The 101222-nt window shown below is 36.5% G+C and overlaps 2 protein-coding genes across 3 annotated transcripts; both read left to right on the forward strand.

Annotated features, from left to right (window-relative positions):
* Positions 1–24437: 24437 nt before the first annotated feature.
* Positions 24438–26304, forward strand: GJE1 (gap junction protein epsilon 1). The gene is given in 4 exon segments (XM_058534315.1): positions 24438–24476; positions 25149–25301; positions 25303–25332; positions 25912–26304. Coding segments are annotated over 4 exon segments (615 nt in total).
* Positions 26305–35654: 9350 nt separating this feature from the next.
* VTA1 (vesicle trafficking 1) lies at positions 35655–98794 on the forward strand. 2 transcript variants are annotated; one of them, XM_058534176.1, is made up of 8 exons: positions 35655–35793; positions 58079–58173; positions 61021–61148; positions 61819–61900; positions 75555–75663; positions 83161–83334; positions 89844–89924; positions 97700–98794. In XM_058534176.1, exons 1-8 carry the CDS (start codon positions 35682–35684, stop codon positions 97843–97845), a joined length of 927 nt encoding a protein of 308 aa, XP_058390159.1. In that variant the 5' UTR covers positions 35655–35681; the 3' UTR covers positions 97846–98794. The 2 variants fall into 2 exon arrangements, with proteins under 2 accessions (XP_058390159.1, XP_058390161.1); XM_058534178.1 differs by having other exon boundaries at positions 61819–61894.
* The last annotated feature ends 2428 nt before the right edge of the window (positions 98795–101222 follow it).

Genomic DNA, 101222 nt, shown 5'->3' on the forward strand with positions numbered 1-101222 from the left:
TTCTCCTCAGAAGCAATGGAAGCATATTCTTCCAATGGGATAACATATTCCAAATGCAGAATGAAAAAATTCAACCAAGAATCTTATATCCAGTAAGACTATCTTTTAAAAATGAAGGCAAAAACCACATACCTAGATAAACAAAAACTGAATTTTTGTTTGCACATCCATCTTACAAGCAATACTAAAACAAGTTCTTTTTTTTCTTTTTTTAAATGCTTAAATCCTGGAAGCGTACCATCTTTTTTTCTTTTTCTTTTTTTTCTTTTTCCTTTTTTCTTTTTTTGAGGAAGATTGGCCCTGAGCTAACATCTGTTGCGAATCTTCCTCCTTTTTTCCTTTTTTCTCCCCGAAAGCCCCAGTAGATAGTTATATGTCATAGTTGTACACCCTTCTAGTTGCTCTATGTGGGACTCTGCCTCAGCATGGCTTGATGAGTGGTGTGTAGGTCCATGCCCAGGATCTGAACCAGTGAACGTCAGGCCAACAAAGCTGAGCACATGAACTTAACTGCTACGCCACCAGGCTGGCCCCTAAAGAAACTTCTTTAGACAGAAAGCAAGTAATCCCAACAGTAGTTTAAATCCACATGAAACAACAAAGAATATGTGTAAATGTAATTACAACAGACAGTATATGCATATTTTTTCTCCTTTCTTTTCTTATTTTTAAAAGCAATTGTATAAGACAATATGTATATAATTGTATTGTTGGGCCTATAATATATAGAAATGTAATAATATTTGACAGTAAATGCACAAAGTTGGTGGTTGGGAGCAGAGTTTTCTGGGAGTAAGACAAGACACCAGATGAGCTCATAAGAACAAATAAAGAGAACTCATAAGAACAAAGAAAAGAACCAAAAATGGTAAATAAGAAGGTTAATATAACAAACTATAAATACATACTTGCTCTCTTTTCTTCTCCCAGCTTCTTTAAAGGACATAAATTGTATAAGGTAAAAATTCTAACAATGTATTGTTGGGCTTGTAACATACGTAATGTAATATGTGTAGTAATAGCACAAAAGGTGGAAAGAGGGAATAAAGCTCTATATAGAAGTAATGTCTTATATCTCACTACTGTGTAACATAAATCTGAAGTAGAGTCTGATAAGCTAAGATGTATGAGGTAAGCCCTAGAGCAACCACTAAGAAAATAACACAAAACATGCAGTTAAAAAAATTAACAAAGGAATTAAAATTTTAAACTAGAAAATATTTACTTAATACAAAAGAAGGCCAAAAAGGAGGAACAGAAGAACAAAAAAGATGTGAAACATACAAAAACAAAAAGGAAAATATCACACACAAATCTAACTCTATCAATAACAACATCAAATGTGAAAGGATTAAACAATCTAATCAAAAAGCAGAGATTGTCAAAATGGATAAGAAAACAAGATCCAACTCTGCATGAGACATTCTTTAGATTCAAAGATACAAATATGTTTAAAGGAAGGGAATGGAAAAAGAAATATGCAAAACCGTAGCTATAAGAGAGCTAGAGAGCTACATTAATATCAGACAATATAGCCTTTAAAACAAAAAGATTCCTAGAGATAAAGGAAGACATTTTATATTGATAGAAGGGTCAATCCATCAAGAATATTTAACAATCATAAACATATATGCACCTAACAACTTCGTCCCAAAATACAGGAAGAAAATATTAACAGAACTTAAGAGGGAAATAGACAATTCAATAATAATAGGTGGAGTCTTTAATGCCTCGTTTTCAATATGACTAGAACAACTAGACAAAAAGGCAACAAGGAACTAGAAGTCTTAGCACTATAAATCAACTAGACCTAACAGACATCTATGGAAGAATCTACCTAACAAATGTAAAATACGTATTCTTCTCAAGTACACATGAAACATTCTCCAGGACAGACTATAGGCTAAGGCATAAAACAATCTTCAATAAATTTAAAATTACTGAAATCAAACAAAGTATGTTCTCCAACCACAATGGAATTAAATTCGAAATCAACAACAAAAAAATTTGAGAAATTCGTAAATATGTGGAAATTAAACAACATGCCCCTAAATAACCAATGTGTCAAAGAAGAAATCACAAGAGAAAATAGAAAATATTTTGAAATGAAAACAAAGATGCAACATACCAAACTTAAAGGAATGCAACTATCTCAGTGCTGAAGGGGAAATTTATAGCTCCAAACACCTATGTTAAAAAAGAAGAAAAATCTCGATTCCATATCCTAACATTTCACCTTAAAGCAATGAAAAGAGAAGAGCAACCTAAAACTAATCAAGCAGTTGGGAGGAAATAATAAAGATTAGAGCAGAAATTAATGAAATACAGAATAGAAAATTGTGGCCACAAATCAATAAAATCAAGTTTGTTCTTGGAAGAGATCAACAAAATTGACTAAACTTTTGCTAAACTGACCAAGAAAAAAAGAGAGAAGACTGAAATTACAAAAATCAAGAATGAAAGAGGGTGCTTCTCTGAACACCATAAAGAAAGTAGAAATCTAATCTACAGAATGGAATTTATAAATCATATATCTGATAAGGGACTTGTATCTAGAATATATTGGTGAGGATGTGGAGAAAAGGGAGCCCTTGTGCACTGTTGGTGGCAATGTAAATTGGTGCAGCCACTATGGAAAACAGTATGGAGGTTCTTTAAAAAGTTCACAATAGAACTCCCATATGACCCAGCAATTCCACTTCTGGAGATTTACCCAAAGAAAATGAAATAACTAACTTGAAAACATATATGCATTCCCATGTTCGTTGCAGCATTGTTTACAATAGCCAAGATATGGAAAACATGGAAACAACCTAAGCATCCATCAATGGATGAATGGATAAAGAAAATGTCACATATATATAGAATGGAATATTATTCAGCTTTAAAAAAAGAAGGAAATCTTGCCATTTGGGACAACATGGATGGACCTTGAGGGCATTATGCTAAGTGAAATAAATCAGACAGACAGAGAGAAATACCATATGATATCACTTATACGCAGAATCTAAAAAAAAAAAAAAAAAAGAACTCATAGACAGAGCATAGGTTGGTGGTTGCCAGAGGCTGCGGGTGGGAGTGGACAAAATGAGTGAAGGGGGTCAAAAGCTACAAACTTCCAGTTATAAAGTAAATAAGTTACGGGGATGTAATGCACAGCATGGTGACTATAGTTAATAATACTGTATTGCATATTTGAAAGTTGCTTAGAGAGTAACATTTAAAAGTTCTCATCACAAGAAAACAAAAGAGCTTTTATGACTCAATAATAACAACACAAATAACCCAATTTAGAAATGCGCACAGGGCTCGAATAGACTTTTCTCCAAAGAAGATATGTAAATGGCCAGGCAGCACATACAAACACGCTCAATATCATTAACCATCAGGGAAAGGCAAATCAAAACCACAATGAGACACCACTTCAAAACCCGCTAGGATGGCTACAATCAAAAAGACAGACAAAAACAAGTGTGGACAAGGACATGGAGAAATCCAAACCCTTATACGTTGCTGGTAGAAATAAAAAATGGTGCAGCCACTGTGGAAAATAGTCTGGCTGTTCCTTAAAAGATTACACAAAGAAGTACCATATTACCCAGCAATTCCACGCCTAAGTATATATCCATGAAAATTGAATACATATATTACACAAAATTTATATACAAATGATCACGGCTTTATTCATAATAGCCAGAAAGTAGGAACAAACCAAACGTCCATCAGCTTATGAATGGGTAAATAAAATATGATAAAACCATACAATGGAATATTGTTTGGCATTAAAAAGGAATCAGGTACTGACACATGCCACAACGTGGATGAACCTTGGAAATATGCTAGGTAAAGAAGTCAATCACAAAAGACCACATATTGTACGATGCCTTTGATATGAAAGGGAATGCATGAAATTTATATGAAATGTCCAATATGGGCAAATCTATAGAGACAGAAAATACTTAAGTGGTTGCTTAGGACTGAGGAGTTGGAAAGGAATGGGAAGAAATGGGGGAAAATGCTAATGGGCATGGGGTTTGTTTTAGGGTAATGAAATATTTTTAAATTGATTGTGGTGACGGTTACACAACTGTAACCATGTGGTTACATTTAATACGTAAACATTTTTAATAAAGCTGTATACTTTAAATGGGTGAATGGTATAGTATGTGAATTATATATCAATAAATGTGTTAAGAAAAAAGACAAAGATGAGAAAGAATAGGAGGTGGAGGAGGCTCATTAGCCTATCACGTTTACTGCTTAATCCATTTATAGAAAAATCTATGAACCCTTTAAATTACAGAAGTTTCTAGATAGAGGATATAATTCACTTCAGTCTCCTTGATGGTTTTGGCTCCATGGGTAGATCGAAACGAGTCATACTCTACTGTTGAACTTGTGGGGACAGGAAATAGATTAAATTTTTCTCTGATAATCCTGCTGAGAAGTTGATTGACTATCTTAGAAGACTCCTCCCATTGGGAAACCATTTTAACTCAGTCCTGTACAATGATTAAAGATCTGTGGCTAAGCCCACAAAATACGTGTACCCTGAACTCACTTTATGCACAGGCTTTGGTCTACACCACCGTACATAACAAAATCTGGTACCTGGGAAGAGGTCATTTCTGTTAGGAAGAGGCACGGCACACAACAGCCGTAATTTCTGAAGTTGATAAAAACCAAAAAAGTAAATACTTTTCTTAATGAGAAAAAGTTTTGGTTATATAATAATGTGGTTTCTATGTGTTTTCCAATTATTACTGTTACTTGTAAAAAAAAAATTAACTAAACCACCACTTACGTAGCAGTCTCTCAACCTTTGTCATATTAAAGAGAACTTCTTTGAAATAGTTTTATCCACCCACTGGTTTCAAATAGGATTATAAAAATGTGAAATAGATCATTTTATAAAAATCAGAACACAGAATTGGAATTGGGATGAGATTGGTTTATACTGGAAGAAAACTGAACATTGAAAAACTTAGGATAGCAGAAACATCGATGACACTTTAATCTGTGTAGAAATGTGACTGCAGAGAACATGAATTAGAATGTTCTTAGTAAGCTCCACTGAGTCCGTATTTAAAATGCAAGGCAGCCCTGTGGCATAACGGTTAAGTTCGAGCACTCCACTTCAGCGGCCCCAGGGTTCCCAGGTTCGGATCCCAGGGGTGGGCATACACACTGCTCATTAAGCCATGCTGTGGCAGAGTCCCATATACAAAAAAGAGGCAGATTGGCACAGATGTTAGCTCAGCAACAATCTTCTTCACCAAAAAAAAAAAAAAAAAAAATGCAGCTCTTTCTCTCCCGGTGGGATATCTCTCAAATAACTTGCTCAGAAGCCACCAAGGCACCTCCCAGCATATTAGCAAACATTATTTGTGTAGCTTAATTGTTAAATTCATAAAGTAAACAAATACTTCAATCCTTTCTGATTAAATAGTATTTTCTTATTTAAAGAGTCCATTTGATTGCCACAGTATATTCAGTTTTCATTCTGAATGTTTAGTAGAGCCACAAAGGAAAAGAAATTTTCCAACTTGGAACACTTGACCTTAATGTGAAACTGGTAAATAATCTGCTAGGTACCTCTCAAGATAAACAGGATTATAATTTCTTGGGAGTTATTGGTTCCCAAGAATCTCATTTGAATTCTGTATTTTGTGTCTAAAGGAATAACCACAATGTGATCCAGGTTTTCCCTCTCTTCCAGCATTTGATTGGAAGGCAGTTCATATAGGCAAATGGCTAGACTCAGTTTTTAGTGGAAGAAGTTGCTTAATTTTTTTCAAATATTATGAAGTAGACAAGAAAGAGTAAACATTCTTCAAATTCAGTATAGAGTAGGGATTGAATAAATCTCTAAAATCATTTGATGTGGCATCAGCACTCCTCAAACGAAAGACAGTACAATCCGTCTGTCTTTACCTCCAACATCCTTATTGCTAAAGTCTGTAATAAATCTTCTCTGGAGAAAGGAGTTAACAATCCAATATTTTATGTCTCATTAGCGCCACCTACTGAGTGCTGCTCACATTTTGTAAATCTCAGTTACAATTCAATTGCTGTAAACCCGAAAGGAACCAAACCAAAGTAACAGAAGGATGACAATACAATGATTATAACTCCAGCGTTTTCTTCTCATCCATGCTATTTGAGTATAGGTGCAGTTACCAGAGCAGTGAGATATCGGGTCATTAAAACAATTTACTTTAAATTTCACTGATGTAAGTATAACAGGTACTTGATTAAAAGAGGTTTTATTTTGACAAAAACAAATATTAAGCCGTACCTGCCTTACTGATTTCACAGATCTATAATAAAAATTATATAAAGTAATGCATGTGGAAAATCTTTGCAAAGGACAAAACACTGAAAATGTAAAACATTCTATACAATTTAACCCATAATGGAATGACATTTTCAGTTTTATTTAATTTTTTTCAAAAAATTTTAAAATGCCACGACTGAATTTATGATATCAGAGCTAGGCTGTTCCTTTAGGTTCAATTGGAAAAGCTGAAATATGTCATTTCAGTGGAAAGAGATTTCCTACATTTGATGGTTTGAAGTCCCTTTCTTAGTATCTTTTCATTTCTAAAAAAAAAAATTAAGGGTTTATTTTTATAGCCCAAAATCATATTTATTTTTCAGTTCTGAAAACGCAATGAATCATACCCACTGCACATGGCATATAAAGACTCGATTGATGAAAACGGAGTTGGTGATTCAAACTTCTGACTTTCCTGAAACGACTAACTCATGAAGCACTCAACGTGTTTCAGCATCGAATTCATTGATATTCAACAGTTGGTGAGTTTTATAAAACAGAATGATTCTATATAAGAAAAATTCCTCTCACAAACTTTACCTCTCTTACCACCTTCCTGTAGATCTTGTCCGAAGTAATAAAATAACAATAAACAATTAAAAATAATTAATAATAAAATAAAATAATTCCGTATTTCTGATTAAATACATTTATTACACTTATATTTTTATAATGCATGTAGAACACCAGGATTGAGGAATCAAATAATGCCCACGTGACACATTTTCTTATCCACAGTTTCCAATTGTATAATAAGAAGCTTACCAAATTTGGAAGCATCTAAATATCTGTAAATATTTAAATATTTGTCATTTTTGCCTGAATTGCCAATTTTGCCTGAATGATTCCTATTCACACAGAAGCTTGGATATTTTGTAAATATAAACCTAGCCAAAATACATACAAATGTATTAATATTTAACGGAAACCTTCTTTTGGCTTGATTCCCTCCTACATTCACATCTTCCCGGCTGTCCCTCCCAATGCCCCCAGAGGTTTCTCAGCAAGAAGAGCTCGATTATGAAACAGGAAAATCTCCACTCAGAGCTGACGCATGCAGTTACAAAGTGCTCTGGAGAGGCTAAAAGACTGATACGAATTTGGTCCACTGAATATAACCTGCAGTGATATTGCCAGAGAAGACAAGAATTTGAATGAACCTAGGTTGGGAAAATAAATTACCTTGTCGCCTTGAAGGCAATCTCCATGGGTCAAGACTAAGGCCTTTTTCTTCGGTATTGTGTGGAGAATCATCTCTATGGCTTTCTTTTTCCATATAACTAGGTGGTTTTGACATTTTTGTGGTCAGTAATCTGATATTTTTTCACAAATTTTCTTTCAATAAATGGAAAATAGTCTCATTAGTTGAATGAGAATGACTGATCATGCTAACAAACGTCTCAAAATCCTCCTAACTTTAAATCAAAGTCAGGGTATTAGTAAGGCTACTTCCTTCCTCATATTTATTTTCTCCCTCTGGGTTCATATGTCAGTGTGTCTAGCTAATGTCAACAGCAGAAGAAAATAACATCATGGTTCAAGAAATTTAGTCTTGTTAATATTTGCTTAAGAGGTACTGACCTGATAATGATCTTCAGCAAACATTTCAATCAAAAAGACAAAAATACTTTTGTGTCTACAAACGTATTTAATTTCCAGACCAGAAACTTTAATTCAAGGGGAAAAACAGAGTAGCCTTGAGACTAAGGATGGTATAATAAAATATAATAATTGCAATGGGCAGTACAATTTACTTATTAAGATTTATGTGCCAAATATCCATTTGGACAATTTACATTCGTGATCTCATGTCATATTCTTAGCAACACTATAAACTCCACATTATTATCCCTATTTTACTAGGAAAAAATTAAATCTAGAGTGGTAAAATAATATGTCCAAGGTCACCCAGTTAGACCGTGACAGAAAACAGAACTAAAGCCTAGCAAATCTCCGTTTGCTAAGCCGTTCATGCTGGCAGGAAGCTACGTGTGCAAGGATGAAGATGTACATTTTTCCAATTCACTTCGAATCAGAGTCTGCTCACCAAGTGTGTGCCTGTGGGACTGTCTGCCCAAATGGAGTGAATTTTTCTACTTTATACAAAGATGTCAAGTGGCCTGGAATTAGCCAAGTATGTTGCCAAATGTTCTAAAAATTCAGAGAGAAGACTGTTGTTAGCTCAGTTGATCAGGGATGGGATCATAGACACAAGAAATTTAAGTTTAGCCTGAAAAATGGATAGGATTTCAATGGGAAAGATAGAGAGTGTAGTAGGAGGGTAAAGTGGGACATGGAAAATGCAAAGGATCCATGTGTAGAAAAAAATAAGGCACATTTGAGGTATAGGAGATAGTCTGGAGTGCTGAAACATAGACTTTTCTGGAAGGATGGAAGATCAGACTGAAAAAGGCCGACTTGTGGAATACCCAAAATGCTAAAGTAAGGTGTGTGGTCTATGGTCATTAAGATTTGGGGAGCAATAGGCGATTTAGGAGGGAAATAATAAAGCCATACACAGGAAAATTATTTTAGCATTGGGTGTAAAAGTTTTTGAGCAGGTAATATGGCAATAAGAAGACAACTGAGAAAATATTAATACCATACTTGAACTAGTGTATTAATGCCAGACCTGAACTATGAACACATAATTCAACACTAGTATAGAAGTGTTGGAAGTGGAGAGGAGGGATAATCTATTACTAGAAATGCATTATTGCCCTTTCTTCCTATGAACGTTAGGTTTTTTTAAGTTCTTAGATACAATGTGTGTCCATGCGGGTATCAAGTTAAAACACTAACATCTTTTGGAATTTGACATAGGGATAATGATTACGAAAAATTATCCAAAGGCCTTGAATCGCCATTTAACAGAAATACTAAATCAAAGAAGGAACTTCAATACCCATTGCTCTCTGCATCCACTTAATGTCATAAAATGATTTACCTACCCAAACATATATATACCCACGCGAACCCGAAAATAGGTCTTCAGCCTACAATTGCTATAGGAAGCTGTTCATTGTATCTTTGACGCTAAGGGGGTGTGTAGAGTTATTAAAATCTTGTTCGGATACAGATAAAGGTCTTCAAGGAGTTCTATTTTTAGAGCCTTTTATGAAGGATTCGTTCTAGAACCATACTTTCACTAACAGTCTTGAATCCCTAGTAGGTTGTTGATGCTTTTGAGTTCTGACATATCAGGAATCAGTGTCAGGTCTCTATATCATATCTTTAATACCATTAGATTCCAAAGTGCTCTGTGTACCAACTCCAGGGAATTCAATCCAGAAGAGTCTTGCTTTTTCACAAGATCTCTTTGTGTCATTTGACAATTGATTAGCAAGTTTCAGCCAGGTTTTATTTAGATATTCTTTTATTTTCTTATCCATTCAAATTTCCATTCATAATTCAGTATTATATATTTTTAACAGATCTTTTGGCATAAAATTATCTTTCAACTTATTATTACTGTAAATTTTACCCACTGTTAGCCAAATAACCACATAATTATTACCTTTGTCATTAACATACTTGCTTTTAACAAATTATTAACTTCTAACATTATTATGATTAATATTATTAGAAACTTGCCACCTCACCCAAAATAAGTTAAGTCCTATATACATTTTACAAATTAAAAGTGGTATTAGAAACTTGCAGCACATAAACTCATCTTAAATTGTTTGCATCTCAATAACATAAATGCTGGGTTCATTTCCATTCGTCGTAGTCTACAAGAATGCTCATGATGACAAAGTCACTAAAGGCCACTAGACATTCACCAGCCTTTTCACTACACCTTGAAAAGTTTGTGCCCTTAACATACAAAGCTGGAAATATCATCCTTTCTGAAACCATCAGAGAATACGTGATGGTTTTATTTCATATGACTCATAAAACTCAAATAATTATAGTCAGTAGCATATTAATATAATCATCTCACTTACGGTTTCAGACCTTACCAGATCCAGTACATTTGCATCGTGAGATCCATATTAACATTTTAAAGATAAATTAGCACATCTTAATACTTAATAAGTAAGAATTCATAGAAAAATGGACGTTAAATTTTCCTTATAAAAGGGAGCATAGGTGGTTTATATATTAGGTATTCATAACAGGAAAATGCATTAATCATCTTTCAAAAGCTAAATTTGTCTCAAGCTCATTATTATTCAAAGCAATGAATTTTCCCTGGTAACATATCACAGAGGGAATTAGGAACAGAAGTTCTAATGACAGCCCAGCAATTCAGCACAGATTTTAATTCAGTATTCTGGAGTTTATACTCATAAGACTGATCATATGCACTAAAGTTTGATTCTATAAGCATTTCATAAATTAAAGGAATTCTATGTATTTCAATAATATAAAATGATTTAATATATATTGAAATTAAGAAGCAGAGTATACTGCTTTGCCAAACATAAAAAAATCATTAATTTTCCCCACACTAAATTATGCAACAAAAGGATTTACAATTTCTCATTATGTCCAACATTGAAAAATCACAACAAATTGATGACCTATAGAACTTATATTGATGAAAATAGGATTAAATTAGAAATAAGCACTGACAAATGAGTAGTGTTAAGCATGAGCTATCTGAGTTTGACTCTATAGCAAATAGTTTCACAAAAATCTTTGACTGTCAAATGTTTACCTCCCTACAGATAATTGGTTCAGAGAAAATAAATAAAACTAGGCATGCACACATTTAAAAAAATCAGTTTTCTTCAGAAAAATGAGTATAATCCTCCAAACAATAAATCTAAAGGATCTAGTTACAGTGCCATAATGCTCACTAACCTCTTTGGTACTGAATTAATTTGAAATAACATGAAAACTTGAACATGTTGGTAGGTATATGCTAATACACTCATATTTGTAGTCATCACTAAGTTATTACTAAGAACATTAGTCATGTGCACATAGCCAACCCTAATACCTAAGTTTCTCACTTGCTAATGGAAATTTGTGGTAATTTCAGATAAGAGCCCTCCAAAGTCAAGTTTATATGATGCAGATTGTCTCATAATGGAAGAATCTGTTCATTGAAGAATTATCCTAATACCACTTCAGGTTTATCTAGGAATCACTCTTAGGAGAAATGCCCATGTCTGAAGGTCTTTTGGAATATATGGACTATTCAAAAAGTGTCAGGAGCCCTAGAAGCTTTTGGGAAATTGATGCAGATCTGAGAGGTAAGACATATACTATCTTCTGGCTTCTGAAGGGTGAACACCTCAGCTGCCTACAGCTATCTTTTCTTTCTTTTCTACTTCAGAAGGGACTGTGCTGTTTGGTCTAACTTTGGCCTCCGTTTCTACACTTTCTCCATATCCTTCCTTCCTCTTTAAGCTCATGTGCAGCAGGCTTGAAATATATTCAGGAACATTAGTACTATAAAGATTTTCAATTTAAAAAGATAAAACATTTCCAGGTTCATTTGGGTGGTAGAAGGTTGTGGTTAAGAACCAACAAGGAAGGGAGGCATAGGAAACCATCTTAGCAGTTATACAAAAACTCTTAATCTCAATGCTCCCAATTCAGAGGCCTATGTCAGGTCAAAGAGACAGCCAGAGCATTGGATTGTCTGCATTCATAGTACAGCATTCTCTCTTATGTATGTCTCACATTTGTGCTCCCCAGGTGTCTTAGATAGGGTTCCATAGGAGCAGATGCTGAGATGACGACGTATGCAGGGGATTTGACCCTCAGGAGTTGACCCTGTAAGGAAATGAGAAAGGCAGGACTGAGTAGATGAAGAAATACCTGCAATGTGGTTGCGACTCAAGTCTTCATCAATTCAACCATCAAGGATTGCCCTGGAGTTGGGATGGCCCTTTAGAGTTGTTCTGAAATGGGGTGGAGGCAGGCCTTTTAGCTCCACGTCAGCCAGGTTCTGGCCTTGTATCACCGTTTGAGAAGGGACACAAGCTTGGGTGAGACATTGCCCTGCAGTGGAGGGCTATGCTCAGTGAAGGATGTAGTTGTGCATTGCCTGCAGCCAATATTCCCAGCAGCAAGAAGATGGTGCATAGGCAAAGTATCATAGCATTCACCACCCCAAGATGGGAGATCTAACTCAGTCAGGCTACCCCCGTATAAATAAGAACACCTCATTGGGCGTGGCCTTCTTTATCAAGTGTATTGATGGCTGGCTTTGCTGGTGCCCTAAGAGCTGGTTCAGTCAGTTGTGATCAAGTAAATCAGTCTGCTTTCACCCAAAACATAAAACACAAAGAATTGCCAAAGATTCTAGCACGGTGGGCACTTAGAGGTTTACAGATTCATCTTCAGTACAACAAATGGCCAACTTCTCAATAACAATCACATCAACAACAACAAAATAATAATATTTTGTGTTAATTTGATACTCACAGTGCTAGGGACTATGTTAAATACTTTTACATACTCTATCTCATTTAATCTTAATAGCAACCTTTTGACGTGAGTATTATTATTTTTATGTTACAGATGAGAAATTGAAATCCAGAAAAAAAATAGAAAATGTATTTAATATCACACACTGTTAAGTCATAGAACTTGAAACAAAGGGTTTCAGACTCACTCTTTGTAAGAACTTTACTAAACTGTCTACACAGCCTGACTTAGTACTGACCATATACTACTCGACACGAGGATAGAACTCTGTTGACTTCTTAATTTTAAATATTACAAAGTATTATTTTAAGTATTATTTTAAGTATTACAAAGATTGCAAGATTGACATTACAGCTGTTCAAAGATCACATGATCTTAACTCTTCAGAACATTATTGCGAACTGTGAAACCAGTTAAAAAGGCTTTTGTGTTCTGGGGCCGGCCCAGTGTTGTAGTGGTTAAGCTCATGCACTCTGCTTCGGCGGCCTGGGGTTCACCGGTTTGAATCCTGGGTGCAGACCTATGCACCACTCATCAAGCCATGCTGTGGCGGTGTCCCACATACAAAATGGAGGGAGGTTGGCGCAGATGTTAGCTCAGGGACAATATTCCTCAAGCAAAAAGAGGCGGATTGGCAACGGATGTTAGCTCAGGGCCAATCTTCCTCACCAAAAAAAAAAAGACTAATGAAATTTATCAGAAAAAAAGGCTTTTATGTTCTGATAGAAATGGGGTAATGAGGATTAGGTGTTCTTTTCTGCTTTCTGCTTATAACAAGTAGAAAACAGGATCAGTCAAGGTAACAATGATTGCAAAATGTGAGACAGCCTTTGGAAAACAAGCAGCACGGGACTGTGATCACTGGGAAGAGGAAAACAAACCAGGTGAGCCCTGACTGTGTGAGCTTATTGCCCAGCGGCAGCCTCTGGGCCGCTGTTCAGGAAGTGGAAACCCTAACAGAGCCCACTGGCCTCACTGAACTGAGGAAACAGAGATCAGCGTTTGAGGAGGCAAAGATGGCTAGAATTTGGAGGGCAGAGTACTACAGAGGTGGGAGCTAAACAGAGAGAATTCCAGAGACTTGCAGGGGAGTCTGCTTGAGGCTGTGAGTGAGCACTGATCTGTTCGTGCATGAGAAGAACATCCCAAGGCCAGAGAAAGAACTACTCATCAAGATTCAAAGTACAAACTGGGCTAAGAGTAGTTTGTCTCTCCACAGCCAGAGTAGAAAGACCTTATAATGCCATGTGCATCCTGTAGGATACTCAGAAGTATATCACAGTAGTCCCCCCTTATCCGTGGTTTTGTTTTCCTGGGTTACAGTTACACTTAGTCAACTGCAGTCTGAAAATAGTACAGTATTTTGAGAAACAGAGAGAGAGAGACCACATTCACACAACTTTTATTATGCTCTATTGCTATAACTGTTCTATTTTGTTGTTAGTTATTGTTGTTAATCTCTCACTATGCCTAATTTATAAGTTAAACTTTATCATAGGTAGGTAGGTATAGGAAAAAACATAGTATATATAGGATTAAGTACTATTTGAGGTTTCAGGCATCCATGGGGGGTCTTGTAACATATCCCAGCTGAGAAGGGACAACTACTGTACTTTAGTTGTGAGCCTAAATTTGCCCTATACTACAAGCTAATCTAAACCCGTTTTAACAATGCTTAAATCAAGCCTCAGAGATATCCAACTGATTCCAGTAACCTACCTGCAGAAAAAAATTCTAACACTATGGAAAGGAAGAGAATAAAACGCAACAACCAACAAAATGTCAGGCATCTGGTTAAAAATTACCAAATATATAAGAAACAGGAAAATAAGATCCATAATGAGGAGAAAATCGATCTTTTCTCCTGAAACAGACACAAAAATGGCAGATATGATAGAACTAGAAAACAAGGATATTAAACAGCTATTAAAATATATTCCATCCTCAACATCACTAATCCTCAGGGAAATGCAAATTAAAACCACAATGAGGTACCACCTCACACCTGTCAGAATGCTTATTACCAAAAAGACAAGAAATGACAAGAGTTGGCATGGATGTGGAGAAAAGGAAACACTTGTGCGCTGTTGGTAGGAATGTAAATTGGTGCAGCCTTTATGGAAACCAGTATATAAGTTCCTCAAAAAAATTAAAAATAGAACTACCATATGATCCAGAAGTTCCCCTTCTGGGTATTTATCTGAAGGAAATGAAAACATTAACTCAAAAAGATATATGCACCCTCGTGTTTATTGCGTAATTATTTAAAATAGCCAAGACATGGAAGCAACCTGTGTCCATCAATGGATGAATGAATAAAGAAAATGTGGTATATATACACAATGGAATATTAAAGAAGGAAATATTGCCATTTGTAACAACATGGATGGACCTTGAGGGCATTATGCTAAGTGAAATAAGTCAGACAACAGAGAAAGACAAATGCTGTATGATCTCATTTACATGTGAAATTAAAAAAAAAGAAAAAAACTGAACTCATAGATACAGAGAACAGATGGTGGTTGTCAGAGGTGGGGGTGAGTGAAATGGATGAAAGGGGTCAGAAGGTACAAACTTCCAGTTATAAAATAAATAAATCATAAATATGTAATGTACAGCATGATGACTATAAGTCAATAATACTGTATTTTATATTTGAAAGTTGCTAAGAGGGTAAATCTTAAAAGTTCTCATCTCAAGGGGAAAAAATTTATAACTGTGTGGTGATGGATGTTAACTAAACTTGTTGTGGTGATTATTTCACAATTTATACAAATACTGAATCATTTTGCTGTACACTTGAAACTAATATAATGTGATTTGTCAATTAAGAAAAAAAGCAAAATAAAAGAATATATATATATTCCACCTACCTTTAAAAAGGTAGAGAAAAATATTAATGATGATTAGAGAAGTGGAAGATCAAAAAAAGACTCAAAATCAATTTCTAGAGCAGAATTGCTAGAAATTGCTAGAAAGACTGGCAACTTTTTCTTAAAGGGCCCAATAGTAAATATTTTAGGCTTGTGGGCCATATGATCTCTGTTGTAACTGTTCAACCCTGACCTTGTAGCACAAAGGCAACCATAGACAATACATAAGTGAATGGGCATGACTATGGTACAATAAAACTTTATTTTACAACAAGGATCCATGAGCAGTAGTTCACTGACCCCAGTTCTAAAAATAACAATATCAGAAATGAAAAATGCCTGAATAGGATTAACTTCAAATGAGATTCTGTAGAAGAAAAGATCAGTGAAATTAACATAGTAACTATTCACAATGAAACACAATGAGAAAAAAAATTATAGAGAGGATCAGGTACATTTGGCACCATATTAAGCAGTCTAGCATATACGTAATTGGAGTCTCAAAATAAGAGGGGAAGCAGACAGAAAAAGTATTTGAAGAAATAATGGCTGATTTTTTTCCAAATTTGTTGGAAACAAATCCACAGATACAGAGAGCTCAACAAATTCCAAGCAGATTCGGAAACGGAGGCTTAGAGTAGTTAGACAATTTTCCCAAGGCATTTTCATTACAAGCTATGATTCAAATCCGTGTTTACTGATTTAAGAACTCAAGTTTTTACCTATTTGGTATATTTCCTCTCAAGCTTGATAGAATGAGTCTAGCTTCCATAATAAGAGCGAAAATCATATTTACTGAGAAACCAACTATATGTCAGGCACTGTGCTAAATATTATCTTGTATATTCTCTCATTCAATTACAATATATTAGGTAAGAATAATTTTCCCCATTTTACAGATGGAAAAACGAAAACTCACAGAGTTAACACAGAATGCTTAAATAACAACCAGTAACGGTAGTAAAAGACACAAACGTAGGTCTTCTGGATTTACAGGCTGTGTTCTATGGAGTATGGCTATATGAATGGAGTATCTGAAAAAGAAATGTCATATGTGTTATATAACTAGAAACCATGCAGTTTTTGAATATTTGAAATATAAACTCATGGATAAAAAAGGAAAATGAGGCCTTCAATTTAACCATTAGGTCCAACAATTACTGGCATCATATGAATTACTGATAATAAATCTCAGAGCTAGTACAATAGCTCCAAGTATCATTATAAGACTTAGAATCATAAAACCATAGAATTGTGAAATTATTTACAGATTGTAGAATCCAGTCTCTTCCTTTTGGAGAAATGTAAACATAACCCAGAAAGTTAAATCATTTGCCTAAAATAGCGTTATCGGTCATTGACCCTTTCTTCTAAGCCACTCCAACTCCATTCCAGGGAATATAAATTATTCATACAGAAACACAAACCCAATTTTGGCAGGTCAGAGATTGCAATGAGATGCGAATTGGTTAAGGGTTGTGATTTATGAATTGAGGCAGCTATCCAGATTGCCTTATCTCAGCTATCCTTCTGTGAAACATCCTATTGCGAGGACCTAAATTGACCTCTATTCGATTGCGTTCAGCACTCCTTGGATATCTCATGAGAAGACAGTAAATTACTGTAACAATGCAAAATTCTGAGAATCAAAGAAAGTCAGAGAGGAAACTTAGAGATCATTTCTCCTTATTTGCCAGATGTAAAATAAGCCAAGATAGTTTGTGACCCTAGTCTGAAGGATTAAATATAAATCATGCCTCATTTTAAGCAAATTCTCAGCATTATACATGTCAACCATATATGTATATACATGTGTACCCACATATAGACACACACAAGCACACACGCTCTTATGTAAGCCCCATGAAGGCAGGAGCTACATTGTTCTCACACATTCTCAACACCTCACACAGTAGCTGGTACTATAGGTGCCTACTATTTACTGAGTGAATGAAAAAAAATGAGTGAATAAGTCCAAATACATAGAAAAGCATATCTATACAGCAACAAATGTAACTAGATTTTAAAGTACTAATTTAGAGCAGATTGTAAATAGTAATAATAAATAACACTCACAGATTGATTTTCACGTCTTAGCCATCATGAGTAGGGCTTTTCTACACTTTTATTTCATTCAATCCTGTCTTGGGCTCTGCACAAAATTAGAGGTTTATCCTTTTTCTGGGTTAGATGACATAGGTCTTAAATGTTTTTAATCTCAGAAGTTTTGGGACACCAAGAACATCTGTCAACAGATTATACATGACTTCCAGGGTTTAGAGAAGTACTGAGAGATAGTAATCATCAATAGATGTCAGCAACTTGTGTGTGCGTGTATGGTGATGGTAATAGTAGTAGTGGTAGTTGTGTAGTAGTAGTGGTAGTGGTAGTAGTAGTAGTGGTGGTAGTAGTAGTGGTATAGTGTAGTGGCGTAGCGGTGGTGGTCATAGTAGTGGTAGTTGTAGTTGTAGTAGTAGTGGTAGTAGTAGTTGTAGTAGTAGTAGTAGTGGTAGTTGTACTTGTAGTAGTAGTGGTAGTAGTAGTTGTTGTAGTCGTAGTGGTAGTAGTTGTTGTAGTAGTAGTAATGGTAGTTGTACTTGTAGTAGTAGTGGTAGTAGTAGTTGTTGTAGTAGTAGTGGTAGTAGTTGTTGTAGTAGTGGTAGTTATACTTGTAGTAGTAGTAGTTGTAGTAGTAGTGGTAGCAGTAGTTGTAGTAGTAGTAGTTGTAATAGTGGTAGTGATAGTTGTAGTTGTAGTAGTAGTAGTAATGGTAGTTGTAGTAGTAGTGGTAGTAGTAGTAGTGGTAGTAATAGCAGTTGTAGTAGTAGTAGTGGTAGTTGTACTAGCAGTGGTAGTAGTTGTGGTAGTAGTAGTGTGGTAGTTGTAGTTGTAGTAGTAGTGGTAGTAGTAGTAACGGTAGTTGCAGTAGTAGTGGTAGTAGTAGTAGTGGTAGTAGTAGTTGTTGTAGTAGTAGTGTGGTAGTTGTAGTTGTACTAGCAGTGGTCGTAGTTGTTGTAGTAGTAGTGTGGTAGTTGTAGTTGTACTAGCAGTGGTAGTAGTTGTTGTAGTAGTAGTGTGGTAGTTGTAGTTGTACTAGCAGTGGTCGTAGTTGTTGTAGTAGTAGTGTGGTAGTTGTAGTTGTACTAGCAGTGGTCGTAGTTGTTGTAGTAGTAGTGTGGTAGTTGTAGTTGTACTAGTAGTGGTAGTAGTAGTTGTAGTAGTGTGGTAGTTGTAGTTGTACTAGCAGTGGTAGTAGTTGTTGTAGTGGTAGTAGTGGTAGTAATGTAGTACTAGCAGTAGTGGTGGATCTGAGCTTGCCTTCACCCCTCTTTCTGAAGTTAAAAGCTTTAAGAAAGTTTGAGCAGGGAAGCTGGTATGGTGGTCTCAAATTTTAGGCCATTTACTCAGGAAATCGATGGAGGTATCCTGGTCACTTTTTAAATCTTTGGGGCTGGGAGAGCAGAGACAAGTTTTAATGATTAAATTTACTCAAAGCCTCCTTGGGGTTCAATCTCATTAGTCCTTGCTGAGCAGAAGTCCATGTCTTGACAGCTGAATAAACTCTAAAGGAAGAGATGCTCCCTCCCAAAAAGATTAAATAGAGAGAGAGAGGAGAGACATTGAAAACAGACTTGAGATTTATGTATGTTATTCATCCTTCGCTAAAACATTCTTACTCTGGCCAACACGAACGTTCTTTACATTGAAGAAAGCAGTGACTCTTTCTTGCTTGGGAAGGATTATTAATTTGTTAACATTCTGTAGGCTGCAAAACAAGGAAAAACTAATAGAAAACAACAGATGGTTCGGGCTCTCATTAAAGTCAAATGTTTTAATAATCCACATACGACAACGCCGTGAGGTAAATACTATTGTCCCCAGTCGAAGAACCTGAGATTCAGAGATGGTCAATAATATTATTGAGATCTCAAATCTAGCCAAGTGGTAAAACCAGGGTTCAAACATAGGTCTTCTGATTCCAGAGCCCATGATCTTAGATACCATGTGGTCCTTCCTCCTCACGTTGATGCCAAATGAAAGAAACATCACCTGAATTCATTTCCGTGGAGTCCTTCAGGTATCTCAGGTACTCCCCTGGCACGTATTATGCTTGGTTACTTCTCTGCTCGGCCTTTCTCTTCACAATGAGACCTGGTCAGGAGCATGGAATATGGGCCAATCTCTACAGCACCATCCAGCTGCTGTGTACCCCAATAACCCCCTGAGCTCCTCACAGGAGAAAATAAGAAAGCCCGAGTTTATTTCCCCTTAATTTCCATGTTTCAGTGTCCTAGCAATCAGCCTAATAATATTCTCATGGGCCTATAGCCAACCCGTTAACAACAAGCAACTCATTCACTATTTGTCACTATCTGGCTTTGCCGCTTACTAACTGTAACTTTGTTTAAATTATTTAAACCCTCTAAGCCTCATCTGCAAAATGGACCTATAAGAGAACATACTTCATGGAGTTGTAAGAATTCAGATTGTTTGTTTAAAACACTTAGTAGCAAATAGAAACTATTCAATAAGCATAATACATTATTATTAGATTTTTATTGTAGGAGAGATTTTTTTTCCCCATCTGCTCTAGTCTTTCTCATGTTCCTTTCACATCAGGAAGGAGGGGCTTAGTGTAACAGCACACAGGCATGACCTCAAACTTTAGTTCTCATTTATTGACTCTAGGTTTCTCTAGGAAGAAAGCACACATCCATGATTCCCAAATTGCATTTTTAAACAGGCAAGGTTCTTGAATATTATCTATTATAATAGATTTCCTCAATTAATGCCCTCAGTCCTGGGGTGGATTGTAAAATCACTACAGATTCTTCACTTCTCCACTTCCACGCCACTGGAATGTGATTTCAGATGTTCCTATTAAGACCTAGAATCCAGGTTTGCCATGAGCTCTGCTTGGCCAGTGGGACATTAGTAACCATGAAGAGAGCGGAGACCTGAAAAACTCTTACACATTTGGGCTTTTCCACTCTTGCTGCTTTGGGAACTCTGCGATCCCTACCATAAGAAGCAGCCTGGGCTAGTCTCCAGGATGACAAGAGACATGTGCTTCAGTCGCCTTGATCACTCTGGCCAAAGCCTGCCAACCACCAGACATGAGAGTGAAGTCATCCTAGATAATCCTTCTGGCAGCTGCCCTGCTGACTGACCACACACGTATGTGAGAACCCAGCGGAGATCAACTGAGCCGGCCCAGACCAGGAGAAATAACCACCCAAACCATGAGCTGAATATATGCTTCCTGTTTGGCCATTATATTTGAGAGTGACTTGGAATTAAAAAATTCTTAACTGATACAGATATTGGTACCAAGGGTCAGGTGCTACTGTAGCAAAAATTTAAAAGTCTGGCATCATCTTTGGGAGTACCAGGAGGCAGAAGGTAAAAAAGTAACAAACTATTACCAGAGGCAGGAAAAGCAATGAGAAACTATAAGCAGGGGCTGGAAAAGCAGTGAGAAAGCTCCTATAGCAAGCTGGAAATATGGTTACCCTTATTATACAGTAGTAAAACAAAGTGACACAACAGTCACTTCAAATAACTTAGAAGATAAAAAGTGTACTAATGAAATTTTGGATTTGTCTAAGGCACAATCCAGAGAGAACAGCAAAAGTAACAGTTTGGTACTCCTAGCCACATTTGATAAGGTATAAGAAGAGACAGGTTACCTAGTGAAGGAGCCTAGAGATGAGTTTGCAAGCAAAATTTTGGGAAAATATAGAGGGATCAGGAGTTGCTACACAGGAATTTTTTTTTTTCCATTTCTAGTGCCCCTGGCCAGTAAAAATTTCTAACGTAAAACATGGTTTCAGGGTAAAAAGCAAATCGGAGACATGGCTATAACATTCTTTGATAAGACTTCTCAAATATTTAAGGCATGATTAATGACCATCTCAATTAGACAAAGTTTTCTAAAAATCTTAAAATGCGTGCTCTCAGAGAAGCCTAATCTAAAAACAGCAGAAAATTTATGTGTTTAGAAAAAGGCATGTCTTTAAAAATTTGTGGATATGACTTTTTTCCAAACTAATTGCTTTTAAATCTGATACATAGAAAACTCAGAAAATGATTAAGAGAGTTATACCAGCAAAAGAACTGCTAATTTGGATTAAAAGGTACAGATAATGGTCAAATGTAAAAAACAGTTCTGGTCCCCCAACTTTCTTCTAACAGGAAGCCGTCTGAGGAAGCTAAGCAGCTTCAAACACAGCACGTTTTTCTTAATGAAAAAGAGAAGATGTTTTCAGCCAATAACACAGAGGATGGAGCCACAGGCCATTGACAAAAATGAGTCAGGGAACTACTCCCATTAAGCAGTAGAGTACAGTAAACTGGGGAGCAGTTTTCAGGGGATAGTACTATGCCTTAATCATGGAACATCCCCTGCCTCCAGAGTAGGAAGAACTGGCAATATTTCTCCTGCAAGATTTCAGAACTGTTATGGATCAGTGACAGCGGTGTGCCCCCTGTTCTCCCACTTTTGGAGAGAAAGTGTCTGTTGGAATCATCCTACCCCTTATCACCATTGTACATTGATATTGTGTGAAAGATAACTTTTTCTTTTGTTTCATTAGATTCTGGATCATGAGGAGTCACTTCTGAGCCACATCCAGATTTGCACATGATGCAAATCACAAAACCCTGGACTTCAACCTTAATGTTGGAATTAGATAAGAGTTTTGACATCCTGGGATGAGGGTGAAAACGTGTGAGAAGGATATGAATATATGTGATCAGAGGCATACTGTGGAAAATAACATTAAGTTGGCCACAAATTTTTCCTATTCCTGCACCCACGCCTCTGCAATATGACTTTCAAATCCAACAAGAGGTAGAAGCTAGTTCCTGAGTCTGGGTTGGCGTTGAAATTTGCTTTCTCTAACGCAACATGAAGCAAGCAGAGGCCTAAGCAATGCTTGCACTTTGGGGATTGCCCTCATTTGCTGCTTTTGGGACCCTGCAACTGTTAGCATGTAAAGAAGCTTAGGTTGTGACCCTAATTAACAGCCCTACTAACTGCCATTCATATGAGGCCAGCCTATCTTATCTAGTGAGTTTTCCTTACCTTTGGAAGGTAAAACTGGGCGTACAACATTTATTTCTTGTCACTTTCCCCTTGGTAGCAAGTTGCTCACCGAGTTCAGCAGTTCCACTCCGCTCTTCTCGTGCATAAATCTTACAGAGGCTGTTGGGGGTGGCGGGAGGGTGTGGGGGGCACTCCATGCAGGAAAGGCAGCGTGATACAACATTGACCGGGCCTGCATCTGTATGTATCTGAGGAGCTCACTTTCCCAAAGAGATAAGCCACACCCCTCTTCCAACTTAATTTTTATGGTAATAAGAGTGTAATTTTGGCCTGCGTCTGCCTTATTCCTTTGTCTTATGACTCAATTGGATCATAACCTGTAAGTGGAAGACGGATATTATTTATTTGGCCCCTCATAGATCCCAACAATGAAAATGATGCTACATTTCCCTCTTCTACACATGCAATTAAGGTTCAAGCCAATTTTATTCATCTCTGAAAGAACATAGGAAGACGGATGATTTTTACATGTTTGACACTTGTATATATTTGTCTCAACAAAAAGTCCTTACTGTACAACGGTAAAAGTCAAAGTGAGGTTGCTCCCATGTAAGTGATTGTTATGGCTTTTAGATGCCCCTGTAAAGGAATCAACACATAGCAAACCTGGAATTCTGTTTCTGAAAAGATGAGACTATAGGCCAATTTCTCTTATCCAGCAGCTCTGAGGGGTCATTATGTTGTCCATTCTTATTTTTTCCTATCCAGGACAACACTCTGACTCAACAAGGCCACTGCCCCTTGCCCACTGGTTACAAGTACACGCGTTATGCAGTCACTTCTCCACTCACGGAGGAGAGCGATGAAGGTGTCTGGAGTCACAACTTTCTCAGATCACAAACAAAACAGAGACGAGAGAAACAGGTGAAGAAAAGAGATGTGACCCCCCACTGGCTGTATGGCATTGCAAGTGGATGGAAAATAGTAAGCAGATGTATCGGTTAGAAGACAGCTACTCGTCTGTCCTGGCCTCTGCTAATCCTCAGCGCCCACCCATAACAATGTCTCGTAGTCCGCTCGTCCACTCAGGGACACAAGGAGGGGAGGGCAGGATTGTTCACGTGACTTGTGCTAGATCCCGGTCTTATCTTGATTAGCAGGACCCTATCCTTTTCCTTAGAACAGAGATCTAAGTGCATATTTTTCCCTGTCTGTGGACAAAACAGCAACACATCAGTAATATTCAATGACGTAATAACCACCATGGCCTGGGTTACAGTTTCTAAAAATTCCCAGAAATTAATTCTATTCCATAGAAGTAAACCAGAAAGAATCAGGAATATTTTTCATGTACTGATCTTTTCAGACACACCTAAATGGAAAACTCTAAGCTCAAGAGTCCACCGATTTCCATACATTAAACTCGCAGGTAATGGAAAGGCGTTGGGTGCCCTGAACCCTTGCTGGCTTCTTGCTTTGCTGGCACTCCTGTCTGGTTCGCAGGCTATGCTGACAGCGTAAGCCACGGGATTGTTAGATAGACCACATGCCCTCAGCTTTTGTTTCTTTGTTTTAGGACAGAGATAGGAAAGTTGATGGGGGCCCCAGAGATCCATGAAAAAAAGAAAAGAAAAAGACAGAAAAGGAGGAGGGGAGAGACATTTGCAGTGATAAATGCTTTCTACTGTAAGAGTCATGACAGATTATAAGAGTTTGATTCTAGTGGAAGCAAACTGACAAGTGGGTTAAGAATTTACCCACAGGGATGCAGGATAACATCTCCTGAAACATGTCTCTCAGTTACATCAAAAACTTTGATGAAGGATGTGTAAGTATTAGAAAAAAACCCAAACAATTGTATGACTCTTCTCTGTGTATTTTAACCTGATTTGCATGAGTGTTGTTGAATAAGTTCCTCTACATACATGGAGAATAATATAAACATTAATCATATACTTCAAAATATTCTGAATTTAAAGTATAACTAGAATAATTCAGCAAGTACTTCTAGCTGTTGTTTTAAAGTAGCTTGCTCTCTCTAATTTGATCATTGAGGAGAAGAAAATAAACTGTAATGACAACTAAATAAATATCTGGTTGTTAAGATAGTGTGTATATTAATGAGTTTGATATTTTGTTTGTTATCTAATTTTCCAAAAGAGGTACTAGATATTCTAAGATTCTCTTGATTTTATTGCAAAAAGATTACAGGGGTAGGGGCTATTAATCAAATTCAAAGCTTTTTAAATATTTCCAGAATTATACATTTGATTAGCAGCATGTCCCTATTTGACTGTTGCACTTCAAACTTGCAGAGTGAAAAAGGGTAAGAAATCTCATAATGCAAGATTTGCATTGGGCTTGATGATCTCTAAAGTTCTATCTCGCTTCGAAACTTCATGTCTTAAATTTTTAAAAATATGATAATGAAAACATCCTAAAATATCCTCCTTTAATGTTTGTTTTCAAAACATTTTTTTTTCTCCTAAAATCATAACAGATGAAGCCTCCAAAGGTGATGGGTCAATTCCACACCCTGTTCTTTGGGTCGATCCGAATGTTCTTCCTTGGGGTGTTGGGTTTTGCAGTCTATGGGAATGAGGCTCTGCACTTCAGCTGTGATCCAGACAAGAGAGAAATTAACCTCTTCTGTTAACAGTCAGTTCAGACCAATCACTCCACAAGTAAGTTTTTCTGCATTCACATAAACCTTACTCTACACCAAATAAAATTGTTTTTTTTAAAATGTAAAATAATGTCATAATTAGATGAAGAATGCCCTAACAGGTATTATTTCTAGGATTATTACTTCTTCTCTAACTGGTTGTATATTTCAGGTAAGTTAATTTGAGTTGATCAAGAGTTTCTTCCAACTCCAACATTCTATTATCTATTGATAATAGATATAGATAGGGATAATAGATGATAGATATTGATCTATTCATATTCCAGGCCTGTAATTAGAAAATGGAAATTGGGCAGCTACTAAAATACAATATTTCATCATAATTAGTAATTGGTAGGTGATGACAGTAAAATGTGATGACGTTTTCACAATTACTATATGTTTAAAGTTTTAAACATCTTAGTAATCAAATAATATATGTTCAACATTACTAGCTTCATTTATTATTTTTATTCTTATAAGACTTATGAAACTTAGAATTTTTAAGTCAGCCTCTCTTGAGAGTCGGTGAACGTTTTTAGCGTATTTTTGGTTACATGTTGATTGATTTGACTAAGACATTTCTGACATGCTTTAGGTGTTTGGGGCTTTACAACTAGTGATTGTACTGGTTCCTGGAGCTGTTTTCCATCTTTATGCTGCATGTAAAAGCATCAATCAAGAATGCATTCTTCAAAAGCCCATCTACTCTGTAATTTATATCCTCTCCGTTTTATTAAGAATTAGTCTGGAAGTGATAGCATTTTGGCTTCAGACACGCCTCTTTGGTTTCCAAGTAAAACCCCTCTACCTGTGTGATGCTGGATCTCTTGTGGAAAAATTTACTATTATAAAATGCATGGTGCCAGAACATTTGGAGAAGACCATTTTTCTCATTGCAATGTATACATTTACTGTAATTACAATAGTCTTATGTGTTGCTGAGATTTTCGAGATCATATTTAGAAGATGCTTTCTAATTAGACAGTGACCAAAAGGTTGATTACCTACTGTCATGCCACAGTTATTTATAAATCATTTTTATTTTGTTTCATGTTATTCAGTGAGTAGCTCAATTTCAAACTTACCTTAGTGTGTCTGAAATTTATGTCTAATATAAAATATAAGACTAAGTTCTAAGGCAGGGATTCTTGAACAAACATTTCATTCTATTTTAATTTTGTCACATATTAGAAAACATACACAGAACTAATGTTAACTCCTTTTTAAATAGTACTTTTACAGAGTTCTCTCATACAGAATCTTAATCTATCACAGCATTTTGTGGCCAGCAAAACTTTTGTTATTGCTTTTACACAGAGTGAAAAATTGAGGACCAGAGAGGTTAATATATGTGCCCAAATAGACCACCAGACTAGCATCCAGTTCTCCTAATTATAAAGCCATTTCTCTTTCCACTGAGCCATGCTGCTTAAAGTTTGAGGATGTAATGATTTTTGCATTTATGTAAAATATAACTTATTTAAGCAGAAAAGTTATAAATTAATTATTAAAAGAGTTATTCTATAATTTGATCACTAACTTGAAGAACTGGAACGATTACATTTTTAATATTATACTCTCCTGTTTTCTTGAAATTTTTAATATTAAATGATATGGTAATATAGCCACCAAATAAATAAAAAATGCTACGGAAAATATTGTGCATGGTTTCCTTGTTTCTTGTTGAAAAAAAAAAATCCCTCTGTGCTCATAGAAATCCTATAACTGTAGCTTCTACATTCAAGATTATTGAAATGGAAAATTATATTCATATTAAGTTAGACTTCCTAAATAGCTATGAAATTATTTCAAAGACAATTTTATACCAATTCAGTGCATTTCTTTTTATCTGCCTTCCTTACCAATAATCATCTTCATGTGATATCATTTAAAATCTTTATGTATGGCTGCCCTGTACTAGTGCCTTATTAGGGGAATAAGTGTAGTCAGTCAAATACTGAAGTTTTCAGTTGTTTCCTTCGGCATTATTCAGCCTATATTTGATATCATGAATTTCTAGATTTAGTATTTTTAAATCATTGAGGCTCTCTCCCCTGAATGCACAGGAGAAAATCCCACTTACCTTCATTCAGCAAACAGCTGCTAAGTATCTAATATTTAACACGTACTGCATTAAGAGTTCATACACAAAGGTAACTAAGATTTAGTACCTTTATGAGACCATATTCTACTGAGTGGTCCAGTGCCATGCCAACAGGGTGGGAGCTGGTGGAAATAGCCCACCCTGAAGGGAAGGAGTATTTATTTACTGTCTTTGTTTAGAACTACTGGCTCTTAGTGCTAATAAAGAGCAACAATGTTTAGTCGGTTTTATTCTTCATTTCTCTATAGATAATGCATCCTCTATTGCCTGCACCCAGGGTGGACGGCTCCCACCAATCCTCCCCCACACACAAACGTCTTCATCATGAGTCATGTTTCCCTGCATCTTTGGAAGGGTGGTAATTGTTGATTGGATGTCAGACATTTTGTGTTTTACCTTGTTGGATGCTGGATGTTTTTGTCTTTCCCATAGACATTCTTAAACTTTATTCCAGGGCACAGTTAAATTACTTGAAAACAGTAGATCCTTTGTACTTCCTTTTAAAGCTTTGTTAGACAAGACCAGTGTAGTCCTCACTGAAGGGCTGACTTTGCCCCATTACTAAGGCAAAGCCTTTCTGAGTGTTCTATCAGATGCCCCTTTGGTGCTTTGAAAATATTATCCTTCCACCATTCTCAAAATCTTAAATTCCATCCTCAAGCTGGTTAACTCATGGTTTTAGTGTGTTTGAGTTGCTATAATAAAATACCTAGACTGGGTGGCTTATAAAGAAAAGAAATTCTTTTCTCACAGTTCTGGAGACTGCAAGTCTGAGATCAGGGTGCCAGCATAGTCAAGTTCTGGTGAGGGCCCTCTCCTGGGTTACAGACTTGCTGTATCCTCACATGCTGGAAAGAAGGTGAGAGAGCTCTCTGGGGTCTCTTTTATAAGGGCACTAATTACATTTGTGAGGGCTCCACCTTCATGACCTAATCACCTCCCAAAGGTCCCACCTCCTATACCATCACACTGGGGGTTAGGATTTCAAAATACTAATTTTGGGGGGACACAATCATTCAGTCCCTTGCACTCATGGTTGCAACATAAATTGCTGAAGCTACAGGACGCAAGTCTTTGCTGCACCCAAGGAAAGAAGGGAGAAGGGGCGAAAGGGCGTTCTCCTAGTTTGCCTTTCAGGATTTTTCTCAGAGATTATTTTTTCAAAAAGGCCACAACAGTCTTCCCCTTAAGGTCCTTCCCCATTCATGTATAAACATGTTGATTTATGCTTATTCTGATTCATCCTCTAGGACATTGTCAAAGTATGCCCCTTCTTAAAGAGATTTCTCTACCCTGACTGTTGAGAACAGCAACTATTCTCAGTCCTATGAATCTTGGATCCTGTTCCATTTAATTTTTTCAGATAGTTCTTTTCCTGGAAAGACGTTTAAAGATGTTACACTAAACAGAACTCAGCTGAAGACCATTTGCAGATCTCTGGAGCTCTCTTGCTTTGCAATTCTCCCCTCTAAGGTATTCAGCCCCAGGGAATCTAGTCTCCTTGACCCTCCCCTGGACTCTATCTCCTTAACTGACCAGGCGGAAAGACAGCATTTCTAAGCATCAAAGCAACCCTGCTTACCTCTGTTTCTTTTAAGTAAGCCGTACATATTGTTATGTTTAAAGCTACAGATTCAGTGAGACAGTTGGTCTGGACAATCTTTTTAATTCCTTACTGATCTACTGTTCTGATTTCCTTTCGATAGTAACTGTATCAGGATTGTTAGCACATAGCTATATACTCCTGGATAATAAATGCTGTATATAAATATTCATAAAGCATAAATATAAAATACTTATATTTTAAAATATAAAAACTGATTTTTCTAACCAAAATGTAAATGTAGTAAAAACTAATAAGAGTGTCAAAGCCAAACAAATATCTAACCATTTCAAAACAAATTTAAAATTATTTCATAAAAAGCTCTTGAGTCAAATAAGTTAATTTAAACTGCAGTTTTTCACTCTATAAATGAACAAGTCAGAATACTACAGATTAGAACCTATGAGGTATGACCAAATTTGTAGTGCATGAAAAATTGACAGCTGAAAATACATTTATTATTTAAAGAGAAACAAGAAATATATTTCAAAAAGCAAAAATAAGAACTCGAAACTCAAACTAAGAAAAACAAAAATAATTAAATAATGATAAAGGCAGAAAGTAACAAATTAGAAAACAAACACAATAGATAAGTCTAAAATGGTCTTTGAAAATAACAATAAAATAGATAAATCTGGCTAATCAGATCAAGTGTGGAGTAGAGTATTTTAAGATTCTTATTACATATATATCCAAAGTTGTATATTATCACTTGAAATACATTGCGATAATTTAAAGATGTATACCATAAAATATAAGACAACCAGTAAAACAAAACAACAAAATTTTGGCTAATAAGTCAACAAAGGAAATTAAATGGAATCATAAAATCTCCCTAAATCTAAGAGATGGTAGAAAAAATAAAAAGGGAACAGAAAAAAATGGGATAAATTGAAAACAATAATAGAGTAGTAGCCCTAAACCTAAAAATATCAATAGTTACAATAAGTATAAAAGATTTTAGCCCTCCAAACAAAAGCAGAGATTGTCTGAATGTGTGTTTTTAAAAAAGCCAGATCAATTTACTAACAAAACCTCACTTTAAATATTTGTAGATATATTAACATTTAATACTTAAAATATTTAATATTTTTACAAATAGATGAGAAAAAATGGAAAAAGATATATCATGCAAACAATAAGCATCAGAGAGCTGAACTGGCTATATTAATATAAGAAAACTCAAGTAGATTTCAGGGCAAGAAATAATGACAGGGATTAAAGAGACATTTCATAATGATTAAAGTATAATTTCATCAGGAAGTATAACAGTTATAAATGTGTTTACCACTAGATACAGAGCATCAAAACTCATGAAGTAAAGCCTAATAGAATTGAAAAGAGAAATAAATACAATTATAGTTAAAGATTTCAACACTTCTTCCTCAGTAATCAATTGACAAAGTAGACAGAACACCAGAAAGGGTATCCGCGGAGACTTAAGTATTACCAATAAGCAACTTGAACTATTAGAGAACGGTCCACCAGACAACAGCAGAATATACATTTTTTTCACGTGTATGTGGGACATTCACCAAGAGAGACCATTTTCTGGGCCATAGGAAAGTCTCCAGGACTGAAATCATAGAGTATATTTGCTGGTCAAAATGGAATTAAACTATAAATTAATAAAAATAAGATATCAGGAATATGCCCAAATGCTTGAGAAACTAACAAGACATTTTTATTAACCTATGGATTAAAAAAGAAATTACATGGTAAATTTAAAACTACTGTTAAGCACAATTTATCAAAATTTGTGGAAAGCAGTTACAACAGTGCTTCACAGAACATTAAACATTCTCAATATTATATTAGGAAAAAAAAAGTTATAAGATGATTTTAGCTTCCCACCTTAAGAAATTATAAAAAGAACAGTTTAAATACAAATTAAATAGGAGGAAAATAAAAATAAGAGCACAAAATACGGAAATAGAGAACTGAAAGACAACAGAGAAAATCAATGAGACAAAAAGCTGGGTTTTTGAAAAGATTAGTAAAACTGATAAATTCCTAGCTAGACAGATTAAGATAATAAAAGAGAAAATGAAAATTACCCATATCACAAATGAAAAGAAAAGAGACATCACAACAGAACATTTAAATGATTATAAGGAAACATCATGGACAATGTTATGCCAATAAGTTTTGATACTTAGATGAAATGAACAAATTCCTTGAGAGCACATGTTACTAAACACTGACTCAACAATAGCCAGATAATATGAATATCCCTATACCTATTAAAGAAATTAAATTTAGAATAAAAGCTTTACCACGAAGAAAACACCAGGCCCAGAGAGCTTCACTGGTAAATGCCGTCAGATGTTTAAGGAAGAAATAATACTCCACAGTCTCTTTTAGGAATTAGGAGGAATATTTGCCATTTCATTTAATGAAGTCAGCATAACCTTGATATAAAAAATTCTTAACAAAAATATATTAGCATATGTAATCCAACAACATATATAAAGATAACACTTCATGAATGAAAGGTTGTTTTATCATTCAAAGACAAATTAATGTAATCCAAGTGGATTAATGGAATAAAGGAGAAAATTCACAGTCATCTTAACAGATGCAGATAAAGGTATTTAATTAAATTTAACACCCAATTATGATGTAACGAACAAACAAACAAAAAAAAACAAATCTCGCTATAAAAGGAAACTATCTAAACTTGATAAAAAAAATCTAAAAAATCCTACAGGAAACATCCCACTTAATATGAAAGAATGAACAATTTCCCCTATAATCGGGGGGGGGGGGGGGGCGGGGAATAAGGATGTCTACTTTTACCACTTCTGTTTAACACTGAACTTGAGGTCAATAGGACAAAACAAAACAAAATAAATATATATTTAAAATATATATTTATTCAATAAATGAAGACAAAAAAACAAAAGGTATACAGATTGGAAAAGAAGAAACATGGTCTTTACTCACAGACATGATCATATACACAGAAAATTCTAAAGGATGTACAAAAAGCCACTAGAATAAATAATTAAACTTATCAAGGTTAATGTTTCTGTAGAGTAATAGAAAAGAAATTTAAAATTTAAAAAATGTCATTTACAATAATATTCAAAAACATGAAACACATAGGGATAAATTTTACAATAGATGTGTTAGACCTGTACAATGAAAACTAGAAAACAGTGCTTAGAGAAATTAAAGACGTTTTAAATAAGTGGAACAATAAACTGCATACATGGTTTGGAAGCCTTAATCTTCTATAACTTCAGTCACTCCAAACTGATCTGTAGATCCAATACAATCTCAGTCAAAATCCCAATAAGCTTTTGTTGAAATTAACAAGCTGATTTTAAAATTTACATGGAAATATACAAAAGACCTAGAATAGCCAACACAATTTTGAAAAAACAAAATAAAAGTAGAGGACTTACACTGTATACCTTCAAGACTTACTATAAAGGTACGAGAATCAAACCAGTGTGGGGCTGGTACGAGGATAGCCATATTGATTACAGGAACAATAGAAAGACTGGAAATAGTTCTGCACATATGTAATTGTTTTCTTTTTTTTAATTCACCAACATAATTCAATGGTGACAGAACAACTGGATATCCATGTTGAAAAATAAACTGCAATTTTTACCTTCACCCCTATCCCAGCTGTGTGTGTGTAAATGGACCTTGCCAAGTCATCAGGGTCTTCTCTTCCGCTGCAACTTTTAAGGAAAAACTATCCCTATTTTAAGGGGATGCTAAACTAAAAGAATGTGAGTCTCGTGATACTGAAAGCCGGATTTCTACCATATACAGTGTACCCCAAAGATACAGTTATGGATATATATTATCCTAATTACATTGCCATGTCATTTGCCACCAAAATAGTTGTGACCACAATCGGAACAGAAAGTTTTCCTGTGAGATGATCACACACACACTGGAGTCCAGAGGATGGTGCCAAACCTTTACCTTTTCCCATGGAAACACCTGTCGGTTCTGGTCTCTCTCCCTGTCCTTCTTCTGTGGTTGCCCCACCCCACCCCTATCATTGCCCTCCTCTCACTTGCCAAGATTCTAGCCCTAACCTGGGGGGTGATGTCAGATCCTTCAGCAACTGATCAGAGCCGGATGGAGGATAGTTTAGGTCTTTCTTCATATTAAAATATAGTAAATTCTTCATTGTGAAACATGAACAAGAAAAAACAACCTCGTCTTGCAGTATTTACTTTGTTTCATAACATGATTTCATTGTGCCGTTATGCTAACAGTGTCTCTGTTACTTTTCTCCCTTATATCAATTATCCTCTCAAGATGGGAGTACCATACTTAGAAAGAAGAGAGCATATGTTGGCAGATGGAGTACAATGCAATTCTAACCATTTCACTTACTTGCTTATTTTGCCCCTCCCTTCCTAGAATGCATGCAAATTAGGACGGGACCTTGAGGGAGAGATCAGAATAACAGGAAGGTGCAGGCTTCATTAGGAAGAGGAACACTTGATTTTCAGACATAGGATGATGCAATAGAGAAATGATAAAACACAAGGGTGTATTGGTCTAGAGAAACATTAAAGTCAAATAGCAGTGGTTAGGTTCACAGGCTCTGAAACCAAAGTCTCTGGATTTTAATGTCTAACATTCATACTTACTGGCTGTGACCTGGCGCAAGTTATATGAATTCTATGTGTCTCATTTTTCTCATCTATAAAATAATGAAAACGATAATACCTTCCTCATAGACTTGTGGTGAAGATTAAACAAGCCGATGTAAAGTCCCTAAAAACATGCATGATACATAGTAGATGCTCAGTAAACGCTAGCTAGTTATCATTACTTTGTTATGGCAGAGGCGAGGTTCAACAATTCCTTTCAGGGGGTCTTATTCTCAGTAGCAGGGAGCGCAGTCTCTGACTAGGGCAATCAGGGCAGAGGGTCTGGCTTGAAGAGAGCAAGGAAGGCTTGAAGCATCAGCCGTGTACTGGTGGTTCACTAGGGCACTGGTCCTCAACCCTAGATGTGCCATTAAAACTTCCTTTTTTAGGATATTTAGGTTCCAACCTAAATCTGAATGCCTGGGGATGTGACCTGGACATGAGTCTTTTTTAAAAACTTCTGAAGCGATCTTTAAGGACAACCACAGTCGAGAATCAAGAAGTAATATGAAGAGAACAAATGAGACGTCATAACGACAGAGAGAAGACATTCATGTTATTCCACGCTGCTTTGCCTCATTATTTTCTCTCCCAATCCAGCAACTTCTGACTGGAAAGTCAGGATAGTGGGAGCAAGAGCAAGAAACCACAATGTCTTTGTCTGTTCTGGCTGCTTTCACAAAATACCACAGACTGGGTAGCTTATAAACAACAGAAATTGATTTCTTATGTGACGGCTTTGCCCTCCTGACCTAAATCACCTCCCAAGTGCCCCACCCCCCACCTCCTAATACCATCACATTGGGCGTTAGGTTTCCACATACGAATCTGGGGGAGACAAAAATATTCAATCCATAACAAATACATTCTCAAGTGGTAGTGAATGTGTTGCTGAGAATACAGAATTCAGTTTCTTGCAGGGTGAAAAAGCCAGACAGAGTAAGGTCATGGACTCTGCAAGCAGGGACAGACAAGGAACGTGGAGCGCGGGTCATCTAAGGACACAGAGCAGCTTCTGCAAGAGTTGGGGGAGAGGAGAGTGTTGATTAGAGCAATACAGACAGAGGGAAATTTCAGAGCTTGAGATCTTTTTCTTGGAGATGGTGTGATTTCAAAGAAAACTAGTTTCAAGATGAACTCTCAAAACTGGGGACTGAGATAAGAAATAAAGATGAAGGTTATTGAAGGGAGTAAACAAAGCGTCAAGTCCTGAAAGGTGACAGTATGGGATGGAGAGGAGAAAAAGAGAACTGAAGTCTTTGATGGTGGAAGGAAAAGTTGATGGTATGAGTCAGCAGCACTCAGCAAGAAGTACACGGGAACGCCTTCCCTGCATTGACAAGATAATGTCAAAATACTTTGCAAATTGTTCATCACTCCCCAGAAATAAACGATCCACAGATTATTCATTCACTAACATATACACTATCCGGTTCAGAACAAAAGTTCAATTTTCTTTAAGCTGTCTGTGTTTAGTGTTTAAGTTGAAAAAACTGGTTTTTTTATCCAAGGTGTCAATATACAAAAATTTAATTTAAAAACTTACATCCTCCGTCATCTTACGCAAGAATTGAATTTAAAGTTTCTAAGATCAGAAAAGCTATGGACGCTGTAAACATCATCTGAGGAAATGCAAGCGATAATTCCTGAATGATGCCAGAAGCAATTCACGCTTTTACTCTTTCTCCCAATCAACAAACATTTACTTCTTGTTTTTCCCTTTCTATCCTTCTTCTTGCCACAAAAAGCGAGGGAAAATCAACCAAACAAAATGCAAAACAAAACAAAAACTCTTTTCCCTGCTACCAGCAGAGAGCGCTGGCGTCCTAACCGCTGAACCTCTCAGCCTTGAACTAGCACGAGCCAAGCCCACTGAGGTTGTTCCTGCTGGGAGTCCGTAGTTGACGTGCTGTCGCCTAGCAACGGGAGGGTGGGCGGGACTTCCTGTGCGCGCTCGCGCGCGTGACCTCCGGGCGGAAGCGGAAGTGTCGGCGGCGCGCGAGTAGGAAGTGGTGATTCCTGGAGTAGAGATGGCCGCGCTGGCTGTGCTGCCGCCGCTGCCGCCGCAGTTTAAGAGCATACAGCATCATCTGCGGACGGCTCAGGAGCATGACAAGCGGGACCCCGTGGTGGCCTATTACTGTGAGTCTTTCCGAGGCGCCGCGCCCCTCATGCCTCCGGGGCCCGCCCGCCGCCCCTCGGCTCTTGGGGCAGGCCCCGCCCCCTGGCTTTAGATTGAGCTTTGACCTCTGGCCTACCCTGGGAACTCCGTGGGCCCCGCCCTCCCGGCACCCCGACCCTCTCCGCCCCTTCGTAGGCCCCGGAAAGGCAGAACCCCAAAAGCACCACGGCTCCTCCCGTCTCGTGCTTCCATGTTCCTAAACTGACTCCACGGGCTCGTGAACTCGGGAACACACTGCCCTGAGGTTTTCTCTCTGTGTGGACACACAACACAGCCTCCCGTCTCCACCAGGGCATCCTGAAAATAACCTGGGTAGTTGAGTAATGGAGTTGGAGCTAAAACGAAGGCGAGTGTCCCAAAGACGGTAGTGATGTGGACACAAGGAAGACAGACTAATGGGCAACATAGTGAGAAGTGCGGGTTAGTTATGACAAATGCAGGCCAGTTCAGAAGCTCAGAAATGGTTAAATGCAGAGTGTCTGCTGCAAAACAAGCGCTTGAATTTGACCGTCCCCCCTTCTGCTTCCAAACTGCTCTCTCCCACCGATGAGCATTTTCAGTCTTGACTTAAATCATACCTGGGGTTGAGACGCTTGGTAGTCGTTCTGTCACTTGATTGCTTGTGATACATACACTCTACAGTTGATGGAAAACGTAGATTGTCAAAACTTTTTTTTTTGCAGAGAAGAGAGTAGTTCCAGTAGTTTTGTGTAAACTTTATTTTACATTCCCTACCTTAACTTTACTGAAGATAAAACAACCGAGCAAGGGTAAATCATCTGAAAAGGATTTTTAGAGTTAAGCTCACTATACCGTGTCCTCTGTTGTGAATGTTACACAGTTAGCTACAGTTGGGTCCGCTGTCATGCCTGCCATGCTCCAAGAGTACCCCATTTTCATTTCTCAAATGTTCCAGGCCCTTTCAAACCTCCGTGTTCTTCACTTTCTTGGAATGTCTATCTTTTTTTCCTCCACTTGGCAAACTGCTCATGATTCAAGATCTAACTCAAATGTCACCTCTTCTGTAGGCAATAAGCTGATTACTCTCCAGGCTATACCTCATTTTGTTCAAATCTGACAGCATTGTTTCCGTTATACTTGTTCTTCATGTTCCTCAAGCGGGGACCATTAATCATTCATTCAGCGTTATTTATTGAGCTTTTAGTTGTATCAAGCACTCTTTAGCACCATGGCTACAGTTCCTGCGTTCATGGAGCTTATACACAATGGGGTGGGGAGACTACACAATAAAATGAGTATATTATGTACAATACTAGAAGGTTGTGGAGAAAAATAAAGCAGAGAAAGAGAATAGGGAGTACCCGAAGTAGTGGTGGTGGGGAGTGCGGAGCAGATTTCTCTTTCAAAGTGGTCAGGGAACATTTCACTGAGTTCTCATCTGAGCGGAGACTTGAAGGGAGTGAGAGGCAGGATTTACATCATCTGGGAAAGAGTTTTCTCCGTAGAGGGAATAACAAGTACAGAAGTCCTGAGGCAGAGGCCTGCTGGAAGGAGGATCAAGGATGCCATTGTAGCTGGAGTGGACAGAGCAAGGAGAAAAATGATGTGATAACGATAAAGAGGTAATCTCTTATAACAGTGAAATAGGAACCCTTGGTCCTGTCTAAAACTAATCCCTATTCATGGGCTCTTTTGATGTACTTTTGTGACCACCCAGGGACCCTTTATTTCCTGTGTCATTATCCTCTCCCGTTTGCTGTTTCTTTCTAAACTTGCCCCAGTTTTCTTTATTTAAAAAATAAAAAAATAAAAGAAGCTCTTACTGGGACGTTCCCCCAAAGTGGCAGTCCTGTCTGCCCAGCCTCATAGATATACTCGAAACTGTTGTCTGTAGTTGTCTTTACAGCCTTACCTCCTAGAACCTTTTCAGCCCATTGCAGTCTGGTTTTCATGCCCATTAGTTCACTGAAATGCTCTCTGCAGGGTCATGAACAAACATTTTTATTTGCTAAGTCCAGGTGGCACTTAAGTATTTTTGTTATGAAACATATGCATATTAAAGCACGTATATAATGTGTATAGAGTTTAAAGAATAATAAAATGAACACTAATGTACCCACCATGTTCGATGTTATTAGACTTTTAAATTTTTGCTAATCTGGTAGGCGTGAAATTGTGTCTCATTGGAGTGAAATTTGCAATTCTCTCAGTCTTAATAAGGTTGAGCATCTTTTCATATGTTAATTAACTATTTTGTGCTTCCTTTTTGAAATACCTATTTATTGCTTTTGACCATTTTTCTATTTCACTGTTTGTCTTTTCTTAATCTAGATACTAATCCTTTGTTGTATGAATTGCAAATGTCTTCCCCAAGTTCGTGGTTTGATTTTTCACTCTATTGATGAAGTCTTTTGATGTTCAAACGTTCTTAATTTTAAAATATAGCCAATTGATCCATCTCTTCCTTATGATTTACATTCTGATTTTCAAGGCCTTGATTTCTTTTTGTGTAGCTTGTTTGGGACTTTGCCTTTCTTAATTTGTAGATGGGTGTCTTTCATCAACTCTGGAAAATTCTCTACTGTTATCTGTTCAAGTATTGCTTCTCCTCTGTTATCTATTTTCTCTTGAAAGTTTTATTAGACATGTATTACATTTTTCTCCTTTAGCCTCTTTGTGTCTTAATGCTTTCATAGTGTTCATCCCTTTGTCTCTCTGTGCTGCATTCTGTGTCATTTCTTTAGGTCTGTCTTCACCTCCATATATCCTATTGTATAACCCATTTATTGAGTTTCTACTTCCATTTTTTGTTTCTAGGTGTTCTCTTTTTTTGTTTGTTTGTTTTCACATTGGCCTAGCCATTTCTTATAGTCTTTTGTTACTATGTTTTTTAGACATTCATTTCTTTAAATGCTTTAAAAATATTTATTTACATTTATATTTGCTGTCTGATTATTCCTGTAGCTACTCTATTTGTGGGTCTGATTCTGCTGTTTAACAGAAGACTGCTCATGGTGATTTCTTTCCTTGTAATTTGTTCTCTAGACATACTAAACCAGTGCTCTTCAAACTTCAGTATGCAAGTAGTTCTACAGGACTCAGTTTCCCAATTCTCAACTTCCATATGTTTTCTTTCCTAACAAAGCTCTTTTGGTCTGGGTAACAAAATAGTATGCTGCTTCTCTTTTCCCAAATCCTGTTCACAGTTGCCCTTCTCCTACTTTAAGGAAGAAAGGCATACTCTTAGGCATCATGAGTATTTTTATGGTGCATTGCCCTGGGGAAGAAGGTGGAGAAACCTCCAGGGTGTCCTGAAAAAAGGGACAATTCAAATTACTGGTGTTAGTGAAGCTTCCATTAATTAAGGTATTAGGTAGAGCTTCCTGTCTTTCCCTGTCTTAAATGGAAGAAGATCAATCAGAGCAAAGAATAAGCCTTTATTCGAAAATGCTGGGCATGAGAAAGGATGTCAAAGGAACATTCTAATTTGGGGAAAGAGGGTGGAACGTTTTCATAAGGGGGATGCGAGAGTCACTTGGTTTTTGTCTCCTTTCAGAAATAATTGGTCAAGAATGAATCTCAGAACAGGGGAGAATTGTGCTTAGATATTAGCAGCATTGTTTGATTATTTGGATTTTATCCAGAAGGGTGCGGAGGGACAAGGTCCCTTTGGCTTTCGGGCCAAGCTCATGTGCACAAGGGTGTGGGGAGGATTAGCTGTGGGGACAAGGACTTGGAAGGACCATAATGGAAAATTCTTCGTCTTGCAGAGTCTCTTACACTTACACATATATTTGTTAGGGGTAATGCCTCATATTGAAAACTGGCCCGTGTTGCGGTGTTCTGAATTCCCAGAATGGGGTAAGAGTTATCCTGAAATGACCTTACGTTTTCATTATCTGTTCATTATTAAAGAATATCTGTCCTGAGATAAGAGCAAAAGAGAAGTGCTGAAGAGGGCACTGCCTTGTTTCCTCCAAGCGACAAGCTCATATAAGGGTCTGTGGCTTATCGAAATTTTAGACTTAGAACTCAGAAATGAGATGGGGCATGTGGGGATATGAGTTAACATATTTATTCGAATTGGAAAATTGTCATATTTTTCTGAAAAAGTAAGCCTCCATTGGCTGATTGGTTTGGCATTAACAACTGGTTTTGCCATTTATGTAATATGGTAGATATTCTCCTTAATTTAAATGAGGTAAATCTCCAGCTCTGAGGTGTTTTGTTTTTTCAGAAATACATTTAAAACAAGTGATAAGATACAAACATTTGATTTTTTTTTTTTTCCAGAGTGTGTTGAAATGAATAGTATTTCAGTTTTCCCAATCCCATCTCAATGTCTTAGCATAAATAAGAACCCTCTGAATGAAAGAAAATGATGAATCTTTGTAAGATCTTTTTTGTATACTTCACAGGAATTGAGAAAATGAATACTCTAAGATGGGGTGACAAATCCTTTTCTAGTTTTAAAACAAATTTTGAGGCAGACCTAATTGAAATGTCAGCTAAGAGAGATTATTAAAAATACTATTGGGTAATTGACGATTATGTGGTTTTTAGACTATACCCCAGAAGGAATTTAAAGGATTCAACGATTTTGCTGTGAAAAAACTTCCATTCTCATCTTTTGCTTTATGTGAATGAATTTTCTCCCTTGTTAAAGTCATAAAAATGAAAGTAGGAATGGAACCAATATTCTGCTCTGGTTTATTATGACAATAAATTATATTGATTCATAGATATGTGATTTAATTCATTATAAATGCATTTCCAATAAATTTTACTTTTTATATGAAAAGATTATTAAAATATATAATATTTATGTTTGGATCAAGTGTTCATTACAATAATTGTAAAAATTCTAAAACAAGAATTTTAATGCTTAGCACCTTATCTCACTGAATATTTTGTAAAAATTTAAATTTCAATTTTTATACACTTTTTGTTGCAGAGAGGTATGGTAGGATAATCAAGTTAGGAGTTTTGAGCATACAAATATATTTCTTTATAATAAATTCTATAGGATAAGTAAATGGAAATACGAATGAAAAGAAAAACAGCTGTGTCAAATTTCTGACACTTAAAAAAGAGCTTTTGGTGTTTTAAAATAGATTATGATAGATACTAAATTGCTATGATATTTACATTTGAAGAGTGATATAATTTTTAGATGTCAGTATTTGATGTAGTACAGAAATTACATTTTTTTTATCTATTTAAACTTCTGATGAAAACGAATAGATGTCAACTTAAAAATGTGTGAAGGGATACATTTCTGTAATCTTAGAGGATACAAAAATATTCTAGATTCCTAGAGCAAGGAAGAAGTTTTTTTTTTTGGTGAGGAAGATCGTCCCTGAGCTCACATCTGTGTCCATCTTTCTCTATTTTGTATGTGGGACACCACCACAGCGTGGCTTGATGAGCGGTGTGTAGGTCCACACCTGGGATCCTAACCCACGGACCCCAGGTCGCCAAAGCGGAGCGCACAAACTTAACCACAATGCCACTGGGCCGGCCCTAGGAAGAATTTTTTGTGAGAAAAAAATTCGAGATTATTTTGCTAAACTACTTGCCAGTTCGTAAAAACTCCATATTCTCTTTTACTTCTGAGGGTTTATTTATGTTGCTCTCTGCCTGGAATCCCCTCTGACTTTCTCTTAACTCGACTAACTTACTCTTACTGACTCAGTACAGATTTTACTTTTAGCAGGGTGCTTTTCATAAGGATGGTCTGGAAGTTGCTCCACTGTGCCCTTCGTCTTGATGACACCATGTCATAACACCTATTTACCTTTAAATCTTGTGGATGCTCCTGGAAGACATCAATTGATGCCTCGTTTTCTTTCACCACCTGGCACGTAGTTGGTATTCACAAGTATTAAATGAGTGCCATCTCTCTATTACTATTCCACCAGAATGGAAGCTCTGAGAGAGCAAGAGGTACGGTTTTACAGTGATGATCTTGGAATTTCTGACTCCTTATACAGTACCCAAGACATTGTGGATGTTTGTAAATTTTGTCTGTTGATTGAATAAATGAACTAGACACTAATTTATAGCTTTCTAACATGCTCTCACTGCATTAAGGAAATGTAATGAAAAGAATTCCAACACTCTGTGACTTAAAACTTGTTACTTTACTATGTTTATAACAGATTTTAGATTAAGTGGTAGATAGGATGTGCCCATTGGGGCTTCTCTGTTCCAGTATTTCATGATTTCCAAAAATGATTTATCTCTGGCCTTAATGGGAATTCTCTAGTGTTTTATCATTTTTTAAGTTGTTACCTTAATAGTCCTCTATTGCTAAGTTGTTTGGTCTTTTGTTTTCTTTTAAAATCAGGAATGAGTGTTGAAATACTGTGTATCACATTACTTTTTGCACTGTTTATGCCAGTGCTAATATGCTTATTGTTTACTTTGAACTTTCTCATGTAGTAAGTGATAACAAATTATTAAATTTACTCATATTTGAAACATCTCTCCAGTCCTGGGAAGAATCCCATTAGCTTTTTAGCTTTTTTTTTTTTAACTAAACTTTTTTTATTTTGAGATAATTGTAGATCCACATGCAGTTGTAAGAAATAATACAGAGAGATCCTGTGCGCCCTTTGCCCAGTGTGCCCCAGTGGTAATATCTTGCAAACTGTAGTTAGAGTATCACAACCAGAATATTGACATTGATACAATCCACCAATCTTATTCTAGACTTCCCCAGTTTTACATGTATTCATTTGTGTGTGTGCATATTTAGTTCTAAGTAGTTTTATTAGGTGTAGGTTCCTGTATCCATTAGATAGTGAAGGTAGAACGGTTTCCTAAAAATCGCTCATGTTACCCTGTTAAGCCACCCCTACCTCCCCTTCCACCCTACCTGCTGTCCCCTGGCAGCCGCTAACCTGTTCTCCGTTTCTAAAATTTTATCATGTTAAAAATGTTATATAAGTGGGGCTGGACCCGTAGTGTAGTGGTTGAGTTTGGTGTGCTCCACTTTGGCGGCCCAGGTTCGCTGGTTCGCATCCCGGGCGCCAACCTACACCACTTGTCAGCCATGCTGTGACAACAACCTACATATTAAAAAAAAAATAGAGGAAGATTGGCACAGATGTTAGCTCAGGGCTAATCTTCCTTAAGCAGAAAAAGAGAAAGATTGACAATAGACATTAGCTCAGGGCTAATCTTCCTCAGCAAAAAAAAAAAAAAAAAAAAAAAACTTATAAAAATGAAATCAGGGCCGGCCCCATGGGGTAGCAGTTAGGTGCGCGCGCTCCGCTGCTGGCGGCCCAGGTTCAGATCCCGGGCACACACTGACGCACTGCTCATCACACCATGCTGTGGCAGCGTCCCATATAAAGTGGAGGAAGGTGGGCACGGAGGTTAGCCCAAGTCCTGTCTTCCTCAGCAAAAAGAGGAGGATTGGCAGATGTTAGCTCAGGGCCGGTCTTCCTCACCAAAAAAATGAAGTCATACGTTATGTAACCTATTAGAACTGACTTTTTTCACTCAGCACAATTACCTGGAGACCATCTAAGTTGTTGCATGTATCAATAGTTTGTTTCTTTTTTAATGCTCATTCCTATTCCGTGGTATGTATATCACAGTTTAACACTTCAACCATGAAGGACATTAGGGTTGTGCTCTGGTCTGAATGTGTGTCTCTCCCTCAAATTCATGTTGAAATCCTAACCCCCAAAGGCGATGGTAGTAGGTGAGGCCTTTGAGAGGTGTTCAGGTCATGGGGGTGGAACCTTCATGAATGGGATTAGTGCTTTATGAAGGAGATCCCACAGAGCTCCCTAGCCCCTTCCACCATGTGAGGATACAGCAGAGAAGTCTGCAGCCCGGAAGAGAGCCCTCACTTGGCCGTGTTGGCACTGACTTCCAGCCTCTAGAACTGTGAGCAATAACTTTCTGTTCTTTATAAGCTACCCTGTTTGTGGCGTTTTGTTATAGCAGCCCGAATGGACTAAGACAGGTTTTTTCAGTTTGTGACTACTATGAATAAAGCTGACGTGAACATTCAGGTATGGTTTTTTTTGTGTGAACATAAGTTTGCATTTCTCTGGGAACGTAAGTTTGCATTTCTCTGGGATAAATGCCCAAGAGTGCAATTGCTGGGACATATGGTAATTGCATGTTTGGTTTTATAAGAAACCAGCAAACTGTTTTCCAGACTGGCTCTACCATTTTACATTCCCATCAGCAACATATGAGTGACGAATGATCAAGTTTCTCTGCATCCTCTCCAGCATTTGGTGTGTCGCTATTTTTTATTTTGTCATTCTGATAGGCATGGTGATATGTCATCATGGTTTTAATTTTTATTTCCCTGATGGCTGCTGAAGTTAACATCCATTCTTAGGCTTATTTACTATCTGTGTATCACCTTCAGTGAAATGTCTGTTCCTGTTTCTGCTCTCTCCTCTTTTTCTTTTTACTGAGCTTTGAGAATTCGTAATATATTCTAGTTAATAGTCCTTGGTCAGATATGTGTTTTGCAAATATTTTCTCCCAGTCTGTACCTTGTCTTTTTGTCTTCATAGCAGGGTTTCACAGAAAGTGTTAATTTGCTGGTGCCCAATTTGTCAGTTTTTCCTTTTTTTTTTTTTTCTGTGAGGAAGATGAGCCCTGAGCTAACACCCGATGCCAATCCTCCTCTTTTTGCTGAGGAAGATTGGCCCTGTGCTAACATCCGTGCCCATCTTCCTCTGCTTTATATGGGACGCCGCCACAGCATGGCTTGCTGAGTGGTGCGTCTGTGCGCTCCCGGGATCTGAACCTGCGAACCCCAGGACGCCAAAACGGAGTGCGCACACTTAACTGCTGTGCCACCGGGCCGGCCCCAGTTTTTCCTTTTTTGTATCATGCTTTTGGTGTCAAGTCTATATATTTTATTGTGTATTTCTCTTAATGTCCTAATCTATTTTATTTTCTCTTGTGTTTTTCCCCCAGGAACATTCCTAAGTGAAATTGGTTCAGCTTTTTCTTTTTTTTAAAGTGTTGTCATTGTCAGATTTTTGGTAACAATGTGATGCTGGTTTCCTACATATCGTTGAGAAGATTGCTTCTTTTTTCATGTGTCTGACTTGAGTTAAAAGGCAGCCTATTTATCTCTTTCTTTAGATTAAAAAAAGAAGTCATTGATAAAGCAGAATGTTTTGCTTTTTGGGCGAAGTTCCTTTATATATTTATCCATTTTTTTCCATTTAAAGAAATCCCACTTGAACCCATGGTGATGTAGTAAGGTTTTCTAGACCATCTTCCATATCCGTCAGGTTTTCCGATTTATTAGCTGGAAATTACAAACTTAATCTTTCCTTCCTTCCCTCATGTCTCTCACAATCGACTAGTCAGCACGTTTGAAAATGAGGACTTAACGTCCTCAGTTTCTCTGATATCGTACCCTCACCATGCACCTGAGCTGCTAACATTGCTTCCTAGTTTCTACTTCAGGCAAGTAACCCCCATTGCCACTAGAAAGATCTGCTTTAAATGCTTAGTGAAAAAAACACAGAGTAAAAGAATGATCGAATTGATGGTAGACATTTAGAAATTCTGTGTGACGCAAACAGTACAATTAATTTAAAAAAATAATGCGTTAGGAAAAAATATTTCCAATAGATGAGAGACGAAGGGCCAATATCCTTGATATATAAAACACTCATACAAACCATTTTAAAAAAACTGAGATCCATATAGATAAATGGACAAAGAACATGTGTACAACTACTGAAGGAAGGAATACTAGTTATTAACATTTCAGCTTAATTAGTAATAAATGTAAGTTAAAGTGGCATATCATTTTTTTACTGTAAAATTATAACTCAGTGTAAATGTGTATATGGTGAAGTCTTCATTGACGTGACTGAATTGGTACAAAATTTTGGAAAGCATTTTAGCAAAATGTATGGAATTGTAAAAATATCTGTAATTCAGTAATTCCAGTTTTGAAAAGCTTGTGCTTAGGAAATAATCACAAATATATTAAGAGCTTTATGCAGAATTCTCTGAAAGATTATGTATACATTTGTGGCAAACTCAAAACAACCTAAATATATAGTATTGTGGAAATGGTTAAGTAAAATGATGATATATCCACTGGATGGTAAGTAATGTAATAATTTAAAAATTACATGTCATCTTTTGTAACAGGGAAAAGTTTATATGAAAATACAAGATATAAAATTGTGTATATACTATGATCTGAACTTTTTTTATATGTATACTTGGAGAAAAAAATTGTGGCTTTAGTTACATGGATGGTGTTTTTTTTTTGGTAAGGAAGAGCAGCCCTGAGCTAACATCTGTTGCCAATCTTCCTCTTTTTGCTGAGGAAGATTGGCCCTGAGCTAACATCTGTGCTCATCTTCCTCTATTTATATGTGGGATGCCTCCACAGCATGGCTTGATGAGCAGTGTGTAGGTCCGCACCTGGGATCTGAACCTGCGAACCCCGGGCCGCCGAAGCAGAGCACACGAACTTAACCACTACACCACTGGGCCAGCCCCTGTTTCTTCTTTTGCTTTTCTTTTTTTTATGTTTTATGTTCTGTAAGTGGATGTGTTTCATACCGTAAAAAAATTAAAAAACAAAACCTTTATTAAAAGCAAAACAAATTTTTAAAGCCACCTGTGGTAGCTCATATGTCTATCAGAAAAAATGTAAATGCCTTTAGTAACATCTCATGATTTGAGCTCTGAATCATCGTTTGTAGTTTTGATCAAAGTGAATTAACATTCTGTTGCTGGAACCTTTACTCACTTTCTCTTGTCTCCAAGCCTTCCAACATTCTATTCTCTCTGCCTCAACACCTTTTCCCTTCCCCATACCTCCGCTCCATTTTTATCCTTAAGGTACTAGCTTGAATGTCACTTTTTCTGGGAGGCCTTCTCTTAAACCCCCCTGGTTTTAAGGTGCTGCTTCTCTGTGTCCTCATTGTGCCTTGTATGGTTTAACCTTAATTGCTTTTCATTGGCCTGTTCTGTCTTCTAAACTGTAAACTTAAGAAGGCTTGCACCCTACTGGGTGCTCTTTATTCATTGACTGTGCCAGGTAGTGCTAGGGCACTAGAGATATTTACACAGTGGAGAATAGGTGCTCAAAAAATGTTTGTTAAGTTGACCTGAATTTTAAGGCAAGAGTGGTCCCTAGAAGGAGCTGTGGCCGTATAGTAGTCACTGAATAAAGGGGCCAGACAACTTACGTTCATGTAGCTCCTGGCATTTGTAACAGTGCTTTCCTTGAGAATGTCTGATTTGAATCTCCCAATCATCCTGGTCCTTCCGTTAGTAAGTGACAGAGCCAGGACCTGAATGACAGATGCCAGATGAGAAATGGTTATACGGAAAATTGTTGATAATAGGTAGTAATTAGAAAACCAGTTACAGGGTGAGTGAGGGTAAAGGGACTAGTTAAGTTGGTGAAAAATGAAAGGGGGGCAGAAAGCCAATGCAGTGATCTGGGAGATTCCTAATAAGTGGAGGGTAGAGATAGAGGCCAGGCTTAATGTTATTAACGTGTCTCTGAGCTCCATATGTCTCTCTTTTCTTTTCTCTTTAATGAAGTCAGAAAATATTTGAGTCCCATCTAAATGTGGACATTATATGATAAATATGTTGATTCTGTCAGTTTTGGGGTTATAGGTAAAGCTAAACCTATAGCAATTCTTTCCTTTTAAATTTGCTTAACTAACTAAACATTTAAAGTGTCAAGTTTGGTTTTTAAAGTTTCCTCTAGGGGGTGACATTGTACAATTAATAGACTTTCATTTGAAGTGTATGAATGTTCTTTGAGAGTTATTTGTGTATATGGTCATAGGAAAATTAAATACAGTTCAGGAAGTTGTAAATATGTATGGTTATTTCAATTCTGAGATGTTATAGGACATATAGGTGTAAAATTTTAATTTCATTTACATAAAGGCTAAATAATAATGGATTTTTTTATTGATGGTGGTAAGCCACATGGATATTAGGATTAATATTCAGTTGCCTGTTATTTTTTGTTAATCACATAGAAATTGGATTTTTTAAAGCCAGTCAGACAAGCTTTAAGCCAATAAAGGTAAGCATTTTTTTTCCCTTTTTTGCTGATTTCTGAATCTGCATGATTAATTGGAGCCCATAGTCCTTCTAAGTACTTGTCTTTTTTTTTGGTGAGGAAGATCGGCCCTGAGCTAACATCTGCCAATCCTCCTCTTTTTGCCGAGGAAGACTGGCCCTGGGCTAGCATCTGTGCTCATCTTCCTCCACTTTATATGGGACGCCGCCACAGCGTGGCTTGACAAGCGATGCGTCAGTGCGCGCCCAGGATCCAAACTGGTGAACCCCAGGCCGCCGCAGCGGAGCGCGCACTTAACCGCTTGCGCCACTGGGCTGGCCCATCATTTTTTTATTATAGGCTGACACAGGATACTTTACTGAAGTAATGGCAGGTTAATAATAAAGACACACTAATAAATAAATGCCTATTTATCCATTAGCATTCCATTCATTTATCTTATGTTTATTTTTGCAAACGTATACAAACATGAATTTTATTTGTCAAAAATACTCATTTTAGTAGTTACTGCTTTTCTGAGCAAAGTAAATCATTTCATTTTTAGTCTCTTAACCTGTCCCTAAGGTTGAAGAGACAGGTCAGTGGAGTCAGGTAACTTGGCCTTAACTGTCCCCATGCAGGTTTAAAGTATCTTTGGAGAGGTTCATTTTTTATGACGATTATGTTTGATTGTTCAAAGTAAAAGCTTAATACTCGTAAGCAGCACAGGATAATATATAAGAGGTTTCAATGCATGATAAGTTCCTGCTTTTGTTCAATTCGTCATTTATTTTTCTGTGGCTTCTCAAGGTGTTTTGGTTTTTAGATGTTGTTTTTTAACTTCAATTATTGTTTCTCTTTGGAGGCACTTTGGCTTCCATTGTACCCCTACTGTGAGCTTATTAGATATTCCTCACTGTTTTTTTTTTAGTGGTTGCTCTAGCATTTTCAATAACTGATCACAGTCTGCTATCATATACACCACTTCACACCATGCTAAGAGCTTTGCTTTCTTTTCCCCTCTCTCGTCCTTTGGCTGTGATTGTCATACATTTTACTTATACATATGCCATAAACCCTGGAATACGGTTTTATTTTGTGTGTGTGTGTGTGTGAGAGAGAGAGAGAGAGAGAGAGAGAGAGAGAGAGAGAGAGAGGGAAGATTAGCCCTGAGCTAACATCTGTTGCCAGTTCTCCTCTTTTTGCTGAGAAAGATTGGCCCTGGGCTAACATCCTTGCCAGTCTTCCTCTACTTTTGGTATGTGGGATGCCTGCCACAGCGTGGTTTGATTAGTAGTGGGTAGGTCCGCGCCCAGGGTTCCGAACCTCCAAACCCTGGGCTGCTGAGGCAGAGCATGCAAACTTAACCCCTAGGCCACTGGGCCAGCCCCCATTTTAATTTTTTTAACTGTCATTTTGTTCTAAAAGAAATTTATAAAATGAGGAAATAAAATTTTTGAATATTTTCCCACGATTACCGTTTTCAGCACTCTTCATTCCTTTGTGTAGATCTGAGTTTTAAATTTGGTATCATTTTCTTTCCTCTTCAAGAGCTTAATCATTTCTTATGCAGGCTTGCCACCAATGAATTCTTTCAGCTTCTAATTGTGTGAAACAAACTTTTATTTTGTTTGTATTTTTGAAAGATATTTTTGCTGGGTAAAGAATTTTAATTTGTCAACTTATTTTTTTCTTTCAGGACTTTTTTGCCATGCCTCCCTCCCTTTTTTGGGGGAATCCAGTTACACATACGTTAGAACACTTGATGTTTTCCCACACCTCACTGAGACTCTGATTTGGGTTTTTCAATCCTTTTTCTCCCTGCTTTATTTTGACTAGTTTCTATTGCTGTGCTCTGAATTTCACTTTTTCTCTTATGGTATCTAATACTATTAGTCCTATCCAGTAAATTTTTCACTTCAGATATTTTTCGTCTCTAGAAGTTCCGTTTGTGTTGCTTTGCGTAGGTTCTCTTTCTTTCCTTATTTTATTCATGGTTTTCATTAAATACTTAGTAATGGTTTCCCAGTATTTTAATGTCATTGTCTGCTATTTCCGTTATTTTGTCTTTGTTTGATCTTATTGGGCTTTTCACATTTTTTGCCTATTGCCATCTTTAGTGATTTTTGATTGGTTGCAGGATATAGTGAATTTTAACTTCCTAGATGTCTGGAGTTTATGGTCTTACTTTGAAGGGATTTGATCTGGCCAACAGTTAAGTTATTTACAGTTTGGTTTGATCCTTTGTGCCTTATTTGGTGTGTTTTTGGCTTTGGGGGGCAGGTCTAAAGTAGCCTTTGCTCTAGGGACAGGTTAACCCTACTATTAAAGCACATCCCTTTTGGGATCTCTACTGAATGTCCTGGGTAAGCATCTAGGACTCTCCACTCTCTTTGGTTGGAACTTGAATGCATCCCAGCCTGTGTTTGCTTTGGGGCCAGTCCAGCTCACAGCTTCTGCTCATTCTTTTTATATGGCCTTGTCGAGTTTTCCCCTGCACATACACTTGGTAGTATTCGGCTGAGCCTCAAGGTCACCCCTATACAGATTTCTGGAGTTTTTCCTACATAGCCCCCTCCTCTTCAGAACTCTGCCCCTCAGCTGACAGCTGCCTCAGTTTCCCTGAACTCCAGTCTGTTTTCTCAGCTCAGCTAGAGGACTGCTCTGCTTTAGGACTCCCCTCCTCCTCAGTTTGGAATGTGCCTCCAGGCAGAATGCTGAGCTGCTCCTTGGTCTCTCCTCATTTGTTTTCTTTCTCTGGTTGTCATGGTCTTCCCCTGTCTGTTTCCATTGTCTGAAAACTTGTTTCATATGTTTTTTCTAGTTTTTTTGTTGTGTACGGTGGGATGGCAAATCTAGTTACTCCTTTGTGGTCAGAATTAGAATCTGCAGTCTCATTTTGATAATCAGGTCACCACTTAGGGTTAGCTATGTACTCACACAATCTTTTAGTAGGAATTCAGGAGTAGCTAACTTTTTCTTAAAGCTGCTGTATTATGACAGGAGCTTCAAAAATATTTGTTTAATGAAGGAATGAGTAAAGTAAATACCCTTATTTCCTTCATGCTCTCTTTTTAATCTTTGATTCATAAGTCCCTTCACAAAAGATAATACTAACCATATAGCAGGTATTTATAATATACTTACAAATAGAGGAATATATTCAGTTCCATTTATTGAAATAAAATTGGCTTTTAAACATCAATGTGTATCATAATGATTTCTATTTGCGTGCCACATTTATTATTATTAAAGCATCACTCTTCACAATTGCTTTTATATATCTTTTGTGTATTTATATCATACATTTCTTATTTTTATATTTCTCATGTATAAGCAAGGATGTGTTAGAATGTGTTAGAATTAATGTTTAGATTTTATGGAACTTGGAATTACATGTACCTTCAGGATTAGTAAATGTTTGTCTCCTAAATGCCTCACATTAAGTTAAGTTAGGTTGGAAAATATTTAATCCTTTTGCAAATGTGCTTCATTACTCATCTTCAAATAATATTTATTCATAAAAATAAACATTTCCTTGATGAAATAAATCAAATATATTTTCTTATAGATGACTTTAGCTACACAGTTATTCTGTTTTAGTGGGTAATTTTCCAAGTTAGACATTAATTTTTCATCATACTGCTGATGCTACAATGAATTACTTGTCTTGAACAGAGTTCTATATGAAAGTGATCCTTTTTTCTATCCCTTATCGCAAAACGATCTTTTAGTGTACTTATTAATTTTCATGAGTAGATTTAAGGTCTTTTCACTTTTATTAATTTTATTAAGAATTGTAAATCACATAAGATATTCAAAAATGTAAAAACCAGGCCAATTTTTATCTTAAATCTTTGCAATTCTGAGATGATTCTTTCCAGTTGTTCAGTTAAAAGTGTTACTGTGTAACAATGTCCTTGTAATTATGAAAACTAAATGTGCATGTAAAACAAGAAAAAAAATGCATGTAGGCAAAAACCAGTGGATTATATTGTTCTTATCCTATATTTCAAGTGTCAGCCATCTGTGTTAAGGTTAACTTTTAAAGGACCAGAAGCTGATGTTTGTTTATAGTTGTGTCATGAAGGAGGATGATAATGGTTGTGGTGATAGTGAATTGGGAATCATTTGATTTTTGTTTCAAAGGAGATAGAGGTAAGCTCCATTTTTTTTTTGTAAGCAACGGAAGTAGTTAAGAGTAACAAATTAGAAACTGAGAATTATACTTCTTATTTAGGAAGAAATCACTTTCACATGGTACGAAGAAAGTGCTGAGTTAATTTTCTGCATATTTGCTTAATGGTTAAGTCCTGAGATGGCTGCTGTTAAAGCCACTGTGAAGCTAGGAATCAACCTCATTTCTTCGTTACCTGGGTTATTGCCTATGCTGGATAGCCATTTATCCCCAAAGTTGATCCACCAAGTAGCCAGCCACACTCCATGGATGGTAGGATTCATATAGTATTCACTACTAGGATAAGAAAATGAGAAGAAACACCTCTTAGGGAAATGAAACTGTCGGTACTGTATTTCATCACATTATCATGTTATCGTACTGGCGAATAGTATATGTAGATAGCGAATAATTAATTAGTGTCTGTTAAATTATTAGTGTATGTGTTTGGGTGAAGTTATTGGTTTTTTTTGTTTGTTTTTTTGTGAGGAAGATCGGCCCTGTGCTAACATCTGCCAATCCTTCCTCTTTTTTTTGCTGAGGAAGACTGGCCCTGGGCTAACATCCATGCCCATCTTCCTCCACTTTATATGGGACACCGCCACAGCATGGCTTGCCAAGCGGTGTGTCGGTGCACGCCCAGGATCCGAACCGGCGAACCCTGGGCCGGGGCAGCAGAGCGCGCGCACTTAACAGCTTGCACCACCAGGCCAGCCCCTCTTTTTTTTTTTTCTTTAAAGGAGAGCAGAGGAGTGGGGCGGTGGCTGGGGAAGGAGACGGTGGGTGTAGGGAAGGTATCTTTTTTTCTTTTTTTTTTTTGGGAAGATTGGCCCTGTGCTAACATCTGTTGCCAGTCTTCCTCTTTTTTTCTTTTTTCTCCCCAAAGCCCCAGTACATAGTTGTGTATTATAGTTGTAGAGTTGTAGCTCTTCTGTGTGGGACGCTGCCTTAGCATGGCTTGATGAGTGGTGAGTAGGTCTGCGCCCAGGATTCGAACTGGCAAATCCTGGGCCGCTGAAGCGGAATGGGCAAACTTAATCACTATGCCACCGGGCCAGCCCCGTGAGGTTGCTGTTTTAAAGAGATTGAAGTATGTTTGAAATAGTCATTTGGGAGGTTGGAAAGGCAAGTATTTAAGCTCATGTGAGGTTGATAATTATGATATTTATAATGATACTAATCTGTCAATGGTCTCTGTTGCTTGTGTGTAGGCATGGAGAAAGAGGATGGTTGGGTTTATATATGAGTGTGCTTTTAACAGAGGGATGTAATAAAAAAATTCAAGGGTACAAGGAGATAGGGTAATAAAGTTCTAGAAAAATATATTGTAAAATGAAAGCTGGTTGCAGAGGGAAGTTAAAAGAGAAAAGACTAACTGTAATGAAGAAGTAGGGAGACACCAGTAAACTGAAAGCCTGTGATAATAGGCATAGTTTAAAGTTGGAAGAAAAGGAAATTGTGTTTAGAGTGGGTGCTTGATATACTGATTTTGGAGGTACAGCAGTTTGAGATGGTACTTTAATTTTGGTATGACTGACATGTAAGGGAGAGCACACGCTATTATTGGAGATCAGGGTCGATAAGAATGGAGGACATGATGCTGTGTATGCATTAGAATTAAATTTGCTTTCTTACTGCAGAAAATCTAAAATAACAATGGCCGAGTAAAGTAAGGATTTACTTTCTCATTTAAAAGAAAGTCTGATGTTGGCAGTACCCGGTGCTAGTGTGCCAATTCCATGAAGTCATCAGGGACCCAAGCTCTTTCCAATTTCACATCTACAAACCAGAACATGATTACCATTTCCAAGGTTGCCTTGTGGTCCACGATGTCTCCTAGAGTTTCAGTCATCCCATTTCTATTCTAGGCAGCAGGGAGGAGAGAAGGGAAAGAATCAGTAAGGTCTTTCCCCTGCTGTCATTCCTTCTTTTAAAGTGACTTCCAGAAGTCTCTCCCAACAATTTCTGGTTACACGATATTAGTCTTAGTTACATGACCATATTTTGCTTTGAGAAATACTGGGAAATGTAATGTTTTGGCTAGGTACATTACAACCCCCTAATAATGTAGGAGTCTTATAGTAAAAAAGATAGGAAGGGAGGATGTGGGTAGGCAGCTAGCAGTCTCTGCTTCAGGTATTGATTGTCCATGTAAACAGCAAAATTTTCAAGAGGATGGAAAAACAAGGAAGGACCCTGAGGTCCGTGGGCAATTAACAAGCATAACAATATCAGGTGGAAGAGAGCAGCATGAGCCCTAGAGCAGCGTGTTTAGAAGACATTGAGAGAATACGATAAGTGGCAATGAGATGCAAAGAGAAAACCAGTCATGCTTGCCAATCCTGAGATAGGAGGAATGTAAGAGAATTAAAAATCACTGCTTGAGAGGACTGCAAATAAAGTGATTTCTTCAAGTGACACCACTTGAAGACACCAGGTTTCTGGTAAGACGAAGAGGGAGAAGGAATCTGTGGCGATGTAGGGGAGTTTGCTGATTATGAAGCGGTAGTCCCAGGGCCTACCGTAGAAGGAACAGGGCAGTGTGGAAGAGGCGTGGGTAGGTTGGTGCAAGAAAATACAGTTTATAGTTGAGAGGAGTAAGGATGCAGTGAGCAGTGCTTCTTAACCTTTTGATCACCTATCCATATGATCTTAAAAAAAAAAGACAAATCTCTAATTATTATGTAAATTTATAAATTCCGTGTATGTATTGATGTCCTAGTACTATATGTAGTATTAAAAAAACTATATGTATTATAAAAGATAGATGAAACTTACAAAGAATTAGATAAAAATATCGGTAGAAATGCTACTGTTTTCTTCCCCACACTTCAGCCAGTTGTTTTGCCAATCCCTGGGAATGGATCTCAAAGGACGCAGCCTCAATATAGCTTAGGGTGGGGCTACTTTCAGGGGACATATGAGCAACCTAGCATGGAATTGATCCCTACTCTCTACTAAAAGCCTTCCTCTTAAAAAATAAGAGCAAGAACACTTAAAATTCTTCAGAAAATTTTGATGTTACAGTAAGACACACTAAGATTAAATTTGGAGGAAGAAAAAGCATGTTATCGGGTATGGATATTATCATGTGAGAAGATAACATTTGATTTGTGATCTCAGCAAAATCAAATAGCCAGGAAATATAAAAGTAAAAATATATTAAAGTAGGAACCACAAATCATTGGAGAAAGGAAAGATTATTTATTAAGTATATTTGAGGTAAGTGTCAATATTTGGGAAGGGTGGGGAAATGCAAGTTAGATTAAAGAGTTAAATTTGAAAAACCATAGGAAAAACTAGAAAAATCATATAAAAGTATCAAGTTCCCTGGAGATAAAAGAACTTTCCAAGCTTAGAATTGATAGGGGAAAAAAATCACGAATAATAGCTTTGAGTACATAAATATTTTAAGCCTCTGTGTTTTAAAACAACATTCAGAAATTGAAAAGTGGCGTAATATTTGCAGCCAATATGTTTATTTTCCTAAGGGCATTTCATGTGATGCCCTTTAAAAAAAGAAATGCAGCAAAAACACTGAAAGAAAAGACCTGAACTCACAAAGAGGAGACGTTGAGGAATTTAATCACAGTTTTAAGAAAAAAAGAGGTGACTAAAATAAGCACAGAGCGTGAACAGCTCAAAAGGTATGACTGGTTTAAAAAGGGGATGCTGTTCAACCATGCTTTAAAAGGTGTTGGTGGGGTGAGGGGGGAGATGGGTAAAACCTAATAGACAAATGGGTAAAGGATCTGGACATGTTGCTAAAGAAATATGACTGGTTAAGAAGAAAGAGAGAAAAAGATAGGAAATTTGGTCATATTTGTGATCAAAGCAATGGATATTTAAAATAAGTGCTTTTCTTGCTTCTCAAATTAGAATCTGTTTTTGGTTCAGAGTGATATCCAGTGCTGGCTAATGTGCAGGGAAATTGAAGGCACCAGGCTCTTTATACTGTGTGGCAGTGTAAATCTGTACAATACTTTTAGAATTCCATTTCGTTTTCTCTCGTTACTACTTAGGTGGATCAAACGCTTAAATTTGATATATGGAAATAAATACATTAATAAATTAAACTTCAAGCTCTCTAACATGAGATAGCCCTAAAAGCCTAAGCGTTAAAAAGTAGTTCCTTGGGCCGGCCCGGTGGCATAGTGGTTAAGTCCACGGGGTTCACAGGTTCGAATCCCAGACGTGGACCAGCACACCACTCATCAAGCCATGCAGTGGCGGCATCCCACATACGAAATGGAGGAGGATGGGCACAGATGTTAGCTCAGGGACAATCCTCAGCAAAAAAAAAGTAGTTCCTTCAGATTAAGCTATTAAAATTCAGAACACACACAGATCAAATAACTGTGTATTATGTGTATATTAATACATTTTTAAAGAAGATATGATTGAGTAGACATAATTGAATTGGAAATCCTGTGAGCAATTAACAGATACCAGCCATGTTACAAAGCTGTAGTAAATAAAGCAGTGATAGACCACTAAAGTGACGAAGCAAGATTGACAGTATACAGAATTGGGCCTTTTTATCCCAGGGAAATTTAATATATGATAATGAATGATAAAAGTGGCATTTAAATTTGTGGAGCAGAGTGAGCTATTCTTTCATTCACATATTTATCATTCAGAAAATGTTTATCGAAGGCCAAGCACTGGCCTAGATGCCAGAGATGCATAAACCAAATAGACTGAAATTGCCATCATCATGGAGTTTAAATTCGAGTTTGAGTAGAGACAGAGGATAAATAAATGAAGATGATTACGTGCTGAGGAGAAAAGCAAAACACAAACACAGAAGAGGGAGAGTGTTCACAAGATTCCATTTGGGAGGAGAAACGTTGTATCCCTCCTTCGTACTGCATAGAGAACTGCCACAAGGCAATTCATGAAAAAGCAAACAACCCAGGAGAAAATTGGGCAGGAGATTTTTTTGCTTTTCTTTTGGTAGCTATTCCTAATTCATAGAGGAAGATACAGAGCTATGCAGTAAATAGCTAAACCTTTTTAGTCGTGAAAATGCAAAATCAAACAGTGAGATACCACTTAGACTCCTGAGATTGTGATAGGAAGTTTGAGTCATACCAGATTTTGGTGAGTTTTGCATATGTTGCAGATATGACTGCATATTGGTAATCTGTTTTGGAGGACAGTTTAAGGGTAACTCCAAAGTGAAAAAGATACACACTGTGACACAGGACTTCCACTTGTCGCGATGTACCTCGGGGAACTCTTGTGTGGCAGTGCGACATGACTTGTAACAGTGACAGTTGTGTGGCAGTGCGACATGACTTGTAACAGTGACAATCTGAGCATTACCTAAATGTGCCTTAGTTGGAATGAAATGTCCATACTGTGGAGTACTGGAGCGCTAACACAGATCTCCAGAACATACTGTTGAATATAAGAGGTCAGTTACAAGCGGTATGTGTACACACCCGTGGTAACAAGTTACCACCAACCTGTTCACAGCTCTTATCACTGGGGAAACTGTTAGGATTGTGATGTCAGAGAGGTCTTTAGCTTTTGCCTTATCTCTAATGTTTTTATAAACTTTTTTTAAAGAGAGGGTATATTTGTTTTTATTTGTATACGTAAAAATGACTAACACAATTCTCCCTAATAGCCTCAGCTCAAGCTGCATTTCCCCCTGACTCAGCCCACATTGTGTGTTTTATCAGTATTACTTCTCTGGCAGTTGGCAAGTGCTCTTGTACATGTGGTGGCTTTTCTCAGGGCCCTGACTTACCAATTAAATTGCAGGTCCCTTTGACAGCTTAGGACCTAGTTCTTTTTTTTTTTTAAACAATGCCAAAAGAGAAGGCCTTACTTGGTAAAAATTTATCATCATCCTCATGGATCTCTGCATTCTTTGGGTAATATTTTTGTGTTCTTTGTATTTGTAAATAAGATTCATAGTAGATCACAGTTTTGTTTCTAAATACACTTAAATTTTAAATTATTTATTAGGTAAAACACATATTTTAAACATTCATTCGTGGAGAAAGATGAAAATGAAATTGTTCGAATCATCTTTTTCTTTTCTTTGTAGGTCGTTTATATGCGATGCAAACTGGAATGAAGATTGACAGTAAAACTCCTGAATGTCGTAAATTTTTATCAAAGCTGATGGATCAGTTAGAAGCTGTAAGTTAAACACTGATAATTTATTTTCTGATTAATGTTTAAAATACCATTCTGTTTCATTTGTGTATGTGTGTGTTGTCATTTTAGTTCTTCCCCTTGGCAGCAATCAGCAGTGTCATTATAGCTGAGGAAAAATTAGACAAAGCTTTTTTAGTTTTACATCATACTACTCAGGGAGTTGTAAGCATAAATTAAAGTAGGTTTCAGTGTCTTTGCATATACCATTATATCTTGTTCCATGTTATTGTAGATGGCCTTTGAGTCATCCTTTCATAAGTGACGAACCCTTTCTGACCTTCCTTCAGTCACATGGATGATTGATTTGGGAATTTTTTAAAAGCTCTTATAATATTGAAATGAGCTATTTATTTAGTGGAAGGGACAATGAAGGGAATGATATCAGTTGCGTATCGTCTCTTTGTCCCACTCTTGGTCCCAGAGCAAGATACTCTTCTGGTCCAAGCATTCTCCCCTGCTAGCAGAAGTGTGCTAGATGACTAGTGAGTCACCTTCTTGAACTGTGAGTTAAGTTTCCAGGTTATGTAGAGGCGCCAATCCAGGGAAAATGGAATGGGTTGGATTGGGTGTCAGTGCATCAGGAAGGCAGTGCTGGCCGAAGTAATTAGTAAGCAGGCCTCCACCCTGTGCCTCCCGGGCCCAGCCCTTCCGGTTTCTCTTTCAGCAGTGTCAAGGTCTGCTCCTCATTAACCCGTCTCCAAGGCTGTTATAGTAATAGCTGCAGCTTACTTTTTATTTGCTTATTTACTTATGTGACCTGCTCAAGAGAATTAGAAACCTAAGTATTTATTCGATCGTTTGCATTCTTTTGTTTAGAGAGACGAAATTTAGGCTTATTAACAATCAGAACATTTATACCAGTCAGCCCAGAGCTTTTATAAATGCGAGGAGTTATTCAGGTCGAAGCCGTGGCCAAGTGTTAAGCAGTCGTGGGCAGTAGTGTTCTCTCTAACTTGGTATGGGTGTCTGGCCTTCTGACCCCGAGCCCCTGTCGTCTGCTCCTAGAATCACCCCAGGGTTGCCCGCTGGCACCACTGATGGGAACTTAACTGCCCTTAACTGGGACTTCCACTTCTAACACTGCTTCTGTGGACACAGGGAGAATTTGAGTACCCTTCTTTGGAGGGTGGGTTGAGGGGGTGAGAGGAAGAACATGTCTCACACATAGCAGTAAATTTGTAAAATCCCATCTCTAATAGACATTTTATAGAGAGTTTACCTATGTTAATTTCACAGTATAACAGTAATAGCTAAAATAGTAATAACTTACGGATAAGACAAAACTCAAACTTCTTTGTAATATGCAAAGTGTAAAATCACATTTATTTTATAAAGGGACTCATCGGGAGTTTATCATCATCTAAATTAAATAACAAATAGACTAAGTTTATTGTATGGTGAGAGTATATCTGCCTGTGCTTTAATGTTTACATCATAGTTGGAAAGCTTTGAATATATTGTTTTTTTGCTGCCAGAGATTTTATATTGAAGACGAGATGAAGTGACATACTCCTACTAAATTTTTCTAGAATTAAATTTACCTCTAGAATGAAATCTAGAATTAAATTATTGACAGTTTGGATATAGTAAACTAGTGTTATATGTGGGACTTTTTTCTGCTTTTGTTCGGGATAAGCATAGCCAAAATGTCCTTAAATTCCAACATTAAATCTCTTCTGGACCTTGAATTATTTTGTTGTAATTATGAGAATATTTACTTTGCTGATTTTATGAAAAAATCCCAAGGCCTTTTTAATTTTTATTTATTTATTTATTTTTTGCTGAGGAAGAGTCAGCCTGAGCTAACATCTGTTGCCAGTCTTCCTCTTTTTGCTTGAGGAAGATTGGCCCTGAGCTAACATCTGTGCCGATCGTCCTCTGTTTTGTATGTGGGTTGCCGCCACAGCATCGCCGCTGACGAGTGGTATAGGTCCACACCCAGGAACTGAACCCAGGCTGCCAAAGTGGAGAGCACACCGAACTTAACCACTAAGCCACAGGGCCGGCCCCTGAGGCCTTTTTCAAATTTAATTTTTTACTTTATAACATCTTTGAAAAAAGCAATTTTTACACAGTAGTATGGTGCTCAGATCTAATATTCCAGAAGGTCATTTTATTCTAATATGACAACCTGAGTAAAATGTAGGAACTTTGTTGTTTATAAAATACTTTAAATTATTGTATGTGTAGTTAAGGGCTATACTGACTGGAAATTTACATGGTTGTAAATTGTGTTGTTTTGAGGTATATATTTGTCTAAATTTTTAAAACTTCCATAATCCTATTTAAGTTTGTTATCTTATACCTTACTTAAAATTAGATCTCTTTTTTTTTTATATAGTGTGCTCTGAGAGATACTATTTTACGATATAATGATCTTTCTAGTCTTATTATATTTGATAGAAGAAATTGAAGTGGGAATAAATTATAATTTTAAATTATATATGATGAGGAAAGAATTTCCTAATTTTATTTTTAGGATATCTGATAGTACACTGGATAATACATGACTTTGAAATGTTTATCTGATGCTTTACATAGATAGTTGAATGTATTATCTTTTTTATTCTTGGCTATTTTGATTTTTAGAGCTAAATTATACTTTCAGGTTATCATGAGTGTTTCTTCAAAATTTTGTAAACGTTGGACTTTGTGTTAAATACCTTGGGCTGAGGCAGAGCAATTTTCTTTTTGCAAGATTTCATTGATACATCTTTTACCGAGTGAAGGTAAAATAATTTACTTAAAATGATTATTAGGATTATTTGTACTTAAGCATACACTTCTCTGAGTCCAAAATCATAAGCTTTATATCTGATTTTATTTTAGCTTAAGAAACAGTTGGGTGATAATGAAGCTATTACTCAAGAAATAGTTGGTTCTGCCCATTTGGAGAATTATGCTTTGAAAATGTTTTTGTATGCAGATAATGAAGATCGTGCTGGGCGATTTCACAAGTAAGTAAAGAAAAGGGAAAATAAAAATTGTAAGTTTAGTTACTGTATAACAAGAACTATCCAGTGTTCTAGTGAACGCTTTCGGACTTCCCCATTAATGATTTATATTTTTCTTTTAATTACTTGTAAATCTCAGAATGATTTTGAATTACAAGAGTGATGCTTTCTTTTTAGAGATAACAGCTGAAAGAAGAATACTTCGGGCAGATCCACTTTCTCAGTAAATGTACCCTAATTAGCCATTTTTAACATTTAGTAAAATCTAAGAGTTGATTTTAGCCAAAAACAGCCTGGTTCAATGATGTTGGTTGTAAAAATTCCCACCTCCACCACATCAAATGATTTGTCATTATTAGAGTAATACATGAGTACAAAGAAATGCACGTGGCTTGATATGGATTCAGATAATACTGTAATTACATTTTCTAAAATCAAAACTAGACTATAAAACCTGGCTGTAGCATATTTACCTGTAACATGAGCATTGTTACTTTCTCCTAATAACAGATTACAAAAAGAGCTCCATTGTGTTCTTGAAATCTGATTTTATTTGAAACGTTAATTTCAGAGTGCTTTTATAAACACTGGAATTTTTTCTTACAGCTACATGACTAATTCTATGCCTTAATGTTTTTCATTTAAACTAGACCAGCTCTCTTTTCTCTTCCAGAAACATGATCAAGTCCTTCTATACGGCAAGTCTTTTAATAGATGTCATAACAGTGTTCGGAGAACTCACTGAGGAAGTGAGTGTTGCGTTCTTTATTGTCTTGTTAGCTGGAGATCCATGTGTTGCCGTTCACCAGTTTTGCTATTGCACTGTTTATTTAGAGCAGCATGTTCATCAGAAATGTAGTGTAAGCAAAAAATATAATTTTAAATTTTCTACTAGCCACATTTTAAAAAGTAAAAACAAAGGATGAAATTATTTTTACAAATATATTTTATTTTTTGTAGTAATTTCTTTAAATCCAGTGTGTATTTTACACTTCAGCAAATGGATAGCTACTGTACTGGGCAGCACAGGTTTAGAATTTGATTTTATTAAGTGTTTAAATATTACTAATCCTGTATGCTGTTAAATTTCTACACTGTTATTGGTAAACATACCAGAGACAGAGAGTTTTTAGGGCTGTTTTATTCCTGTTTCATTTCTAGTCAGAAATATTTATGATTTGTTTCTATTGTAAAATACATATAGAACTTGATATTTTATGAGGTACTTCATATCCATTTTATCAATTTGTCCCCTCCACTCTAAGATAAGTAGAGTGCATATTCATTTTATACATGAGCAAATGGAGGCTAAATGACCAACTTATTGCTGTGAGTTCAGTGTTGTTTTCACTGTAGCAGGCTTTACCATTGGCATGGAAAATTTGTTTTCTGATAGGAGAGATATTAATCTAGAAAGAGAAGGAGAGAAAGAGAGAGCTACAAATGAGACTGATAGAGGCATGTTGTATTAGTGATTTGAAATCTGTGAAGAACACTGCTTTCTGTAGTATGATTTTTTTCAAAATGATGAGCAGCTCATAGTAAAGTCCTGAACAAAATAAAGTACAATCTATCCAGAAGATATTTGCATTTTCATAAAACAATATATCAAAACTGTGCAAAGAATTCTTGATATGTAAAATGAAGTTAGGCTTGATGGTTAAAGCTGGGATTTTGTGTTGGCAGAGATGTGCAGGACATTTCAAACTTGTGCTGAACGAGGGACAGATTTTGATTGTGTGTTACTGTCATAGCATCAAGCCTCCCTGGCCCTTGCCCCCACAGCATTCCCCAGTCATTCAGACAACCAGAAACCACCCCCAGATATTTCCAGAACACCCTCTAGGGTGTGGGGCAATGCCCCTTTAGAGCCACTGCTGTCAAGTTTTCTTGAGTTACAGAAGTGTAAGAGAAAACTGAGGCCTGGAGTGTGAACACCTGACATGCTGCTCAGCGGATATCACCTTTTGTACTCTGAGGGCCGTGTGGATGCACTCTGCGGAGCTCCTTTTCTGCTCCCATCTCCTGTTATCACTGATCTGGATTTCTTTTCCTCTCTGTTTTACTAGTATGGGGCACTCAGCTAGATACTTGAGGATACAGAGGTGGTTTAAACGTAGCATTACGGAAAGCTTTAGATAGTTCAGGAGGGTTTTGGAGAGTACCAGGTGAGTGAAGAAGCATAGTGAGACCTCAGATTAGAGACATAAGTCATAAACCAGATCAGACAGATGCGAGAGGCCTGGAATCTTGACTTAGTGGGTTTTTGAATAAACACCTATGCTTTAGGTGCTTTGCGTGATGGGAATCTGTACAGTGAACTGGGGGTAAGGAAGAACTGCAAGTCATTTGGCAAAAGGACTAGTTAATGATTACTGTGAAATCTTGTACAAGGGGGGTTGTTTTGGATTTGAGGAAAAATAATATGTTCAGACTTCAATTTTAATATCTGAGATGCAGGTATGGCATTTAAAAATAAATCACCACAAGGCTCTTGCAAATACAAAGACAGAAGTCCACAAGATAAAGGTGACAGTTCAAGTTAGATTAGACAAACCCTCAGGTGAGAGGAGAGTTTGAAAAGGAGGGTGGTCAAGCAAATATCCTGGTAAACTCCTATATTTAAAATGCCAGAGGAAGAAGTGAATAAAGAAACATAGAGAGGTGGATAGGAATTCAAGATATCTGAGGAGAAGACCGTGATCGGGCAAAGTAGCAGAGCAGTTTGCCAGATACTTCCGGGAGGGCTCTCCGTGCCTCCCCTCCTTCTCTATACTTAAGGAAGCTGCTTTGCCCAGGTATCCCAGAAGCAGGCACACGGTCTTTGAAGTTATAACTGCCAACACTGGGGACCCCAGATAATAGGTACAGTAACAGATACAGGAGAAAGAACATGTCCAGAAGTCTTAGTCTTAATGAGTAATGGTGAGTAATGTAGGGGTTTTTTTGTAGTTTTTTTTCACTTAAGGGACGCAAATACCTCCACACACAATTCACATATGATTCATCTGAATTTCAGAAGAAAAATCTAGGTTTACATTTAGATATCCTTAACAAAGAACAGCTTCCTTAGTTATTTGAACATAGCAACCAGGGCAGGGACTCTAAATGGGGCAAATGAGAGGGCTTCCAAAGGAGTTAGGGGAGATTTGTTTAGAGACTGAGGATACTAAAGAATATATGAGTAAGAGTAAAAGGAATGTTTTCCCAAAACACTGGCACTCTTTTCTTTCCCTGTCTCAATACCCAGCCTGCTCCCTCAGCTCTTCTGCCTTGCACTGGCGCCAGACTGAAGTAGGAAACAGTATCTGTGTTGGTGGGTAAAGGACCCACATGGCTGGAGGGGTCTGAAATGGTACAGAGAGAAGAAATTAGGCATTCTGGGGCCAGTGTGGAAAGGAAGTCCCTGTAGTTATCTGATTGGGCTGAGTTTATTCTTTGGGCCTTCATGTAAATCATGCATATTAAAATTAGAAAATGTGTGTATACACAGTGTGTAATTATATGTAGGTGCCTTTCAGTAACTTACATCTGTTAGTTACAACATGCAAAGTTTGTATGTCCCGCAAAAGTTTACAAATTTCAAAATTTACAAATTACTTGATGCAATACTGATGTTTCTCATGTCCATTGCTATACAACGATCTTATCCTTGTATGACTGGTGAACTGATTTTCGACCATGAGGTAGGATTGACTAAATATATAAAGTCAGCCAACAGGGAAAGTAAAATACTGGCATGACTGTCCATATGCCATTAACATAATGTCCAGGCCAACCAGTTTGATCAGCTTAGCCTAGTTTCAAATTCTCTTTTCTCTTACTTTTTGTGTGTGTGTGTGTGTGAGGAAGCTTCACCCTGACCTAACATCTGTTGGCAGTCTTCCTCATTTTTTGCTTGAAGAAGACTAGCCCTCAGCTGACGTCTGTGCCAGTCTTCCTCCATTTTGTATATGGGATGCCTCCACAGCCTGGCTGATGAGTGGAACAGGTCCGCACCCAGGATCCAAACCCGCGAACCCGGGCCACCCGAAGCGAGCGTGAAAAACTTGAACCACTTGGCCACTTTTTTCAGTGTTTCTTTTGTTCCATCATTTTCCGTTTCTAGAAATGGTGTCTTCATTTTTATTACTGAGATCTAGGTTTTTCAAAATAATGGTTTGAAATATCAAATAATTTTAAATAATGCTCCACTGGGTGGAAGAGGGAGGAGTCCACTCTAGCTGTGACTTGACTAGCTCTTGGCACATCTACAAGCAAGGTAGTAATCGGCATCAGCCCTCTCTCAGGTCCTCCTTGTCTAAGCAAATCTCAGGCTTGTGCTTATTTACTTGTGATTTAAGCACTGTATGCCTAAAATAAAACAACTACTATAACATTTCTTATTTCATAATAACTATTAAAAAAATGAGATGTTTGAAAAACTGGGGGTATAAACTGGTTACTCAAAGCATTTAGCAGTTTTAACTCATTCCCTGTTTTCCACTTCTGCTTTAGTTTCACCCTGTACTTTGAAAACACTAGCAGAGACAAAGAGAGGAAACAGAAAGGTGGGAAAAAAATGTGTTTAAGAATTTCAAGTAAGCAGTTTTTTTAAAAAATATATACTCCTGTAGGTATATTTCAGTACTCACTATAACTTATTTGTTCATTTATAAAGGAAATGCAGCGGTGTTATTAACTGCATAATATTCTGTAGCTTTTTATCAAAGCTGAAACTTCAAAAATAATTGTTTTCCTGCACCCCAAAGAATGCTGTTTGAGAAACACTAAAATCTACAGTAACAGCAGAAAATGAGGAGGGGAAAGGCATTATAATTGTCTTGTAATTTTTATTTGTGTATTTTTAAATTATCTTTGAATTTTATCATCTTTATAATCAAGATGGTGGTTTTTAAATTATATTTTTTAAAGTTTAGAGGGTGTGCTGGTTTTTCCCTATCAGTTCTGAAAATTTATTCTAAAAGAAAAGAGATAGTGATTGTCAGAGCCGAACCCCACTAATCTCCAAACCAAGAAGTCATTTTACTGAGCTCGGTTTTTCTCCTGTAAGATGAGAAGGCTGGCTCAGCGGATCTCTGAGGCCCTCTGTGGCTCTGCCAGTCTGTGCTTGTATGTTCCAAGCGTGCGGAAGTGATAAGAAAAGGAGAATCAATAACAGTCTTGAAAAAGCAGACAAAAAAAGAAAAGGAGAAGAGAAGCAGAAATAGTTTTAGATTAGAAACTGCAAGAGGAGGGGTGAAAAACAAATTATATAAGTTATATAAATGATAGTGAGAAGTAAAACCACTGAAAATTATAGCAGAGAACAAATTTCTGGGAGGAATACAGAGAAGAAAAGTAGCATGGCGATATGGGGTGGTCGGTGTGGGAGTGAGCAAGCTGCACACCGCAGGCCTCCTGGGTGACATCTCTGCATAAAGATTTTGAGTCTTCTAATTATATTCTTTTTATTTAACATCCCAGCCTTCTTAAAAAGGCCACTGGTTCACAAGCTACGTTACTGCAATTTACCTAATTAATTTATTTTCCTTTCTGGGGCTGTTTTTCCCTGCAGCGTGTTCTCCTCTGTCATTGCTTTATTGAAGAACCGACAGGGACTTTTCACTTGTGCAAGTCCAGGCTCCGGCTTGTGCTGCTTCCTACCCATCCCATTTCAGGTTTGGCCGACCGGGCTACTTACCAGCCTCTCCGCTTCCACCGTGGGGAACTTCAGGTTTTTAGCCTGCTTTGCTTAAGTCTTAACTTCTCTTCGAGTCTTAGCTACATGATTCTAGCCCTTATATGAATTTCTCCATTCTCTCACTTCTTCTACCCTTCGAGTCTTAACTGTATGAATGTTACTCTATAGATGTATTGACTTAAGTTTAATATATTATATTTTGGAGTGAATTATACTGCAAGTCCTTGAAGAGGGAACTTTGTCTTATTCTCCTCATACATCTTCTTCAGCATTGTGTCAGTTTACACCCTCAGTAAAATCTCAAAGTAAAAACAGTGGCTGATTAGTTGATATTTCAAACATTGCTATAGGTTAGCTTTTCATTTTTCTAACTGAGATGGAGGTGATGTTCAGACTTGTTTACACAGAACTTCTTTCATAACTCTTCTAAAATGTAATAGATCTCATTTACTCGTAGCATTTTTCTTGGTCTATTCTCAGATATTTTTTCCTTTTTAATTTCACATCATTATTCATAGTTGTACAAAAATAAGTAAAACCTATATTTTCTTTTGTCTGAAGTGGTTTTTTTTAAATATTTTGTCTGCCACTACTCTGTTTATCAACTCTCCTATCTCTCTTTTAGTTATACATTAAATATGTTAAATACTCTTTGAACTGTGCCTTATATAATTCCATCTCAGTATTTAATTTGTTGTTATGTAAACTTGTAGCGTTCCTATAGCTGTCTTGAAATCAGTGTTCCAGTTTTAGATATAGAGTCACTGAGAATATATTAAAATTTTTTTTTTTTTTTTTTTTGAGGAAGATCAGCCCTGAGCTGACATCTGTGCTAATTCTCCTCGTTTTTGCTGAGGAAGACCGGCTCTGAGCTGACATCTATTGCCAATCCTCCTCTTTTTTCCCCCAAAGCCCCAGTAGATAGTTGTATGTCATAGCTGCACATTCTTCTAGTTGCTGCATGTGGGACGCGGCCTCAGCATGGCCAGAGAAGCAGTGCGTCGGTGCGTGCCCGGGATCCGAACCCCGGGCCGCCAGTAGCGGAGCGCGCACACTTAACCACTAACCCACGGGGCTGGCCCCAAATTTTTAATTTTGTATTTTAAAGCAAGAGATTTTCAAAACATAAATATTTTATTATCCTACTGTGGCATCTGTGTAATCTGTTTATGGCCAATATTATTGATAGGCTTCCTTTTATTGTATTTTAGATTTATTTCAGTTCTAGCAGTATATCATTTTGCCTTTTCTCCTTCATAGTCTTTGTTTTAGGTTTAATACTGCTAACCTAGGAAGAATATGAGAATTGCAGGTAAAAGATAATAACACTGTTCTTGTCTACGCAGTTCCTGCTTATTTAGGGGAATCAGTTGACTAAGGTATGTTTCCTGCCCTCACAGAGCTTGTGTCAAACTGGGAAGGAGAAGCAGAATAACTCACCGTGAGGATATATGGTGTAGTAATGATGAAATACAGGGAGGGGATGATCCACTCCTGCCATTTGCCCGACACTGTGCTTAGACACTAGATGTATCTCATTTCACCTGTCACAACTCTGAATTACAGGGCGAAAACTGAGAGTCAGAAAAATATAAGCACCTACAGATTCTGTGGCCTGGAACAGTATTCTCAAACTCTATGATAGAGGTCCAGCCTTTATTTTACTTGTTTATTTCCATTCCGTTGCAAACTGATTGTTTTTTAAAATACAAGTAATAATTGAATAACTAGAAAAATGAAACTTAAAAAAGGCATATAAAATACAAACATGATTTACTCTAAGTTTCCTAAATGCTCTCATTTTCTGTGCTGTCTTGTCACAAACTGGTAAACAGTTTGCAGACCAGCCCCGAGGGAATCCTGTTTGTATCCCAGTATGGCACTCTGTGCTTAAGAAACAGGGCTGTAACATTACTGGAATGATTATGTACATAAATAGCTGGCTGCGAAGGAGATAGTGTGTTTAAGGTATCAGCTTGCACTGGAAGGTTCTGAGCTAAGCAACATCTTAACTGCCAGCCTAGAAAACCATGGTAGGGCAGGAGAAACTCATCTAATTACAAAAGCATATGTTCTGTACATACACCTTCCCTTAGGTTTTCACATTCCTACTGTACACTGAAGGCTCATTCTTAGCAATTATAATAATAAACAGAAAAATATGAGAGTAGTATTGTCTCTCTTACTAGAGTAGAAATTCTGTGTATCTTGTATTCACTTTTGTATAATAATTGCCATGAACAGTGTCTTACACCTAATATTCAATTAACTATGAATGAATGGAGTATTTTTGCATGCAGTGTTAGTATAATGTGTTTAAGAATATTACAGGCATTGGTCTCAAAATTCCATATGACACTTGATAACTGTGTGACTTGGCGTAAATTATTTGACTTATGTAAGCCTGTTCCCACATCTGTAAGATAAAGAAAACTGTAATACCTGCTTCATCAAGTTGACCTGGATTTCAAATGAAAATGCATGTAAAGCCTTTAGCAAAGTACCTAGCATATAGTAAATGCTTAAAAAAGCATTAGTTCTTGTTTTTATTAGTTGATGTATAATGTTCTAGTGTACTATATTTAGAGAGGGTATCAGCAGTACATGAAAATTTTAGTGGAAGCTATCCTAAACTGCTTAGTGTCATATATTACGATGAATTAGTTCAGAAAGAGATAGGCATTGTGTATTATTACTGCTATATTTGGAGGTCCAACATGTGTAATTGGAGTCCCAAAAAAGAGAGTAGAAAGAAAATGTAGACAAAAAGATATTTAAAGAAATATGACCATTGATTTCCATTGGGTGAAAAAACAGTTATGGATCCAAGAAGCTCAGTGAACCCCAAGTGAAATAAATACAAAGAGAACCACACCTGAGAACATATAGTCAAACCAGTGAGGTTCAGTGGTGGAAGAGAAAAATCTTGAAAGAGCAATCTTGGGAAACAGCACATTACACACAAGTGCTTTGAAGGATGGGCGACTGCTCATTTTTTAAAAAAGTGGTGGCAAGAGAATAATGAAATTAACATATTTAAAGTACCGAAAGAAAAAAACCAACAAGCAAAAAAACCCTGTCCACTCAGAATTCTATATAGAACAGAGCTATCCTTCAAAAAATGAAGGTAAAATAAAAGACATTTTCAGGCAAATTAATTCATTGCTAGCAAATCTGCACTAAAGATTTAAAGAACTAAATATCAGGCTGAAGGAAAATGGTACTAGATGGCAACTTGGATTTATAGGAGAGCATAAAGTGTAAACATAGTATGTAGGTAAATATATAAAAATATTTTTTTTCTTTTCATTTCTTTAAAAGATATGTGACTATTTAAGTAAAAATTATTAAAGCTATACATTTATGATTTGGTAAACCCAAAAGAAGGCAGAGAAAAGGAAGAGAGAGAAACAAAAACAGGCCTAATATAAAACAAATTTTAGGCCTAAATATAGCTGTATCGATACATACTATAAATGTAAATGCATTAACACTACAATTTAAAAGAAATTTTCAAACTAGATAAAAAGGCAAGCCATAGCTTTATGTTGTTTACAAGAGATTCCTTTTAAATACAGAGATACAGATATTTTGAAAATGAAAAGATAGAAAAGAATATTTAATGCAAATACTAAATAAGCAAAGTCCCAAGTGGCTATATTAATATTAGACAAAGTAAACTTTAAGAAGATGTGTTACTAGAGGTAAAATGGGACATTTTCTAATGATAAAGGGTTCACTTCATCAAGAAAATATTACAGTTGTAAATGTCTGTGCACCTAATAACAGAATTTTAAACTATATAAAACAAAAATTGATAGAAATAAAAGAAAAATATAGAAAAATTCTTAATCATAGTTGGAGATTTTTAACACCCCCTTTTCAGTCATCAGTAGAATAAGTAGTTTAAAAACAGTAAAATTGACTACAGTGAATAAAGATTGGTCGCATCAGATATTGGCTAGAATGTGGAAAAACAAGAGCTTTCATACATTGCTTGTTGAAAATGTTAGATGTTATAACCACTTTGGCAAAGGAGTTGGCAGATTTTTATAAAGGTACACTTACACGTACCCTTTATGCAGCAGTTCCTCCTTGGTGTTTATCCAAGAGAAATGAAAACGTACGACCAGAAAAAGACTTGTTCAAGAGTGCTCATAGGAACTTTATTCATAATAACCCAAAGCTGGAAACAACCCAGATGTCCCCCAACAGAGGAATTGATAAATAAATTGTGCTGTTACTAGGATACAAACAGAGGCTACTGATATGCCCTACAAATGGATGAATTTTCTAGATGTTAAGCTGAGCAAAAGAAAATTCAAAAGGATACAGACTGTGATTCCCTTCATACAAAGAACTACAATAGGCAAATTTATTCTAGTGAAAAAAATTAGGATTTTTTTGTGTGTGTGGCAAGGGAAAATTGATCTGGAAAGGGATATAAAAGAACTTTCTAGGGAACTAGAAATGATATATTTTGATAGGAGTATGTTTTACACAGGTATGTCTATTTTTTAGAAGTCGTCAAATTGTACACTTAAGATTTATGCATCTTAAGGTGTATCAATTTTACTGCAAAAAAATAGTTGAATATTGAACTATTGTTTGTAGGTTTGGTTTCTCGTGATGGTATTGGGTTGGCAATTCTAAAACTGCTTACTCTGTATTATAGAATTGAGCAAACGAGTAAATACATTGAGGGAGCCAAGTTTCTCGCTTCTAGGGAAAGAAGTTACAACAGGAGATGGGAGACTAGATTGTATTGTGGTGTTGGATTGGAATTGGAGATGTGTGTATTAATTCATGCTTTTAAACATATAGAGAAATGGAGCAAAAGAGATATGTGTATATAGATAGTATATATGTGTACTGTAAATGTTTTATATACAATATATGCATATATTTGTGTATATACAGCATATATACATAGACGTGCATATACATGCACATAAAACATGTTTCCCATATCTCTGTATTGAAATGACCTAGAAGCTATGATGTGCCAATAGCAGTGAGCACCCCTAGTGCCTGATTTTGGGTTCTGAATACCATTCATCTATAAAAGGAACCAAGACTCTTGTAGAAAGGACTGAATCTAGAGCTGGATCAGGGAACGTTCTAGATGAAGCTGGACCTTCTTCTGCCAGAATGTAAAAAAGTTGTTCACGTAATCATGGGGACGTATCAAAAGGATCCAGAAGCCAACTTGAAAGGGTTCCCGCTGTCGAAGTCAGGGCCAATTTGAGCATCAAAATAAGAATGATATTAATAGACGATAACCCATTGAATAAAAAAGAATCCATGAGTCTGTAATGAAACATACAATGAAATAAATAAATGAAGGAATAAGGGAAGAACAGAGAGGGCTCTTGACAGTAGAATTCTAACTAATATAGAAATAACGAACGATGGGGTTAGAAATCATTAATGGGGTTTAAAACTAGTGGGTTGAAAGTTTGATGAAGAGCAGGATGTTTGCATTAGTCCTTAAATATCTCCCCTCAAATTGCTTATTAATTTTAAAGGGGAAAATAGAAGTCTATAATGGAGAAACGTCTGACACCACTTGAACCAAGTCATCAAACCTAACAAAGCCAGTATTGAGACCAACCAATATCATGTGCCTCCTAATAAAATGAAGCGAGAAAGACAAACATCTCTTCACTGCTAATCCTGCTAAAAATGCATAACCTGCACCTCATTGTGAGGAAACATCAAACAAATCCAAATTGTTAGACTTTCACAACTAGGCTGGTAGTTTTTTAAATGTCAAGGTCAAGAGACAAAAGGCTGTTCTGGATTAAAGACTAAAAAGATATGACAGCTAAATAACACATGCTTCTTAATTAGATAGACAGAAGAGGAGTAACTCCCGAGGACATTACTGGGACAGTTGACAGACTTGATTGGGACTGTGGATCAGACAGTATTCTTGTCTGTGTTAAATTCCCTGATTTTAATAATCATTGGGTATGAGATTGTCCTTGATCTTGGGAAATGCATAACGAAAGGGTAAAGGGGCACAGTAACTTCCAGCTTACTCTTAAATGGTACAGGAAAAAAATGCATATATATAAACAAACAGATTGCTTATTAATAATTCATAGTAAGTAATATATGCATATAAATAGACTGAAAAAACAAAGAAAAATGTAAACAGTAGGGGAATCTGAGTGAAAAGTTTAGGGGAGTATCTTGTACTATGCTTAAAACTTTTCTCGAAGCTTGATGAAATTATATAAAATAAAAAATTATTTTGCAAAACTATATGTATTTTTTTTCCAGAAGGTAGCATTGGTTCCTTTTCTAACAACAGTGGATTAACTATTAAACAGTTAGTGTCCATAGCTTTGGAAATCTTTTGGCTAATTGGAATGTACATTCCAAATATTATTATAAAAATGGAGTAGTTAAATTTAAGTATGATACTTATGATTTTTTGGTACAGTTTTATTCTCATTTTTAAAACTTGTTTTATAAAATTCTAGCTTTGAAAAATATAAAAGTATAAAAATGTTGAATAAATCTCCATCAGGAAATACATATAATTTGTGCTTACAAATACTTCAGTATTTGAGTCATTGTGATAATAAATTTGTTGAATATGTGTTTTTCAAGCATTTCTCGTTGCATTATGTCCAGTGTTCCTGGGAGTTATGTAGACCCCATGTGGTTTGTATAATATACTTGGGAGAATTGAGGAACTAAGAGAATGTATGTGTTATCCATATGTTACCACCAAGTTAAGAGATGATTAATCTTTTATATCACTAACTACTTTGAAATGTTGTGAAAGCTGTGGATTCTCTCCCATTCATATGTGTATTGCATTCTTTGTATGTAATCGGGAGTTCACTGACACCCTCAACCTTATCCGCTGACCTTTCCCTGCAAGCCTAGGTCAAACTGTGTACTCAAGTTTAGTATTCACGTTTGTTCATCAGCAAAAAATGTTTTACTCCAGTTCACTGTTTTTTGTAGTGTGCTTCCAGGACAACCAGCGTCAGAATCATTTGGGGGACTTGATAAAAAGAAGTGGATTCCAGATCTACTATCCAGTTATTCGTTCACCAAATATTTGTTAAGCTCTACTGTATACCAAGCCTGGTTCTAGACGCTAGTAATACAGCAATGGATAAAATCCCTGCCCTCGTGGGAATCACATTTCTTTGGTGGAGACAGGCAGTGAACAAATTAATAAATAAAAGGTATAGTGTGTCAGATGATAAGTGTCAGGGGGAAACTCAAGGTAAGGATAGGAAGTCAATTTAAATAAGGTGGTTGGGGGAGGCCTCACTGAGAAGGCAGCATTTTAGTAAAGCCTTGAAGAAGATAAGAGAATGAATCATACAGATGTTCCAGGGAGAGGCAAGAGAAAGTACAAAGGTTTTGAGACAGTAAATGTTACCTGTGCAAGTTCAAGAAATAGCGAGGAAGACAGTGTCACTGGATCTGGAGTGAGGAGAAGGATATGAATTGAGGGTGGGAAGGGGAGTTCAAACAGAGTTGATAGGATTTGATTGCTATTCTAAAAGTATTACTCCTTTCATTGTAATAGATAAGGGTGGAAATAGGGAGACCCAATAGTATATTATCAAACAATCAAAAGGAGAGGTAATGCTGGCTCAGACCAAAATTTGCAGTAGAAGACGTGGCGAGAAGTACTTACACTCTGGATATGTTTTGAGTGTAGAGCTAACAGAATTTAACAGATTCATTGGTAGAGTGTTAGAGAAATAGAGGACTCAAAAATGACTCCAAGGGTTTGGGCTTGAACAGTTGCAAGAATGGAGTTGCCATTTACTGACGTGGGGGAAAAAATTTAGTGGGGGAAGACCACAAGTTGGTGCATACAGACCACCTGGGATCTTGTTTTAGTGCAGGTTTTGATTCACTAAGTCGGGGATGGGCTTGAAGATTCTGTGTGTCTAGCAAGCTCCCAGCTGATGCCAATACCACTGGTCCATGAGTATCATAAAGGTCAATTGAACATATAAACTAAACCTCACTAGCCCATCCCAAATTCTAACAGGTTTATTCCTGTATTTTTAAAGCAAATTTTTGGCTTATTTTATAACATGTAGCATAAATTTTAAGGCAGGGAAGAAGAAGCAGCAAATAGGTTCCTCACTGATGTTTTCATTTCTCCTGACAATATCTCCATGAGTTATTATTTTCCCCTTTTTGGAATTGAGGTAACTGGGATCCAGAGCTGGTAAATAGCATACTACAGGTTAAAAGGTCAAATTTGCTAGCTATCTGTCTAGTGTTTGTTTGTTTGCTTTAACCACTAATCATCTTAGTTTTCCTTTTGTTTTCATAGATTTATACAGATAGGTCTTTTTCTCTTTGGTGAAAATAGTTGTTATCTTTTCTATTTAATTTTAGATTCCATTCAGCCTAATCCTCTCCTGTGCATAAGGGTTGCAAGTTTTGCTGGAAGGACACTCCCATATTTCCAATGCAGACCTTTTCTGAGATACAAAACCATGAAAGAGAGCTAGGCGTGTGTTTAGAGGAAGATAGGTTTTCATGAAGTCTGTCAAGCCCTAGACAATTGGTAGAATCCAGTGGTAAGATGGGGAGGTTGTCAGACTCTTTCAGAGCTGTACCATGCAAATATGGGTTTTATCTCAGAAGTATGATATAGGTCATCATAAATTTATATTTTTATTTGACTTCTTTACTGCAGTCTAATAGTGACATAAAAATATTTCTTTTAGAATGTGAAACACAGGAAGTATGCAAGGTGGAAGGCAACATATATCCATAATTGTTTGAAAAATGGAGAGACTCCTCAAGCAGGGCCTGTTGGAATTGAAGAAGATAATGGTACGTATTTATTTATCTAAGTGAAATGATTTAGTAAAATCATAATTGTTTAGTATATTATCATTCAAACTTTCCGGAAGCAACCATACAATTTTCTTTCCCTCATCAGGTCCAGAATTCATGTAAGTTAGATATAAAGTCATAAACTTAGTGACAGTGGGAGATTAAGGCCAAACTGCTCTAATATCTGTCTTTGTCAACAGAATGGCTTGGTATCTCCTGCCTCTTATCAGATTTCATTCCTACATGGAACAGGCAATCCATTTATAATTTATAAAATATTTCCAAACCACAAAGAACATATCTATTCTTCATTCTTTTTTTTATTTATGTGAGTATTTGGGGGAAAAGGCAATGCTCTAAGGGACAGAAATCACGTCAGTGAGTGCCTACAGTGAGGGGAGGGGATTTACTATAAAGAAACATGGCAAAAGGTTTTGGGATGACAGAAGATTTCGTATTGTGGCTTTAGTCATGGTTACACAGGGTATAAGTTTGTCAAAACTGCATACCGAAGAAGTATAAATTTTACCACGTATAAATTACCTCAATAAACCTGCCTTTAAAAGACCAAAAACAAAAAAGAAAAGAGTAAGTGGGGACAACAGGAAAACCTTTGTGATTTATTTATTTATTTATTCAGAGGACTAATTAGATTTTATAATGCCATTCAGTGAGAAAGGCATACTGCAGTGTTACATATGAATGCTATGTGTAGATTGTTACGGTTCATCTTCTAGAGAGGCAAGCTTTCATGCAGCATTTCCAGTTAACTTTTTGCTATCTATTCCTGAAGGACATTTCATGATATGTCCTTGTCTAATCTTTAAACAGGCTTTTTCACGTAGAATGCTTCTTATAGTTATTTTATATAATAAATGTCTTGTGTTCGTGTAGTGCCTTAAAGCTTGCAAATCATTTTCACATATCTCATACCCTCAAAAGTCTCTAAGAGATAGTTTGTGTTATTCCTGTTTCACAAAGGAGGAAATTGAGGTTCCACATGGGTTTTAGCCACAGAACCACAAGGGAGGAGAACTAGAATTTGAGTCTTGGCCTTCTTACTCCAAGTCATGTGTTTTTTACACTAACACTACAGCATGAATAATGTAATATTAAGTTGTTATTGTTTAAAATTGACTATTCTAAACATGGTTAAGTTTTGGGTTATTCCATCATGACAGTGGAATGGGATTTTTTTGTGTGTGTGTGTGAGGAATATTGGCCCTGAGCTAATATCTGTTGCCAGTCCTCTTTTTGCTTGAGGAAGATTGTCATTGAGCTAACATCTGTGCCAGTCTTCCTCTACTTTTTAAATATGGGACACCACAGCGGCATGGCTTGATGAGCGGTGCGTCGGTCCACACCTGGGATCCAAATCCGTGAACCCCGGGCTGCCGATGTGGAGCGTGCCAACTTTACTACTACTGTGCCAGCAGGCCAGCTCCAGAAATGGGATTTTTTTTTAAGTATATTGCCATAACACTATTTCTTACTTTTTCATTTAATATTTTAGAATGTTTTACCTACTTCCTTCCCTGCTGTAATACTGATCATAATTAGGAATGTTTTACGTCTCTCCTGCTGTTTACAAGTGTCCACAAAAAAAGATCCAAGATCCTTAGCCTACCAAGCAAGACTCACCACAGTCTGGCACTGACCTACTTTACCAATTTTATTTCCTATTCCTGTCTCTGTTGTCTTAGTCTGCTCAGGCTGCCATAGCAAAATACCATAGACTGAGTCGCTTGCACAATAGATGTTCATTTTCTCACAGTTCTAGAAACTGGAAAGTCCAGGATCAAGGTTCGGCAGGGTTGGGTAGCTGTTGAGAGCCCGCTTCCTGGCTTTCAGACAGCCACCTTCTTTCTCTGTATTCTCACATGGCAGAGAGAGAGAGGTCTTTTCCTCTTCTTATCAGGTCACAGTCCTATCAGATTGGGCCTCCACCCTTATGACCTCATTTAACCTTAGTTACCATCTAAAGACCCGATCTCCAAATGCAGTCACATTGGGGATTAGGGTTCATCGTATGAATTTTGAGGGAACACAGTTCAGTCCATAGCACCTTTATAGAGAAGCTGTAGAAGCAGCAGCAGCATAGAAGTTAAGAGCCAGAGAGTACCTTTGTCTCTTTCTTTAGTTAAAACCATTCCTCCCTCCTAAAATGCTTATCTGTACCTGTCTGAATCCTGCCTCTCTCTCTTTCATCTGAATTTCTGCAGAGCTATATTATGTGTCTGTGTATGTATGTATATAAAGCCTTCTATTTTATAAAGTGTCTTCATAATTTGTAGTAATATTTATAATTTATAGAGCACTTGCTAGGTATTAGGCACTGTGCTAAACATTTTACATACATTATCTAATTTAGTCCTCATAACTTTTTTTGTGTGTGTGTGAGGAAGATCAGCCCTGAGCTAACATCCATGCTAATCCTCCTCTTTTTGCTGAGGAAGACCGGCTCTGAGCTAACATCTATTGCCAGTCCTCCTCCTTTTTACCCCCCAAAGCCCAAGTGCATAGTTGTATGTCATAGTTGCACATCCTTGTAGTTGCTGTATGTGGGACGCGGCCTCAGCATGGCCGGAGAAGCAGTGCGTCAGTGCGCGCCTGGGATCCGAACCCGGGCCGCCAGTAGCGGAGCACGCGTACTTAACCGCTAAGCCATGGGGCCGGCCCAGTCCTCATAACTTCTGAAGGTAGCTGGGCATCCCTATCCAAGCTCAGATAACTAGTTAATAGAACCCAGGATTTGAACCCAAATCTAATTTTAAAGTCTATGCTCTTGTTCTACATTTAAGGAGATGCATTTTTTCCTCTGCCGGTTTGACATGAGATAACAAGACTTAATACGTATTTGTCTTCCCCATTTAACCTTAGAAGAAAATGTCTCAGTCAGCCAGTCCACATGATAACTGTTAGTTTAACCTTCTCTTGAGAACATAGTACCAGCATTATGAGGAACACTTACGTGCTTTAGATGTGATGTAGAGCCCTGAATTTGTCATGACTTCCCACCTCCCAGGACATGCCCTTGTGTTTGCATTTTTAAAATGTTATATTTTTTTCAATCATTTTTAAGAAACATTTTTTTTTCTCTTTAATGTCATTTTGTTGGCATTAGCCAGGTACCGGGGATGAGTAAGACCTGGTACCTTACTTGAAAGAGCTTCCATCCTCATGGGGAGCAGTAGGGTAATAAGCAGTTGTAATACATGGTGGTAGAGACTGTGCCTGAGCTGAGTCTTAAAAGATAAGTTGAGGGAAGTCAGGTAAAGAAAAAGGAGAAGGATGCTACAACTGAAAAAAAAGAGCATCTTCAAAAGCAGATTGAGAACTGACCAAACTGTAAGATCTGGGGGAAAGAAAGAAACTTTTTTGAGATTGAATTAGAGAAAGATAATTCTGCAGGTTGCAAGATGAATTCAGGGGCTCTCAGTAACCCAAATTATAAATAACAAACACCTGGGTAAGATACTGGTCAAGGGGAAAAAGAGTAGGAAGTAGTGTTAAGGAAGTGGAATCAGTAGAACTTACAGATAGTTTAATTTGGGAGAAACATAAGGAAATGTAAGATGATCCCTATGTTTCCAGCCCTTCAAAGAAATAGCTAATACAAGATGAGCAGATTTGGTGGGAAAAATTACGAGAAGACATTGAGATGCTAATGTGATTCCTACTTGAGGAAGTCCAGCTGGCAATTAGATGTTCTACCAGACATTTCAGAAGACAGATCTGGGCTAAAAGTAGAACTTTGGAGTTGTCAGCCTGGAAGCAAGAGGTGAAGCCAAAAATGTTGGCTCACCCGGGGAGAACAGATAGCTTAAGAACTAAGGCCAAAGCTGAAACCTTCTTCACATTTAGTAATTACATTAAATTGGAAATGAAACAGACCCACTTCTGTTATCTCATTACATTTAAGGTGCCTTTTACAAAAACGTATTTGTAGTAATGCATGTTATAGTTATCATTACCTTCAAACATTTGATTCAGAAGATACTTTACCTCTTGTATATGGTATGCGTATGTTCTTAAATACACCATGAAAATACCTTTGTTGTTTTAAACATATCATTTTACTTTTCAGTAGTATTTCAGATGTATCATTTTAGATACATTGAAATGCCTAATAAATGATCAGTTTAGGCATTCTTTCAGTATCAGTGACTTCTCTAATCTTAAAATTTTTAACCTTTTGCCTTGAAATTAGGAAGTATTACGTTTTGATTATTATCATGATCTCTTGTTCTGAAATGATTGTTTTAGGCCCTTTATATTACTAACTTAATAGATTATTAAATCTACATGATTTTTGTTTTGTTTTCCAAAAGTTGGCTTAAATGGAACTTGTAATTTCTTTTCATTATTTTTATTCAGTTTTTATAGAGCTTCTGGATAGTAGAAAATTGTGACCTATAGAATACTAATAAATCCTTTAAAATATAAAGGAGAATCTTTTCACTGTATGCTTTTTCAACTTGTTAACTTAAAACATAACCTGGTGTCATAATCAAGAGTTAATGTCATAACATCTAGCAGTATCTGCTCAGAAATGGCTTATGGCTCTAAAAGAGAGTATCATGAAATATGACAAAAGTCTTCTTTAAAACCTTGATTTTTCTTTTTCTCAGTATGGCGTTATATTCTCTTGTGCTCTTAAGTTAACTTTTACAAGATATTCTAGCTATAAAAGGTATTATGTTCTAACAAAAGTCTAATTCTCTATTATTCTGGAGTGAAATTTTGAGTAAAACCAGTAAAAAGTAATAGATACTATATCTTTGTTAATTTAGAGTAAGAAAAAAGGAATGTACTTACTTTTGAAAACAGTGCCTTGTGGAATTCAGTCACTGTACTGTCAAAAAGTACATAGGAAAGCCGTATGATTAGTACAAAAGACTGTTGTAGGAAAATTGTAGGCTCAACTGAAGGGAATTCTGTTAACATTCAAACTCAAGGTTTGCGTGTCCACTTGAGTTCAGTATCTGAAAAATGGTACTATTTTTAAATGCTCATTATTAACCTACACTCCAGCAGTAAAAACTAAAGAAGGTAATTATTTATCTCAAATTTCTAGTGATTTCAAGTTTCTCTCTTTCGAGAAAGCCTAAGGTACAGTTAACTTCAACGTTTTTTAGGCTCAGTAAATATTTACTATTAAAACCTTCAGTTAGATAATATGAAAGATATAAAATAAGTCAATACATTATTAACCTAAAACCTAATCTTAATCTAGTGTTAATATCGTAACTTTTAACACTATCTCCTCAGAAATGGCTTATGGCTCTACAAGAGTATATAGTTTTACGTATATAAATTTTTTTTGAAGTATATGGAAATAAATGGGAAGTATGCTCTTTTGCTCCTGCGTACTTCATTCAGATTTGATCAGTTGATTCAGTAATGTCCTTTGTAGCTTTTTTTCCCCTTGTCCAAGTTCCGGTTCTAGATCACACATTGCGTCTGGTTGTCCTGTCTCTTTAGTTCCTTTAATCTGGAATCGTTCCTCAGCCTTTCTAGGTGTTTCTTGGCCCAACATTTTGAAGAGTACAGGCCAGTTGAGTTGAAGACTGTCCCTCAATTTGGGTTTGTCTGATGTTGTCTCATAATTAGATTCAAGTTATGCATTTTTGGCAGAAATACCTCAAAATGAGCTTGTATCCCCGCTACTTCTCATTGGAAGTGTATGATGTTGGTGAAATGTTGGTGATATTAACTGATCAGTCAGATAATGTGATGTCCTCTGGGTTATTCCACTTTAAAATTATTTTTCCCTTTGTTAATAATAAGTAGTTTGTAGAAGATACTCTGAGACTATGTAAATATCCTGCTTTTAGTGAAACGTTACCCACTATCTTAAGCGTCTCGTGATGATTTTCTAACTCCATTGTTCCTTGTATGTCAATTAGTTGGCATTATATACTATAAGGAAGAGCTTTCCTGTCTCTTCCATTTATGTATTTACTCATTTAACTATTTATGTCAGTATGGGCTCATGAATTTATGTTCAGTGATTATAATCCATTGCTATCTTTTTATGATGATGGTCAAACTGTCCCCGATTCAGACAGTGGGAGTTTTTCACACTGGCTCCTGTGCCCTTTTTATATGTTCCTGTCATTCCTGGAGATTTGCACTTCCATGCTTTCTAACACATCAAAATGCTCCTAGTGCATCTAGTTCTTTCTTTGACCCAGCGCTGGAATCAGCCTTTTCTTTTAAGATGACTCAGTCCTTTTTAGTGGAGAATGGTATTTAGAAGCCAAGACCTGGGCGCTAGGTGTACTCATTGCTGCTGGTGTATCATTGCTTCTAGGCCCTCTCGGAAGACAGAGCAAGAAAAATAAATGTATATATTATATATATAATAATAATAATAAATATCTATATATTTTATCCATTCTTTACTGCTAAGAATCCTGGTTTCCATTAGCTTCAATGTATTCACTCATTTGCTCATGTCTGGAAAACAGATGATAGAGTCAGAATCATTAATCCATACCACTGTAAAAAGAGACATACACAACTAAAGTTTACTGTTTGCTTATTTTTTTTAATGTAAAACTTGATACATCTTAAATGTGTAATTCAGTGACTCAAGGACTCTTGACACACAGCCCTCTTAATATAGAACATTTCCATTACCTCTCAAGATTCCCTCATATTCCTTCCCAGTCCATTCCTACCTTAAGAAGCAACTGATTTTGTTGTTTGTTTAACCAAAAGTTAGTTTACATGTATTATGTTTATTATCAGACAAAAAAGTTATTTAAAAATTTGATAGGAAACAAATCTGTTCTGTTTCAAAAATCTGTAGCTCTAGCTTGCATTTCTTTTATTTTAAATTACTAAGATTCTCAAAAGTGGCTAATTGTCATTTTAAATAGACTATCAAAATTTAATTTCCTCAGAATAGTTTTCACATTCAGCTAATGATATATTTTAAAAGTCTGCATTTCAAAACTTAGCAACACAAAATCTCTTATTACTCCTTTCAATATGGAGAGCTCAATGTGAAATTTCATTCCTTTGTTTTTGTTAACTTGATACTTTGAGCAACAAACACACAGATAATCATTTAACAGCTAGTAAAAAATAACTATTGAGTAAAAGGCAGCTGTCAGAAAATAGAATTCTTACTGGATAGCATAAATGTGACATGTTTTGCCAAAAATGTCCTCAGTTTTTCATAAGTTTAAAGAGTGGGTTTAAAGAAAGTTTATTTTTAAGAAAAATATACTCATACACAGAGATTTTTAAGGAATTGAAAAGTATTAACTTAAAAGAAGTGATAATATTGTCAGGCACAATTAAGTGTTTTAAGAAAAGAAAAAAATTAAAACTATTATTTTAAAAGGTAGATCCTGCTTGTCAACTGCATTAAATAGAATTGCCTATGAAGGTCTGTTTGTCATGTCTGTTAGCAAAATAAGAATACTTGGCATTTTTATTTCAGAAGACCTAGTTTAACACTGCATATATGTTATATAACAGATGTTGAAGAAAACGAAGATGCTGGAGCCACCTCTCTGCCCACTCCGCCACCTCAGCCATCATCTTCAGCTTATGACCCAAGCAACATGCCATCGAGCAGCTATACTGGAATCCAGATTCCTCCCGGTGCACATGCTCCAGCTAATACACCAGCAGAAGTGCCTCACAGCACAGGTAGGAAATTAAAGCTTATCAAGTTTGAACTCTCCTTTCATAAATAAAACTGCACTTACTGTATTTGTGCCTCATCATGGTGGCCATAAAGTGTGATAAGATCTTTAAATTCCATTTGAACCCACAAAAAAAAAATTAAATCCTTTTCATTGAAGTTTTGATATTAGTTGTATTTTAGTTTTTTGAGAAATGACAAAAATCTATGTATATTAATCACTATTAACTTTTATTAATAAGAATAGTGTCTGTGCTTTTCATGTGTGTTTGTTTTCTTTTTCTCCCCCTTCCTTTCTTTCCCCTTCGCTGTTGTTCAAGAACAGCACTGAAACGAGTGAGGTTTATTATAGGGTCCCACTGTGATAGCAAGATTCGATTTTTCTTGTCTCATTCCCGTAGGACCCTGCCTCTGCCGTCAACGTGGGTGTTATTGATGAAGGGAGCAGGCTCTGAGGCACAGAATCTCAGTAGCAACGGAATTGTAGACAAGTGCAAGGAGGGCTTTGGCTTATTTTTTTTTAAGATTACAAACAAAGGAACTAAAAAACAGGAAAGTGATATCTACTATCTTTGAATGAATCAGTACTGTATGTCTATGTTTTCATAGAAAAAAGATCTGACAAAACTAGTCTCCAGTAGTAAGTCAATGTTAGTAGATAAAGATATTTTTAAAAGTTGCAGACAGATCCTCTTCTGTTTATTTGTATTGTTGACAAAGTATCACCCTTGCTTCCAAATAGAAGGGCATTTAAAACCATAATTTAAATCTTTATGTTCATTTTTATCCAAAAATTGTTCTTAAAATTTTCCTTTTATCTTAGCATAAGGGTAATATTTAAGAATATTTAGTAATATTTAAGTGATGGAATGAGAGTCATCCATTGGGCCCTGATTTCTACTATTCTATTTCTATTTCTACTGTTTCTGTTATGTATCACACCATTACCTCATTGACTTCCAGATTTTCAGCATCAGTTTATGCAAACCATTTAGGTTACTTGGCGTGAGTTGAATAATATTTTAAAAGTTTTCTGTTTTGACCATTGTAGCCACAATTATGATTAGTCTCTTTTCTCCTATTTTAAAACTTTCAACTTTACATTGTCTACAAATATTGCTAATCTTTTTGTCTTTAAAAATATTGAAGAACATGATAACTTTAACATTGCATCATTCTATATATTTTACCCTAACTTTTCATTGCTTTATGGTCTTTGTGATGACATTAATAGACAAACAAATTGAATTAGTTTTGTAAGTAAAATTTCATAGAATACTGTTTTAAATATTTTATTATCTCTTAAAAATAATCAGTATTTCCAGTGTAGGATAAAATAAGCAAAACCAGCTACTTAGATAAATACCACTCAAATCATATTAGTAAGTTCAGCAGTAACCAAGAGCCTCCAACACAAGCATTCTTACATAATGGCGGAGTGAGAATAAAATGCATTTTGAAGTCACATAATATTGGTTATTAGTTTCTACCCCTTGCTAAACCACAAACTCAACTGGTATTCAACTTCTCTTGACCTAGATTTTTCCTCTTTCTAAAATGAAATTAATCATGCTTACTTCTCATGGTTGTTTTAATTAGGAAAGGGGGGAAAGTATGAAAATTGACTACATACTCCTATGCCTAACACAAAATCAGTGCTCAGCAAATTAGCTTCCTTTTGCTTTTCTTTATCTTCCTTCCTATATCCTTGCCAAAGAAAGACAGGGTATTTAATAGCAAGTTAATGAACACTTAAAGTCATTTTGCAAATCAGAGAAAGTGTCACGTTTGGGGTAGGATCTTGACCTTACAAAAAGATTGCCTAAGGAGTATTGCTTTGGACAGTATATCTTAGGGCAAAGTCACGCTATAGGCATAGATACATAGATCTTATATAGAGACATACTGTATATATGTATGAGAGGGAAAGTTTACTTCTGGTAGGTTGAACCATATGAAACTGCTATTTTTGTACAACAAAAGTGATAAAACATTAGTAGTTTCATGTGTTCAAACTAACAGACAATATCTCCTGCTTAGAATGTACGTGACGTAAAGATCAATATTTGGAGGTAGTCTTCTATTAGGAAGTTTTCTGGCATGAACAGTTTATTTTGATTCACTTAATTCTGGCATGGGCCTTATTTTTTTTCCTTCTCTCTTTTGTTCCTCAGAGTGGAAGCATAAAACTAATAAACCTTGGAACCTTTTTAGATTGAGGTCCTATCTTGTTACTTTATACACTCTTATAGACTTAGCATTCAAATAATTATCATAGCTATTTTGTAAATCTGTTCTTACAGAAACTATATTAGGTATTGCTGTCCCTAATTTATAAACTATAAGGAAATTAAGAAATTATCCCAAGAAAATAAATATACAGACATACCTAGTAAGTAACAGAACTAGAATTTGAACCCAAGTCTTTCCGATTTCATGTTTTTGGCACCTCCCTTCTATGTCCTTTCCTCCAAGGAGCTAAAATCCTGTCAAATCGAAACCTACTTTCCTGATATATATTTCCGCCTAAGATTGGTTTGAGATATTGGAATCTCCTCTTAACTGGCAGATTTTTTTCTATTATACTTAAAACATAAAAAAAAAAAAAAAATCAGTTCATAGTTACCTAGTAGAAAATGAAATAAGAGTTTTAGTTTATAAATATAGCAGATGTTTCCCCTCTTACTCACTTTAAGAATGATTTACTTTCTCTCATGTAAAGGTCCAGGATGCACTTTTATCAAAGGGAAATCCTTAAGATAGCCGAAAAGAATAGTATGTACTAATATACAGATTTTAGTTCTTCCACCGAAAAGCAAAGAGAGCAGGGTTACGATTGATTGAAGAGGCCAAGCGTTGGCCTCTGGTGCTCTAACCGCTGCCTAATAGCAGACGTAGGCGAGTAGTGACTGTTTCTTCCTTCTCTTGAAATTTACGCATTTTGCAGTCTGTAAATATAGAAGAAGAAGATCTCAGTAAGAAATTGAAATAGATTAAATAATTCAATTATCTTATAATTAATGCTGGTCCTTTAATTATAAATTCAGCTCACCTCATATATAGATCAAAAACTTAGCGATTTTATTGTTGTTCTTTAAGGGTCAGAAGCACTGCGTTTGAGTTCTTCTATACAGCTTTCAAAGTTATTTATATTCTGGCCTAACCATTTCTGTCAAGGCTGTTTTCCGTGATTACACTGAAGTTTTTCTCAACCCAGTCCTCCTATTTTCTTGCCTTTGCTTATAGTGTTCCTCACAGATAGTGTGTCTTCCTCCCTTTTTCTCTGCCTCTCTGAATGCTACTGCCTTCCAGAGTTCTGTTTAATTATACTTTTTGCTTCTAACTAGCACCCATTTCTCCCTTTTCAGAATCTCCACATCGAGTCAGTAGAACAATTTAGTACTTAATTAGAAATCTTGTAATGTTTATTTCTTGAATGTGTACTAATCCCATCTGATAGGCTATGTAACCATCTACTTAAAAATTAACCAAAAGTTATTTGTTAACGCTTCTGGTTTGTTAAAAAATAGAAAGAAAGAAATTTCTGACACAGTTCTGCTTTCCCCCAGAAATGTTTTTATGATCACATCACTGCAGTCTAGGGGTTGTAACCCATTTGTAAACTGACAAATGAGTCCTTTCCAAATCAAGAAAGAAAGAAAAATAATGCCCTAGCTTTGGGCATCTCAAAAAATAAATAGCATAAACTAAAAACCATTTTGCCTAATTTAACCCGTAGTTATGAACTTGTGTTGAGCCAGTACGCCAAGTCCCCATGGGAACATGTCATGGTGGCTGCCAAGAGGACCGGCCTTGGCTCATGTGCATCAGGACAGACGAGAAGCAGCATCTTCTGACTGCTGTATGGGGCATGTTGAGCAGCCTGTGTTGTTAATTCAATTCTTAGTTCAATGACTGTGACCAGAAGTTCTTAACAACATGCAGACTACCTAATTTTTAATAATGCTCAAATTTTTACTATATCACTACATTTTTTCCCCTGTAAGTTCTGTTTGTTCTTGTTAATATTGCCTACTTATTAATCATATGGAGATGTACAAACAAGCATTTAAAAATTAATGTGGAATGCTGACCAAAATAAGTATGCCTTCTCCATAGAGAAAGGAGTTTGTTTGGAGGATTTTAATTTAGGCAGAAATACAAATACTTAGCAAGAAATGGCATTGATATCTAGACTGATCTGAGAGAGGGTTGTAGACTTACCTTTTTTTTTTTTAAGATCTGTATGAAGAATATATATAGTCATCTGCCTGTTTCTTAGGTACAGCTGCTTCAGAGCACTAGACGCGACTAGGTAGTCTCTGAGGATCCCTCTCAAAGTGTGTATTCTAACTTTTTTTTAATATTATGTAATTATATGCCTTTAAAACTTCAGCAAGTTTTTTGGGGAGAATTTTGTCAGATGTTTATAGTTTAATGTATTTGGTTAGCACTTATCAAAATCAAGCAAAAGATAATCTTTGAATTAGTCAATTTAAAGTTTGTATCTCCTGATTTTGCAGTTAACACTTCTATAAGTTTTTCCTATAAATATATTTGTGTGTATATATGTGTGTGTGTGTGTGTGTGTCTGTGTATGTACACAGTGTATAAGAATACTCACTGTAGTATTAGCTGTAGTAGGAAAAGATTGGAAACAAACCTAAATAACCATCAGAAATAGATTGCTTTATAAATTGTGGTTTGTGCATGGAATAGAACACATTGTAGCCATTAAGAGCAAGGCAAGGGTGGGCCCCATGGCATAGTGGTTAAGTTAGGCGCCCTGCACTTCGGTGCCCCAGGGTTCGCAGGTTCGGTTCCCAGGGGCAGACCTACACCACTCGTCAGCCATGCTGTGGTGGCGACCCACATGCAAAATAGAGGAAGAGTGGTACAGATGTTAGCTCAGGGCTAATCTTCCTCAAGCGAAAAGAGGAAGATTGGCAAAAGATGTTAACTCAGGGCCAATCTTCATCAGCAAAAAAAAAAAAAAAAAGGAAAAGCAAGGCAGATTTATATATATTAATCTGGAGTTATTGCTAAGACATATTAAGTGAAAAACGCACAGAATAGTGCGGTATGCAGACATATTACCATTTGCAGAACACACACATCCCAAAGTGTTGCTCTCCAGAGAGAAAAGAGTTTGTTTGGAGGATTTTGATTTAGGCAAGAACACAAATTTCTTAGCAAAGAACATTTATTTTTACATACATACACACATTAGACTGGACCCACACGTGCCTGTATGTGCGTGGAAGGTGCCCTAGAAGCCAGTGGTAGCCCTAAAGCAGCCTGGAGTAGGAATGAGAATCAGGTTTTTCAGATTTTTTTGTACTATTTAAAATTTGTACTTGACTTTTCATCTATATCGCTTTGTTCTTTTAAATTTTTTATTAGTTCAATTTTTAGTTAAAAAATAAGGTTTTCATGACTTACTAGTTCCAAACACTATACAACGAAATTAGCTTGCCCTCAGACAAAGTTAAATGAGATAAAATGGTATATATTTAAGCCATTTTTTCTTTTGAGTTGGGAATAAGAAGGTCCTTCAAAGTCAAAACTTCATACCTGCAAACTATATTTGAGGACTTCTTCAGTCAGCCCTTGTGAAACCATCATTCTGAAGCTCTCATTGGCTATGTGTCTCTGCTCCTAGGAAACTTCCCAGTTTGTTTTCTCCCTTTCTTCTGTTCCCTTCTTATCCAGTGTCTTTCTCACTTGACCCTTTCTACAAATTGCCTATTCGAATTTAACCTACTAGCTTGGGGCAAATGGCAAATGAATCCTGTCATCTATTCGAGTCCATTGATGTAGAGCAATCAGCTTTTCTTCATTTGCTTTCCTCCTGATTAAATCATTGAAGTCTCTGGGAAGTTCCATCAGTTTGTGTTAATTTTTTAGATAATTAATAATCTTCAACTCTAGTATATTACTTAGCATTAACCAAGAATGCTAGTTATTCACTAAATAAGGCAGTCATGATAAGTTCTAATAGGAAGTTAAAACTAATTGCTTATTGAATATATAAAAAAATCATCTTAAAAACATGTAAACTGGAAAATTTGGAATGTGTAATTTGTAATTTCATGCAGAGTGATGAAATGGGGCTCATCCCATAAGTTAAACTAAATCATAATTATATTCTACCTTGGTCCCCAGATTATTTAATTGGCTAAGCAGTTAAAAGGTGGGAGGGGAGTCTTACTTCTACAGATATTCAGTAAGTTTTAATTGAGAAGCAAGTTGAAGCATTACACATGACAAAGAAAATACGTAATGGAAATGTGTAGCTAATACATGTATGTAAGCACTCAATATGTATTTTCCTGCATATTTTCTATACCAGCCTCCAACATCAAATAAGTATATCAAATTAGAATTCATTAATGTTTTAAAAAAGTAGTTAAGTGAAGTGATGAAATTCCTCCATAATCCTTGAAGTGCTTTCCTACTATGTTACTAAGAAGTGTAACACTTTAATACCCATTTGTGGTTTTGTGATTTGCAGGTGTAACAAGTAATACTATCCAACCTACTCCACAGACGATTCCAGCCATCGATCCCACTCTTTTCAGTACAATTTCCCAGGGTAAGTCAGCTGACTATTTTATGAGATGTAATGTATCTCCTGTTTTGGGGTGTTTTGGTAATTTTACCTTAGGAATGCCATATATTTGCATGTGTAGGTAATGTGAAACACATTTCTTTGACTGCTTGTGTTCACTAGATTCTCCAATGAACCAAGATTGCTTTACATTATCAAAAATTCCTAAATCCAAAGGCATTCCCTTTCTTTACAGTTCCCTTTTTTTCATATACTGCTGGATATAGTGGTACAAACATGTAGCCAACGCTGTCATGGAAGCTTGTGCTAGATGACTTTAGTTTAGTTCAAGATTACCATATGTTGTGATTATGATCTTCCTTATCTGCACTCTGAGTTACTAGATTATCTGAGAAGAGAGGAACTGACTATAATTGAAAACAAAAATCTCTGAGAATAATTATATTTGGCTCTGAGGATTATTATTTTGGTTCGTAGGCTAGATTGTTGATTTTAGGTTTGTTGATTTTAATCTTTCCTAATTTTCTGACTTTTCTGCTTTTTCCCCACTTCATTGTTGTATTTATCTTGGTCTTTCTCATTCAGAGTTCTCTTCATATGTCTGATGAGATTTAGAATGAAGACCTTGGTTTACTATTTCCGGTAGCTGTTGTTGAGTTTCCGCCGATTCGGTGTCTGCCCATCTGTTTCCCACGTGATTTTCCTCTTCTCCAATGGGAGTGGGAACTGGCCGTTAAGTTTACCTGGCTCTCAGCTGTGGAATGAGGATGGAGGGAGATAGAGGGGCTACCACGTCTACCTTGTCAGTCCCAGCTCTGTCTAGGCAGTTCATTCCACAATTTTAGAGACATTCTCTATCTTTTTTGCCTAGCGGTGACTGTGAGAGATAGGAAGCCATTGGGGTGAGAGTGGTCTGAGGAGGTTGGTAGAGCGGGGAAGGACATGAGATGAATCTGGGGTGTTTTTTAGGCTGACTCAGTAAAGACCCGCACTCCCAGCCCTCGTGTCTGGCTAGACCCTCTCTGAAGTCTCTCTGGATAGGCTCCAGTCGCCCCCTATGGACGTGTTCTGTGTTGGGATTTCTTCCACTCTGTTTTATCAACAGTGTACCACCATTCAATTTCTGCTTTTCTGGAAGTTTCTTTAAATCGCTTGTCAGTTTTCCTTTTTCAGTTTCTTTACTCTTTCTGTTCTTCTCTGCTCCTCCTTTTCCATTTTATGGATTTATTTCCTTTTGTCTTACCTTATCATTTTAATATGGTCTCAGGAGGAAGAATACTCAATCGTGTGTGCTTAGACTACTATCTAGAATCAGAACCCCCGAATTGTTTACCCAACCAAACCATCAGTTGGGTATGAAGACAAAATAAATATTTTTAAATATGTGAGGACTCTGAAATTTTGCCTACCACATACCTTTCTTAAGAAGTTACGTGAGGGTATACTCCATCAAGAAAAGGATGATAACCAAGAAAAGAAATGTGAGATGTAAGAAATGGTGAAGTTAACCTTAGTCTAAAGGCTTTTCCACAGGCTTGGAAAGCAACTGCTCTGAAATTAGAACAGGAAATCAAAGAGCTCTTCTCCTTTAAGAAAAAATCAGATAGATTCTGTGCAATATATAGAATATGAAAGACATACATAAGAAGCCATAGAATTTTTCTCCCAACAAGAAGAACAAAAAGATACAAGAGAAAATTTTAAATTGTACAGGAAATTTCAAGAAACAAAGTAAAATATGCCATAATTTTGAACAATAATAGAATTATGAAATATAAGAAAAGGGATTTTGTTTTTCTTGGACACATAGAATAATCTCCTTCAAATGACACAGGCTTATCACAAACAGAATACTTCATTCGGGACAGAATACAAACATCATCAACAATGACAAGTGAAGGTAGAGAGAGATTTCTGCACGTTGAAAGGTGAAATGGATGAAAGAAAGCTGTCAGAAAGAGTAACCAGGAGTGAAATGCCGAGATTTTTTCCAAAGTTGGTGGAATGAGAAAGAGAAGACAAAAGTAAGCAACTAAAGAATTTGAAAGCATTAATAAAAACAAGAGGAGATAGGGCAGAGCGGAGAACAGAGTAGCGTCAGTGAGGTACATCCTTCCCTTTCCTAGCAGTGTCAGTAGATAATGTCTAAAAATGGATAAATCAAGAAATAGTGGTATAAGCTTATCAGTTGGGGTTAGGAAAATAACCTTGTCAGTCCTAGCTCTAACAAGCCCTCGCTCTTCTGTTGAGAACAACCAGAAATAGAAATAATTTTAAAATGGAGTGGGGAGGAGCACAATAGATGACTTGAAGTATGTTCTATCCTAATTTCTAAATCCTATGCGGAAATCACTCTGAAAATAATAAAATGCCCAACATGATCGCTGTCACATGGGTCAAGCGATATTATGAGTATAATATGAATTGCTTAAATTTGTTTCTTTAATTCTGTATTCAATTGGCTTATTGGTCTAACAGCAGAAAGGTTTATCTGTGGTTGGTTCAGAATCTAATAAAAGTCAGGGGAGAAGAGAGATTAGAAGTATGTGTGGTGCCGGCCCGGTGGTGCAAGTGGTTAAGTGAGCACACTCCACTGCGGCGGCCCGGGGTTTGCTGGTTCGGATCCTGGGCGCGCACCGATGTACCGCTTGTTAAGCCATGCTGTGGCAGCGTCCCATATAAAGTGGAGGAAGATGGGCACAGATGTTAGCCCAGGGCCAGTCTTCCTCAGCACAAAAAGAGAGGAGGATTGGCAGATGTTAGCACAGGGCTGATCTCCTCACAGAAAAAAAAAACAAGTATGTGGCGTCTGAAGTGGAGCACACGGCGCTCTGCAGATAAGGTTATGGAGGCTCCAGGCGCCCAGACTGTGTTGGTGACTATAATTTAAATGTATATTTTTTACTTATATTTAAGTGTACGAGTTACTTTAAGTGTGTTCTACTTTTCTCGATTTTATCAAAAGCAGCTGAGTTATGAAGCCTAAAATCGCGAGCTACGATGACCCTTGAATCCTGAAAGGTCTAGTTTAAGAGTATTTCTGTATATCGTGGGGAACATAGTGCTAAGGTAAGAGGAGTAGATAGAAACCTAGAATAATCAGGCAAATTACCCAAGAACACGGTAGAGAAGATTTATCTGTTAGTAGACAGACAGGGAACCTGACCAACAAATACTATATTCTTCTGTTAAATTTGCTTCCTAGATTCCCCTCTATAGTCCCACCCACCTGTAAAAGCTCTGCCTAAGATCTGATGTGAAAATATCTGAAACAGAATAGACACAGATCAGTGAAATGGAATAGGGAAGCCAGAAATAGGGCCACACAGTATGAGAATTAAATTAATGGTAAAGGTGGCATTTGGATCAGTGTGTCGGGAATATGTATTCAAAAGTGATGTCAGAACCATTGGTTATCAGGAAAAGAATATGTTAGATAACTGGCTCACAATTCTTGTGACTCATTTGGTTGTGTCTTAACAAGTTTGACTAATGAAAAGTAATAAATTCCATACAACAAAGACTCCCTTTCCTCCATTACATTGTTAAAATGCAGCTAATAGACTGGGAGGAAATTGATACATAAGAATTAATGTGCAGAGCATGTGTAAAGAGCTCTCACAAATGAATAAGTAAAACTCAGTAGGAAAAAAATAGGCAGAGAATGTAAACAGGTAATACAGATGTGCAATGAATATATAAAAAAGATGCCCAGTCTTACTAATAATCAGGGAAATTGAGAATCTGGTTTGGTGTCCAAGAGATGCAAAAACGTTTTAAAAGATTGATAAGCTGCAATGTTAGTGAAAACATAGAGAATGAGTCTTGCATGCTGTTGGCGGGACTGTACATTGGTAAAGCGTTTCTCAGTAGCCTTGTGTCAGTACCAGAATTGCAAATGTAATTTTTTTGACCCAGCTGTTTCCCTTTTAGGAATCTATCTTAAAGAAATACTTAGACATGGGCACAAAATATACTCACAAGGATATTTATTTCAGCATCATTTGTAGTAATAGTACAAAACAATCTTAAGTGCTTATTAATGGGAAAGTAGTTAAATTAATTATGGTCCATCCATGCTTTGCAATACTGTGCACATATTAAAAAAGGAATATGGTAGCTCTCATGACATATTGAGTAAAAAAGCAAGTTGCAGAACATTATATAAGATATGACCCTGTTCAGGAAAAAAAAACATTTAAAACAAAACTTTATCTTCCTACGTGCACATGTGTGTAAAAGCATAGGAAAAGTCTAGAGAATGCACACACTAAAAATAGTGGTTTCATAGCCACCATCACTGCCATCACCACCACCTCTAATGCTTTCTGTTTCCCTTTCTGGCTATATTTTTCTACTTAGTGCTTAGTACTTATCACCTTTTAATACATATATATGTGTGTGTATTAGTATTAATATATATTAAATATTTTTGTAATGCATTTGTGACTGACTCTGGAGAGGAGAATGGAATTGGAAAGGTAGGTATTTGAAGCACAGTATTTACTTTTTTACCTTGTATATCTCTGTATAGTATTAGAATATGAATAACAACTTACCTCATGAAGTTTTTGAGAATGAAATGGGATATCTGAAAAGTACTCAGCACAGCACCTGACATAATGAAATTCTACCTCTAATCATTGCTACTGGCGTTGCCACTGTTGAGTGACGCATCTTGGCAGTGCCTGGGTGTAAGGGTTCGGTGCTTTATATTTACCTCCACAGTTGACTGCAGGTCAGATGGTTCCTTACGTTTCTGCCTGTGCATCCACTCACATCAGAGGATTATAGAGTACACTAGGATCAAATTATCTAAGGTCCGTGGCATGAATTTCTAGAACTACCTGGTTAAATAGGAAAGAGTCTCTGAAGACTCATTTTGGAAATATTTACAATTAAGTGTTCTGTCCTCTGTCATGGCATTAGAGAAATCAACCTCGGAAATGGATGCTATATCCCCTGAGCAGGCAGGGATTTCTCTTCACACCAAGTAATGTTATCTTCAACCCAGTGCTGACCCAGGGTGTCTTTCTGCTGTAATAGCTCTAGCTGTCCTCTTCCCTGCTCTTGTCCTGCCCTGTGAAGGCAGGAGCAGCTCTCTGATAAAGATGGTCTTGCCTGAAGCCATCTGGAACTTCTAAGTACAGATTTCAGAAAAGAGACGATATATTAGACAACCTCTCTAATCCTGTAAACCCCTTTGAGGTCTACAGTATGCTCTCTCTGGTTCTGTTAGGGCTTCTAGTAAATTTTAATGATAAAAAAAAATCTTTTGCGTTAAGCAGTATTTTCTATTTTGAATATAAAATCAGATAAACTGAAATTGAACAATTGTTCTCTTCCTGAAATGTGTTTCCGTTCCTATGTCTTTTCCACTTTCTCTATTTAGTTTTTAAATGCTAATTTAAAAGAATCCTAATTGTAGACAGATTTTATTTTTATGTAATTTAAAATTTTAATTCACGTTTTATTATTAATAACATTATAATGACTATATTTTTTAAATAAAAGAAAGCATGAACTGTTACAAAATAGCAAAAGTAACTATTTGACATGGCTTAAGTTCTTTATATTTTTAATTGTTGAAAATAAATCTCACATCTCTATATAAGTCTATAACTTACATTTTATATCTAAAACTATATTGGTTATTATTTAATTATATTTTATATGAGTTATATAATTTGTCATACATGTCTATAAGCTGTATATATTACATATCTGTAATTATATTTTTTTTGTTGAAAAATCTTCACATTTTATAAGTATTGAAATTATTTCATGAAAAAAATCAATATTCAGGTTTTAAAACAGTTTTATCGTTGCTGGATAAGTTTAGTTTATAAAACTAAAATAGTAAGAGTTCTTGCCACTATACACATTTTATCCGATTAATAAATAAGTGATATGTCAGCAAAACGGTGCTAAAGCTAACGCTGTAAAAATAAGATTAGTCCTGAGCATTAGGGCTTTCTTCCAGCAAGTCCGGTGAATTCTGGATGGATGCATTATGTACTTAAAGATGGCCTTGAGATAAGAGGATAGACTATTAAAGCACAAATAAGCAGTGTTAAGATAAACTCAATTTTTAAAGGTGTCTCACTCAACCTAGATAGTATGTATGTCTAGGTGACTGGAGCCTCTTAATATATTTTGAAAAGCCATTAAAGAAGCTAGTAGATATTTTCAAGAAACAAATACAAGCTGAAGCGTGCCTGACTAAGTTGCCAATAGAACTGCAGGACAATTGTTTTTTGGATTTAATGGGTAACAAGTGGCTAGTCACTAAAATACTAAAAGCAGGATTGTGGAGAAACTGGTTTTGATTTTTTAATATATAATTACATTTTATTAGTTTATTGATGTGTATTACTTGCTTGTTAATAAAGACCAAAATTCAAGGAAATTAAAATCAGTTCTTTTAAAATTCAAATGTGTAATCTCTGATTCATAACAAGAGGGACCAACTATTAATCTTTAATGATGTTAATTCAACAAATATTTGAAGACTTACTATATGTAACACACTGGGCTAGTTACTATATGTAGATATGTGTGTATTACCTCAAAATCTGAAATTTAATTAATGTTTAATTCTATTTGAACTGTATTCATTTTAAAATGTGGGATATAAAATATGGACAGCTCTTTTATATTCATTCATTAAAGTTACTGAGCACTTACAGGTGCCTGGAAACTTTAGGATACATTGTTTCAGTACTCTTTTTTGAAAATTATAGAAAATAATAATTTGGATCAGAATTTAATATGCGAGTACCTGGAATTGCTACCTAGTTTGAAGTCCTTACCTAGATAATGTCAAAGTTTCATTTTATGCTGTATATCTATGGCAAAATTAAAAGCAGCTAAACAAAGTCATTCTATTTATAAGTACAGGCCTATAAACAAAATCAAAATGTATTATCTGTTATAGTCTATGCTACCAGCCTTCAGATCACTTCTCCTTAGAGTCTTCATAAAAACTTCTAAAGAAAATGGTCTTTATATCAAAAAACAAGATACAAAGTCAGTTTTTAATTTCATCTTTAGAAGTATATATTCAAGTATATTCAAATCTTAAACTAAATGAAATGTTTTTAGTATGGTTTTTTTAACCCAAATTATTTAGTTGGGCTCTACGCATGCTAATCATAATGTATAACTGGAAAACTTGCTGAGAATAAATTTTGGAGAAATAATTTGTAAGGTTGTTTACATATTTAATTGTGTAGTTTAATGATATAAAACCTCAGTTAAACCATAGAGTTGTTAATCTGGATGGCACACAAATGCAAAATCTTTTCATGCTTAAGAAGTTAAAGTATTTATGTAATATTTTAACATAAAGTTTATTAATTTTTTTTATTGAGGGTTATATTTATATTCCAGTTTAAATGAGGGTTGAATGTTTAGTCTCTGGGTATTGTTCCATGAAAAGAGATGCTGAGCAATTCTCGCATAAACACCAAAGCTGCTCTCCTTGTTTTACACAAAATGTAATTTTTTGCAATTAATTTGCCAAAATATAAAGCCTTCTAGTTCATTACTTCCAGAAGGAAAATCTTGCTCATATAATTTATTATGTATTGGCATGTGTATTGTTTATATTAGTAGAGACAAAATTGATAGCATGAACAAAATTTATTTAAATACAACTGGGATTGAAAAAAAAAACCTTCATGTTTTACATAAACTTAAATATTTTCTGTAATCTTAAAATGTAAGCATTTAGCTAACCTAAACAGAACACATTTTGTATTCTTATATATAAATCTTAGTTACGCTTTTTCTTCTAGGGGATGTCCGTCTAACACCGGAAGACTTTGCTAGAGCCCAGAAATACTGCAAATATGCCGGCAGTGCTTTGCAGTATGAAGATGTCAGCACTGCTGTGCAGAATCTGCAGAAGGCCCTCAAGTTACTGACTACAGGCAGAGAATGAAGCCTTTGTACAAGAGATCATGTGTTTTTGGCCTAAAGAACTAACAGTCCGTTACTCTATCTTCAGCCTATCGGGAACACAGTTTTAAGGAAGACTTCAGTTCCACTGAATAGAACAATGAAATCTGTGTCTGTTTATCAGATTCCTGTTGAAGCATTCAGCAGCAGCCTAACCAGTTTTCATTGTCCGTTTAGTGGATCCAGTAATCTCTGGGTACGTGGGGCTGATGTTAGCAAGATCCTAAAAATGCCCATTAAACCCTGCTTCAAAACGTGAAACTACAGTTCTACAAAATGTATTGGGAATAAGCTTTGTATCTTAATTTGCATAAGTTAAGGAATGTTTTTATTCTGTAATTTGGACAGACAGATTGTATTACTTTGCTATAAAATTCTCAATTTAGCTTTTAATAAAGATTGCCAGAATGTTCTAGATTAGAGATCATGTTTTTGTTTTCCTCAAGATTTATAAAACAAATATGAACGTCCTAAACTGTTAGGTGAATCTGAAATCAAAATTCAATTTATATTCATGTTAAATATAACTACATTAAAAGTTCAATTTTTCATGGAAGGAAATGTAAAGAGAGAGAGCACTTTTAGACTTACGAATAATGTTGGTTTCCCAACTGCTTTCCCTTATCCACTGAAGCTTAAGGTGTATCGGTACTTCCTTCATAGGCAGTTTGACTGCATGTGGTAGAAAATGAAAAGAAGACATTTGTAGTAATGCCTGGAAACTTGGTGCTTTAAGTTAAGGTTCTCTTCTGCTGCTATGGAATGGATTCCATAGAGTGTATAGCTATGAATGATGCAGGAGATTATAAGAATTTAGATGCTCAGTTGTTAAGTTTATGAGTTTTGTGGAGAATTATGGACTTATACTGTGTTACCTGCACTTGTGCTGTGTAAAAAATAAATACAAAGATTCTTTCAACTGGTTCAAATTATTACCGAGCTAAATGTCTGTTTTGATTTGCATGCTAGAATTGGCGTTTTTTTAAGTCATTATTTTTAGTTACAGGAATATGTATGTTTCTGTAGTAAGAGACAAAAAATTTTTAAAAAGAGATAAATTTGGCAAATTTACCCAAAATTTATCTGGTCCATTTCATTCATTCCACTAAAATTGAAGTCCTTTAACATAGGGGTCAGCAAACTCTGGTCCATGGGCTGACCACCTATTGTGTAAATGAAATTTCACTGAAACAAAACCATATCCATTTGTTTTATCTATGGTTGCTTTCCATGATTGCACAATTATATGGCCTGCAAGTCTGAAATATTTACTATTTGGTTCCTTAAGAAAAAGTTTTCTGACCCCTGGTCTAACAGTCTTTTGGAAAGAAAATGAATCATTAACTCATAATCATTTGTGTCTTTCAGTTTTTCTTTGCATAAGTGTAATGGTATTGTATAGAGTTTGACAGATGACTATTCAGACAGAATAAACTGTTCTAAATTATTGCAGAAACAAGCCTGAAGAAACATGCCTTCTGAAGAACGTTTTCATATCTTTGCAACTGAATTTCTGCATTTGTAGGTTTCAGCATTTGCATCTAGAAATCCAGTGCTCTGATACAGTTCTCTAGAACTTTATTGTAATAGGAAAGTGGCTAGAATGATCTTTAGTGTTATAAGACGAAAATGTAGTGCAGCAAGTTTTAATTCAAATTTTAGCATGTCTGGACATGAGAAAGAAGACTGTCACCTCCCATTTCACACCCTATTTTGTTGCTCCCAATTGGGAGAGCACCTGGAGGGAAGAAGATAATGTGAGAACCCTGGATTCTACTGATAAGTGGGCTATTGTGTAAGAACCCTGATCTGTAAAGTGGAAGCAACACCGCTAGCCACCTCAGCTTCTTATGAGAACTAAATGAGATACTATACAAGACGTGCTCAGCATATAGCAGCGTTACGTAAATGTTTATTATTGTTAGCATTAATGTTACAATAATAGTGTAAAGTGTTAATTTATTTCCTGAATATCAGGAAATCCCAGTTGTGTCTGTGGCCCATTGCTTAAAAATGTTTTCTTGGGTGAGAGGATTGACCTTTAAAGATTTTTTAACTCCGTATTTCTTTATATAAGATGTGACAAGATAAAGTTAGAAATTTTCTGAAGTAACACTAGGATTGCAATTTCCATTTAGTCATTCAGCATGTATTTATTGAGCAGCTGCTATTGTCCTTATCATGAGGAAACAGCAGAAAAAAGAAAAAATTCCTACCTCATAGATTTTATATTCTAGTGGGGAGGAAACAAACTTAATAAAAAGTATATCATATATTGTATTCAGCGAGTGGTTTTCAAAGGGTAGTTGTTAGAAATGCAAATCTCAGACTCTACCCACTGAGAAACGCTAAGGGTGAGGCCTAGCGTTCCGAGTTCTGAGAAACAACTTTAGGTAGTCTCGTGGTCCCTCAAGTTTGAGTGGGTTAGCCCTACCCAAATCAGAAAGACTGAGTCTGGGAGGAGAGAGATTTCCCTGAAGCAGTGGTTCTCAGAGTGTGGTCCCTGGACTCCCAGCATCAACATCTCCTGGGAACTTGTTAGAAAGTTCTGGGGACTACCCTTGAGGATCTTCTGTATTAGATAGTGATAAATGCTGTGGAGAAAATGAGTATGGGGCAGGAAATGCTTGGATGTGTGAGACGTGCGTATTAAATAGGATAGTCAGGATAGGCCTCCCTGATGTGACATTTCAGGGAAGAAGGAGTGGGAGGAAGGGCGTTTCTGGCAGAAGGAGGTAGACAGAGAAGAGGTTAGAGGAGGTCAGTGAGGAAGGCTGGTGAATCTGCTAGAAGGCTTAGGGCCATAGAGGCTTTTTGTAAGAGACTTGACTTTTACTCTGTGCAAGATGAAGGTACTGAAAGGTTTTGAACAGAAGAGTAGCCTGATGTCACTTAACTTTTAAAAGGATCATTGGCTGCTGTGCTGGGCCTAGACCCTAAGGCGGGCAAGGGTGGAAGCTGGAGGCCAGTTAAGAGAGTACTGCAGTCATAGAGATGAGAGATTCTGATGGCTTAGGTCAGGGGTCGTGGGGGAGGTAATAAGATGAAATGGGTTTCTGTCTGTCTTTTTAAAGTGGAGTGACAGTATTTCTGATCAACGATCTGAGATAGGAGCCTAGGAGGAGTGGCGGTCGACACCCAAAGTCCTGGAAGGAGTGCTGGAAGGAATGAGTAGTATTCATTGCAGTGGGGAAAGTTGCCGAACTCTGCTGAGCTTTGGGCCAAAGTACAATGTTCCGAAGTTCTTGTGACCATCCCAAGTAAAACTATTTGATAACATTGTTTTTGTCAATGCAGACACGGGGGGAAGAAAAAATAAGATAATGTCCTATCTGCAGGGATTGTCACAGACTTCTCACC

The sequence above is a fragment of the Diceros bicornis genome, chromosome 39, assembly GCF_020826845.1.
Source record: "Diceros bicornis minor isolate mBicDic1 chromosome 39, mDicBic1.mat.cur, whole genome shotgun sequence".
Lineage (NCBI taxonomy): Eukaryota > Metazoa > Chordata > Mammalia > Perissodactyla > Rhinocerotidae > Diceros > Diceros bicornis.

Bases quoted from the DNA above. Each gene is read 5' to 3' on its own strand.
- VTA1 (XM_058534176.1), top strand. From the start codon at position 35,682: ATGGCCGCGCTGGCTGTGCTGCCGCCGCTGCCGCCGCAGTTTAAGAGC. The intron at 75,664-83,160 runs GTACGTATTTAT...GTTATATAACAG, and splicing joins TGGAATTGAAGAAGATAATG to ATGTTGAAGAAAACGAAGAT. The intron at 83,335-89,843 runs GTAGGAAATTAA...TGTGATTTGCAG, and splicing joins AGAAGTGCCTCACAGCACAG to GTGTAACAAGTAATACTATC.